General features: G+C 59.5%; 4 protein-coding genes across 14 annotated transcripts; all 4 read right to left on the bottom strand.

The window, feature by feature from the left end:
- Positions 1–2,703: 2,703 nt before the first annotated feature.
- Positions 2,704–22,996, bottom strand: CAMSAP3 (calmodulin regulated spectrin associated protein family member 3). Of its 7 annotated transcripts, none has more exons than XM_090060096.1 (19): positions 22,742–22,996; positions 18,328–18,590; positions 14,495–14,629; positions 14,189–14,287; positions 13,758–13,790; positions 12,235–12,282; positions 11,220–11,358; positions 10,805–10,944; positions 10,300–10,393; positions 9,968–10,019; positions 9,613–9,686; positions 9,337–9,412; positions 7,194–8,784; positions 6,447–6,592; positions 5,672–5,952; positions 5,284–5,380; positions 4,999–5,108; positions 4,428–4,546; positions 2,704–3,867 (listed from the first exon to the last, which is right to left on the bottom strand). In XM_090060096.1, exons 1-19 carry the CDS (start codon positions 22,851–22,853, stop codon positions 3,565–3,567), a joined length of 3,912 nt encoding a protein of 1,303 aa, XP_089916222.1. In that variant the 5' UTR covers positions 22,854–22,996; the 3' UTR covers positions 2,704–3,564. The 7 variants fall into 7 exon arrangements, with proteins under 7 accessions (XP_089916222.1, XP_089916221.1, XP_089916219.1 ...); XM_090060095.1 differs by having other exon boundaries at positions 7,194–8,781; positions 9,613–9,689; positions 22,742–22,995; XM_090060093.1 differs by having other exon boundaries at positions 9,613–9,689; positions 22,742–22,994.
- A 3,884-nt stretch (positions 22,997–26,880) lies between these two features.
- Positions 26,881–63,407, bottom strand: NOTCH3 (notch receptor 3). Its single transcript, XM_090059205.1, is given in 35 exon segments — positions 26,881–29,201; positions 29,334–29,431; positions 29,578–29,725; positions 30,092–30,396; positions 32,185–32,347; positions 32,427–32,511; positions 33,363–33,576; positions 36,238–36,386; positions 36,693–37,013; positions 37,557–38,101; positions 38,551–38,663; positions 41,882–42,047; positions 42,049–42,134; positions 42,485–42,617; positions 44,726–44,910; positions 45,444–45,603; positions 45,739–45,940; positions 46,474–46,702; positions 47,241–47,393; positions 47,472–47,591; positions 47,796–47,909; positions 48,113–48,258; positions 48,571–48,763; positions 49,681–49,791; positions 50,281–50,514; positions 51,011–51,124; positions 51,786–51,899; positions 53,209–53,394; positions 53,893–54,048; positions 54,317–54,550; positions 54,710–54,832; positions 56,542–56,877; positions 57,279–57,421; positions 60,831–60,912; positions 63,221–63,407. Coding segments are annotated over 35 exon segments (7,179 nt in total). The 5' UTR covers positions 63,318–63,407; the 3' UTR covers positions 26,881–27,980.
- A 21,861-nt stretch (positions 63,408–85,268) lies between these two features.
- LOC149858636 (epoxide hydrolase 3-like) lies at positions 85,269–93,574 on the bottom strand. 5 transcript variants are annotated; one of them, XM_090060406.1, is made up of 8 exons: positions 93,514–93,574; positions 91,162–91,423; positions 90,499–90,584; positions 90,204–90,403; positions 89,540–89,668; positions 88,914–89,017; positions 88,219–88,367; positions 85,269–87,733 (listed from the first exon to the last, which is right to left on the bottom strand). In XM_090060406.1, exons 2-8 carry the CDS (start codon positions 91,405–91,407, stop codon positions 87,514–87,516), a joined length of 1,134 nt encoding a protein of 377 aa, XP_089916532.1. In that variant the 5' UTR covers positions 91,408–91,423; positions 93,514–93,574; the 3' UTR covers positions 85,269–87,513. The 5 variants fall into 5 exon arrangements, with proteins under 5 accessions (XP_089916532.1, XP_089916533.1, XP_089916528.1 ...); XM_090060407.1 differs by having other exon boundaries at positions 85,270–87,733; positions 90,204–90,379; XM_090060402.1 differs by having other exon boundaries at positions 87,596–88,128.
- A 6,015-nt stretch (positions 93,575–99,589) lies between these two features.
- LOC149858635 (epoxide hydrolase 4-like) lies at positions 99,590–113,106 on the bottom strand. The gene is made up of 7 exons (XM_090061571.1): positions 112,915–113,106; positions 112,491–112,576; positions 111,431–111,606; positions 108,562–108,690; positions 105,729–105,832; positions 104,861–105,009; positions 99,590–99,809 (listed from the first exon to the last, which is right to left on the bottom strand). The coding sequence occupies exons 1-7, from the start codon at positions 113,104–113,106 to the stop codon at positions 99,590–99,592; spliced, it is 1,056 nt and encodes a 351-aa protein (XP_089917697.1).
- Positions 113,107–113,542: the final 436 nt, after the last annotated feature.

Below are 113,542 nucleotides of genomic sequence, written 5' to 3'. Positions count from 1 at the left end.
GAGGGTTAAGTGCTTCCTTATCCCTCACTTTCAGCAGTCGCCCTCAGGGTGGTGCCCTGAGCCACCTGCCCCTCCAAGCTCAGAGCATTAGCGGGGTGGGTGGAAAATTGGCAACAGGATTTCCCAGAGGCCCTGGGCCTGGCACCGGATACTCATTTCAGGGTTGTGGGGGAGGGGTGGTTCTGGGCAGCAACCCTGTGGAAGAGAAGCTCGCAGCATTTCCCCCTCCTCCAACATGGCTGTCCTACTCACCCACATCCAAATTGACTCTGAATTTAAGATGGACCCCCCCCACCCCACTGAACATGTGTATGTGGAGAATGAGACGTTTGTTACCATTTTCCATGTCTAGACTAATGATGGCAAGGATGGCTCAAATTAGTCATGCTGTGCCCCCCAGCTACTGTTGCAGGGAAAGGAGGGGAGTGACTGGGGATTGGGCTCCCTGCACCATGCCCGTCTGCCACTTGTCCCCAGCCTGTACACTTTCCCCTGCCCCTCTACTTGCTCCTCCCCCTCTACTTGCTCCTCCCAATAACTACCCCCACCTCCTGCTCCACAATCAGGTGCCCCCGCTCCAGTTCCAGAGCTGCCCCCATGCCTCACGTAGTGGCTTCCTGCTACCTCTTCTGCCTGCAGGCGCTGTCTTTTCCCATGAGCCTGTCCTCTAAGCGAAGGCTTGTTCCCCCCCCCCTTGTTGAATGGGGGTGGTGGGGGGGGTGTCATCTTGGACTTGAGTGAATGGGGTAACGGCAGGTTCTATTGAGCACCAAAACTGCCCTCCAGTTAGGCTGGCACCGACCCCTGCCTGGCTGCAGCCTCCTGGGACCACTGCTCCTTTTGCTGCCCTCAATCTGTGGCTCTGTCCTCTCCCCCTCTGCTTGCCCAGCCTCAGAGCCCCAGCCCCAGGCAGGAGGCTGCTACATGTGTTAGGGTTTCTAAACCTCCCTTGGAGGCACTGGGTATTGGCTGCAGCCCAGGCTGGGGATGGTGACTGGGGTGCTCCAATGCGCCTGCTAGGACTCAAACAGAGGGGGTCCTGGCTAGAGGGTCTTGTGCCTCTGTTCAGGGTCAAACCAACACTATATTGAGGTGAGGGAGGGATTTTACCCCATTGTCAGATTGGTATGGCTGGGAGGTGGGGAGGGCAGCATTTTGTCTTTCCTCTGCCCGGGATCTCTCAAGTGTAACTTAACATCCTGATGTTGTATAAGGTTGTTGGCTACTTGGTTCCCCCACTTTACCTACAGCAGAAAAGGGGAAGGGGGCAAAAAGCAATGCTTGTTCTCTACCAGCAGCTTGTACAGAGGGGACAGGTTATAATCCCTCTCCCATGTGCAGCACCTTGCACTTGCCAGGGTTGAAGTTCATTGGCCACCTTTGTTCCCACTCCTGCAGCTTGCCAAAGTCTTGGCCTATTTCTTTGTGTATAATAGCCTGGCTTTTGACAAACTTAGATTTGTCAAGCAGTCTGAAGCCTACACACGCATCCTTGCCCCCAACTGCATTTTACTTCTCCCCACTGGCTCTGGTGGGGCAGAGGGTGGCTTCTGGATGTGGCAAAAAGTCAGAGCAACCCCCCCAAGGATGTCCCATGTCCCTTAGCAACCCCTGGTCCCACAGCCAGGTCAGAAACCCAGCCATCCAGGCTCTGACTAAAACCCTACTACCCTCCCAATGCTGACATGGAACCCAGGTGTCCTGGCTCTAACCGCAAACCCTTACTCCATGGCTCCAAAGTGGTATCTCTGCAACTCACCAAAGCTGGAGTAGAGCTCAGCTGTCCTGATTAACCCTTCACTCCCCTCCCTGAAGCACTACAGCTGGAGAAGAGCCCAGGCTCCGGCTACAACCCCACCTCCCTGCCTGAACGGTGGAGAGAATCCAAGTGTCTTGGCTCCCTCCTCACCCCTGAGTTGCCAAACCAAGGGGTTTTGTTTTTGTTTTTCTGACAGTTTGCAAGATTCTCTCCCCCCCCACCATAGGCAAATTATTTTGCGGACATTTTTACTGCTATGTTTCACGTTATATGAATACAACTCTTCTGCCAGGCCCTGCCTGCCTGCCACAGCCCAGTGAAAAGGGCTGGATTTAAATTTAGGGGTTTAACATCAACTAGGAGTGAAAATGTTTGATTGTTGGTTAAAAAAAAAAAAAAAAAAAATTAAGTGGGTTGACAACTGCTTGATGACAGCAGTGGTTTTACCCAGGTGGCATCACTGTGCTCCTACTTTAATCTGGCTGCAGCTACTGTTTTTTGGGGTTTTTTGCTGACTACCTCAGTTTTACCAACTTTACTAATGCCCCCTTTTTTTTTTTGGATATTTTTTACTGACAGTAAAATTTACTGACAGTTGGCACCCCTGCTCCAGTCCACTGGGAGCTGGGAGAGAATCCCAGAGTCTTGGCTCCCCTCCTCTCCCTTGCAGAAGGGGAATAGCACCTCTCCAGCCCACCAGTGCTGGGTAGAATACAGGCATCCTGGCTCCCTCCAGGCCCCTATTCCTCTCCCAGAGCAGGAGAGAACCCAGGGGTATGGGCCCCCAGCCCCTGCTCTCCCCATAAGATCCCCTTCCCCCCCAGTCTCTTCCAACCCACTCAGACTGGGCATCTCAGTGATTAGCCCCAGAATAGGACCCAGGCACCTGGTCATTCCCCACCCCCAACTCCTGCAGTCTGACAAGAACCAGCCCAGGCCATGCCTTCATTATCGTTGCTTTATTAAGTGACAAGGCCCCAGCCCTGCACCATGCAGGGCCACAGGAGATGCAAACAGACAGACAAATAGACAGACCAACCCAGGGGGTGGGGGGTAGGGGGAGGCTGGCCTGGCACACCCAGCACAGCCCTTTGCTCCCCTGGGCACCGCCGTGGGGGGTCACAGCTGGGTGCAGTCCAATGCCCTTTGGCAGGATCAGCATGGGGGCCCCCTCAACACAGGGCAACCCCCTAGGCTCCCCTCCCACCCCAGTGGGGGGGGGGGTGCAGACAGACAGACAGACAGACAAGAGACACACACCCTCCTTCACCGGTGCAGAAGCGCCGACACCCGACAAGACGCAGGACATGACTCTGACCCAACCCCTCCCCCTCCACGTGCGGCTTCATCCAACAGACACAGACCCCTAGGGGCACTAGGACCCCAATCAGCAGGCAGCAAAGGCCCCCCCCCAGGGGGGTGGTAGGCAGGACTCCCCCCACACCCTTTGACCTCTGATCATAGGGCTCATAAGGGGATTTGGCAGTTTCCACCAGACCCCAGCACCCCTTGGCATGCGCCCAGCTCAGAGCCTCTAGGACCCTGGCATCCAGGCCCTGCCCCACCCACAGCAGCCTGGCATGGGGGGCTTAGCTTCAGAAGCCAGGTGTCCAGGTCCTGCCCTGCCCCCTGCAGTCCAAGGTGAGGCAACATCAGCAGGCCAGGACCCCAGAATGGGGACTCAGCTTAGAAACCCAAGTGTCCGGGCCCTGCCCCACCCCCACAGTCCAGGGAAGGGGTCACCACCAGGCAGGGGCTAGGCTCCAGGACCCAGGAGTCTGGGCTGGCCCAGGGCTGGCCAGGGGCTACTTTGGGGTCCCTGGCTTCTTGGGGGTGGGTGGCTTGCGGCCCTGCCAGAAGTGGCCTTGGATGGTGAAGGCATCGACGCTCATGGAGAGCGAGCGTGAGGGAATGGGGGTGAAGCGCTTGCGGTCTGAGCTGTACTTGTAGACTCCCTCAATCATGGCAGGGGCCACGGCGCGGGGGCCACAGCCTGCCAGACGCGTCAACCCCTCACCCTCGGTGCCTGCTGCATACAATGCCCGGAACTGGCACCCGCCATCACGGAACAGGATCAGGAAGTGAGTGGCCGTGCTCTTCTCAATCTCCTGGGGGGCAAAGTAGGGGTGGTGGGTGAGAGGGGGGTGGACAGGAGACAACCTAGTGCCCATGGGACCCTGCCCCCTGTCCAGCCCCCACACCCCAGTGCCGATGGGACATGGTCCCCTGCCCTAGCAACCCCTCAGACCCTTCTGCCACAAGCCCAGTCCCCATGAGGCTCCCCCCACCCAGCCTGACCTGCCCCCATGTGATACCCCCCCAGCCCTCATGCGACCCCTAGCCCAGGCCCCACAACCTAGAGCCAATGGGTCCTTCCCCACCCACCCCAGGCCAGCCCCCACAGGGGATGCCTCAGCCTCTATTCCCCCTTGCTCTACCCAACCAGCCCCTTGTCTAGACCCCATGGGACTTCTCAGGACCCCTCCAGGATCCCCCCCAGCCCACCATCCAGCAGGGGATCCCCCTACTCAGTACCCACTGGCCCCCAGCCCAGGACGCCCCCCGCATCAGGCAGGGTCTATAGGTGGCTGAAACTGGGGCTCCATGGTGCCCACACCCCACTACAGCCAGGCTGGCACTAACCCCCTGCCCCCCCACTACAACAGACCTCAAGCACACGGTTCTTCTGGGGCTCATTGACACGGCCGGCCAGGCAGCAGTGTGCCAATGCATTGTGGATGATGTGCTTGTTGGACTTGGCGCTTGGCTCCTTGTATAGCTTTGGGCCTGCCGGGGGAGGGACCAGGGGGTGCTGTTAAAGCTGGGACAGCTGTGGAGGGCTCAACCCAGCCCCTCTCCTGACAACCACCTCCCCAGGCAGAGGCCAGAGCCAGACCACCTTCCCCCCATCCCAGCAGCAACTGCACCTGCTGAGGAACGGGAGCAGCGAGGCCTGGCTGGATAGGGGGTACTGTGCACCTGGGGGTGCTGGGCAGGGGGCTGGATCCTGTTGGGTTCTGGGAGCTGGATGTGGGCAAGGGTCCATATGGGACCTGGGTTGTGGGAAGCTGGGGTACGGGGCAGAATCTGTGTACCAAGGTCTGGGCAGTCCCTCCCCCTACTCAGGGCTGTGAGGAGGAGGAGGGGGAGGAGAGTAAGGTCCCTTTCCCCAAGTACCTGGTGATGGAGGAAACTCCTTTGGATACTTGGGGGGGGGGGGGGAGGGGGACAGTCCTCACCTGTGTACTCAGGCACAGAGGCCGGCGAGGAGGCGGTGGATGCATTCTCCCAGTCCCGCTCACGGCTCTGGGTGCTGAGGAGACGGCTTGGGGACACGGGCGATGCTGCCCTGGAGGGGGAAGGGGTCAGGGGGGGTCAGCCAGTGGGGGAAAGGGGGATTGCCTGCCCCTCCACACTCCCTCCCGTGCTAACTGGGCACAACCCCTGCTTTGTCATAGCCAGGGCTCTTCCTCTGTCTCCTCCACCCAGGACAGCAGGAACCCTGGTGCCCCCCTGTGGCTCACCTGGATGGATGCTTGACACTGAGGGCGTTGCTGGGGTCATTGGCCACGGTAGACAGGGACAGGGTGGACTGGGAGTACACCTTGCTCAGCCGTGCACCTGCCAGCGGGACACTGCTATCACTTTTTCCCACCCCAACCCCAGGCTCCTGGGCCTGTGCCCCACAGAGCTCCCCAACCACATACAGCACCTCCACCCGCTCCCATGGTCACCTCACAGCCTCCTAACCGCCCTACAGCCTTCCTTGCCTCATGAGGTCAGAGCTCTGCACACACAGAGCCCCCCCCCCCATCCCTGGGAGCCCCCTGCCCCTCTCTGAGCCAAGAGGACCCCCTCCCTAGGCCCCCTGATCCCCCACACTGAGGTCCCCAAAGCTGTCCCCCACCCTACCGAGCAGGCCCTTCGGGGGGCTGCGAGCCAGGGCAGAGTCATCACAGACGGTGCGGGGGCGGCCGCGCCGGTGTGGCCGGGCACCAGGTGCCTTGGGCCGCAGCACCTTGTCCAGGTCTTCCATGAGCTTGAGCTGCTGACGCCGCTGGTGCTCCTGCCGAGTGAAAGCTCCCCGCCGGCCCCCGGCTCCCACAGCGCCCCCTGAGGCCAGCCCTGCCGCACTCTCCTCCTCTGGCTCCAGCACTGGTGCCGGCGCCCGGCTCTGCTCCTCCACCTCCAGCCTGCCAAATGGACAGACAGCTGTGATGGCACAGCATAGGGACCCCCCCAACACCCATGGGATCCCCCAAGCACCCAGAGGGCCCTGCCAGTCCCATGCCCCACCCTCCCAACCCTTATGCCCTGCCCCACTTCACCCCAGCCCATCACCCCCATAGGACTTCCCACCCCTTGGTCCAGCATCCACAGGGCCCTGCCAGCCCTCATGGAACTGCTCCTTATACTAGCACCTTGTCTCACCCATGGGACCCCACTCAGCACCAGATGAGACCCCCCCCCCCCCCAGCCTGACAGCAGTAGAGGATCCTCCATACCAGGCCCTGAGTTGGGACATATTTTTTACCCCTTTCCCAGCCATAAGATTTAAGCAACTCCTTTAGCCAAGAGCTGAAACTTTGGTTGCTGCTGAAGACTAGGCCCTTGCCCAGGCTGGAGCTGCAGCTGCCTGGCCTTCCCAGCCCCATTACACCAGGTTGCTCTGCTACACTCCCCTCACCGTGGTGCCTCCTCCCGCCGCTGCTCGCGCTCTGCCTCCAGCCACTGCCGGCGCTGGCGTGCCTCCTCGCTGCGCCGCTGCTGCCGCTCCAGCAGGCTGGCCCGCTTCTGCGCCATTTCTGCCTCCACGGCTGCCTCTGCCTCAGCCTGTGCAGGGAGTGGGGGGCTCAACTGGGGCAGGGTGTGCCTATAAGCATGGTCATAGCCCCACAGCACAGGGCTGGCCATAGCCTGTGGCACCTCTCATGTCCTCCGTCCTGCTCCCCAGTGCTCCCGTCACCACCCTCTCCTGGGCCCTAGCCCCCCCCACACCTTCCCTCCATCCCCAAAGGTTTGGGTGCCCACCTTGATCCCCACCCCCAGGCAGTCCCAGCCTCCTTCTCACCCCTCTGCATCTCCAGGGTCCTGCCCCCCTCCCCAGCCCACCTTTATCAATCCCTCCTCCAGAGCCATGCCCCCCACAATGTCTCATCTACCTGCTCACTGCCCCCCCTTGAGCCCTCCAACTGCAGGCAATGCCAGTCCCCTTTTCATCCCACCCCCCCAGTATCCTGGCTCTGCCAACCCCTGCCATCACTCCCTCTTCCTCCCCAAGGCCCCAGGCCCCACATCCCTAGAAGCTGGCCCCCCAGCATCACCCCCTCCATCCCCATGGCCAATTCCCCATCCCCAGGCAGTGTTAGCCCCCTTCCCACCCTGCTTCCATCATCCACCCTCCCTCCCCGCTTCCCCTGCAGTACCCGCTTACCTTGAAGTAGAAGCCGAGGCTGGGTCGGGGCTCAGGCTCCAGCCCCTCAGCCACAGAGCCCTCGAGGGAGTCGGCCCCATTGTCCTCATCACTGTCACTGCCAGTATGCAGGCTGCCCAGTGGTACCTCCACCAGGCTGCTGCGTGGCTCCCCAGGCGATGAGGCATCACTGGTACCATCCCCACACGCTCGTGGCCCCCCTGCCCCCCGCAGCCCGCCCCTTGGCCCTGGATCAGGTGACTCTGGCTGGGGCTGGGCCGGGGGCTCAGGCACCTCAGCCTCCCCCTCGTCCTCGGAGAAGTGGATGGAGGAGCGGGTCTGCACGGGCACCTGGCTGGGTGAAAACTTGCGCAGATGCGGCAGTGTGTCGACATTCTGCGGCGGTGTCAGAACCCGCGTAAGTGGTGGCAGCTTCAGCTCTACTGGCCGTGCCCGCTTGGGGCTCTTCGGGGTAGCCGCAGGCGCTGTGCGGTTCCGGGGCACTGGCTGCGGGGAGCGGGGGGCAGTTGTGACCACAGCACTGGGTGGGCGGCGGGGGGGTGAGGAGGCTGCAGAGGTGGGGGGTGGGCGATTGCCCTTCGGGGCTGGGATGACCCAGGCTTGGCTGGGCCTTTTGTCCTGAAGGAGGCGCTCTTGCTGCGCGCTCAGGCGCTGCATGTCCAGCTGCAGTGAGGTCAGTGCTGTGTTGAGCTTGGCCACGGCTCGGTTGTAGTCGCCCAGCTCCTCCTCTGTTTTGGTGCCCCCTGGTTCTGGGCAGAAGCTGACCTGGCGTGGCCGCGGGAGTCCGGGTGGTGCCCCCTGCTCCTCATCTCTCTCCTGTGGTGGTGGTGCTGGCGGCTGGGCCATGGGATCTCCAGTCTCATGACGCCGCAGCTGCAGGAAGGCTGATTTGCCCAACCGCTGGCGGTGCTTGGCAAAGATAGCCTCAATGCGCTTTTTCTGGGCCTCGATGGCACGCCGCTTCTCCTCCAGCCGGGCACCTAGCTCACTCATCTCTGAGCTCAGGGCTGCGCTGCCTGCTGGGCCCGGCTCTGCTGCCCGCTCTGGACCTGCTTCTGGCCCTGTGCCTGCTGCCAGTTTCTTCTTGCGCTCAGCAAAGCTGGTCATGCGCACACCCGAGCCGCCTGAGGAGCCCGAGCTAGGTGAGCTGGCGTCGTCACCATTTGGGGGCCCATGGCGGGTGCGGGGGGAAGCCATGGGCAGTGGTTCGGGCACCTTTGAGGGCTCAGGCGAGTGCAGGTAGAAGCCGGCGGGGGCGCCATCAGGCACCAGGCGCTCGGCACTGTGGATGATCTGCAATGCCTCCTCGATGGTGGGCAGCTCACCCAGCGCCTCAGCCAGCCCATTCTCCAGTGGGGGCTCTGCAGCCCCCCCAGCCACTGCTGCCACCTTGGGGGTCAGGGGCAGCTTGTGGATGGCACGGGTGACTGGGGTTGAGGCTGGGGCAGGGGAGTGGGCACGCCGGGGCGGTGCCAGGCTGTCAGAGCTGGCTGAGCGCAGCAGTCCCACAGGGTTGCCCATCACAATGTCCACATCGCTGTCCAGCCCAAAGGGGATACTGAACGACACCGCCTGCGACAGTGGGTGGCTGCTGGGGAAGGAATGGAGGGGACGTGAGTGGTGAGAACTGGCCCCCCTGCACATCTGCCCCAAAAGGGACTGGGGCCCACGGGTGGCCCCAATGGGGCCAGGAGCACCCCCCAGGGACAGACCCCAAACCCAAACAATTACACAGGGCCCCAGACTCTCTCACCCTCCTGTACCCCTCAATGTGACCAGGGACACCTCCTCAAAAGGGACAGGCTACCCCCAGCCCCCCTGCCCCTAAGTGATTACTGACACCCAAAGTTCTCCCAACAAGACAGACCCCCAGAGAGTTCCAGACCCTCCCCCCGCAACTCCAACAAGTACAGGGGCCCTCTGGATGCCCCCAAAGGGACAGAGCTTCCCAACCCCTCCCCACAAAGCCTCAGCCCCCATATGCCCTAAAATGGGCAAGGGCATCTTCCAGCCCCTCCTGAAACAGGTTCCAACCCCAAGCCCCTCATCCCCACAGCCCCCAGCCCCTCTTGCTGGCCGCCCAGCCCACTGCCTCCACCCACAATGACCCCCCCAAGTGGTCCCTGCCCCCTACCACTCCCACCTGAGCTGCTTCCTGCTCCAGGCCTTGCTGAAGCCACCCTCCACATGGGACATCGAGGTCGAGTGGTGCAAGGGCCCTGGGGGGTTGGGGGGAGGGGAAGATAGATGGACATGGACACAGTCAGACCTGCTCAGTCCCCCCGGCCCCCACACAGTCAAGGCCTGCTCACACCCCCTATCCCTCCCAATAGCTCTGACCCTGCCCCCCCAACAGACAACACCTCCAGTAGGGGGAACCAGGCCGGAGCCCCCTCCACCTTGCCAGGGGGTCTCTCACCAGGTGAGCCACGGAGCGGAGACAGTGCTGCTGCCCCAGGGAAGAATGGGTGCCGGAAGCTGAACACGGGGGAGCTGCTGTGAGAGAGACCACGGGGTGGGGGCAGGTCAGACAGAGGGGCCTGATGCACCAAGCCTCTTATTTACACCCCCCACCCCAGCTCCTGGGACAGGTGCAGGGTGCGCTGCACCGGGTGACCACCAGGGGGCGCTGTGCCCAACCCCCCAACCCCAAGAAGATGCTCACTATCCTGGGCTCCCCAACAGGAGCACAGCATCCCCAGCTGCTCCCCGACACAGCGCCCCCTAGTGTCTCCCCAGGGGATCAGGGCCCCCAGCTGCTCCCCCACACGCACCTGTTGCTGCCGCTGCTGTTGGGGGTCAGGGCATCACTCAGCCCCGGGGAGTCTGCAAAGACAGCACTGCCCTCAGCCCCAGCCCTACCTCACCCAGCCCTGCTGTCCCCAGCCCAGCAGCCAGTCCCCTCCACCCCGACAGGATGCAGAGCAGGGCAGTCCCCCCCGCCCCGAGGCTAGAGCCCAGCCCCCACCCTGGCACAGCTCCAGGGGGTAGAGGGCACTCGGACCTCCCCCACATCCAATGCATCCACTCCTACTCCCCCTCCAAGGTGGTGCCGGATCTTCAGGCACAGCAGGGAGCACCCCCCACCACGCCCTTTCCAGGGTACCTCTTAGGTCTCCTAGATCACCGGGCTGCACAAAGTCAGGCTTCAGCACCTCAAAGCACAGGAAGAGCTCAGCCAGGAAGGCCCCTATGTTCACCTGTGTGTGTTGGGGGGGGGCAGGGGGGAGGAAGCACCCATGCTAAGGTCTGGGCACTGTGGACACTCCCCTCCCACACATCATCCCCTTCCCCCCCGACCAAACCCTAGGGGTGCAGGAGAACTGGGAAAACTAGACCCTTCCCTCCCGCCACCCTGCAAGGTGGGCTATGCCAAGCAGATGCCGGCATCCCTGCCCTATGGTGCCAGGCCCAATTAGCACCACAGGGTCTCATTAGGGGCCTCATTAAGAGGCCTCTGGCTGCTGCAGAAGTGGGGACAGGCCAGAGCCAGGCAGAGTGCCCTCCCACCATCCCAGGGACTTAACCCTTCATAGCCTAGCCCAGATACACTGCCCCCTCCCCCCACCCCCGAGGGACTTAACCCATGGCAGCCTGGTACCCCTGCTCACCCGGAGGGCAGGGGGCATGTAGAGCAGGTCCTCCAAGGCCAGTGGGCAGCCTCCTCCCAGGCGGCGGGCACAAAAGTCCTGCAGCAGTTGCAGGTTGTACAGGCTGTCAGCCACGGACATTGGCTCCTTCAGGCACACGTCTGGAGAAGGGAGGCGGGGGGGGGGGTCACACACAGCCCCACAACATCCTCCACCTCAGGGACCCAGTCCCGATCCAGTGCCCAGCTACCCCATGGCACCCCCCACAACTCCCATGCAGTGCCAAGCCCCCTGCACCCCATACTGACCTCCCACCCCACCCTACAGTGCCCTCCATACCATGTAGCACCCCCTCCCACCCCTGCAGTACCCCATCCCTGGCCCTGTTCCTCCCCCACCATAGTCCTGCTTGCCCTAAGGTGCCCCTCCAGCTCACCCTCGAGGCGTATGAGCTGGGGGCAGTAGTAGTGCAGCATGGCTGCCAGGGCAGCACCGCTGGCCAAGTCCTGCAGGCCGGTGATGGCAGGGAAACAGGGTGCCTGCGTGGGCAGCACCTTGTCCTTCCGGTACCGGATCTGAAAGTAGACGGAGGGTGGTCAGTACCAGGGCCACCTCTGTGCAGGACCCCCCCCCACCAAAAGCTGAGGGCAGGCACCTGCTCCCCCCACCAACCCCCCACCCCCAAGCTGATGCCTCCCTTACCCACAGAAGGGTGGGAGGGGTACCCTGACATGGAGCCACATGCTGGGGGTGGGGTGGGGGAAGAAGGGAGAGGGGAGGGGCTGTGGCTGGGGTCCCAGGGGTAAAAGGGGCAGGGCTAGGGCAGTTTGACTGAGCCCCACTCCCATCCCAGGGCCTAGCGCTGCCCCACAGGCCTGGCAGAGATGAAGCAGGGTGGGGGGGGATGCGACAACAAGGAGAGACTCCCCCTTTGCAATCCAGGACCCCACACAAGAGACAAGACACAGCCAGCAGGCACAGACAACAGCCAGACAGATGGACACCCAGCTGGATGGGGAGGGGAAGGGAAGGGGGCAGCCTCTTTGCCCTGGCTGGCACCACACTGGGGGTCTGGGCCCAGACATTGGGGTCCAAGGGACCCCTCCAGGGGCATGGGAGAAGGGGCTGAGGCCAGGAGGGGTGTCAACCTCCCATCCACACCAGAAGCTGGGCAGCCCAGATCCAGGCAGTATGGGAGCCCCATGCCAGGCTGACACAACAGAGGCTGACTGAGGAGGCATGCCACGAGGCCTTGAGCCTGGACACACCCTTGCCCAGACCTGACATGGGCTGCACAGGGCACCAGGGCCAGAGCACCCACAGCTCAGGGCAAGCTGTGGGTAGTACCAGCTACTATGGGGCAGAGGTGGGCACCCTAAAGCCCCCGCCCCCCCCAGCCCAGGGCAGGCTGCAGGGGAAGCGCAGCAGGGCGGGCATAGCAGATACATTACCACAGGAGGTTTACTCCCCGACTCCTTCAAACAAAAAGCGATGGCATGCTGGAGCCAGCAGCAAAGGAAAGAGAAAGCCTCATCAATGCCCCAGTTGGAGGGTGTGGGTGATGGGGGTGGGGTGGGGGGGCAGCCAGGCCTGCAGGGGGCAGCCCAAGGGGGTGCAGGAGGGGTAACACAACCTTCCCAGTGCGCATTCCCAGCGCCATCTGCTGCCCCCGCCCCCCACTCTAGTATCAGTTGGAGCTGGCTAACCCTTGGGGCAGTGGCTGGGACCCCAGACTCTTTGGTGGGGGGGGTGGGAAGGAGGAGAGGGGGAGCAAGCAGAAGGGAGGAGGGCATTGCATGCTACCCCCCTTGGGGTCTCTTAGCTCAGCACTGACCCCCCACCCCCAAAGTGGCTGCAGCTGGGGAACCCCATTCACAAAGGGGATCTCTGCTTACACCAGCCTGGTTCAGGTGGTGCCCCCCCCACTCAGCACAGCCTCCCCAGAACCACAGGCAGGAGCTAAGAGACAGAAGTGGGGAGGGGAGAGTGAGCAAAGGATGCTGGGATGCAGGCACCCATGCTCCAGCCCCCCAGCAGGACATCTCTCAACCCCCTCCATTACCACAGCCATGGGAGAGACCATGCCACCCCCCACTATCCCATAATGCTCTATGCCACAATCTCCCCTGCCCTGGCACAAATGGTCCCACATTGCCACAATGCTGTGGGCTGTCCTCATCACCCCTGGGGCTGGCTGTTGTGCCCTGGGGCCACTGCCATGGCCCCAAGCCCCAATCCCACAATGCTCTGGGCTGTCAGCCCCAAAGTAGGCATGCTTCCCCAATCCCACAATGGTTTGGACCATCACTGCCCCACCTCCCCCAGCAGACACTACCTCATATTCCCACAATGCCCTGGGCCACTCCTGCTCCACCCCCGCAAACTGGCATAGTCAAATTGGCATCACCAGTTCATTCCCAAAATGCCTCAGGCTGCATCCCCGTTCCCATAATGCCTTGGGCTGCCCCTATTACCTTTCCTTCTCACAATGCCCCAGGCTGCTTTCACTGCCCATGGTGTGCATTTTTCCATCCCACAATGCCTTGGGCCACCCCTGCACCCCACCCAAGCTAGCAGCCCTTCCATCCCACAGTGCCCCAGGCTGTCCCCACTGCCCCACAGCAGGCACCACAATGCCCTGGGCCACCCCCAACCTGGCACCCCATCTCCACCCTACAATGCCCTGGGGTGGCCCCCTATACAATGCCCTAGGCTAACCTCACTGTCCCATGGTGGGCACTTTTCTATCCCACAGTGCACTGGCTCACACCAAGCTGGTACCCCCTGCATCCCACAATGCCCTGAGGCTGCCCCATCACCTCCTGGAGGGCACTTTTCCATCTCACAATACCCGACTCGCCCCGCTTCCCCCTGGTGCGGTGGGGCCCAGCATCCTTTCTTCGAGGGCTCCCGGCATGCAGCCCCTGGTCCCCAGCATGGGGGCCGGGGGGAGAAGACAGAGAGGCCCACTTACAGGAACCAGTTTCCAGTACCACCGGGTGGGACACTGAAGCGGAGGAAGGAGAAAGGCGCCGGAGGAGGAGAGCGGCGCAGAAGAGAAGAGACAGGAGCGTCACACCGCGCCAGCTGGGGGTGGGGGGTGCTGCTGCACCCCGGGCAGGGGCCCGGAGCCACAAGAAGCCACCCCTGGGGGGCAAAAGGCAGGACAGGCTGGCAGGGGCAAGCACGGGGGGCTGAGACTAGCCGGACCCCTCCAGCTCGAGAGGGGAATGGGACTCCCCAAAACGGGGGGAAGGAGTGGGGACCAGCCACAGCTCCCCCAGAGTGAGAGCCAGCAGGGAGGGGGACCCCCAGAGGGGGGAGCACAGAGGGAGACCCCTGAGATTGTGGTGCCTACCCCCCCACCCAAATAGGCCCCCGCTCTATGCCACCAGGGGCACCCACCTTGTGGCTGGGGGCCGAGGGCTGGGCCAGCCCTTCGGTGCTTGGGGCAGGACGCTGGGAACTCTCCCGCTCTGTGCTCTCCTGCAGCTTGCGAGTCACCTGTGGGGGGAGGGTGTTAGTCTGTGCTGGGGGGGCAAGGGGAGACCCCAGCCCTCCACTAGAGGTCTGGTCCCCTGAGGGCACTGCAGCCCTGTGGCATGACCCCCCCTACAGACTCCAAAACACCCAAGCCCCCCCATGCCCTCTGCCCCCCACCCAGCACCTCCCCATGCCCTTTGGCCCCCACACTGCACCCCAGCCCCATACCATGTCCACCCAGCACAGCAGCTTCTGCTCCCAGGCATCAGGCCCTGTGTCCATGCCCAGGGGCGTGGGCAGCGAGCTCGTGGCTTCTGTAGCAAACGCCACCATGAGTGAGTCAATCACAGCCAGGTGGGCACCCTGCAGACGGCAGGGGGGTCAGCACTGGCCCTGGACCCCCATCCCTCCGAGTCAGCAGCTCCCTGATCCCTGGGGCAACATCTCAATCCTACAACCCCCCTGCCACACTACAGACAGCCCTCAGGATCCCCCCCATCCCACAGAGATGACCTCCAACTGGGCCCCATGCCCCCAAATGGCTCAGACTGCCTCCCCCAACCCTGAGACCTGCCTGCAGCTGACACCACCCACCAAGCCCCCCCTCAAATATCAGCCCTGCCTGGTACCCCCCTCCCCCTGGTAGTACCTCAGCCACTCCCTGGCCCACCCAGCCCCATGCTCCCCCTTAGTAAATGGAGCACAGACTGACACCCTTACAGCCCTTGGGGGTTGAGGGCCTGACCTCCCAGGATAGACAAGCATGTGGGTCACCCCCTGGGGCTCACCCAAGACCCCCAAACCAGGGAGATCCCAGCTGGCCCAGGGCCTATTGTTATGGACACCACCCTAGGCCCCAACCCTCCTGCCACTGCCTAAGGCCCTGTTGCTGCAAACACCACTCAGGGCATCCCCCAGCCTTCAATGTGGGAGCCTCCCCACATGGTATGTATGCCCCCCAGTCAAGGCCTGACATTGCCCAAGGCCTCATCACCACAGCTGCTACCCAAGGCCAGAGACTTGCACCTGGCCTGGCGGGGCAAAGCCAGACCCCTTCCTCAGCCCCCTGGGGCAGTAATTTCAGTGTCCCCAGGTCATGGGGGTGGGGGTTGAGAAGGAGTGGGGCACTGGCAACAGCTTCCAGAGGGGTTGTAGGAGCCAGGACTCCTGGGTTCTGCCATGGCCTATTGTGTCCTCCCCTCCCCACAGTGAGCTGAGGCTTTTGGGGGATAGACTAGCCTCCCTATGACTGGGGACCCATGGAGAAAGCACCCAAAGCTACTTCCCCCCGCACCTTATCAGTGTGGTGCTGACCCTCCCCCAGTCAGGGACTCCTGCCTCTAGGATCAGGGCTAGGCCTGCCCCTCCCCCAGCCCCAGCAGGTGGTAACCCGCTTAGCGGGCTCTGCCTGGTACTGCACCCCCCCAAGCCTGGTTAATACTTAACAACCCTTCAGCAACTATTAAACCCAGTAAGGGGGTGGGGGAGGGGGTGTCAGCTAAGCCCAGACCCAGCAGACTGGACCCTGCTGGCACAGGGACACCCTATTTCCCCCATATACACTGTGTGGCCCCCAGCCATGCTTGGCAGAGGGCAAGACCATTGCTGCCCTCTGTGTCTGCAGCCTCCCTTCACCCACAAGCCCTGTTCTGCCCAGTAGCTGCTAATCCCCTTTGTCTGTGCTGTGGGGGGACTCCCCAATTCCCCCTCCTGCAGAGAGGAACAGTGCCAATAGCGTTCCTGAGGAAGCCCTAGATGCCACAATAAGGGAACCCTGGGCAGACACCCCCTCTCACCCCCCCTCCACCCAGCTGCTCCACAGAGCCAGCAGCAGCTCCCTGCCCACAGAGGTGTAAACAGGCCAGAGGGCCCTCCCTGGGCAGGGACAGAACCCAGGCACTGGGGACACATGCATGCTGACAGAAGACAGGTGTCTGGAACACATGCACACGCATGCATGCTCACAGAACCCAAGCATCCAAAACACGTGTACCAGAACCCACATGTCCAAGACACGCACACACACACAACCTCAGAAAGAACTCGGGTGTCTGGAACATCCATACACACAGAACTCAGGCATCTGGAATACACATGCTAACATGCACACGCATGCATGCTCACAGAACCCAGGTGTCTGGGACATGCACACACCTTTGCATGCACCCAAAAGATGTACACACACCTGGGTTCTACACATATCCAAGACATGCACGTATACACATGCACACTCACAGAACTCAGGCATCCAGAACATGCAAATTCACAGAACCTAGGTGTCAAAGATAGGTGCACAAGTGCACACAGAGCCCAGGTGTCTGGGACACATGCATACACATGCTCACAGAACCCAGGCATCCATGGCATGCACACATGCAAACAGAACCCAGGTGTCCCAGAGACTTGTACACGTATGCTCACAGAACCCAGGCATCTGGGAGATTTGTACACATGTTCATACAACACAGGCATCCAAAACATGCATAACCCAGATGGCCAAGACATACACACATGTGCATCTACGTTCACAGAGCTCAAGTGTCCAGCACAAACACAGAACCCAGGTATCCAGGACAGGCACATACACAGAACAGGCACATATGGTCACAGAACCTAGGTGCCTGGGACATGCAGACGGACACAGAATCTGGGTGTCTGAGACATGTGCGCACATGCACGTGTGCTTACAATACCCAAGTGTCACGGATGCCTGGGTTCCACATGCATGTACATGTCCAGGTCACGCACCCACCCCTTTTCTAGTCCCAATGCCCCTGTAGGCAGCACTGTGAGGAGATGCCTCCTCCCTGTGGCCTTCCCTGGATGTGAGCCCCTCCCCACACACACCAGGGAGAGAGAGGCCTGACAGTACCCCCAGATCCAGCTGTGGAGGGGTTGGGAGCCAGCCAGGATCCAGCATCTGGGGCAAGAATCGCAGTGAGCCCCTGCCCCACCCTTGAGGTCACAACCTGGCTCTTGCAGCACCCCAAAACCCAGTCAGAGGGGCCCATGTCCTGGCAGCCCCCAGGCTCCTGCTGCACAGCCAGCACCCTGCCCAGCTAAGGCTTGCCAGGCACACACAGAGAACCCAGGTGTCTGGGACATCCACACACATAGACAACCCAGGAATCCAGGACATTGGCGTGCACACACATACACACTCCACCCCACCCCACCCAAGAACACATACATCCAGGACACCTACACACAAGCCAGGTATCCAGGACACACAGACACACTATGCCCCACAGAACTCAGGTATCGGGGATGCATGCGTACAGACAACCCAGGTGTTTGGGGCACTCGTATATACAGAGACCCTGGTGTCTGGGACACTGGTACATGTACACACAGAACCCAGGCATTTGGGACACACACTGAGACCACTCTCCACAGAACCGAGGTACCCAGGACACACACACCCCTGCTCCCAGGCATCTGAGATACCTGCACATACAGACAACCCAGGTGTCTGAGGCATTGGCGTGCATGCACATACACACCCCACCCAAAAACCCACCCACAAACAGAAGTCAGGCATCCAGGATACACATGGACACACCCACAGAACCCAATTATTTGGGGCACATGCACATATAGACAACTCAGACATCCAGGACACGCACACATACAGAGAACCCAGGTGTCCAGGATGCCTGTACATGCACACATAGAACCCAGGCCTCTGAAACACACACACGAACCCCCACAGAACACAGACATCCAGGACGCACACACAACTTGCCCCTGCTGCAGGCATCTGCAACACGTGCATACAGAGAACCCAGACATCCAGGACACCAGTATGTGTGCACACAGAACCCAGGCCCCTGGGACATGCACAGACAGAGGCCACTCCTTGCAGAACCCAGCTGTCCAGGCCAAATTCCCCCTTCCCCCCCAGGTGTCCGGGACATGCACGTACAGAAAACACAGGTGTCCATGACAGTCACATGAACTCATGCACACACACACAAACACACACACACCTGACACACACGTGTGCTCACACACACACCACACCCTATAGAGCTCTGGTGTTTGGGCCCTGCCATCCGCACCATGTTAAGCGGTGCGTGGTGCAGGTCAGCAGTGGTGACGGGGCGGCCGTGCAGGGCAGGAGCCAGGCCACGCTGGGCCAGCAGGGCCAGGAGGGCAGCGTGGTCACGGGGGGGCCCACCACCCTCGGCCCCTGGCAGGGCCTGGCGCCAGGCACGGCACAGCAGCTCTGCTGACAGTAGCAGGCGTGTCACCGGTGGCTTCACGTGCTCCTGTGCATACTGGTCCGTGTACACCGGCTCCTGCAGCTCCGGGGGCACCTTCCCTAGGAGGGAGGGAGGTGTGGTGTCAGACTGTGCTGTGACAGAGGACATCCCCCAGCCCCACAGGGCCTCCCTGACCTCTGCAAGACCCCCCCCTCACACACTGCACAGCCCTCTGCCCTAGCCCACCCCCCCAATCTCCCACATGACCCTCCTCCACATCCTCTTAGCTCTCTGGGACCCCCCGCCCCCCATAGGACCCACCCCACTCCTTTACTGCCCTGGCAGCCTCCCCTGCCCCTGACAAACTCTGATCCCCTCCATACAGGTCCAAGAGGTCTCTGATGCCCCCCACATACCCACCAGGCTTCTGCAGCAGCCCCAGATTATACCACTCCACAGTGCTGCAGCAAGTCTGGCATCTGGGGCAAAGCCCGCAGTGGCAGCCCACCCTGCCCCCAGCACATATCCAGGGGGCACATGCCCCCCCATGCTTGCCCAGCAGTGTACGCAAAGGTGGGAACCACCCTCCCTGCATCTGGTCAGCACTTGTTGAAACCGCTTTGCTTTGGCGCCTCAGGCTATTGCCCCGCTCGCCCCCCCACTTTGCTATGGTACTGCCATCCCGCCCTCCCCCACCACAACACCCAGGAGCCCCCATGTCCCAGGGTGAAGGGCAGATTGGGGTGGGGGCTGTGAAGGAATCCCCTCCCAAAGAAGCCAGGATCCCAGGCAAGCCGAGGCCCAGCCCCAGCCCCAGCAAGGGTCAAGGGGGAGCCCTGCCCTGCCCCCAGGTCCCCAGCTCAGGGCTTTGGGAGGAGCCCAGGAGCCCTGACTCTCTCCCTACCCCCCACAGCAGGGTTGCGGGGTGGCCGCCGGGCTGGGAAGGGCCCCCCCCCTCCCGGGGCCTGTGCAGACGCGTCGGGGCGGGGCGGCCCCCACGCCGCAGCGGGGTTCCCAGGTAGGGGAGGGTGCAGACAGACAGGTAGACAGACGGGCAGCCGCCCATGCCAGTACTTGGGAGCCCAGCCCCAGATACCTCAGTCCCGGGAGCCCTGTGCGGCAGCTGGGGTGACCCCCAGCACCACCCCAGCTGCGGGGTTGAGGTTTGAAGCTGGGGAGGGGCACCCCCTCCACCCGAGCACACCCTGAGCCATCTCCCATTAATTCCTTCACAGCCGGTCCCAGAGAGGCCCCAGCAAGGCTCTTCCCACAATGCACTGGGGGTCAACCCCTGGTGTGAGTCTGAGTCCTGCCATCCCCTGTCCCCCTACCTCTGCAGATGACCCCTACCCCTGGCCCTGCCTGCCTGCCCCCACCCCTCCAACTTCTTTGATGAGATGGCGGAAGTAGGTGGGAATCCTGGGGCGGGGAAACAGGTCGGGCCTGCTGCTCTTGGCTCCAGGCCCAGCCCAGGTGCGGCTGCCCCAGCCATGGCCACCAGCCCCCAGACACCTGGGCTCCCCAAACTCCCTCCACCCCCAAATGCCTGGGTTCCCCAGAGCCCCCCCCAACAGACACCTGAGTGCCCTGACCTGTACGCTCCCCCACACAGATGCCTGGGTTCCCCAAGCCCCTGCCCCACCCCCAGAGGCCCCCAGCCCTGGATACATTTTGCCCAGAGCCCCCAGGATGCCTAGGTTCTCTGCCCCTGCCCCCAGCTAGATGCCTGGGCTCCCTGAGCAGCCCTGCCCCTCTCCCCACATGCCCAGGTTCCCTGGAGCCCACTCCACCTTGGCTATTGGGATTCCCTACACCCATGGGCTCCCGGCCTTGTATGTTTGGGTTACCTGGAGTCCCCCAGGATACCTGGGTTCTCCAAGCCCCTCCCCGCCCCACTCCCAGACGGCTGGGGTCCCCAAGCCTCTCCGCACAGACAGTGAACTTGCCCAGCCAAGGCACTGAGGGGGGTCAGGACACCATTCGCAGCCCCCTCATGTTGCATCCCCCATTAGTCCCAGCCGCACCCTGGGGCAGAAGCATTCCAGCACTGGGTGCCCCCCCCCAGCAGGTGGCGCGGCCCACGCGACTGAGTCAGCACCAGGCGCGGGACTCGGCTCCGGCCCGCGGGCACCACCCGCCTCCCCCCCTTGGCACTGAGCCTGGAATTCCCCACCCCCTGCTGGGAACAGCCAGATCCTGAGGACAGGGCAGAGGCAACCCCCCCACCCGGGTGTGATAACATGGGGCCGCTACAAAGCTAAACACAGCAGGTCAGGAGTGAGAGGCACCAGCGGGGCTGAGGGTGGGGGCAGGGGTCTGCAGGTCAGGAGTGGGGGGTACCAGCTGAGGTGGAGGGCAGGGGGCTGTGGGAGTCCCCAGCTGCACCAGGTCCCAGGAGCTGCACTGGGAGAGCAGGAGTGGTGGAGGGGGGAGTGGGGAGTCGGGGAGAGTTACACCCCCAGAGTCAGCCCAGCCTCAGCCCTGGGGTCCTGTATCCCCAGCCTGCCAGCAAGACCCCCACCTGCCACGGACAGGCCATGCATGGCTGACACAATGCCACTGGGTCCTGGACGGGAGCAAGACCTAGACATAGGCAGGGACACACCGCACCTGCTCTAACCACTCAGCACCACACCCCTCCCACAGCTGGGGAGGGGAACCCAGGTGTCCAGGTTCCCAGCTCCAGCCACTGGACCCCAGGCCCTTTTTCCACAGCAGTAGGAGGAACCCAGGTGTCCCGGCTCCTATACCCCCACTATACCCCATACTTCCTTCCTCGGGTGGGCAGACAGAACCCAGGCATCAGGGCTCCCAGCTCTAACCACTGGGATCCAACCCCTCCCAGTCCTGGGGGAAAAGAAACCAGGCACCCCGGCTCATCGCCCCTGCTCTGACCAGTAGGCCCCACTCCCTTCCCCGACCAGGAGAGAACCCAGGCATCCCATTCCAGGGGCTTGGTCGAGGCGCCAGGCTTGGCCAAGGACTGGCAGGGCCACAACGCCTCCCCTTCCTCCCCAACCCACTGCAAGGTCATGATGCCCAGCAGGGCTCTGCTCTACCTAACCTTCCCAGTGCTGTGGGGGGTGTCCTGCTCCAGGCATGGACTTCCCAGAGGAAGCTGCACTGGGCAGGGGGAGGAGGGTGACCCAGAATCCCCTGCTTCCAGCAGCAGCACCAGTATCCCACAATGCACCGCTGTAGCCCCCCCCACCAAGATGACATCACTAATTACCCCCCCTGCCCACCACAGGAATCCGGCATGGGGCACCCCGCCTTGCCGGCATGGGGGGCAGACACCTGAGTCTCGTGCCTGGCTCCATGATCCCCTCCAGGCCTCTTACCCAGTGCCCACCCCACAGGGGAACCTGGCAGGAGGTGTGGGTCCCCACCCCGAGTGAGGGCGCCAGCCAGTGCCAGGCCTAGGTGCTGCTCCCACCGGGACCTGGACTTTGAACCCTGCAGGGGCCTGGTCTGGAGACGGGAGCCAGGGGACCACGGCCCGGCCCTGCCTCTGCCAGGTCCCCCTGAGCCAGCCGTACCCGGGCACCCACCACACTGCTGTGGGGGCTCTCAGCTCCCCTCCAGAGCCAGCCATACCCGGGACTCAGCCCCCCAGGCCTGGTGGTTCCCAGGCATGGGGGCACCAGCCAGCCTCCTGGTGTGCCCCAAAGCCAGCCGCACCAGGACCTGGCCCCACAGCCCTGCTGGATCCCAGGCCCTGCTGCTTGCCCCCAGCCGGGCGCCCAGGGCACGAGGACGGTGGCCCAGCCCCCACCTCGTTACTTCCAGGTCAGCGGCTCCATCGCTGCCCTGGCCGGCCGGGCCCGGCCCAGCCCCGCAGGGCACCCCCGGCCCCGGGCAGTGCCCCCACGGGCATTAACCCTGTGCTGCCCGCCACGGCCCGGCCCGCGGGTTACAGCTGCGTGATCCCCCCGCGCGTCACGCGTGTCGCCCCCCCGCAGCCGCAACAAAGCGCGGCCGGCCGGGGGCACACAAAGGGCCGGGCACGCACACGCCGTGCACACGCCTGCACCTGCCGGGCCCGCTTGTGTCCGGCAGGTGCAGCCCCGGGGGCGGCCGCGGACAATGGTTAGAGCCGGGCGGGGCCCGAGCGGGGTCCCCCCCGGTGGAGCCCGGCGTCCGAGCCGGCCCAGCCCCCCAGGGCGGCGGCCACCCAGCGCTGGGGGCAGGCGCCGGGCGATGCTGCCGGCCCTGGCCCTGGCCCCGGCCCCGATCCGGATCCGTTCCCCCCGACCCCCCCGGGCCGTACCGGCGCCGCCGTGCGCGGTGGCGAGCGCCCAGGCCAGGCTGGCGGCGCGGCGGGCGCGGGCGCTGTCATACTGGTCCAGCGGGCGGATCTCGGGCACCAGCGCGCGCCGCATGGCCCCGATCCGGGCCCCGAGCCCGATCCGGCTGCGGCGGCGGCGGCGGGTCCCGCATCCCCGGCCCGGCGGCGCCCAGGTGCGGCCCGCGCCCCGCCCCGCTCACGTCACCGCCGCGGCTGTCAATCACGGGGGGGGGCGGGACCGCGGGCAGGTGCGGGCGGGGGGCCGGGCCTTTGTGCGCGCGGCGCGTGTGTACGTGTGTGCACGTGTGTGCGTGCGTGCGTGCAAGTGTGATGTGTGTCTGTGTGTGCATGTGTGAGTGTGTGCGCGCGCGCCTGTTTGCGTGTACGTGCATGTGTGCGCATGTGTTTATGCATGCGTGTACCTGGGTGTGTGCACGCAACACCCCCCTGCCCACCCCCATGAAGGGTGCACATGTATGTGTGCACACGTGTGTGTGATCCTCTATGGTGGGTGTGTACATGCACACGTGTATGTGCATGCCCACATGTGTGCAACCCTCCACTGGGGAAGGGCACACTATAATGCAACCCTCCATGGGGGTGTGAACATGTATGTGTGTGCACATGCGTGTGTGACCCTCCATGGGGATGTATATGCCCCTGTGCACTTATGCAGTCTTTCCTGTGTGCATTGCCCGCTGTCCTTCCTCTGGGTTTTTGTGCACATGGGTGTGCATGTGCACATGTGTGCAGTGTCCTTGCCCTTCCACACAGGTAGGTGGGTGTGTACATGTGTTTGTGCAATCTCCTTCTCTCCTCCCCACAACCGGGAGCAGGGCGGGGAGGTGCACTTATGTGCAACTGCCTGGAGGGCTGTCTATGTACATGTGCACAATTCCCCTTTCTTTCCCTATGTGGAGTGTGTGTATCTGTGTGCATGTGTGTGTGTGCACCCCTGCCCTTCCTAATAGGTATGCATGCACAGGTATATATGCCCATGCTCATGAATGTGTGATCCCTCTGCCTGCCTGTGAGTGGGGGAGAAGGGAGGTGTGCGCACGTGTGCAGGGGGAGGTGAGAGTGCCCAAGATCCCCTGGCCTTGCTCACATATGCATGTTGGCACTTGCATATATGTGTGCACACAGTCCCCCTGCCTGTCCCCATGAGCATGTGCAGGTGTGTTTGTGGGCGTGTGCACACCTGGGCACATGTACAATTCCTCTGCCTCTCCTCATGGCATGTGTGTGCATATATGTGTTCTCCTGGGCACAAGTGTGCAATCCTTCTGCCTTTCTCCCTGGTATGTGTATGCGTATACATATGCAGGTACATGTGAGTATGCTTGGGATCCCCCCACCTGGCTCTGAGGGCATGTGTAAATGTGTGGGGGTGCACATGTGTGCATGATGCCCCTGCCCTTCCCCACAGGTGTGCACACATATGTGTGAGCATATGGGCGACTCCTTTGCATAAGCATGGGTGAAGCTGGGGCAGCAGCCGGTGGTCTGTGACAACCCCCGTTTGGCTCTCCTCTCCCCAGTGCCAGGTCTCCAGGGGTGGGGGAACCACAGGAAGACCCCAGGTGTCCTGACTCCTTACCCCCTCCCTAACTGGGGCTGCCGCACCCCCCAGAGCTGGGGGAGAACCCAGGCATCCTGGTTTGCATACCCCTGCCCAGGCCCCAGGATAAAAGGCCTGCCCTGCTCTAACCCCTAGCTCCTGGTCCCTCAGGCTGCCCTTGGGCATTGGGGCTGGGGGCCTTGGCCCAGCTCCCCCCCCACTCAGGATGCTGGGTCAACATGGCCGAACATTGGCTGCTCTGCTCTCTGCCCTGTGCCCCCTGCCCCATCAGCTGCTCTGCTTTCCCTGCAGAAAGGGGCAGGGAGGAGCTGGGGATATCTGAGGGGCAGTGACAGGGCAGGAAGGGTGTTCACAGCCCCACCCCCAAAGACCGGCTGGGATGGGGGTCAGGGCCATGTGGTGGGGGAGGCTGGGACCAGGGGGCAAGGGCAAAGAGGGTGGCAGCCCCATAGGGGGCTGGGGAAGGCGTGGGCTGCTTCTGGTTAATATGCTGGGGTGCACAGCTGGCACACACCTGGGAGCACATGCCACATGCCTGCCCCTCCCTGCACATGCCACAGCCCCACCCAGGTGAGCTCAGGCTGCCCCCCCTCCCCCTCCTCCTAGCCCTCAGCAAACAGGGGTGGGAGGGCAGGGACACAGTGCATGCTGGGAGCCCTGCCTGCAGCACCAAGCCCCATGGATGCTGGCTCATGGAGCCCAGTCTAGTGTATGCTGGGAGTCTGGCCATGGTACCTGGCCCAGTGCATGCTGGGAATTCTGTGGCCCTGGTGACTGGGCCCATGGGGTAGGCTGGCGGGGGTGGGGTTGGGGGAGCTGCTCGCTGAGGGCCCCAAGAAACACAATCCTTTCTGCTGGGCTAGGGACCTGTGTGTCTGGGGGCCAGCTGGGATGGGGCTTAGTCCCCAGGGCCCTGTCATCCAGGCCTGCAATGGGTTAATTCGACACAGGATTAGCATGCCACAGCTATGCCAGCCACCTGATCCCCCGTAAGAGGATTAATGCCCACGTCACAGCCCCAGGACCAGGCTGAGAGGGTGAGAGAGAGAGAGAGAGACCTGGACACTGGGTTCTGTATGTGTGTGTGACAGACCCAGATGTATGGGGTGTGTACATGCATGTGCATGCATGCACAGATATGTGCACATGAATGAACACATGTGTGTCACTGGTGCCCCTTGCTGGTGTTTGAACTGTACCCTGTCTCCAGCTGTGTCCCCCAGACACCTGGGGTCTGTGTATGGTACTGGCCCTGGGATCCCCAGGACTGTCCCACATCAGCAACAGCCCCCTCTGCTCCCCACCCCAGTCCACACCATCTCCCCCGCTTCCAGCAGCCACAGCTGTGGGGCCTGGAAACTAGGGAGATGGGGGGGGCCCTCAGAGGCTCTTGATGGGGTGGGGGGGAAGGAGGGAGATGTAGCTCAGCACAGTGGTCTGAACTCAGGCAGGAAACAGGCACAGGTGCACCTTCTAGACTAACTAAATTAGGAAGCCATCTACCCAGCCACACCCCATTCATCCACCCACTCACCCATCTTCCTGTTTATCCACCCAGCCATCTATCCAAGGCTCACCCACCTCTCCATCTCTCTGTCCATCCATCATAGTGCACTATGGCTAGTCCCCAAGGTGCAGCTCTACCTGCCTTCTGGGGAAGTAAGGCCCAGAAGTTGCAAGGGTGGGGGATTCTTCGCTGCTCCCCGCTGCAAGTCTGTGCATGTGTGCATACATGCCCACATACCCTGATGGCTGTACTGTATGTGCATGCATGAGACCCAGACACCTGGGTTGCATGCGTGTGGGGGCGGGGGGGGGGCAGACAGTGATTTGTTCGCCCTGCCCACCGCCTTTTCTTTCTGGCTGCAGAGAGCAGGATGTAGAGCAAAGGCTGGAAACTGCAGCAGCTCTGAGTTTGGCTGGAAATCCAGTAACACCTTTCCTGGCGGAGCAGCAAGACTGTAGAATCGATGCCAGGGCAGCTGTGGAGTCTCCATTGCTGGAGGGGTGCAAGCAGAGGCTGGACAGGCACTTGACGGGGATGCTCTGGGCCTAGTAATGCCTGTGCTCTGCTGTGGGGATCTCCTAGGCTCCTGGGCTTGGGAAGGAAATGTTACCCCCTTTTGGCTCCATGTCAGAGGTTCTGAACCTCTTGCAGAGGCACCGGGCGTTGGCAGCAACCCAGGTTGGAGGTGGCTCCTGCTGGGACTTAAACTTGGAAGATCCTGGCTAGAGGCTCTGATCCCTCTGCTCAGGGGCAGACCGACACTGCATTAGGGTCAGGAAGGGATTTCTCCCCTGGTTGGAATGGTCCTACCCTCAGCCCTGCTGCTGGCACAAGGGTGACTACGTGTAACCCGCCCCCCCCCAGCCTCACTTCCCCGGGCAAGGACAAAGCTCCTGGCAGGTGCTTCCTGGAGAAGGGGGGACATCAGGCACTGCAGCCAGGGCTGGTGGGACAGGGCCTGCCCCTCTGCTCTGGGCCCCAGGTACCCTCCCTCCATCCCCTCAACAATGAATAGAAGCTACAAAGCCGGGGCCTCATTAACTACAGTTTATTAGGCGCGCGTTGGGGGGGTGGGCGAAGGGATCTGTACAGGGGTTAGGGGCGCTGCACAGGGGTCCAGAATGAGCTAGGCCCATCCGGCTGGGGGATGAGGGGGGCAGGGGGAGCCCTGCCGGCGCCCCCAGGCCTATGTACAAAGCACTGGGTTAGTGGGGGAGGGGGGGCTGTCAGCATCGTACCATGGGGAGTGTGAGGGCAGGGGCTGTGGCAGTGATGCTCTAGCAGGGCCCCCCCCCCCATGTCAGCTGCCACTGGGGGGCAGTGGCCCTAGGGGGCCCCCATAAAACCCCCCAGATCCCAGGGTAGGGGAAGGAGGCGCCACAAGAAGTAACAGTCTGGAATGTGATGAAGTGCTGATAACTTTGGGGGGGGGCTGGACCCCCAGTTTGGGGAGGGGTGTTCCTTCCCGAGGCGGCCGCGGGGCTAAGACGCCGCGTACCCAGTACACAAATACCCGCAGCCGCTGTATGGGGTGGGGGGAAGGGGTGGGGGTGCTGCTAGGCAGGCACCCCCAGGCAGGGAGGGGTGGGCGGTGCGTCAGCAACACCTACTGGACACGCATACAACGTGGGGCAGCTTCTATACACAAGCGGGGGGGGGAGGGGTAACAGAGCTGTGAGCCTGGCCAGGGAGACAAGGTGGGTGGGGCCTGGACACCCTCCCCCAGGCAGGCAGGGGGCACACCCTGCCCCTGGCACCTGTGGGGGGGGCTTTTGTCTTGTATATAAAAAAAAGGTGAGGGAGAAGGTCCCCAATAAGGCAAGGCTGAGGGGGGTCTTGACCCCCACCAGACCGGAAGGCAAGAGTGGGGAGGGGGCATCTTGGCCCCCCCACCCTGGAAGGCAGGAGTGGGGGGCAGGGTCAGGACCCCTACCCACAAAGGCAGAAGCAGGGGGGATTCAGGACCCCCCTCAGCCCAGAAGGCAAGAGTGGAGGGGTCTTGTCCCCTATACCCAAGAAGGCAGGAGCAGGGGAGATCTTGGTCCCTCAGCCCAGAAGGCAGGAGCAAGGTGGGATCTCGGCCCCCTAGCACAGAAGGCAGGAGCAGGGGCCTGGCACTCCCCCATCCCTGCTCAGGCAAATACCTGCATCTTGGCGGGTGGATCGGGCAGTGGGGGCAGCTGGGTCTGGGTGGGAGGCAGCACAGCAGGGCTGCCAGTGCCCTCAGACCAGTCGGACAGGGAGTGGGGTGAGGGGCTGGCCCACTGCTCGGGCGACTCGGGCGAGGGTGTCAGGTAGGGGTGCTCACTAGGCACCCGCAGGTACCGCCCCTCTGTGTACCCGCTACCTGGGGGTGGAGGCGCTGTTTGGAACTCCTCGGCCCCTGGTCCCCCAGGTGCTTTGAAGTATTGTGGGGGCCGGGAGCCCCCTTGCCCTTGCCCCTGCCCCTCCCCACGGGCTGGGCCAGGTGCAGGTGGAGGCATGGCAGTGCTAGGTGCTGGGGCTGGCTCCTTGGCATCAGGCCCAGGGCTGGCAAGCACCTGGGAGCTGTGAAGCACGGTCATGGGGCCAGGCAGCAGCAGCCCAGGCGCAAAGGCCTGGCCTGACTGGTGCAGGTTGGGATGGGAGGTGGCTGGGTGCACCACGCCAATGACGGGTGCAGGTGGGCGGGCGTGCCACTCAAAGGGCACAGCCACGGGGCTCACCATGCCCAGACCCAGACCCATGCAGCCTGGTGGGCGCAGCCCCACACGGCCCATGGACAGCAGAGTGCCAGATGCCTCACCTGCCTCTCCCAGCCGCGCCAGGCTCACAGCGAAAGGTGTCTCCAACAGCCCAGGCACTGAGAGGGCTGAGCCGCCGGTGTGGAAGACACCAGGCGAGGCCAGGCCAGGTGAGGTTGGGTTGGCCACGTAAGGCGAGTCCAATGAGTCGACAGGTGACAGGGTGACAGAGCTCTCCAGCAGGCCTCCTGGGCACTCAAGGCTCAGCTTCTTGCCACGGCCCTTGGGCTCCTTTCCTGGCCCAGTGCCTGCCCCCACCCCTGCCCCCTTGGCACTGGGCCGCCGGCTCTTCTTGTTGCCTGGTGCTGGCTTGAGACCAGGCAGGAAGCCACCAGGTGGACAGACGAGGGGTGAGAGGGCGTGGGCAGGTGCCAGGCCACCAGGGGGACTACGGCCGGCGCTGTGCTCGTCCAGCAGTCGCACGATGTCATGGTGCAGCCGCTCGTGGGCGATGTCCCGTGGCAGCCGGTCCAGGTGGTCCGTGATCTCCCGGTTGGCAAAGTGATCTAGCAGGATCTTGGCCGCCTCGTAGCTGCCTTCACGGGCTGCCAGGAACAGTGGTGTCTCCTCCTGGGGGGTGGGGTACAGAGGTGAGGTCCAAGGATTTTGGAGCTAGGCTCGTGCCCCCCCAGGGGCCCCAGCTTTGGTTCCCAGGCCTGGCAGGAGGGGGGACCTGGGGCTGGGAGTAGGAGGGGGTCTCACCTTGCTGTCCTGCATGTCCTTGTTGGCTCCATTCTTGAGCAGGGCAATTGTGGCCTCCACGTTGTTCACAGCTGCAGCCCAGTGCAGCGCTGACTTGCCTGGGGGAGGAGCAGCCATCATGAACCCACAGCACAGGACCTCCTTCCCCTGCCAAGCCCTGCCAAATGTCCCTCACTCTCAACCCACAGCCCCTCGCTCCTGACTTGCAGCCCTCTGCCCCTGCCTCCCATGGGCAGCCACACACCCAATTCATCCACGGCATTGACGTCAGCATGACAGGCGATGAGCTCTTCTACCATGCCCTCCACGGCTAGCCGCGCTGCCAGGATCAGGGCTGTTGAGCCATCCAGCATGCGTGCATCCAGGTCCGTTGACCGATTCCGGATCAGGATCTGTCAGATGAGGAGGATTGTACCCATGAGTGGGGACTGCAGGCACCCACAGAAAACCACTATCTTTCTGCAGGGTCCCAGAGCACCCTCCACCCCCAGCAGTCCTGGGCAAAGCCTGCAGGGTTTGGCACACAGGGCTCAGGTTTCATTTGGGTGTTGGACTGGGGGAGGAAGCAGTGGGTGATGGTGAGGGGAAAATCAGCCCCCAGCTCAAGTCCCACCTAAACCCCACTCTGGGTATCAGGGTGAGGCCTGGGGTGAGGAAGGGTCTGGAGACAGCTGTCACAGGTCCCATCTAGAAGGCCCACTGGGTATCAGCCATGACAGGATGGAGGGTGGCCAGGGGCTCCCCTAGCCCAGGCTCACCTGGAAGACCCCCTGGGCATCGGCGGTGACGGCGGCATGCAGTGGCGTACGCCCAGTGCCATCCTGGGCATTGGTGTCGGCGCCAGCATCCAGCAGGCGCTTGGCGGCATCAGCGCGGGCATAGCGGGCGGCCAGGTGCAGCGCAGTCTCACCCGTGCGGTCAGTCTGGGCTCCCAGGCTGGCGCCCTGCCCGATGAGGTCAGCAATGATGCTGCCTGGACCGTCTTCGCCCTCCTCATCCTCGGCTACCTCAGCCTCCGCCCCGCCGCCACAGAATGAGGCCAGCATCAGTGGTGTAAACCCATCTGCAAGACCCCCATGTCAGCTCTGGCACAGTGTGCTGGGAAGGGCCTGGCCCCTGCAGTATGCTACTCTGGTGCTGCCCCAGGGCATGTTAGGAAGGCCCCTGACCCCCTCTGCCCCTGACAATGCAGTGCTCTGGCATAGCTGTGCACCGGGACATGCTGGGAGCCCCTCCCAGCACCCTCTGTCCCCTACAATACACCACTCCAGTGCAGCCCCAGGGCGTGGTAGGAGGCTGCAACTCTGGTGCTGCCCTGCCTCCCACAATGCACTGTTCCAGCCTGTCCCCAAAGCATGCTGGGAAGCCCTCAGCTCTCTCCAACCCCCACAATGCACCACCCTGGCACGGCCTCAGGACATGTTGGGAGGTCCCTCAGCTTGGTGCTGCCACAGTGCACTGCTCCAGTAATGCCCCAGAACCTGCTGGAAGGTTCCCAGGCATGCTGAGAGATTCCCCTGCCCTCTCCATCCCCCACAATGCACTTCTCTAGCACACCCAAGGCATGCTGGGAAGCTCCCCACTCATCTCCATTCCCCTACAATGCACCCCAGGGCATACTGGGAATCAGCTCAGGCTGGTGCTGCCCTATCCCACATAAGACATCGCTCTAGTACACCAGAGCATTCTGGGAGGCCGCAGGGCATTCACAGAGGTCCCCAGCCCCCTCCGCACCCCAACAATGCACTGCTCTGGCACCCCTAGGGTATGAAGCTGGTACGAAGCTGGCTGTGGGGTAGGACTCAGAGAGTCCTAATGAACAGATCTGTGTCGCCCTGGCATGAAGTGGCCAGTGGCATCCCTCAGGGCTTGGTGCTCGGTCTAGTACTTGTCAACATCTTTATTAACAATTTGGATGTGGGGGTGAAGAGCTCATTGGCCAAGTTTGTAGACAACACCAAGTTATGGGGAAGCATGGTCACGCTTGAAGATAGGCTACAGATACAGGCGGACCTAGACAGGCTGGCAAGTTGGGTGAGTTGGAACCAGATGAAGTTCAACACTGAGAAATATTTAATGTTCCACCTGGGGACGAACAACCCCCAACACATCAAACTGACCAGCACCATGAACGAAAGGGACCTGGGGGTAATAATAGACCATAGTATGAATATGAGCCAGCAGTGCAATGCTGTGGCCAGCAGGGCAAACAACACTCTGGCATGCATCAATCAATGCATCTCCAGCAAAACTAAAGAAGTGATTCTCCCACTCTACTCAGCACTGGTGAGACCGCAGCTGGAGTACTGCGTCCTGTTCTGGGCGCTGCACTTCAACGAGGACGTGGTAAAGCTTGAGAGAGTCCAGAGAAGACCCACCCGTATGATCAGAGACTTGCACGACAAGCCATACAAGGAAAGGCTGAGGGACCTGAGACTCTTCAGCCCAGAAAAGAGAAGACAGAGGGCACTTGGTAGCAGCTTACCGCTATATCAGGGGAGTACATCAAGGGCTTGGTGAACAACTTCAACCAGGGCACCCTTGCGGACAACCAGGAGTAATGGACACAAACTCCTGGAAGACTGTTTCAGGCTCAACAATTAGGAAAAACTTCACAACTAGGGTGTTCAGACTGTGGAATAAGCTCCCTCCAGAGCGGTGCAATCACCTACCCTGGAAATCTTCAAGAGGAGACTGGACAGTCACCTTGCTGGGGTCACCTGACACTAGTTGTCTTTCCTGTCCAGTGCAGAGGGGCTGGACCCAATGATCTTCTGAGGTCCTTTCCAGCCTTACAATTTATCTATAAATCTATGAAACCTCCGGTCATGCAGGGAGGCCTGGTCCTTACCCGGCCCACGCACATTGACGTCCATGCAGTCAGTGTCGAACTCCCCCTGGGGCGGCGTGAGGGCCATGGAGGGCGGCATACGGATGTCGGCTGCCACCAGGTGGTGCTGGGTCCACTGGCGGCAGTCCACCGCATCCCCTGGCTCCGCACCTGCCTCCTCCACCTGTGGGGTCACCAACAGGGTTAGGAGGGGTCAACGACTAGGTCATCCCCCCTTTCCTAGGGCTCGGGGCCTCCAATACCTTGAGTCGCTTGGCCTCCGGGACCTCGGCATCGAGCCAGTCTTCCGCGTGCTCCCCCATGAGACTCTCCCCCTTGGCGATGTTCCTGGAGGCACAGGCGGGCTCAGGCCCTGCTCTTCATGTCTCCCTGCTCCCCACATTGGACCAGCACCCCCCTCCCCACCCTGACAGCCAGGCCTCAAAGCAGTGGGCAGAGATGGTCATTGCTGGGGTCATAGCAGGTCATAGCCCCTGTGGTACATGGGGATCCCCTGGGGTAGAGCAGGGGATCCTGAGTGTTACCTCCTTAGTGATTAGGGCTACAGTGGGTCAAAGCCCCTAAAGTGCATGGGAATTTGCCAGGGTGAGGTAGGGCAGAATAGCGTTGGGGGGCGCAGAGTGCTGCCCCCTAGTGGTTAGTGCCTATAATGGGTCATTAGTCACTGTGGTGCATGGGGATTCCTTGGGGCAGGGCTGGGCAAGGAGTCCTGAGTGTCCCCTACTGGCTGAGGCTATAATGAGTCATAGTCCGTATAGGGCAAAGGGCTTCCCCAGGGTAACGTGGGGCAGGACAGGGTTGGGGTCCAAAGTGCTGCCCTCTGAGACCTGGGGCTATAGACTGTCCTAACCCTGAGGTACATGAAAATTCCTGGGGGTGAAGCAAGGTATCCTGAGTGTTAGTTCGGGGGGCTGGGGTTACAGTGGGTCATAGCCCCTATAGTGTATGGGGATAGACAGGGCTGGAGGCCTTAGGCACTGCCCCGTAGTGCCTAGGGCTGCATCAGGTCCTAGCCTTCACGATATGTGGGGATCCTAGGCTGGGCTGGAGTGGCATTGGGCAGGGGTCCTGGGGGCCAGGGCTGCAGGTCATAGCACCTAAGGTGCACAGCACGGTGGGGCAGGGTACTGCCCCTGGTGGCCATGGCTGGCCCTACCCCCGTGGCACAGGCCTCTTACTTCATGCCCAGGGCATCCTGGCCCACAGGCTCGCGTCGCCCCTTGTTGGTCTCTTTGCGCAGGCTGAAGCCCTCAGGGAACCAAAGCGTGCTGTGCTCTCGCTTGCGCCGTGCCACCAGCACACCCAGCACCAGGATCACCAGCAGGATCACACCTGCCACCACCAGCAGCGGTAGTAGGCGCAGTGGAGCCGGCTCATCTTCCAGCTTGTTGCCTGTAGGTGGAAATGTTAGACCAAGCGTGGACAAAATATGACCCATGGGCAAAATATGGCCCTTCAGGCACTTTCGTCCGGCCTGGGGAGTCCACCAACTAACTGTGCCCTGCTCAGCCCTTCCACCCATGAGGGTGGCAGTGAGGCACCTACATCTGCCTGCAACATACCCTATTACACCTTGTTCCTACCCTTGTGGGCAGAAGGGCCCGGCCCCACTAGCAGGGGCATCCCACTCCCTCCAGGCAGCAGGTAGGGAAGCAGGGGTGTGGGTGGGGCTGCAGCTGGGCAGGGGCATGCAGTATGGGGCTGGGGCTGGCTGCAGCCATTGCCCAGGGGGGCTGCAGCACTGTGGAGCTTGGCTGGGTGGGTGTGAGGGGGAAGAGGTGTGGGGACTCCCCACAGCATGCAACCCTGGCAGGCAGCGGAGTAGCAGCAGCAGCGGAGGGAGTGTTCTGCTCAATGCTAGTGCCTGGCTCTGGCCAATGCTGTGAGTAGTGCAGTCCCCACTAGGCTGTTTGTATCCTTGGTGCTCCCCGCACTTGTTGGGCACAGGAGGGAAGCCCCAGGTGCTGGACCGGGCTGGGGCAGGGAAAGCAGCCAGCTTCAGTGCCTGGGGCTTCCCTCCCGTGACCCATGAGTGTGGGGCACACTGGCAATAGAGATGGCCTGGCAGGGGCTGTGCTCCTTGCTGTGATGTGCAGCACTTGCCAGAGCCAGGCATTAGTGCCCCTGCCTGCTGCTGTGCCATGGGGGGGAGTGCATGGGGGCTCCCCACACCCCTCATACCCCCTCCCCCAGTGTTGTCTATGATGGCTGCAGGAAAGGACAGTGTGTTCCAGAGCCATACACCCACACCCCACAAATGCCACACGATCCCTCAACATACCCCATATCCCGCTACACAGCCACAGCCACACCCCCTCAAACTCCTCCCACACACACCATCACACACACCCACACCCCTTACTACAAACACTCCCTCACTTCCCCCCCCACAATATAAAAGACTAAGAATTTATTTTTGAGGTGTTATGCAATCACTTCCACATAAACTACACAAATACAAATCATGACAAATATTTTTTGTAACAGAATTAAGGTATGCTATAGTAGGTGTTTGACTTCAGCGTATGATTTGTTTTTTTCTCGTTCTAAGACGGCAACCCCCACCTCCCAAAAGGAGTATTTCTGGGAGGCAAGGGAAGGGACTTGGGGTGAGATGTCCAGCCCCAAGACGGTGACCAGGGGGTGGGGCACCTGTCAAGGGGTGGGGCTACCCACACAGCCCTCGAGAGCTCAGCAAACCTCATTAAGCAGCCCTCCGCCTAAAATAATTGCCCACCCCCGTTTTTGACCATGTCCCCTAGGAGCCCACCAGCCCCTCGGAGACCCCGCCCCATCTAAGGCCATGCCCCACCTCTGGATCCCACCCACTGTCTGCTCCTCCTGAGATCCTGCCCCAACCTAGGCCCTGCCCACTCCCACCTGCACCTCCCCACAGGCCTCATATTCTGTCCCCTCCTCACTGCCACGAGAACCTGGCTATCCAGAGGCTTCACCTGACAAGGTCCTGCCCCCCCATGCTTGCTCCGCCTGTTGCAGGGCACTAGGGTGTCCTGCTCCTTTTAAGGGCTGGAACTGCTGGGGGAGAGCCCTAGTGGTCAGCTGGGAGCCCCAGCTGCTGGTTGCCAGGGCAGTCAGAACAGTTAGTCGGCCCACACCTGCCAGTGGTCAGCTGACCAGAAGGGGCAGGGCCTGGCTCATATATAAACCCCAGGGCTGAGACCAGGAAAGTAGTTCTCCGCTAGCAGCCAGAGGGCAAGGAGCTTCCAGGGAGGAAGTGCCCAGCGACGCTGCAACTGCCTGGTATGCTGCACCTAGGGCCAAGGGGGCTCCACGAGCTCCACAGGTACCCTTGCCTACAGATACTTAGTGCCAGGGACGAAACCCGATCCTTTTAAAGGGTCAGAGCACACCCCGATCTTTTGTATTATGTTATAGCTCAGGGGCTTGTATTTCATTTGCCGTTGTATAAGACTGGAGGTTTGGGTGAGGCTATTTGGGGAAGGAGGAGGCCTCATTGGAGGCCCACTGCAGTGTGGGGACCCCCGTGCCAGCGAGGGTGCAGCATTTTGGGGGGCAGAGAGACAGGGCTGCGGAGAGCCCAGAGAGGACAAGAGGGCCAAATCATAGCAAGGCCTAGACTGGACAACGTCAATGCCATCTGCGAGGCTTGGGGTGTGGTAAAGGAGCGGTTGGACCCATGCATGTAGACCATAAGGCTGGGGTGTCCTGGGACACCTATTTTGATACGGGACCCACAAGGGTTCCAGGACCCACGGGGTTCAAGGAAATCCATCAGGACCGTGTCCAACAGGACATGAAGGCAGCCTCCCTATATTACAAATACACCAAGATATGGTGGGCGAGAATAGAGGGTGCCCATCAGGTCAAATTGGCACGGTCAAGGGGCCCTAGGGGTAACATGGCCATCCTTGAGGACCCCATCCCATGACACAGCCACGCCTCATTTGTCCCACACCATCAAAGACTCCACCCCCTCCTAGTGGCTCCACCCACCCAGGAATCCATCCCCATGCCTCCCATCCTTGGAGTCTCCATCCCATCTTGCTCTGTCTCAAGACCCCACCCCCTCACCCTGCACGGCTTTGATGGGGTAGGGGAACTCGAGGCGCTCCACCACGGATAGGGCAGCCAGGTAGTCGGCAGCGCTCTGGGCATCAGGGAAGCACTTGTCTGAGGCCTGGAAACAGAGGCGGTTGTCGATCTCCAGAGTCACTACGGACCTGCAGGAAGGGCAGAGTCAGGGACTGCGGTACAGGGGCCTCAACTGCCATTGGCAAGCTCGTGTCCCCATGGGGAGGGCACAGACCCAGGCATTCCTCACCTGCCTCATACAGAGTCCTGGTGTGAGACGCCAGGTAGCCCCTGCATCTCTCTGGGGTGGGCATGGACCTGGGCACTCCTACCCACCCCACACGCAGTTTCTGAATCCACCAGGGGTGGGCACAGACCCGGGCACCCATCACCCACCCCATACAAAACCCTGATGTGGGATCTCAGACAACCCCTGCACCCCCTTAGGCACTCACCCAATGATCTCAGGGGCGAGCTCACGACGGGGTCGGCGGGCAGGGCGATAATAGGGCTGGATGAGGGGGTTGCCATGGTGGTCACGGCGGAAGCGCAGTGAGGTGCGCAGAATGGCGCTGAGCTTCTGCAGGAAAGTGGCACTGGTGCGCAGCAGCTCATCAGGTGGAAGCAGCACGGTCAACACCAGCACACCCCGTGCCAGCTGCTCAGGCACGGCGGCTGCGCAGTCCAGCCCATCCCAGCCGCACTCTTCTGTGTTGCATCCTTGGTCACATTGGCCATCCGCAAAGTGGTCTGAGCAGTACTTCTCATACACGGGGCTGCGGGGGAGGAAGGAGGGGTCAGCCGTTGCCTCAGCCCCATACTGGGACTCTTGGCTAGGGCAGGTATGACTGGCACCCTCTCCCCCAGCCGCACCCCAGAGGTGAGCACATTGTGGCCACGGGCACAGCCAGCTGGGATGACGGGGGATGGAGGTGGGGGACACGTGCTGCAGCTGCATAGCCTCATGGGAAAAGGGCACTGGTGTTGACATGGCTGGGGGGTTGCCTAGTGGGGAGCCTCCACAGCCCCCCACAGCACAGTGCCCCCACTGCTGCCTCCTCCTCCCTTCAGCACAGTACCCCTAGTGCCCCTTATAACCCCTCCCTGCAGCCCAACACCCCATAGTGCCTCCTCTAATGCCCCTTAAAGCACAGCACCCCCTACTGCCCCCTACCCTGCCGGTAGTAGAGTGCCCCCTACTGCTCCCTCCCAGTAGTACAGTACCCCCTGGATCCTCTCTGGCAGTCCTGCACTGTCATGCACCCTGCCTCTCTTGTCTCCTGGGGCTGCCCACCCCCCAGAACCTGGCCGGGTCGTACTTGCAAGTGCGGTCGCGGCTGCGGCAGTCAAAGTTGTCATAGAGGCAGGCAGCTGTGTTGCAGGCCTGGTCACAGTGACTGTTGTTGAAGAGGCGCCAGCACTGGGAGGCCTCACACTGCTTCCAGGGGTCCTCCACCAGCAGTGAACAGTCGCCCCCATCCCACAGGCAGGCAGGGCTGTTACACTCCTTGTCACAGTACGAGTCCCCGGCCTTGGCCTCGCATTCCTCCCATGGGCACCGTGCCTCGGCAGGGGGCAGCGGTGGGGGCCGGGCTGGTGCACGCTCACACCGCAGGCCCCCGAACCCGTTGGGGCACTGGCACTGGAAGTAGGGGAGCCTTAGCACATCATGGCAGGTGCCACCATGGAGACAAGGTGAGCTGGTGCAGCTGGTGTTGGCCCGCAGGCGGCAGTCGGGGCCAGTGTAGCCGGGTAAGCAGGCACAGTGGGCACCAAGGGGCGAGGCCCGGCATGAGCCCCCGTTGAGGCAGGTCAGCTCACGGCAGGAGGCCGGGCTGCGTTCACAGCTGGCGCCTGAGAAGCCCTGGGAAGGTCAGGGGGGTGGACCCCAGGTTGGCACTGGGATGGCTGCCAACAGCCTGGGCTGGAAGGGAGCTGGCAACCCCCACCACGCCCTGGCCCCCCATCCCCAGTCAAGAGCCCCGGGCCCAGAACCACCAGCCCCCCTGGACTGGAGCGAAGCCAGATGCCCACATACCCCTGCCCCATGGCTCTGGGACTAGGACCGGAACTAGCCCTAGTAGCTCCTTCCTCCCCACCAACCATGGCCCTGAGACCCAACCTAACCCTATCCCCAGCCCTCCTGGTATTGTACTAAGATAGTTCCAGCCTCCCCATGGCACTGGGAGCAGTGCCCAGCACAGAGCAGCCCTCCCCAGTGCACTGGGTGGCACCAGGGCCCTGGGGTGTAGCAGTCACTTGAGCCCAGCAGCCCTAGTCCAGCCTGTCCCCCGATCATGCACAAACACTTACCTGGGGGCAGCGGCAGGCGTAGCCAAGAGTGGCAGTGGGCACGGGGCGGCACTGCCCACCGTTCTGGCAGGGTGCTGACTCACAGGGGTTGATGATACTCTGGCAACGCCGGCCTGTGTGGGAAAGGTCAAGGTTGGCTCGCTCAGGGGTTGCCCAGCACCCCCATGCCTCCCACCCTGCCCTGCCCATGGCATCCACGTGAGGCCTGATGCTCACCAGTGCACCCTGCACACCCTCACCAAACTCAACCCCTCTTGGGAGTCATAGCCCTGCAGGCTCTGCTCCCAACATGCTCAGCCCCTGCAGGCTCTGCCCCCTGGTGCATACAGCCACCACAGGCTCCACTCCCTGGCGCACACAGCCCCATCCCCTGGCATGCTCACATGCCTCAACCCCTCCCACCACACACACATTGGCCATGAAGACCCAGCTTCCTGGAACCCCCCAGCCTGTGTGCATATGTTCGCATGTACACACACAATGCTCTAAGCCTTGGTGCACTCATTTGCATAGACACCCTGAGCATGCACACACAATGAAGCTCTACTTACTCACGTGTGCACACATGCTCACTGGTAAAGCCTGGCTTGCACACTCACTCAGTAGCAAAGCTCAGCTTATGCACACACATACAATGCCCTACCTGGCACACTACCTGGAGAAGCTGGGTTTGTGCATGTGCACACATGGTGCAGGACTTGGCCTTTCCAGCAGGGGGCAGCAGGGACACACTCACATACTCTCCAGTAAACAGGGCTTGTACATACATGCACGTAGGCACGCGCGCGCACACACACACAGGCACACACACGAGTCAGGTTTGCATGTGCATACACACATACGGACTCTCTGGTGAAGCCAGGCTTGTGGACACATTGAGCAATGAAGCTAGATTAGCACATGAACATATGCACAAACTGGTGCTTGCACCAAAAAAATATATGCAGGTGCAGGGGGCTGGACCCAATGATCTTCTAAGGTCACTTCCAGCCTTACAGTCTATGCAAATCAGGCTTGCACACATTCACAGGTGAAGCCAAGCTTGTACATGTGCACACACATACATGCACTCACCAGTGAAGCCAGATTTTCATGGGCTCATGTATGCACACACTCACTGGTGAAGTTGGGCTTGCACATGCCCATGCATAAGCACTCAGTAGCATAACTGGGCCCCCACGCTCACACATGCATGTGTGTCCACACACATACACGAGGCAGTTCTGGACTGGGGAGCAGTTCAGGCCCTCCCAGCCCCTCTTAATTTCTGCTCCAACTTTTATGACCAACTGCCTGGCAGGAGCAGTGGCATTTCTATCCAGGCCATGATGAGGGAGGGAGTCAATTGACTCCATAGCTCCTTATTGTCCTGATCCCTGCTAATCTTTTCACTCCAGAGGTGTTAACAACCCTCTCTTCTTTTCAAGGGTATTGATGTTCCACTAATTGAGCCGGCCTTTCTCCTGCAATGTTTCTTCCTGTTAGTCACTCTTCTATGTCACCCATCTCCTTGTAGCTAAAAACCTTAACCCAGGTGTGGTTAGTTTAACTCAGAAGTAGAAGCAACTGACAGAGAGACATTGGAGGCACTGGCAAGACCCTCAGGAAAATGAGGTTTTGTTTTCTGAATCTGAATAAGAGATGTACACCTCACTATGATGACTACAAGATGAATGACATAATATCTTTGGACTCTGGGCTATTTCTGGCCTGGTTTATAGTATTTTTTTAAAACATCTATGCTCCAAGAAACCAGCATGCACCCGTTATATTTGTCTGAATCTTAAACCAAGTGATGAGGCACTAGCCCCCAGCCCAGCAGTGCTCAACCTATTGCCTCCACAGGCCAAAGGAGTGGCACAGGTCCAGTCCGTGGGCTGGATGGGACCTTGCACTCCAGGATCTGACCTGTATGCTGACTGTGCTGCCCCTGCCCAGCTCTGCAAGCTGGGATCAGGATCCCGGACCCTGTGCCACCTCCACTGGACTCCACATGGCAGGATCAGGGCTCTGCACCACTTCCTCCTGGCCTTGCATATGGGGGTAAGGTCTGCACTGTTTTTACCAGGCTTCATACATAGGAAGTAGGGCATGCCAGGATCAAGCCTCACTCCACTGTGCTCCAGATCTAGCATGCATGACCAAGGCCCACGGGGTTCTCATGGATCTGTTGGCAGCCCCATGAGCTGGAGGATGAGGCACTGGGGATTGGCTTTGGCCTGCAGGCTGGGTCCCCTTGCCCTAACCATGCCCTAACATGAAATGGGTCATGTTTTAGTCCAGTTAAAGAGAAAGTAGTCACATTCTACATGAGGATGCACCACATCATCTGCTCCCCACACTTCAAAATCCTAGGTCTGCACATGTACACATGCATACACACACTCACTCACCAGTGTCACTGAGCTCACACATGTGTGTACACACACACACACACCACTGTAGGTAGGCTTGCACACACACACATACACATGCTGATGTAGTCAGGCTCATGGTCACACAGATGCATATACATGTTCACTGGTAGGAGGCTGGGCTGGTGCACATCTGCGCACACATGTGTACAAACTCACCAGTATACTTGGGTTTGTACACACATTTGCATATAAACTCACCAGTATAGCTGGGTTGGCATGCACCTCCCTCCACCCCCCAACTCGTGGGTCTAGCCAGGTTCACACATGCATGTGCACTCGCTCAGCAGGGAAGCCAGGCTGGTGTGGGCATGCGCACACACACACACACACACACACTGGTGTAACCAGGCTGGTGCACACTCACCAGTGTAGCTGGCCCAGTGTGCGCACACATGTGCACGCACGCACGTGCACACATTCACTGGTATAGCTAGGCTGGCACACACTTACACACACACACACACACACACACACACACACACACACACAGACTGCTCTCACTCACTGATACAGCTGGGCCAGTGCACACACATGCACATGTGTCACGCACACACTTAGTGATGTAGTGGGGCTGGCAGGGGCACACTGGTGCAGGCAGGCTGACACACACATGTACACATATTGCATACACTCACTGGTGTAGTACAGCTGGGCTAGTACATACACATGTACACACACAGTCACCAGTGAAGCCAGGCTGACACATACACAGGTCCATGCACACACTCACCAATACAGCTGAGCTGGTGCATACACATGCACACACTCACCAGAGTAGACAGGGGTGTGTGTGTGTGCATGCACGCATGCATGTGTGCACACACACACACGTAACTGGGCTCTCATACATATGCACATTCACTGGTTCAGCTGGGCTGGCACACATGTACACATGCACGTGTGTCCACACTCACCAGTGTAGCCAGGTTTGCAGAGGCACTGGAAGTCACTGGCACCCTGCAGGCAGTCACGTGTGTGCTGGGGGTGGCAGGGGCTGGTGCGGCACTCGTTGATGTCACCCTCACAGCGCTGGCCTGTGTAGCCAGGGGGGCAGGCGCAGCGGTATCCACCAACACGGTCCCACACATGTCCCATTGTTCAGGCACTTGGGCCCAGGCGTCCCAGGTGCTGCTGCGCAGTCATCCTCGTTGATCTCGCACAGGACACCTGGGAGAATAGGACACATGCACACTGCAGCCCTGGGGACTGCCCACAGCTTCTAACCCCCTCTGCACCCCCATGGGTACCCAGCCCCCACCCTGAGGTAGCAAGAGGCCCCCCATCCCAACTGTCCCCACCCCAACAAGGATCTGGGCCCCGTCCCAAGGTAGCTAAAGCCCCTCACTCCACAAGCAATTGGTTCCTATTTGACAGAGCCAGAGGTCCCCCCATGGCCACTCTGCAGTGGCCAGCCCTCCTCCATCCCCCATGGGCACCTGGCACCCATCCTGAGGTAACCAGGGTCTCCACCCCTCAGGCACCCAGCCCCACTCCACCTGGTGCCCACTAGCTCTCACCCAGTGTGCCCGGTGGGCAGGAGCAGATGTAACGCCCGATGAGGTCGATGCAGGTGCCCCCATTCTGGCAGGGCTGTGACTGGCACTCATCCACATCGAATTCGCAGTTTGGGCCCTCAAAGCCAGGTAGACACTAGCAGGAGAGGGGAGCACATACAAGTGATCAGAGCACAGCACTGGAAGCCTGGCACTGGTGCTCTGCGCCCAAGAACCCCTGGCCTCCCAGACCCACCTTGGTGGAGCTGCGCAGTGGATCCTGGCACAGCTGGGGCATAGAAGCAGGGAACAGGGGCAGCTACAAGGCAAGGAGCAGAGGGCATAGGGCAGAGGTGGGCAATTATTTTGGGCAGAGGGCCACTTACTGAGTTTTGGCACACATGACTTGCCATGTGGGTCACTCCCCTCATGGCTCAGGATGTGGGGGGTTGCGAGCAGGCCCCAGTCACCTGGCTCTGAGAGGGGCAGAGCAGGGCTCCCCCAAATCAACAGGGCACCCAGATGGGCACTGTGACGCCTGCCCGGAATGAGAACCTGTCTCTGCACCGCTGAGCATCAGGGTGTAGCTGTGACAGGTCACAGCAGCAGGTGGGGGAGGGAAGAGATAGAGCCCTGCACTCTCCACAGGTGTTCACACCATGACAGAGGGGCTGTGTGTGGAGGCACATGGTGCCCTGTGTCCTCTGGCCTGGCACCTTGAAGCCTTGCCGGTGCCATAGAGGGGGGGCAAGGAACGTAGCCAGCCTGGCATGCTTGGCATTGTGATGACCTGCTGGAACAGGGGGGGGTGTATCCAAATTAGCAGTGTGGAGATTACTGCAACCCCAGGCGCTTCCCATCCCAAATTTTGGATGCAGGAGCCCACCAGTGGCCCCTTTGCTCCATGGAGCATGGCTTGTCCCTATCCCTTTCTCATGCTCTGGAACTGGTTGTCGGCTCCCAGGCCTCAGTGCTGGAGCCCTGCCGGGGGTGGGGGGAGTCAGTACAGCCTCCCCACGTCACGGGGACTGGCTGCCAGTGAGCACGGGTGGGCGGGAGTCGGGGGCTGGGCCAGCGGAAATGGCTGTGGGAACCCTGCTGCCCGCAGCCACATGGGAGCCCTTAGCTTGAGAGCAGCCCCGTCCCATGCGACCTTTCCCAGGCCTCCAGGCAGCCATAGCAGGGATGGAAAAACAGGCTGACACTATGGTTGCAAGCCACTTCTGACTCAGACCTTGGGTAAGGAGCACACAGAGCTGGTGCCTGGGAGCTCAATGCTGGCAAGGCCATGGCATCAGGGGTGGCCAAGCACCTGCCTTGGCGAGCCCAGAACGCCTCCAGCAGGTGCCATTTGGCTCCAACCCAAAGGGCTGTCATGTTTGCTGTGGGCCATCACCTGGCCTGTCACTGTAGGGAATGGCAATACTGGGGCAGTGCCTGGCCCTAGCAGCCTGGGGATCGGGGCTGAGGACATAGACCACAGGGACCCCTATGGGGTAGAGGATAACTGGGGCCACGCTAGCCACGAGCTAAGCTGGATGAAATCCCAGCCCCCGGTGATGCAGATGTGCCCCCCTCCACCAACCCCAGAACAGCATCTGAAAGGGGCCGGGACAGATTCCTTTCACCACGTGGGGCAGACTGGCTGTTAGGCAGGGAATGCCTTGAGGGCTCCTGGGCGCACAGGATTGTGGTGCAGGAGAGTGAGACGGGTGCCTCTTCTCTGCTTCGCACTGGGGATACAGAGGCCCCAGGCACCTCAGCCCACCTCAGAACCAGGATGCATGGGAGACCCATGGTTCAGTCATGAGGCCCATGCTCCTGCTGGCAACACAAGGTCCCAGCACAGCCTTGCCTCTTTTCCCCACCCTCAGCCCACAACAAGGCTTCTCAGGTGGTCTTGGCTGAGGTTCAGGGGCAGCCCTGAGCCTCCTGGCTCTGCTGTAAGAGATATTCAGAGGCAGACGCCCCCTCAGTCTCTCCTCACCCCAGGAGAAAGGGCTGCTTCTCCGTGAGGAGAGTGGGAATCTGGCTGGTGCAGAGGGGGACGCTGGCTGGTGGGAATGGGGCCTGGCTGGTTGGGTGGATCCTGCATCTGGAGGCCCAGCAGTGTCACAGAATAAGGCTCCTCAGTGCCTCCCCCGTTCACTGTTCGACACGCCTGGGCTCGGGCACCAGGCACGCACAGGTTCATGGTGGCATATGCCTCAGGCCACCTGCCCAGGAGAGAACCCAGGCATCCAGGCTGTGACTAGCACTACTGACCTCACAAACATAACCGCCGACATAGCTGCGACAGGTGGCACCGTGCTGGCAGGGCCCGGGCTGGCAATGGTCCACCTCGCTCTCGCAGTAGCTGCCTGTGTAGCCCTCCTTGCAGAGGCAGTAGTGGGTGTTGCCAGCATCCACGCATTGGCCCCGGTAGTGACACACCTGCTCCTTGGAGACCCCTGCACGAGAGGCAGGTGTGACCTGGCACCAAGCTCTGATCTCGGGAGTGCGGGCAGGCCAAGCCAGCACTCGCCTGAGGCCACAGCAGGGGTGGGGCAGGAAGGGAATCCAGGCATCCTGCCCCTGCCCCCACGCTCCCTGTTCTAACCACTAGACCCCACTTACTTTACAGAGCCTAGGATGCAACCCAGGAGTCCTGGCTCCCAGGCCACTGCTAAAACTACTAGACCCCATTCCTGTCCTGAAAGCTGGGATGGAATCCACGGGCCCGTCCTCGAGCTGGGACAGAACCAGGCATCTGGGCTCCCAACCCCGCTTCCCTAACCAATCAGATCCCACTTCGCTTCAGGGTCTTGGATACAACCCAGGCATCCTGTCATGTCCCATCTTGCCCTCCACCCTGCTGTAACCACTAGACCCTGTTCCTTTCCTGGGACTGAGCCTGGAACCCAGGAGACCTGCCTGCTGGGCCCATGAGAGGGCTCAGGACCAGATGTCCCTACCCACCCACCATGGTGAGACCCCTCCCTACTTCGGCTGGCTGCCACCACAGCACAGGACACGTTGGGGATGTCACAGTAGCGCCCAGTCCAGCCACCCGGGCACTCGCAGGTGAAGGCAGCGCCTCCCTCTGTGCGTATGCAGCGGCCCCCATTTTGGCAGGGCGAGCGGCGGCACAGGTCCACCGGGGTCTGTGGACACAGAAGGGGAGGGGAGGGGAGGGGAGGGGATGGTTAGTTAGTGGGACCCTGAAGCAGCACCCTGCCCCTCCAGGCCTAGGTCACAAGCCAGCCTCATGCTCCCCCCACCCAGTCCATTGGGTTCACCTGGCAGCGTGTCCCAGAGTAGCCGTGGGGGCAGAGACAGCGGTAGGAGCCCACGCTATCCACACAGACACCCCCGTGAAGACAGGGTCGGGACTGGCACTCGTCCACCTCGTGCTGGCAGTGGGCACCTGTGAAGCCAGCTCGGCACCGGCAGGTGAAGGAGTTCACCCCATCCATGCACGTACCCCCATTGAAGCAGGAGCTGTGGGCAGAGAAGAAGGTTGGACAATGTAACAGGGGGGCTGTGCCCTGTGGCACCCTCCCCACCCCCCCAGATACAGGCTTCTGCTTCCTGGCACAGTTCTCTCATGAACTTCTGCCCTCAGCATGACCCAGCCCACCTCTGCACTCCCAAAGACCCCATCCCAGCTCCTAGCCTCCCACAGCTACCAGCTGTAACCCAGCCACATGCCTGCCTGCTTGGGGTAGGGAAAACTGGTGCCAGGGATCTCAACTATGGGGCTTCCCAAGGACCAGACTGGGAGGATCCCACCTGTGGGCACAGGCATAGCAGCACAAGCTGAACCAGCCAGAGGTGGGGGTGGGCTGGAGGACAGGTGCAGGGCCTGGGGAACCCCAGCTATTGGTGCAGTTCTGGACATCATGCTCCCAGCATAGGCTGGCTCAGCTGGGGGCTTAGGGGTAGGGTCTGGGCATCCCACCTATCAGTCCCATATATCCAGCTCACAGTGCAGGCCAGCCTAGCTGGAGGTGTGTAGGGGGGGAGGGTCCTACCTGTCGGTGCAGTCTTGCACGTCAACCTCGCAGCGCAGGCCGGCCCAGCCAGGGGGACAGGCGCAGGTGAAGCTATCCACATAGTCGGTGCAGGTGCCGCCATGCCGGCAGGGTGCACTCAGGCACTCATCAATCTCGGTGGCACAGCGTGGACCCGCAAAGCCAGGCAGGCAGGTGCATGCAAAGGAGCTGACTCCATCCGTGCAGGAGCCACCATTCAGGCAGGGGTCTGTGCAGTGGGGGGAGGGAGGGTTGGGCAGTCAGCATTGCCCGCTTCCCAGACATCTTGGTGGGAGGGGGGTCAATCTTAGGGCTCCTCCCACAAGCAACAGCTTGTTTCCAGCCCCACAGGGCAATTTGGGACAGGAAGTAGAGGCAAAGAGATGCCTGGAGTTGGGAGGGGGGAGCAAGACCTCAAAAGGGGTCAGTTTCTCCCCAGGGGGGTCTGGTGGCACAGCAGCAGAGGCCTGGTTTGACTGCCCCATCTGGATAACAGCACCTCCTGCTGGGCACAGAACCCCACGTACTGGCTTGGCATGGGGGAGCCCTGTAGGTGAGCCCCTGACCCCACTACCTAGGACCCCACAGCCCCCCCAACGCTCCCCCCCACACCCCACTCACCCAGCTCCTCGCTGGAACTCCAACTCCCTTTCCCAGACCCTGCAGCCTCCAGCTAGGCCTCCAGTTCCACACCCCAGGGTCCTGGCAGCTGGTGGGGGGAGCCCCCCAGCTTGACCCCATGCCTAAAACCCCCAGGAAAGACTCACTGGGGGTACAGTCATCCACATCGGTCTCGCAGTCAGGGCCACTGTAGCCAGGTCGGCAGGCGCAGTGGTAGCTACCCCGCAGGTTGGTGCAGGTGCCTCGGTTCCGGCAGGGACTTCGGTCACACTCATTTATGTCCATTTGGCACCGCTGCCCTGGGGTGGGAGCAGGAGGCAGAAGTCAGTGCAGGGAGGGGCAGAGCTGGGGGGAGCAGCAGGATGGGGTGGCAGTACCTTGCCAGCCAGGCGGGCAGCTGCAGACGAAGGCCTCGTAGTCAGGCGTATGGGCACAGGTGCCACCGTTCTCACAGGGGTTGGGGGCACAGGGTGCCAGTACATTTTCACAGTTGCGGCCTGGGGATGGGAAGCTGGTGAGGGCAGGGCCTGTCTGCCCCACAGCTCCCCCACTCCCAGGCCTGCCCTGTTACCAGGGCTCCCTGCCCCATGCAGCACCCCCAGCCCCAGGGCACCTGTAGTCTCTCCCCTAGCTTGGCCTTGTTGGGGCCCCAGCCAGGGAGCTGGTGCCCAGAGCTAGCCTGTGCCCCTTGGCCAGCCCACCTGTATAAGGCAGGTCACAGAGGCAAGCGTAGCTGGCAATGCCATCGATGCAGGTGCCCTTGTTGAGGCAGGGGCTGGAGATGCAGTCATTGATGTTGATCTGGCAGTAGGTCCCTGCAGTGAGGGGGCAGGGGAAAGATGGGGTGTCAGGGTCAATGTACTCTAGTGGGCTATATCCTGAGCTTGGCAACTGGGTAGGTTCTGGGGGTGGAGCTGGGTATGTACGTGTATGCCTGGTACCCTGGGGGTGCAAGCAGTGGGTGCAGTGAGGATGCTGGGGGTAGACATGTATCCTGGAAGTGTGCAGGGGCTCATACCCTGGAAGCCATCTTGGCAGGTGCAGCGGTAGCCGTCGATGTGGTCAGTGCAGCTGGCCCCATGCTGGCAGGGGTTGGACTCGCATTCATTGCGGTTCACATCGCAGTTGGCTCCGGCCCAGCCTGGCTCACATTCGCACTGGTACCTGTGGGAGGTGGAGCCTCAGCACTCCCACCCCCCAGGGAGTCCTGCCCCCCACCCATGAACATCCCCTGCACCCTCAGTACCCCCTTGGACAGCCCTATCCATCCCCCCAGGCACCCTTCCAGCCTCAGCACCCACCCTGGGCAGCCCCCACATTTACCTCTGGGCAGCCCCCTTCTACCAGATCTAGACCCCAGGGCAATCCCACCTGAGCACCCACTCCAGGCAGCCCTGACCTGTCTTCCCCCCCCCCCCCCCCCCCCCCCCAACATCCACCTGGGCTACGAGCCAGCCCCCTCACCCTGGCACATACCCGTTGCGGACGTCGCGGCAGGCACCGTGAAGACAGGGGCTGCTGCTGCACTCATCCACCTCAGAGTAACAGTGGGGGCCGTGGAAGCCCTCGGGGCAGAGGCATCGGAACCCGTTCTCCCCGTCCACGCACGTGCCCCCATTCTGGCAGGGGCTGGAGGCGCACTCGTCCACCTCCACGTTGCACAGCGGCCCTAGGCAGGGGGAGATGACGTCAACACTGCCCTGCCCTCGGTGCCCACAGCTGCTGCTGCTGCCCCCCCTTCTCCTCTGATTTCCCACAGCCACCGCCCCCCAGCCAAGCCCCATGGCCACAGCCATCACCCCTGCCAGCCTGGCATGGCCCATCCCAGAGCCACTGCCCCCATTCCCCTGAAACCCCACAGCCACTGTCACCTTGACACCCCACCCCACAGCCACCGCCCCTGTCCCCTTGTCATGGCCAATCCCACAGCCACAGGCTCCTTGATACCCTGCCATGCCCCATCCCAAGGCCACTGCCCCCTGAACCTCTGCTACAGCCTGCCCCATGGCCACCATCCCTGCCCCCCTAGCATTGTCTACCCCATGGCCACTGGCGCTGCCTGTGTCACAGCCCCTGACACCTTGCCAGCATCTTACCTTGTCATGGTCCAGCTCCACAGCTATGACCACCTTCCTGACACCCCTTCACAGCCCATGCCACAGCCACTGCCCAGATACCCCAGCATGGCTCATCCCATGGTCACAGTCCTGATACCCTGTCAGGGCCCATGCCAAAGCCACTGCCCCTGTGACTACATCAGGGCCCATCCCACAGCCACAACCCTACAACACCTTTCCATAGCTCATCCTACAGCCCCCTCTGACATGCTGCCCCTATGGCCAGCCCCCACAGCCACAGGCCCCTCACATCCTGCAGCCAGTGCCCACAACAGCCAGCTCATGGCCACAGCCTGCCCCCAGTAGCCCCAGAGCCAGGACCAAGCCCGCACCTCTCCCTACCCTCCAGGTGGAGACTCAGGTGTAGCCACTGACCCATCTACAAGCCAGGATGCTCCCACGCCCAGCCAGTCCTGCTGATGCCAGGCCGAGCCCCACCCATGGTGCAGAGCCCTTGCACAGCACATACCAGTGAAGCCAGGTTGGCAGATGCAGTCATAGTGGTTGATGCCATCGCGACATATGCCATAGTCGCAGGGGTTGCTGGCACAGTCATCATAGTTCACCTCGCAGTTCACACCTTTGGCAGGGGGGTAGGTTATCAGGTCCCACAGCACGCTGGGAACTGCCCCAGGTTGTGAGCACCCAGACTTGGGCATTAGGCTGGCTCAGCTGGCGGTGGGGGTGCAATTTGGGGGATATGGCCTGGGGCAGCTGGGGGGGGTGGGGACCAGCATGTTCCTGGGATGGGGTGAGAAGGGGAGGCAGATGCACCGTGAGGAACTGAGAGGGAGGGAGGGGAAGGCAGACCCAGCTGGACCTGCCTGTGCCCTCCCTGAGCCTATATGCACCTGGTGGCAGGGGGAGGCAGGGAGGGGACAATAGACCCCACCAGCAGTGCCCAATCCCTGCAGCCCTCCTAGGCCCACCCATATGTATCCCAGGAAAAAGCAGCTCCCCTACCCAGCCCCATACAGTCCTCTCACAGCCCCCCACCCCGCCCCTCCAGCTCCCCTAGCCTCAACTCCCTCCCAACCCCTCAGTGCCCCTTCTACTGCAGGTCAGGTACCAGAGGTGCCGGGCAGGCAGTTGCACTGGTAGCGGTCGATGCGGTCGATGCACTTGCCACCGTGCTGGCAAGGGTTGCTGTGGCACTCATTAAGCTGGTTCTCACAACGATAGCCAGTGTAGCCGGGAGCACAGGTGCAGGTGAAGCTGGCGATGCCATCCAGGCATGTGCCATGGTGACAAGGGTCAGGTGAGCAGTCGTCCACGTTCCTCTCGCACAGAGGGCCCTCAAAGCCTGGGGGGGCCGGGAGAGGGGGTGTGAGGCTGGTGAGGGGGAAGCCATGGCACGGTGGGTCAGCTCCACTCTTGGCCTCAGTGTAGTGCTTCCCCAGCAACAGTGCCCCACAGGACATGGCCCAGGGTGCCATGTGGGCAGCAGGGGGCTCCCAGGAAACATAGCTGGCAGGCATGACACCCCATGCCAGCTACCCATCCCTGTGGATCATACAGACCCAGCGGGGGGCTGGTGAGCACAGGCCACCTGCCTGGAGTGTAGAGGGGGGGTGGGACAGAGGCTGGTCACTGGCAGGCTTGAAAGCAGGTCCAGGGGCAGGCATTTGTAGGCATTGGGGCAGAGCTGTGCCATGGGGGAGGGCCTGTGAGCATGGTCAGGACAGGCACTCACCCTCCAGGCAGAAGCATTAGGTATTAGGCAGGGCTGGGCCTGGTTGGCAGGACCAGGCCCCCAGGGCCAGGCTGTGCAGTGCCCTGGGGACAGGGCAGGCACTCACCCTCGGTGCAGCGGCACTCGTAGGCGTTGGGCCGGTCCAGGCACTTGGCGCCATTCTGGCAGGGTGTGCTGGCGCACTCGTCGATGTCAATCTGGCACATGGAGCCCGAGAAGCCTGGCAGGGGGCAGCGGGGGGTCAGTGCTGCCCCCATGGGCATCACTATGGACCCCAGCTACAGAGGGACCTGTGGAGAAGGGCCCAATCCCCACCCCAACAGACAGCTTCCCCTTGGCCCCCAGTCCCCACTGCCCTGCCCACGCAGCCACAGCCAAGTCTGCTCTCAGATGCACCCTGTTCTGTGGGGGGTGGGCAAGGGTAAGGGGGAGGTCTGGCCTCTCCCTGGGAGCTATGGGGCAGAAGGTTGTTATGGCCAGGACCTGGCAAAGGGCCCCTGAAGATGGGGGAAGGGTCGGGATGGGGGCGTTTCAGGGCAGGGGCACAGTGCCAAGGTCTCTGGGCCCAGTGAGGGAAGGCTGCACTGCCCCGTCCCCAGCACTGGGAGCCCCGCAGCCCCCATCCAGCCTGCTGCCTCCCTCCCCCGTCTGCCCCACATGTAAATTGGGTTCAGGGGGCCCTGTGTGCCCGGCAGAGGGGGAACAAAGGGACCATTGTCCCTGGAGCCACGGCTGGGCTGTCAATCACAGACGCGGCCTCCAGGGGCTGAATAGAGCCCGGGCATGGGGGAGATGGGTTGGACTGGGCTGAGCCAAGCTGCCCCTCCCCCGTTGGGGGTCCGTGCCCCCCTGCCCTGCAAGGGGGCGTGGGGAGTCCTCACCAGAGGGGCAGGTGCAGGTGAAGCCATTGACGATGTCTTTGCAGCGTCCACCATTGACACAGGGGTTGCTCTCGCACTCATCGATGTTGATCTCACAGTAGGTGCCGCTGAAGCCTGAAGCAAGGCAGGGGAGGAGGGGGAAGGCATGTCAGATCTGGTCTCTGCTCCCCACCCCCACAAGTCCAGGACCCCCTCATGGGTGCCCTGAGTCAGGCCCCAGAGCCAAGGATACCTCCCCCTGGCCCCCCCCCGCTGGGAGTGGCAGGGGAGATGGAGGCTTGGTCCCCTGCATCCCACCCCGACACCAGAGCTTCTGTGGGCAGGGCACCCTCCCAGACAGGGACTTCTGAACAACCTCCATCACCAGGATGTTGCATCCTTCAGAAGCCTGTGTCTGTCCAGGGTCAGGCAACAAGTCAGTGCCACAGCCAGGCACAGAGCCCAGGCGTCCTGGCTCCCGGCTCGCTGCTCTGACCAGACCTATGGAAGGAACCCAGGAGTCCTGGCTCCTGGCCCCTGTTCTAACCCCCAGGCCCATTGCCAGGGTAGGGGATGGAACCCCGGCTCCCCAGCCCACACTCTCCTTGAGACCAGGATAAAAGCCAGGTGAGGGCTGAGCCCTGCCCAAGCTGTGTGGGTCCTGCAGCAGTGAGGGTGTGTGGGGGGGGGCTATGACAAGCCTGAGGCTCCCTCTTGCAGCCAGTCCCAAATATCAGGAGAATCAGTGGAGTGAGGACAAGGGGCACCTGGGTGCCTTGGCGTGGGGGAAATGTGGCCGCTGGGCCTGTGGCAGACAGAGGCCCTTCCCCTGCCGCTCCCTTCCCCCAGCCCGGGGCTGCACAAAGGCCTCCCCATATGGGGTAGCGGGGAGACAAAAAGGCGCGGGCGGCCCCCGCCCCATTAGTATTCCAGGCACAGCCCTGCGCTCCCGCCGTCTGCCTGCTGGCCCCTCGGTGTGTGGAGTCGCCCCAGCCGGCTGGGCCAGCCCCAGGGTCCCCAGCTTAGCACCCCTGGCCCTGACAGGGCTTAGGTACATGTAATGGGCAAGGTCAAGTCCCCCTGGTCTGGGCAGCTCCAGGGATCTCCCCAGGAAAAGTGACTGGGAGGGTGGGGGTGCCTCCGCTGTAATGCTGCTCCCCTCCCAAAGCAGTCAAGGAATCCAGGCATCCTGGCTCTCAGCCTCCTGCTCTCACCACTGGAACGGCCCCCCCACCCAGACAGGGACAGAACCCAGGTGTCCTGGCTCCCGCCCCTGCTCTAGCTACTACCGTTTACTTCTTTCCCCGAGCAGAGATAGGACCCAGGTGTCCTGGCTGTCCTAGCCCCTCCTCAACTGCCTGGCCTCCCCGCCGTGAACAGGGACAGGACCCAGGCATCCAGCTGGCCAGGCAGCAGAGGGAGGTGGGTGCTTGGGCCCACTCACCGGCCATGCAGATGCAGGTGAACTGGCCAATGCGGTCAAGGCAGGTGGCATCGTTGAGGCAGGGCATGGACAGGCACTCGTTGATGTCGGTTTCGCAGCGGGGGCCCGTGTACCCGCGCCCGCATTGGCACTGGAATGAGCCCTGCGTGTTCACGCACCGCCCAAAGTGCTCGCACGGGTTGGCGCCTGCACAGACAGCGCAGGCTCAGCCACTGCCCAGCCTGCCTGGCCCCCAGTGCCATGGCCTCCCACACTGGAGGGGCAGAGGGGACCAGCTCCACTCCACATGTAGGCCCTGCCCCACCAGGTCTCCCACTGGGGCCCCACCTCACCGGTCCTGCCCCATTAAGACCACTCCCCTCCCCCCATCATGGAGCCACCCTTGGTCACTCAACACCAGGGCACTGTCCCCACTCCCCCCATCAGGGCCAGGACCCCCTGGTCCCACCCCATCATGGCTCCACCACCTGTTCCTATCAAGGCCCTGGCCCATCCGTCCCTCCCCGTCATGGCCCTTCTCCCTGCTCCCTGTCCCTCCCTATTATGGCCTGATCCCCCCAGCCCCTCCCTATCTTCTGCAGGATTGTGGGGGGCACCTTTGACCCACTGGACCTGCTGCTGCAGCCCCCCCAAGTCCCATACCCCAAAAAGGGAGGAGAGAGGCAGGAGCCAGTGCCCACTCACCGATAGAGCACTCATCAACGTCCTGGTCGCAAGCGCCACCGGTGAAGCCAGGTGGGCAGGTGCAGATGGCACGGCCATTCACAGGGTTGGTGTCACAGATGGCATCCTCATGGCATGGGTTGCTCACACATGCATCATCCAGGTGGCATAAGAGGCCTGGCAGGGCAAGGCAGGGCAGAGGTCAGTCTGGCTCTCCCAGCTCACACTGCCCTGTGACCCCATCCAGTCCCAAACCCCGAGCACTGCTTCCCACCCACAACTCCAGGGCAAATCTAGGGAGGGCCTGGCAAGCACAGGGCAGAGTTCATGCAGTGGGGCCTAGAGGTCCAGCTCTCTCCCATACCCCCAGGGCATAGTTTCTTCAACCTGTACCCTGCCCCAGCCAGCCCCTCCCACCCCGCCCCGCCCCACCTGCAGGCAATACCTGTTTTGCCCATGGGGCAGGCGCAGTAGAAGGAGGCCACGCGGTCATGGCAAGTGGCTCCATTGAAGCAGACAGCCGTGGCACAGTCATCGATGTTCTCACTGCAGCTCTCGCCCGTCCAGCCATTGACACACACACAGGTGTGGCCCCCGTTGGTGTTGAAGCAGGTGCCCCCGTTGTGGCAGGCGTTGGGCTGCAGCTGGCACTCATCAACATCCTCTGTGCAGAACTGTCCTGGGGGATGAAGGGGGGCGGGGGAGATAAATGGGTCTTGGAGCTGGTGCCCCAAGGGGAGCAGGTCCCAGGTCCTTCTTCCCCACCAGCAGCCCTGTCCCATTCCTGTTCCCAACCCCCATGGAGCCCAGAGGGCTAGAACCCCTGGCAGAGCAGTACCTGTCCACTCAGGTGGGCACTGGCAGTTGTAGGTGTTGACACCATCCACACAGGTGCCCCCATTCAGGCACTTGTGGCCCGGGCAGTCGTCGATATTTATCTCGCAGTTCTGTCCTTCGAAGCCTGGGTAGAGAGTGGGGTAAATCATCCAGCATGTCCCCACCCCCAAAACCCCAGAGTGGGGGCATGAGGGCTGGCAGAGTAGGGGCACATGAGAGTAGAACCCAGGAGTCCTGGCTCCAAGGCCTGCTCTGACCACAACACCCCGGCTGTCCACCCACCCCCATACACTCCCCCAGACCTGGCAATAGAACCCAGGCGTCCAGATTCGCAGCACGCCCCAGTGCACATGCGCGTGCACACAACCTGGCAATAGAACCCAAGGCACCCGGACTCCCAACCCCGTTCAGGCCACAACCCCCTCCCTTGCATGCGTGCGTACACACACACTCACTCACTCTCTCTCTCTCTCTCTCTCTCTCTCTCTCGACCTGGCAACAGAGACCAGAAGTCCTGGCTCTCAGCCCTGCGCAGACCACAACTCCCTCCCTCACAGACACGCACTCCAGAGCTGGCAATAGAACCCAGGCATGTGGAGCTCCAGCCCGGCTCTGACCACAACCCTCCTTCCCCCGTCCCCAAGCCTGGCACTAAAACCCAGGCATCCTGGCCCCCAGCCCTAGTCTGACTGCAGCCCCCCACACACACCCGACTTGGCAATGGACCGGGGTCGGGCCCCTTGGTCCTGGTCTGAGCAAGGAACCTCCCGTGCCCCAGCCAGAAGAACCCAGGCATCCTGGCTCTCCGCCCCTGTTTAACCACTACACACCACACTCCCAGGCCTGGCGCTGCAACCCAGGCATCCTGGCCACAGCCCGGGAGAAGTGTGACAGGCTGAGGGCACCAAAAGCAGGGCACAATTCCTCACCCTCTAGCTCAGGTCTGGTTCTGCCAGCCCCTGGCAGGACAGGGCCTGGGGGTCCCCCCAACACAGATATCCCCATTGGCCCCTAAGCAAGGCCAGGCTGTGCCATTGCCATGGACGTGGTTGGGCATAGCAGGCTGGGCAACCTGGGGGCTAAGCCTAGCACCCCACACCTTAGGGAGGCTCTGCCCCAATGGCCCCCTAGACAGTGCCCGCCATAGTCCCTAGACTGCCCCCTGCCAGGGACTGCTCCTCAGGGCTATGCCCCCCTACACGCCCAAAGATCTGCCCCCTAGGGCTGTGCCCAGGCCCCCACCCCCGAGACTGCCAACCAGGCTCATGCCCCCCAAGACCCATAGAGACTGCCCCCATGGACTTCCCCCCCCGCAACTGCCTGCCAGGCCTGTGTACCACCCCCCATGCATGCACAGAGCAGGCTGGGGTGGCACAAGGGGGATAGGGAGGCTGGGGGCAACATCCAGAGGGACAAGCAGGAGCTGGAAGGATGGGAGGGGTGCTGGCCCACGCGGCCCAGCCCTCAATTGCTTCCTGCCTGGCGGGGCTGATGAGCACTCACTTCCGATGAGCTTCCTGCAGTCACAGCCCTTGAGCCACCATGCACCGGATGCCCCAGCACCTGCCACTACTTCTGGCACCCCCATCTCAGCACCCTCGCCTGAGCCACACCACACTGGACTCCTCTGTGTTTCTCTACCCCAGGGACCCCAAACCTACCCCCACCCTGCAGTCCTAGCCCCCAATATACACCAGGGGGCTCTCCACTCCCACCCCCCTGCTCTCTGCCTTCCCAAGCCCTCAGGGTCACCCAGCAAACAGATGCCCCCATCTCACCCTAACCCCGCCCCCCCATCCCCAGCTCCCCCCCATCCCCCTGCGCCTGGCTCACCCGGCAGGCAGGCGCACTCGTAGCTCAGCTCCCCGGTCTGGCGGCATGTGCCACCATTGAGGCACTGGGAGGGTGCGCAGGGCGTGTAGAGACTCTCACACAGGGGCCCTGTGAAGCTGGCGGGACACTGGCAACGGAAGGAGCCCGGGGTGTTGAGGCAGGTGCCCCCATGGCGGCACACGCCTGGCTGGCGGCACTCATCCACGTCCCCACGGCACGTGCGGCCCTGATAGCCCGGCAGGCATGTGCAGTTGTAGCGTCCATGCCAGTTGGTGCAGCGTGCCCCATTGGCACAGGGGCTGGCTGCACATGCGTCTGGCAGGGAGCAGTCCTGCCCTGTGGGGGGAGAAGAAGGGGCATGAGACCTGGCCTGAGTCAGGGGGCCCCTGGGGAGCCAAAGCCCCTGGACCCAGCCTGGCAATGCCCTCCCAGGGAGTCAGATCCCCTGGATCCAGCCTGGCAGTGCCCCCCACAAAGAAATCAGAGCTACTGGACCTGACCTAGCACTACCCCCCACACCCCTGAATGAGAGTCCCTGGGCCTATCCTGGCCATGCCCCCACAGCGAGCCAGGATGGTGGGGGCAAGTCCAGCCTCATCCATCAGCAGCCTTCCCTCTCCTCCCTGCCCCAAGGCCGGCCCCATCTCTTTCCTGGACTCAGCTCAAGTCCTGTTCCCATCTCGGGCCCGACCCCCAGCCAGTCAGGCTGAGCGCTGCCCCATGCCTGCACCCCTCACCTCGGAAGCCTTTGGGGCAGATACACTGGTACTGCACGGTGCCATCTTTGAGGGAGCTCTCACACAGGCCCCCATTGGCACAAGGTGACTGGTGACAGGGGTCCTGGAACTGGCAGCGCTCCCCGATCAGCCCAGGCAGGCACCTGCCAAGGAGGAAAGGGGGTGAGAGCTGAACCAGGGGGTGGAGATGGAGGGGGCAAAGCAGGTAGCATCCTACTGAGGCCTCTGGTGCCAAGCTGGAAGGGCTCAATGTGACCAGCTCTGGGGTGGAGGCACAGGACAGCCCCAGACCCTGGATGCTATTCCAACTCCCCTTGCTACTCAAGGCAGGCCCTGTTGTCTCATCTCTGGGGATTGTGCTCCTGCCCATCACTGCAGCTGCTGGGCACCTGCTCCCTTGTCCAGGGGGAATCTAGCAGCCCCAGGCCTTTGGAAGCAGCTGCCTAGGGCTCTGGGGCAGAGGACTGGTGCTTGCCAGGTGTGTTCTCCACCCCAGCCTTGGGGCAGGGTCAAGCCCCTGGCATGGGAGCAGCCATGGGGGTAACAGTGCCAATAGATAGCATGGCCCCCCAGGTAGGGCCACACCTGGGACCTAGAAGCCCTGGGTTCAAGTCCCTGCTCTGGGGTGAGCTGTTGAAACCCTCTGCACCCTGGGCATCCCCAGTGCCATGGAGGTTATGGCCTGGCTTGGCTCATACATAGACAGAAGGTGCCCAGAGGCCAGGGTGAGGGGCCTGGCCTGACATGGCTGCTTCTCAAGGCTTATGAGATGCAGGGTGCGATTCCCCAGAGGAAATGAAGCTGGCAGGAGCAGCATGGCCCTGTCCCTGGGGACCCTAAGCCAGAATGGACCTCTCTGGACCAGCCCCAAGGCCTGCTTGGAGAAACCCAGAGGCTTTACACTCGGTTCCACTGGACACTGCTCAGGGGCATCAGCTGCATGTGCCAATGTGGAGCAGGGCAAGCTGGGAGCTGCCAAGCCACACTGGACCCTTGGCTTGCAGAGGGTCCCTAGCTGCCTCCTGGGGGTGGCACAGAGACACTGGGGCTCAAAGGGCAGAAGGACAGCAAGGGGCCCATGAACAGAGCATGGGGAGGCAGGGGGCAGAGCCTCATAAGTCACACATGGTGCCCACAGTGCAACAGAAATGCAGAGGCCTAAAACCCAGGCTGGGATGAGGGCTGGGTAGGGGAAAGCTCCGGGGGGGGGGTCAGTGTCAGAGGGGGCTTGCCTCCTGTGTGAACACATGGGCAGGGGGTGGCAGGAGCATGGAGCCCAGGCTCAGCCAGCAGCATCTGCCCCCCACCCCCACCTGCCCCCAGCAGCTGTGCCAGGCTCCCACGCTGGGAACACATGGTCCTGCCTGCTCTTGTCTGGGGAAGGGCTGTGGCTCTCGGGGCCATGACTCAGCCTCTCAGCACCCCATGAGTCACCCCCAACCCCCAGGCACAGCGTCAGGGCAGGATGGGGCAGGAACAGGTGCCTGGGGGCTTGACCCTCCCCTGCTGCATAAGGGACCCGAGGCTCCCTTGCTCTCAGGCTGGCTGGGTCCAGGATGGATCCTGTGGGGCAGTCCCCCCTGCCACCACAGCTTGCCTCCCCCTCCCCCAGCCGTGGGAACCAGGCCTGGCAGCCCCTCATGGCACCAGGCAGGTGTGGTGCCAATCCCAGCCCCGCCTTACTGCCCCAGCAGTGGGGGTAGGGAAAGGGGGGCAGGAAGAGCCCGGGAGGCAAACCCAGCCCCACGCAGGGCTGGCAGGGGCCACAGGGTGTGTGCTTACGTGCGTATGTGCGTGGACATGCGTGTGCAGAAGAAGGGGGCGGCCTAAGTGGGAAGGTACCCGCCCCCCTCCGCATGCTGGTGGCTCCCGCCACACCCCCCAACCCGTCTGACAGGTTCCAGCAGGGAATCTGCTCCAAGCCGCAGGGGGCCCCAGCCCCCCCAGCTTGCCTGCCCCCGCCCCCGGGGAGTGGGTGGGGGGGCCTGAGTAAAGCCAATCCGGGTGGGGGAGGGGCCAGGTGACACAGCCCCTTGGGCTCCAACTTCAGCTCCTCGCCTGCTCCAAGCCAGGCGGGCTCTGGGGATTCACCTGTTCGGGGTGCGGCTGCCGCCAATCCACCTGCCTGCATGGTGCCTGGGCCTGCCCTGGCCGGCCCTGCACCTGCCCGCCTCACCCCATGACCCAGCCCCCCTGCAGCCCCCAGACCTGCCCAGGCACATGAGGCCCAGGTGGGAACCCAGGCCATGCCTCTGTCCTGGTCAGGCTCCCCCTCCCCCCCATGTGCCCCCCACCAGGCCAGATGCCCCCCTCCCCACAGCGCTCACCCTGATGGGAACCAGAGCAAGGAGTCCGCAGCCCCCAGCTGGAGACAGTAGAGGTCGGGAGCCCAGATACCTGGGTTCTACCCCAGCTCCAGAATGAGTGGGGTCAAATTACTGGGGTGGAGGCCTGGGTCCCAGCTCTGGGAGGGGGAACCCCAGTGGCCTGGGAGCCCAGACACTTGGTTTCTGTTCCAGGAAGAAAGTGGGGTCTAATAATTGAGGGGTGGAAGAGAGCTGGGAGCCAGGACTCCTGGGTTCTACCCAGACTTTGCTTTGTTGCAGGACCCTGCTGGTTGAACTGCCCTGATCTCTGTTGCAGCCCCAGCCCCAATCCCCCTCAAAGCCCCAGACACCTCCACCTGTGAACCTTGCTAGTAGCAGCTGCCTCCACTGCAAGCAACAGCCACCCGTGCCTGGCCTGGAATGGCTCAGCTAGGCGCTGCCCAACTCAGTTCACAGCAAGCAGGGATCCCAGCCCCTGCCCTCTTGTGGCACCCACAGACGGCTGGCCCAGTGGGTGCTATGGGGGAGGAGGGGTTGCTTCGAGACTGGCCTGGTGGGGGTGCTTTCACAGAGCGGCCCCAGCCCAGCTCAGCCCCCTGCCCCACTACCGGCAGCTGGTTCTTGTCCAGACTTCGGCAGGCAAGAGATCAAATGTCTCCCAGGCCCCCCTTGTGGGGAGGCCCCCGATCCCACAGCCAGGGCCAGGGAGGCATTGCCCCCTCCCCCCTGCCGCAGGGGCAGGAAGTGGGGGGAAGACACGTCACCAGCATAGGCTTGTTGCAAACACAGCAGGCAAGAGTTGGGAGCAGATGGGGGGGGGGCCCCATCAGGGGATCCAGCCTGCCCAGGCTGCAACGGTTAATCCCAGATGGAAGTCATTCCCACCCCCAACAATCCCTGTCCAGGCTGCTTGTGGGCAGGGGGGGCTGTGGCCCCCACAGCCAATGCCAGCCCCCCGCCAACTGACAGACCCATCCAGAGGGAAGCAGAAGCAATGAGTAGAGACCCCAGGAGTGCAGCAAGCGCCTGCCTCCCCCCTACCCAGCACCCCTTCCTCCAGAAATGGAACCCAGGAGTCCAGTGCCCCTGGATTCCCCATGTTTCCCAGGTGGGGGGGAAATGGGAGGGAGCCCTACCAGGATGCCCCTGGTACAGACCCCATCCTCCCTGCCCGACCTCACAAGAGGAAGGCACCCCCTGCCCCGGGCCAGGAGGAGCAACTCACACGCAGGCCGCCTTGCCATTGGAGTAGAGCACACACTGGCCGCCGTTCTCGCAGGGTGCGGAGCCTTCCAGGCACTGCCCAGCTGCTGAGAGAGCGGAGGTATCAGCTCTGGAGGCTGGGACCTGGGGACCCAGTACTCACCTGCCCTGGGCCTCCCCCTCCAGCTCCCAGGCCCCTGCCCTGGGGTACCCATCGCTTGCCCCTGCAATGAGCTGCAGCCCTCTCCAAGCTGCCACCCAGGTCACGGGTGTTACATCAGTCCTTGGGGAGACTGACGGGGCTCAGCCACCTTCGCTTGGCCTGGAGGGGTGAAGGGGGCATAGAGACCCCCCCCCAGTTCCCCAGGCAGTTGTAGAGGGGATGACTTGAAACAGGCCCCAGCCATGGCTGTGTCTGGGAGGCTGAGGGACAGGGCAGAGCCCCCCACAAATGTCAGCCGGGGGCAGGGGGGGAGCCAGGCCCCACAGGCCGAGCAGGGCTCAGCTCCCTCACTCCCCACCCGCTGGCCAGCACAGCCCCTGGGAGCTCTGTGCGTGCCCAGCACACAGAGCAGCTCGGGCAGACAATGCCACCCCTCCCCTCTCCCCCGCGCAGCTCTGGAGTTAAGAGCTGGAGCCAGCCGCAGCTCCAGGCCCCAGCCCCGGCTCAGCCAGCGCTGGAATCTGCTCCCTCCCTGCTGTGGTCCGAAGCCCCCAGGGCCCGCAGCCCCAGCTAGGGCAGAGCAGGGGAGTGGAGCCCACTGGACTGGGGCTGGAACCAGGGGGTCTCTGCGCCTGGCTACAGGGTGTCAGAAGGACAGGCACAGGACACCAGGATCCTGGCCATGGCCTCATCTGCACAGGAGGAGGGAACCCAGGCATCCTGGGGCTCTCCTCTGACCCTCTAGGACCCCAATTCTCCCAGAGTTGCAGAGGAAACCCTGGTGTCCTGGTGCTACCAGTTCCTGTAAACCACTGAACTCCCCTCCTCTCTCACCACTGCAGAGGAAACCCAGGCGTCCTGGCGCTCTGCTCTGACCCACTTGGACCCCACTCTTCTCCCAGAGCTGCGGAAAGATCCCAGCAGTAGCCACCGCAGCCCCACATCCCCTCTCCTGGGTAGCAGCTGCAGCTCTCAAGGCCAAGAGGGGAGATAAGAGGCTGTGGGAACATGGGTGGCGCCAGGGAGCCAGGGATATGGGGCAGGGAGCACCAGCTGGACCCCCCAGCTCCGCTCCCCTGCAATGCTCTGGGCACCAAACAGCACCACATGCACCCCCCAAAACCCCCCGGGGACACAAGCTGGGCAGGGGCCAGAGTGCTGGGATGCCTGGGCTCTGCTCTGGGCACCAGGGCGGAAGGGAGGTCTTGGGGGTCAGAGACGGGGGCTAAGAGCCAGGACGCCTGGGCTTTCTCCCCAGTGGTGGGAGCGAAGTGCCCCAAGCCATGGGAGTCAGGAGCGAGGTCAGGTGGGTGTAGAGCATGGGAGCTGGAGCCCGGACACCTGGCTTCTACCCTGCGCTCTGGGATGGGAGCAGGGCAAACGGGTTGGGGGGAGCCTGACGCCTAGGTTCTGCCCCGGCTCTGCAGATGGGGCCAGGCCAGGGGGGAGCTGCAGCTGCTGGGAGGATCTGGACCAGGGATCCCCGACTAGCTGTGGGGCATCTGCACCCCAGGCCTGGCCTGAGCCCTGCAAGACAACTCTGGGGGCCTGTACCCCGAGGCCCAGCCTGACACCGAGCCAGCTGCGGGGTCCCCATCCCCACAGGCCCAGCCTGAACCCAGAGCAGCTGCGGGTGCCCGCGGCCCCGGCCCGGCCGGCGGGAGGGGGGATGCCCGGCCGGGCCGGGCCGGGCCGGGCCGGGAGATTCCTGCGCTCTCCAGCTGCGGCGCGGGGCTTTGTTGGCGGCTGCGGCGCGGCCCCGGGGCAGGGCCCAGCGTGCTCGGCCGCGGAGCCCCTCGGCTCGGGCCCGGCGCCGCCAGCCAAACCGGTCGGGCGGCGTCGCGAGCCCGCGGCCGGATCGGCGCGGCGATGAGCTCAGCCCGGCGCCTCGCGGCAGGGGCAAGTTGGGGCAGGGCGCCCCGCTTCGTCCGCCGCTCCCGGCCCGGCCCGGGGCATCGCGGAGTTGAGGCGCTGCTCCGGCATCTGCACCGCCCGCCCGCCCGGGAGAGGCCATTACGCGGCCAGCGGCGCCAGCACGGCCGGACCCCCCCGCGCCCCCTCCCGGGGCTGCGCGGCCCCCGCGGGCCCGTGCGGGGCCGGGGAGCCCGGGGAGGAGACAGGGAGGAGCGCGGGGGCCCCGATCCGGGCAGCGGCGCCGGCCCCGCCCGCCCAGAAAAAGTTTGCCCAACTTTGCGGAGCGCGAAGCGGGGCCCGGACCCGCCCCCGCGCCCGCGCCCCGCTCCGCTCACCTGCCCCGGCGCCCGCCCGCGCCACCAGCGCGATGCCCAGCAGGGCGCAGCCCAGCAGCGCGGCGGCCGCGGCCCCGGCCCCGGCCCCGGCGCCCATGGCTGGCGGCGCTAGCGCTCCATGCCCGCAGCCGCGGCTGCTCCGAGCCGGACCCTGGGAACGCTCCGCAGCCCGGCCCGGCGGCCCCTCCCCTCCCCCAGCCCGGCCGGGGCGGGGCGCTCCCGGCTCCCACGCTCCCTCCGCCCGCCCCGCCTGCAGCGCCGAGCACGGGGCGGGGGGGCGGCGGCGGCAGCGGCAGCGCCAGTTCCCCGGCGGGGCCTGGGGGGCACAGGGCATGGCCCCCACGGGCCGGCTGCTCTTCTCCAGAGCTCTCTGCTGCGGAGCTGGCACCGGCCTGGAGCAGGTGGATAGGCGGCTCGGGGCACCGTCCCCCCGGGTGCCGCGCACCCCCCGCCCCAGCCCTGCTCCCTGGCCCGGCACCGACCCGCAGCCCCGCGGGGCACAAGGCCCCGTCCCCCAGCCCGCCGCGGAGCGGGCCTTTCCTGGGGCAGAATCGCGGGGGGGCGGTTTCCTGCAGGCGTCCGGGTATTTATAGCCCGGCTCTTTCCCTTTTCCCACGGGCCCCACCCTGTGGCTTGTGGTTGGGGTCGCTCCCCCAGCGCCCCCGCGGCCGGGGCAGGGGAACCCCGGGGGGGTGGGAGCCAAGCCGGCCCTGCCCCCAGGATGGGGTGGGGGAAGGGGCAGGAGCCTCATGCCCCCCCCTCCCTCCAGGCTGCGACAGCTGCTGCAAACATCAGCCCTACACCCGGCCCTGCCAGTCACAGCCCCCACCAGAAGATGCAGCCCCTCCCCACCCCCACGCAGGCATCCGGTCCCTGTTCCCCCTTGGCACATGGGGTTGGGCATTTCCCACCTGGACATATAATACTCAGACACTCCTGCCTCCCCCCCATCTCTAGGCTGTGGAGCCTGGAAGCTGCCCAGGCATGTTCCAGAGCATGATGGGCAATGGGCACCAGGGTCCCCCTCTCTCCTGAGGGCTGCCTGTGGGGCAAGGGCAAGGAGCCCAGGTCTGTGGTCAGGAGTGAGGGGCACAAGCAGGGCTGTGGGTCAGGAGTGAGGGACACCATTGGGGTGGGAGGAACGGGTGTCCTGCCCCTGTATGCTGGCTCTGGCTGGGCAGGGAGCCAGGCTGCAGCCCCTGGCCCAGCTGTTCCCATCTCGCCACCAGCTGTGCTGGGGCCTCCAACAGCAGCCCATTGTCCCTGGACTGGAGTTGTGCCCAGGGAGCTGAGAGGCCCCTGCCCCACTGGGCACAGCTCCCCCCAGCACCTTGGCCACTGCTGCCCCGCAGCACCAAGCTCCCTGGTGCTGCCTGGGGGCATCGCTGGCCCTGCCTGTGGAGGGTGGGTGCCCCCTGTTGTCCACAGGCCCAGGCCTGGCCCTGACTGTCTTTAGGCTGGGTATGATCACAGGGACTGAGGGGCACTGGCAGGGTGAACTGCAGCTGGCTTTGGGCAGGGGTCTGGGTTCTGTCCTTTCTCCTCCCTTGGCAGCGGGTGGCACCAGGCCCCCCCCCCACGTATGGTCTCATGTGTACACTCACGCACATGTGTGTACATACACATGCAGCATCAGGCCAGCTCTCCCTCACTCCCCGTCCCCCCTCCTCATTGCCATGACCTTTGCCTTGAGGGTGCCCCCTGCTGGATGCCCCTCTTCACGGCACCGTGACAGGGAAGCTCACAGCCAGGAGGGGGGCAGGGGAGAAAGCGAGGGCACAGGATTTCCTGGGGGCAAGTAGCTGCTGCTGAAGCCAGGAGAAGCACCGAGTCCAAACCAGACCCAGACTGGGCCCCGTGCCCTGTCTCCCCGCCCCCAGATCCCACCCAGGCGCTGGCCCAGCCCCCAACACATGGAAGCAATCTACTTTCAGGGCGGGGGCGCTCTGGCTGACCCCACTGTGAACGTCAGCCTGAGACAGCCCCCCACCCAGCCCTGAATGTGCCCCTCACTCCACCCCTGCAGCCCTGCGGGGTGCTGTACTGCAGGGGGGCAAGGCAGAGGGGCAGCAGGGGGCTGCATGCTGAGACCACCAGGGCCAGTGCCAGGTGCTGTGTGGACACAGAGCAGGGACCCACCAGGCCAGCCTGAGGCCCCTGGCTCCTGCTGGGGCTGAGGGGAGTCCTCAGACACTTGCCTCCCTATCCCAGAGCTGGCTGCATCTCAGGGTTAGAGGCCCTGTACATCCAGCACCCCCTGGCGAGGCCTGAGTGCAGCCTTAGCCCTGGGGTGCCCATGGCCCCGGCTGCCCCCTCCCGGCCGTGCGGGCTCCGAGGCCTGGCGCTGGCATGCATGAGCCAGAGCAGGAATGTTCCCACAGCAGGGCCTGGGCGGGGGAGGGGGGGTCTGGCCAGGTGCCAGCCCAGGGGCGCGGGTTCCAGCTGGCCCTGCGCCAGCCCTGGGCCCAGAGCCATTCACAGCGAAGCCGCGTTCCCGCGCCCGGCCCCTGCTATGTGCTCAGCGCCTCCTGGGATGGGGGTGCAAGCCACAGCCTGGGTATGGCCCTTTCTGCCCCAATGGGGCCTGGGAGCCATGGCACTGCTGCCTGGAAGCTCACAGCCCTCCTTGAAAGGGCTGGGGATGCCCATGGCCGGGGGGCAGCACCCGCAGTGGAGGCAGGTCCTGGCTGCCCCAAGCCCTGCCCAGAACTGGGGCAGAACCCAGATGTCCCAGCCCCCAAAATCTTGCTCTAGCCACAGCCCTTCACTGCCCCTCCACCCCCACACTGACCTACTGGGCCTCACCACTGCCCCTGAGCCAGGAATGGAATCCAGGAGTCCTAGCTCTTACTCTACCTGCTGGGCCCCACCCCACCCTACCCCACCCCAGAGAGGGGGTAGAACGCAGAAGTCGGGGGTCCCACCCTGGCCAGGATCTCAGCCCAATCCTCCCCACTCCAGCAGGAGAGGCAGGGACCAGGGAGCTGCTGCCAGCTTCATTTGCATACTTTACAATGCAGATGACCCTCAATCCCTGGGGGCTCCAGCTGGGGCAGGGGGTGAGGGGGGCTGGGCTGGGGACTGCCTCAGCACCCCCTATGATGGAGGGTGGGGCACTGGCCTGGGGCTGGCTCTGATGGCCCCTCAGTGTCTGCCCCCAACCTGCCTCTGCCAGGCAGGAGAGGGCAGCTCTGGGGAGACCCAGAGGGATGATGGGAGGCTGCAGGGAGCAGGGCTGGGCAGCTGGGGGCACTTAGAAGGCCTCAGCTCTACCCCTTGTGCCCAGGTGTGGAGTCCCAGGTGTAGGCCATGTGCTCTGGCACAGGCTGGACCTCCCAGGCCAGGCAGTGCCAGGACTTGCCTTTCTGAGGCTTCCTGAACCCCTGAGTCACAGCAGAGACTGGTACCCAGAGCCCTTGACCTGGAGGTGTCTTGGATAGAGAGCTCTGGCCCCCTTGCCCCATAGGATATGCACCGGTGGGGGAACGATGTTGAGAGGATGGGGCACAAGCACCTGGGATGCAGCCATGCATGTGTGTGTCTGCATGTGCATGTGTGTGTATGTGCATGCTTAAATATGTGCATGTATGTGTCCATAAGTTCATGAGAGTGTGTAGATGTGCATGGGCATGTGAATATATACGTGTGCATGTGTTTATATGTATGAATGCATGCATGTGCATGTACATGCATATGTGTATCTGCATGTGTATATGAGTACACATGTGTACATGTGTCTACATGCATGTGTGTGTGTTCCTATGCATGTGTACATGCCTATGTGGCACCCTGGGAGCTCCCAAAGCTGATTCTCCCTTCTCTGGGCAACTTGTTTATCATCTGGATGTGCAACCAGGAGGCAACTCCAGGACCTGGGGGCGGGGTGAGGGTGGGCAGTGGACATGGGCTGCAGGGCCTTGCTGGCCCTATCTTCCAGGTGCAGCTGCTCTGCTCTGGCTATGCAAGGCTCCAGCAGTAGGGCCTGACCCCAGTCGCCCCCCTCACAGCGCCGATCCTGGCTTGGCCACTCACTTGTCCTTCTGTGGGGGGATGACATCAGCATGACTCTGGATGTCTGGGGGCGGGGCTTTGAACCTGCCATCACCAGGTGTCGCCCAGAGCCCAGTGCCAGCCCCTAACCCCAGAGCAGTGGGGGAGCATTAGGCCTGACCCTGGGCTAGCTATGGGGTCAGGCCTGATGCTCCAGACACTCAGTACACCCTTGCCTTCCCTCTCCAGCCTGGTGCCAGGTCTCAGCCTCCTTTGTCCTCCTGGCCCCCAGCTTGGGCCATCCCAGTGTTGGGCTGCATGTAGCTGACCAGGGCAGGTGAGCGCAGGATTGTAGGGGGTGTGTGGGATGGCTGTGCTGAGGGCAGGGGATGGTACCCTTGACCTGTTCCATGGGCTGTGGACCCCATGGAGCTGGGCCCAGTCAGGGCTCCAGATTCCTGGGTTCCCTGCGCCCCAGCAGCCGCTGTCTCACAGTGTCTTTAACTAGGAGCCCTGGGCTTGGGGGATGCTGAGGCACACCAGTGGGTGAGTAGGAGCCCAAACTGCAGCTTCCCCCTTTGGGGTGGGAGGGACAGTGTGAAGGGGGGTGGCTGTAGGTCCTGCACCCTGCAGGGATCTCCCCTCCCAGCTTGCCCCCTCTCCAGGTCCCAGCAGCAACTCCCTGGCCCTGGAGTGACTGTAGTGGGGTCATAACCCTCACCCCAGGCCCAGGTAAGCCCCTGGCACTTGGCCCATGCTCTCTTCCCTGCTGGTAGACGTTGTCTGAGTCCCTGGTTTCCCAGGGTGGTGGCTGCATTGTGGGGGGGGAGGAGGAGAGGGCATTCAGGTGGATCTAGTCCTGCTAGCAGGGTAGGGGCAGTAATAATCATAGAATCACAGAATCACTGAGTCGGAAGGGACCTAGACAGATCATCAAATCCGACCCCCTGCCATGGGCAGGAAGGAGCACTGGGGGTGGCAGGGGTCATAAGGCCCCAGCCAGGTGCCTATCCAGTCTCCTCTTGAAGATCTCCAGGAAAGGTGAGAGCGCCACCTCTCTGGGAAGCCTATTCCAGGCTCTGGCCACCGTTACAGTGAAGTAGTTCTTCCTAATATCTAACCTAAACCTATCCTCCCTCAGCTTGTGGCCATTGTTCCTGATGACTTCAAGGGGGGCCCTGGTGAACAGATTTTCCCTGAGTCCCTGCTGCTGGCCCCTGATAATGTTGTAGGCAGCCACAAGATCCCCCCTCAGTCTCCTCTTGTGGGGACTGAAGAGATTCAGGTCCCTCAGCCTCTCCTCTTAGGGATGGCCATGGAGGCCCTCAACCATATGAGTGGCCTCCTCTGGACCCTCTCCAGGTTCTCCACGTCCTTCTTGAAGTGCAGCGCCCAGAACTGGACACAGTACTCCAGCTGCAGCCTGACCAGCTCCGTACAGAGGGGGAGCAAGACCTCTCTGGACCTGTTAGTGATGCCCCTGTTGATGCATGACAGGGTGTGGTTGGCTCTGCTTATTGCTTCGTCACATTGGCGACTCATATTCATCCTGGAGTAATCAGGGCACCACGAGTGGGGACCTGATAGGAAGCGGGGTGAATCGTGAGCTGGACAGGCTCGGGGAATCAGAGGAGACGGGGGCAGAACTGCCCTGTGGAGACTGACACCCTGTGGTGGCTGGGCAGGGCTCCAAGGAGGTGAAGCCCAGTCCTGGTTCACGGATACTGGGGGCAGTTTGGCATTGCACAGACCAGCATCCCCATCCTGCCACCCCAGTGCTGCTGCTGCTGCAGTCTGGGCTGGTAAATCAGTGGCAGGTGCATGTTTCAGACAGGTAAGCACGATCCTGCAAGTCCCAGGCTGAAGCAGGGGCTGGAGTAAGCCCACCTGCCGGGGCTAACACTGGTCCTGGTGCCTCTGGAACTGCCTGGCTCTCCTCCTCCCATGGGCTAGCTGGGTGTGCATCCATCTCCCCGCACAGAGCTGGGGGGGGAGACTGCACTTGTTGCTTGGCTCAGTGCAACCTGTCTGACCGGTTTGCAGCTCTGGGAATGAGGAGGGGAGCCAGCCAGGGTCTCCTCCTGCATGCTGCTGGGACTGGGCTGGGAGCTGGGCCCTGTCTGGGCAGTGCTCAGGGATCCCCTGGGCCAGGCTGGACTCCCCAGGATTGGGGGGGCAGCTCCTACTGTCAGCAGCTGTGCATGGAACAGAGTGGAGTGAGGCTCCAGATTTAGGTCAACAAGGAAACACCAGTTGCCTGGGCCAGGGTGGGGAGAGGGGGGTACAGGCAGCGCTGGGGAAATGAGCCCAGAAAAGAGTCCCAGGGGTAATGTGGTGGAAATCTAGAGCTGATCCTAGGAGCCCTTAGGAGCCACTGGAGGGTGGGGGGAAGCATCCCAGGAGCCTGGAGCCACAGATCAGACATGGTGGTTTGGCACTGGGCTTGGCAGGTGCTTGGATGATGTCCCAGCTCAAGGGCTTTCGGGGAGGAGCTGGTTTGTGGTTATGGGGAATTTAGGCCAGTGGTTCCCAACCTCCTTAGACTCCAGCACCTCCCCGACGGCTCATTAGCATCTACCCAAGGCCCCCCTCAGCCAGCTCTTCTCTCTCGCTGAGTTTTTGACAACCAAAAAATATTACTGATTCTTCTGCGATGAAGTGCTGGGAGGGGCCACATTGGGTCAGGATGGTGGTGATGCTCTGGGTTCCTGTCAGAAATCTCCCAGCTTTTCTTGTCTATATGTCTGTGATCCTGAACCGTGCTAGTATCGGGGGCACCCTGAACTGGAGCTTACAGTAGTGGGTTGAGAATAGCTGCTGTAGGCCATTGAAGGATGCCATAGCAGGTTCTGTATGACAAACCCAGTCACTGGGGTCAGGAGAACAGGAAAGCAGATTGTAATGGGGGTCTTTGGGCTCGGGTTTCTGGGCCTTTATGGAGGCCAAACCTGTTAGTTACAGTGGTGTCAGCCTGCTGGCCGGTGGCTTCCTCTCTATTTTCAGTCAGCAGCAGATCTGGCCCCCCATGGGATAAGTCTACGCAAGGTGCTGACTTGAGGGACAAGGCACCCTACAGCCCTAGTTGCCAAGGCCAGGTTGGCACTTGGACAGCCAGGCACTGGGCTAGGGCCTCCCAGGGCAGGGCTCCTCTGGTAGCAGGGCTGTGCTGGGCCTGTGGGACCCTGTTGCTGGTACCCAGGTGGGGTGGGGAGGAGGTTTCTGTGGGTACAGGGTTGGCTGTACGATGGAAGCAGGTCTGCCCTCAAAGCTGATGAGTTGTGGGAGCAGGCTGGGGCCCTGGTGGCTGAGGCAGCGTGTCGGGATCTCTAGCGAACACCCAGATCCAGAACAGGGCCGTTCAGCAGCCATCAGCGCAGACGAAGCTGGCCAAGAGCAAAGGTCCAGGATGTGCGACAGGGGCAGGTGCTTCCAGGGGGATTCCTGTCAGGGTCTCCCATGATCTGATTAGAGCTGGAGCTTCTTGCTTTTTCCCCCAACATGATGTAATGTCATTAATTTAATTTTCTTGAAATATCCTATTAAAATCTCCTGGATTGCTTTCAATAGTTACCGAGAAATCGATGCTGATTCCATGAGACTCCCGTCCAGTAGACTCCTGGCCACTCCAGGAAAGTTAGCAAACTTATTCCTAGCTAAAGACACCAGGACTTAAGGGGAAGCTGAGAGCCTCTGGCTTGAGTTGCATCTGGGTTGATGCTTGGAAACTACCCTTTGGCAGGGAGCAAGGGCAGCGAACTGTGGTCCCTGTCAGGGGGATGCCAAGGGGGGAGCCTAACTAGGTGCTGTGGAGAGGCAGTGGCAGGCCTTGAACCCCTAGATAGGGTGGAGAAGGATGGTCCTTTCTCCCCCTCCAGATGCCTCTTGATTTGCTGGCAGCCAAGGGGATGCTGTGCTGTCTCAAGGAACTTGGATTTGCAGTGGTGAGGCAGAGTCCAGGGCTGGGTTTCTCCCTACACTCTAGCGTCCGTGGGCCACATGCACTGATGCTCCCTCCCATAGGGCCATTGAGCGTCTGAGGCATAGTTGTGGGTGTAACTCCCATTGGGGATTTTACAGCAGAGCCCACAGCTGGGCCAGGCAGGGGCTGGTGGCCACGAACATAGGAGTGTCACAGATGCATGGGGGCATCCTGTGGCCATGGCACTGACAGCAGCTGTGATGGTGTGCTTGCTCTGACCACATCCTGGCAGTGGGATTGGTCCTAGTGTGACTTGGCTATCACCTGGGAGGGGTGCGCTACACCATCACAGGGTTTCCCCCCTCCCCAGGGAGCAAGTACAAGCTGAGAAGCGGCCTCATGCTCGTGTTGGGATTCTAACCCAGAGGGTCCTGGCTGGAGGGTCTTGCCACCCTACTCCAGGTCAGACTGGTGCTGCATTTGGGATCAGGAAAGAGTTTTACCTCATGGTCATTTGGGCAAGGACATGGGGGTTTTGCTTTCCTCTGTAGTGGCGGCATGGCCTCTGCCTAGGATGTCTCAAAGCCAGTTTAACACCCTTTCCAGCTGAAGGACACTGCCAGCCCTTGGCCCCTGGCTTTACTTGGGGCAGGTTTGGGGGATCTAGGTGTCTTAGGGGAATGGGCCTTGTTTTGTGACAGGGTCAATTGCATAGGTTTAGGATAGGTTAGCATGGGGTTGGGCAACCTGCACTATAGGAACTACTTGGCAACCTGGACAGGAGACAGGCAGCACAGGGCACATAGTGCAGGGAGCAGAAAGCAGAGCAGTGGATGGTGCAGGGCAAAGGGATAGGAGTGGCCCTTGATAGGATGTCTGCCAGGAAGACTCGACCCCACACTTGGTTGGACAAGGATGAGTCTAGGCTGGCTCAGGCAAGGCTGATCCTGCCTGGAGTAGGAGGCTCGATTAGACGTGGCCCCCAAGGGTCTGGCCAGCCCAGCTTCTCGATGGTTCCAAGTCTCCTTGACTCCCTGCTTTGTGGCCGGCCCATGTCACGGGCACCGAGGAAGCACATCTGAACATAGGCTCCAATTTCTATTTTGTAGCGGGCGCAGGGGGGCTAAGATGATAGACACGTAGAACATTTTACACATTCCAGGTGACAGCCCTCTTCCTGAGGGGGACCAGGGCCCTCTGGCCCCCACATACTTGACACCTCTGCATTTGGAGGTGGAAGGGTGGCTGCAGGACTGACAGGGGCAGGGGGGGCCTACCCTGCTTTCTCCCTCTCTAACTTCTTTGCACTAGTATCCAGGGGCGGTGGGGGGGCACTGGGCAGCTGACATCTTGTCACTGCACTCATGGGCTAAGCTGGCTGTTGTTCCCTCATGGGGGTCTGGCACAGCCTCTGGATTGGCCACAGAGGAACAGACCCCACTGGGCTTCTCGTGCTAGCCCAGAGACTCCCCTCCCCACTGACCTTTGCAAGGAGGACAAGGGTGCCAAGCAAAGCCATCCAGGCATGTCAACTCTGGGCGGGCAGTACTGAGTGGACACAGGCAGCCTGAGCTCCTGCAGGATTAGTGGCTGTAGCCTAAGCACTGGAGCAGGGGGTGGCAACCCATCCATAGTTCCCTGGCCCTCCCTGCTCTGTACTCCACTGCCCCTTGTTACTGCCAGGAGTGACTGAGAACTGTGCATTCAACAGCCAGGGCTGCAGTACTGGGGGAGGGTAGGGGGCAGCAGGGCAGAGTGGGGAGGGTGGGGTGGGTACCTGCTCGGCACTGAGGAGGGGATCAGTGGCTCAGGGCACAGAAGGTGCCCATGTGCCATTGCCACAGGCTGGATCTGGCCCCCAGGCCATCAGTGGCTGATTCCAGCACTAGTGTGTACAAGCTGGACATGGAGGGTTAGTAGTCATAGGGGACGCAGTGACCTAATTTGCTCTGTTTTGGGTTTTTTTTTGCAAAAATATTTATTTCTCTATATAAAATAAATATATAAATATAAATAAATAACACACACACATATATAAACATATAGACATCCACCTCCAACAGTCTGCCAAGTGTGATTCACTTGGCAGATCAAAGCACACTAAAAACCCATTACACATTTTGCACTGCATATCCACAGGCCAAAGCACCCATCTTCATACCTGTATCCCCAACACACTGCCCTCCTCAGAGGGCCTGCCCCTAAAAAAGTCTATGCCAGATCCTTCTCCATCAGCTGAGGTCTGCCATTTCTTTCCGTCATCCTCTTCTGTCTTCCTGTAGTACCAGTACATTTCACTAAGTCCCATTTATTACAGTTCTCAGATGCAACTCAGGAGTGGTCCCCTGCCAGCCCATTGGCTCTCCTCTCCCTAGGAGCCCCTGTTAAAGCACTGGCTGCCACATGCAGGCAAGGTAAACTTAGAGTCTTCACCCCCAGGTGAGCAGCCTGCCCAATCAACTGGCCCAGGAAGGGGTGAGGGAACAGAGCTGTGGCTCCCCAAACCTGGGGTTGCCTGGAAGCTGCAAGAGGAGGATTTGGAGGGGGAAGCAGTGCAGGGTAGTGGAGCGTGGGCACTTTGAGCTCAAGCCCAGCCTGTTGGTAAGCATCTAGCATGGAGGGGGAGGAAAGGGAACAGGTGGGCACCCACAGCCTTGTCTTCCTAAAGGTGGGGGGACTTCCCCATTCCAGACCAATGCTGCCTCAAGAGAATCCTTTATAAATCCATAGTATGTCCACACCTTGAATCCAGTGCCCAGTTCTGGTCCCCACACCTTCCAGGTTGGTGAACCTCCTTTGGCGGGCTTTAAACTAGGCTCGTCGGGGGAGGGGGAAGATGAGGGCGGAGGAGACGATGAACTACAGGCCCAGCAACAGCCAGCGAGCCCAGACCAATGGTCAAAAGGGACAAACAGGTAAGTGATGGGGGACGGGGCATTGCTGAGACTAGGGGGTCAGTGGGCACAACCGTTGGAGGTCTCAAATGCCTCTACACGAATGCTCGAAGTATGGGGAAGAAGCAGGAGGAACTCGCCCTCCTCCTAGCTGTCACCAGCCCTGACATAGTGGGGATCACAGAAACGTGGTGGGACTCTTCGCATGACTGGGCGGTGAGTGTCAAGGGCTATAGGCTATACAGGAGGGACAGGAAAGGTGAAGGAGTAGCACTCTACATCAAGGAGGAATATACTTCCTCGTCAATTAGCAAGGGGGTGGGGGGGGCACTCTGAGGTGCTCTGGGTTAGAGTAAAAGGCAGTCCAGGGGATAGAGACTTAACGGTGGGAGTCTACTATAGACCTCCCAACCAGGGAGAAGAGCTCGACAGAGGCAGTGAGGGCTAAGGATGTGGTCATCATGGGGGACCTGAACTTCCCAGACATCTGCTGGGAAGAGCAGTCAGCCAAGTCTGACCGCTCACGTCGGTTCTTAGCCAGAGTGCAGGACCTCCATCTAACCCAGGAGGTGCACAGCCCCACCAGGGGAGACACCTTGTTGGACCTGGTGCTGGCCACGGGTGACGACCTGGTGAGGGGGCTGCGGGTGATGGGCCACCTGGGAGACAGTGATCATCGCTTGCTGGAATTCACCATCCAGCGTAAGGTGGCAAAGGGCTGCAGCAAGGCAACAGCCCTAGACTTTAGGAGGGCTGACTTCAACAAGCTAAGGAGGATCGTTGGGGAAGCGCTGAGGACCCAGAGGGGAAGGGAGCCGGATGTCCAAGGTGAGTGGTTGCTCCTTAAGGAGACGATCCTCCATGCCCAAAGGGAGGTAATCCCAACAAGGGTCAAAGGGAGCAGGAGGGCACATAAACCCCCATGGCTCACTAGGAGCATCCGGGAATGTCTCCTTGCTAAAAGGGAGGCATACACCCAATGGAGGGATGGGGTCATCACCAAGAAGGACTATGTTACAGTCGCCCGAGGATGTAGGGGGGCAGTCAGGAAGGCCAAGGCAGAGATGGAGATAGGACTAGCTTCCCAGATTAAGGACAATAAGAAGTCCTTCTTCAAATACATAGAGGGTAAAAAGAGGGTCTCGGGTAATGTGGGGCCCCTGCAGGACACGATGGGCAACTTAGTCGTCATGCCAGATGACAAAGCTAACATATTTAACAATTTCTTTGCCTCTGTCTTCCTAAGTAGGGACCAGTTCAGCCACCTCCCTGCTGGACCCCCCTCGGGCCCCGGGAGAGACACGCCTGGGCCAGGGGTTAGCGAGGAGTTAGTTAGGGTACTTCTGGAGAGGCTGGACGTGTTCAAGTCCGCTGGTCCGGACGATCTTCACCCTAGGGTTCTACAGGAACTGGCCGAGGTCATTGCGGGACCCCTGGCGCGGCTCTATGAGCACTCGTGGTGCTCTGGCGAGGTGCCGGAGGACTGGAAGAGGGCCAATGTGGTCCCTATCTTCAAAAAGGGAAAAAAAGAGGACCCGGGAAATTACAGGCCAGTTAGTCTTACCTCAATCCTGGGTAAGCTCTTTGAAAAAATTATCCTGGCACACATCCAGGAGGGCCTTGCGGGGGAATGCATGCTCAGGGGCAACCAACATGGGTTTATCAGTGGCAGGTCTTGTCAGACCAACCTGGTGGCCTTTTACGATCAGGTCACCAAATCATTAGATGCAGGGGTTGCTGTGGATGTAGTCTTTCTGGACTTCCGGAAGGCTTTCGACACTGTCTCTCACCCTGTCCTCATCAAAAAGCTGGGAGACTGTGGTGTCGATGCCCACACAGTCAAATGGGTCGCTAACTGGTTGGAGGGCCGCACCCAGAGGGTGGTAGTGGATGGGTTCTTCTCGACCTGGAAGGACGTGGGCAGTGGGGTTCCGCAGGGCTCGGTCCTCGGGCCTGCACTGTTCAACATCTTCATCAGTGACTTGGATGAGGGGGTAGAAAGCACCCTGTTCAAGTTTGCTGATGACACTAAGTTGTGGGGGGATGTGGGTGCACTAGAAGGGTGCAATAGGCTACAAGCTGACCTTGACAGGTTGCAACTGTGGGCGGATGAGAATAGGATGGGGTTTAACACTGATAATTTCAAGGTGTTGCACATGGGGAGGAAGAACCGGCACCACACTTACAGGTTGGGGAACTCCCCTCTTGTCAGCACGGAGACGGAAAAGGATCTTGGAGTCGTCATTGACTCCACAATGAACATGGGCCAGCAGTGTGGGGAGGCAGTCAAGAAGGCCAACCGTACCCTGTCATGCATCCACAGATGCATCTCGAGCAGGTCCAAGGAGGTGATCCTCCCCCTCTATGCGGCGCTGGTCAGGCCGCAGCTGGAGTACTGTGTCCAGTTCTGGGCGCCACACTTCAAGAGGGACGTGGACGATATGGAAAGAGTCCAGAGGAGGGCCACTCGTATGATCAGGGGTCAGCAGGGCAGGCCTTATGAGGAGAGGCTACGGGACCTGAACCTGTTTAGCCTCCACAAGAGAAGGTCAAGGGGGGACCTTGTGGCCTGCTACAAACTGGTCGGGGGGATCAGCAGGTATTGGGGGAGTCCCTGTTCCCCCGTGTGCCGCCAGGAGTGACCAGGAATAACGGTCACAAGCTGGCGGAGGGTAGGTTTAGATTAGATATTAGGAGGCGCTACTTCACAGTCAGGGCGGCTAGGGCCTGGAACCGGCTTCCAGGGGAAGTGGTGCAGGCTCCTAGCCTGGGGATTTTTAAAAGGAAGTTAGATGAGCACCATGCCGGGGTCATCTGACCCCGGTGCTATTTCCTGCCAAGGCAGGGGGTTGGACTAGATGATCTACCTAGGTCCCTTCCGACTCTAGCTACTATGAAACTATGAAACCTCTAGAAGTGTACAGAAGAACTAGAGAAGGTCCAGAGAAAGGCAACAAAGATGACTAGAGCTATGGCGGGGGCTTCTATATGAGGAGAGACTAACAAAGCCAGACCTGTTCAGTTTAAATAATGGATGCTGGAGGGGGAATGTGATAAGGGATTACAAAATACTAAATTGTGAAGAGAAAGTCACTACGGATTTTTTATTGACTGTCTCTTGCCATGCAAGAATCATAGGTCACAACATGAAACTAGAAGGCAGTAAGTTTAAAACTAACACAAAGAAGTTCTTTTTCATCCAGCGAGTAATTAAAGCATGAAACTCGTCACCAGATGTGGTGGAAGATGAGAGTTTAGTCGTATTCACAAAGAGATTGGACCCATTCTTGGAGGAAAGGGGCATTAATAGCTATGGAGCATGTGTGAGGGGTTCAGCCTCTGAATTAGAACTTCTTAGACTTAAATGCTGGAGGCAGCAAGTGAAAGAGCAACAGTGGACAAAATCCTGGCCAGACCCGATTCACTCTCCCTTTCAGCATCCGCTGTCTGCTGAAACAGCAGACAGCAGTGTGACACAGGAGCCTGGGCAAGATGGACCTGTGGTCTGACCTAGTACATGGAAGTTGTTATGTTAGAATCATAGAAAATTAGGGTAGGAAGAGATATCAGGAGGCCATCTAGTCCACCCCCCTCTCAAAGCAGCACCACCCCCAACTAGATCATTCCAGTTAGGGCTCTGTTGAGCCAGGCCTTACAAACCTCCAAGGATGGAGATTCTACCACCTCTCTGTATAACCAGTTCCAGTGTTTCACCACGCTCCTAGTGAGAAAGTTTTTCCTAAAGTCCAACCTAAGTGTTCCTCACTGCAGCTTGAGGCCATTGCTACTTGTTCTGTCATCCTTCACCACCGAGAAGAGTCCAGCTCCATCCTCTTTGGAACCCTCCTTCATGTAGTTGAAGGCTGCTATTAAATCCGCCCCCCCCCCCCCCCCACGAGTCTTCTCTAGACTAAATAAATCCAGCTCCCTCAACCGCTTCTCACAAGTCACGTGCCCCAACCCCCTAAACATTTTTGTTGTCCTTGCTGGACTCTCTTCAACTTGTCCACATCCTTTCTGTTCTTATGATCTCTTGTGAGTATGGTGATAGCTGAGCGGCGAGGTGGTGACAGGCTGCCAGTCCACAATAGTGGCACAGCAGACAATGCACATCCTTGTCAGCCAGGCTGATGGCATCGTCTGAATCACACCGACGATGTGGGTGCTACTGACATGCTGGGAGCTGTGAAGTCCCTTCATCCAAACCCCAGCCTTCACAGCTAGATGCACTTGCCTGGGATGGCTCATGCAGAGCTGAGGTGATGCCCTGGGAGCCTGGCCAGCCTGATCTCCATAGCATTCACCCAGGCAAACTAGTGCTACTTTGTTGGAAGGGTCTGGGATAGACCAATGCCGGCCTGATTGGCCTCTGTACAGAGGACAGAGCTGGAGCAGGAGCAGGAGCAGCCAGAGGGCATGTGGGAAGGACTGGGCCTGTCACCATTTCCCTCCTGGGCTGTCCCTGAACACAGTCTGTGTTGGGAACGGCTGCATCCCTTTGTGCTTGGGCCATGCCATGCCCTTCTGGACTGATTTCTGAGCTGAAAACAGAGTGGAGCTGGACTAGTGGGGCACTCAGCCAGGCAGGGTCATCTTTGTCCAAGCCATTCCAGACAAGCACATGTCCAACCTCCTCTTAAACCTGCACAAAGGACCCTTGTGCATGCCCCAAATTCCCAAACACCCTTTCCCAGGACAAGGCCCTGCTGACAGGACTGGAAGAAGTTTGCTCATCACAGCAGACAGGACAATTTAGCAGTTTACTGCAGGGCTCAAAGGAGTCATTGGCTGTGGGTTGTGCGGTGGTTCAGTGACCTCTGGCGGCCGCTGTGGAGGATGGATCACAATGGCTCCCAGGGCCCGCTGGTCCAGATGGGCTGGGAGCAGCCTGTCCAAACACCAGCCACCAGGGCCAGTCAAGCCGACCTAACAAACTGAGCTCTCCTTGCAAAATGGAGGCGTGTTGCTGGAGCCAGTTGCCTTGTGTATCCCAAAAGCAGAGAGATTGGGTGCAGGGATTAAGGATCCTGTTTCCCTCATGTCCTTTGGGGAAGTAGGGAGCTATTTTTAGCAAGGGTTTGTCTGCCTGGGCTGTTCCAAGGCACATTTTTTTGGGCTTGTTGTTTCTCCAGCCCAGACAGTTTGGACAGTTTGAGCCCTCCCAGAGGAAAAAAACTGGGTTTCCAGCAAAACCTCCCTCCAGTGTTGTCTCCTCCAAGATTTCAGAAGGGGTGTGGAGATAAGAAACTTTGAAATACGTAGCTGGAAAGAGAGTTAAAATGCCCAGTATGGAATGGAAAAAGGCTTTTCCCCTTAATCTGACCTCCTTGGCAGGCAGATGAAAAATGTGAATCAGGAACCGAGAATTGGACAGGGCTTCCTGGACTAGTGAATCGCCCCTGCGTTTGTAGGCAAACTTTTACCTAAAGGAGCCCCCAAATTGGCATTTTACACCCTTGCCCAGTGCATCAGGGAGCAAGCCCCGAAACATAGACCACAGGGCAGACAAAGGCTCTGCCAATGCTCTGCCACTGCAGCAACAAAAGCCATTGTTTTTTTCACAGGGGAAAATGACCCTGCCCCTAGCTACAGAGGAAGGCAAGGTTTGTGCTCCTCTGATCTCAGGGAAAGAGTTACTTTCTGACTCCAGATTTTGGTGATGGTCTAACCCTGAGTCTGAGCCTCTACCTGGGAACCGCTGGGTTTTCTTGGTACTTTCAGGGGAATCTTTTCCCTCTCCCTAGCCCTAGCTATCACCCTGTGCCTCGGAGGAAGGTGACAGCCCTCAGAAGCCAGTACGATTCCAAGGGGTGAACATTTCCTCCCTGGCCCCTCCAGGCAACTGGCCAAAGCCCTGAGGCCAGGTTTCCCCAAACACCTACAACACTGCAGGCACATGGTCTTTGCACCCCAGCCTGGGAATGCCAACACATAATTCCAGGTTGCTCATGCATGGATTGTTGAGCCAGAAGGGCCCTTCCATAATCGTATCCAGTTCACCCTTAAATTGATTCAGGTTCTTTCCCATACCTTTTCTGGAAAACTTTGGTTTGCTTTCAAAACTTCATTGCTCCCAGAGTTAAAAATTGTTTTCTAATTTCCAAGCTGCAGCTCAGTGATTCTCAACCAGGGTGCCGTGGAGCCCTGGAGTGCCTTGAGATGCTTTCAAGGGTGACACATGGTGTTAGATGCACAAGCAAGATTCACAAAACAAACCGAGAGATTTCCACTAGGAATCCATAGTGTTAAAAACATTCTGACCAGTTGTGGTCTTTCTGAGTTCTTTGCAACATAAGAATTGCTCTATTTTTCCATAGTCAAACAACAAGTGAAAACTTAGAGCTGGTGATTTCCTGGGGGCTATCTTGAGTCTAATGAGGTTGGGATCCACTGCTGTACCTAGTTTAGAACCTTTTGATCACATGAAGATTGTTTTCAGCCTAAGAAGCTCCTCTTATTCCTTAAAAGTCACCCCACAAATGCAGTGATCCTCTCTCATTTCTGTTCTGTTGAACAAAACAAGGTCCTTTGGTCTCCTGTCCTACAAAAATGTCTTCATTCCCTTCATCATCCTAGTGCTGGGGAGTCCTGATACCCCAAAACCCTCAGTGGCAGATGTCTCACTCAATTCCTTCTTGTAGATAGACTGATCCCAGAGGCAGCCTGAATCACAATGATCAGCTTGTTAAAGAGGGCGGACATAGGAGGGACAGTTTTAGTGAGCTGAGATGCATAGGCTGGCAATTGCATGAAATGCTAATAAGACGACCCCAGGTAAGAACATAAAATTACTTGGTTATATGAAATGACTCAAAAGAGTTTCCCTGCCCCTTGCTGGATTGGCCAAGAGAAATGGGCAGGGATGCAGAAATTTGGATCGGAGCTGTATAAAACCCCCCAGCACAAGGGCTCTGTGTGGAAGTCTGGAATTTGCCTTATGAATAAAGATGGACCTGAGATGTCATCACTCGGTAGTGATTATATCTGTGTGTTCTGACAGATGTAGCTGCAGTTGGCAGTTTTACCTGTAGTTGGAAGGAACTTGCTTTGGCTTGGCTTGTACTTCCTGGGATAACATGAGAGTCATCCCAAGTGTAACATTAGTGGCCTCTCCTGGCATCCATTCTGGTTTAAGTTACTCTCTTTTGAACAATGGTGACCAGAATGACCACACTGAGTGAATGGAGTCTTATCAATGCTGTGTATGATGGTACTAGCTCCTTCTTGTCCTTGCTGCTTATATCACATTGGATACACACTTGGATTGTATTAGCCTTTGTCACAGTCACATTGTACTGGCAGCTCACAGCCATGCTACAATTGATCATGGCACCTGGGTCCCTCTCTTCCTTGGATGTCCTGTCTTTATGCCCATCTCATCGCTGACTTGGTCCCCAAGTGCTAAGCTTAGCAATTCATGCTGTTAAACCTCATTCCATTTCCAGTGCTCCCTTTCCCAGCATAATCTAAACCTTTCTTGTACCAGGCAGTAATTGTCAGCCAGGGTAGTGAAATACCCTGGGGTGCTGCCAGATCCTTTGAAGGGCTCAGGTAGGTGTGATGAGATAAGCAGGTAAGTTAAGCAGATAAGTCAGACTTACACCTGTTGCTACCCAGAGGATCCCCCACCCCTACTGCCAGGACCCTGTGCAAGGAGGCAAACACTGTAATATATAAATTAGGTTTTGAAATTTGAGTACCACTCAATTCACACAACTTATGAAGGGGACCTTGAGTCCAGAAAGGTTGAGATCCACTGTATTAAGGCTAACAGCAGACTGGGCTATAATTATAGGGGCACAACTGCAGATCAAGGGAAGTTATTTTCCTACCTGGGAGTTCATTAGGGCTGTGTGAAATTTCACCAGCAGTTTCGTTTCGATGCAGTTTTGACTCATTTCGAGCTCAAAACAGCAATATCAAAACAAAACAGAGAAAATGTTTCGAGTTTCAAAGCTCAAGCTGGGCTTGCCTGCAGGAAAACAGAAACTAAGGAGAGGGAGGGGAAAGGGTGCTCTCATTACTGACTGTGTAGTTGGCCAGTGACTGTTATTCTTCCCTGAGGTCCCTTCCAATCTCAGTGCTCTGGGGAAGGGATGGAAAACCTTTATAAAAGGCAGCATTGTTGAACTGCCCTGCTTTCTGCCTTGGTGTCAGTTGAGTGAGCTGTGTATTCCAGCAGCTCAGCGTCAAAAAACCATGGCTAGTAACACTGATCTTCTAAAGGATTCCCTGCTTTCTAGCAAGAGGGATTTGAGATTTAGAATACCTTTTTCTTCAAAGCTCTTTTATTTTATTGTTATATTAATTGATTTATTCTTTTGAATTCTATAATTATATTGGATAGGAGTACTCTTGAATTTAATTTATATAGGAAGACAAATGCATTTATATTTTATTTCTATACATTTAAAGCTTTGCAGGCTAAATATTATAGAATTTATATACAGACAAAGCACCTATACTTTTGAATGTATATGGGATCAAAGCATCTATACTTGCTGTTAAACATTTCTTATTTGCACAAGACACTTACATTTTTGAATTTATATAGGAACATGAATACATTTATATATATGTAGAAAAGGAAGACATGAAACACACCATGAAGCATGGTGGAAAAGCAGGTGGCAACACCACCCAGCCTTCAGGGAGGGGCAGAACAGGGGGTAGAGGGAAAGCTGTAATTCCCATCCCCCCAGATTCAGACTCTTTTCTCCAGCTAAAAGGGATGAGGCTGCTACAAGCAGCAAGGAGAGGGGAGCAGTGCCAGTGCTACTGCCTCTGCTGAGACCACTTCCCCTCCATAAGTATCAGCCATAACCCCTGCCCCAACCACCACCACCATGATGGCAACAACAAGCAGCAGCAGCAGCACCAGCATGGCAGCCTACTCCACCCCTATTTCACTTTCCATGCTGTGCCTTCCAGTGCCAGAGGAAGAGCTGGTGCTGGATCTGGATCTCAGTGCCATAGCAAGGGAAATTCTGGGGAAGAAGGGGGAAACAGCTGAGTTTGTGCTCGACAGAGATGCTGCTGGTGCGACTGTGCTAGTGCTGCTCACGTACTAAGTTATTTTATGCATGCTGCTGTTTAAAGTGGTGGACCGGATTGAGGCTGTAGGGGAAAAGGAGGCCTGACTGGGACATACTACCATGCTGTATAGATGCCCCAGCACCAGTGAGGGTGCACCTTATCACAACAGTCCCACAAGCACCCATGACATGACTTTGGCCTGTCAGCAGCTAGAGGTGCAGGGCCCCAGAACCCAAACTCCCCCTGCACCTATCTCCTTGAAAGCTGGCAGGCTTTGTGGCCTCAGCAGGGGCAGGCATGCCTGCAGCTTTCACCCTGCTGTGGCTTAACACACACACAGTGTCACCCACATCACGAGTTTTGTTTGTCCGCAGCTTGAGGTGCAGTTTCCCTAAAACCCCTATACCTATCTCCTTGAAACTTGGCAGGCTTTGTGCCCTCCAAAGGGGATACTATTCCTGCAAGTATCATCCAAATCAGGCCAGAAATGACAAAAAAGTCATAGGTTGTTTCGAGCTTCCCCATTATAGCCTATGGCCAAAACGTCAAAACAGTGTTGAAACAGCGAAACTGGCTTGACGAAACTAAACAGAACAGTGGTTCTGAATCAAAACAAAATGCTGTTCCATTGAAATACAAGTCGAAATGGAACGGTGCTGTTTCACACAGCCCTAGACTTCATCCCCCTATTCAGCATGGGTGAGGCCTCATCTGGAGTACTGCATCCACTTCTGAGTTCCACACTTCAAGAAAGATGTGATCAGATTGGAAGGACTCTAGTGGAGAGTGACAGAAATGATTAGAGATCTGTCAATTGTGATTTATGAGGAAATGCTGAAAGAACCAGAAGTGTTTAGTTTGGAGAAGAGATGACTGAGGAGGGATTTGAGAACATTCTTTTGGAAAGATATTTATATGGAGGATGATGCTAGACTATGCTCTATAGCTACAGGGGACAGAACAAGGAGCGGTGGCCTTAAATTGCAGCAGTTGAAATTGAGGCTGGATATTAGGAAGAATGTTATCAATCTGAGGGTAACTAAGCCTTGGAACAGGCTGCCTAGAGAAGCTGTGGAATCTCTCCTTGGAGATTTTTTAGGGCAGGGGGGTGGTCTAAATGTGACCTCCTGAGATCCCTTCCTGCCCTACCTATGAGCCTATAACCCAGTCCTCTTCCATACCAGCAATGCTCCAGTTTAATAAAATTATCTTCAAATTTCATGAAGACATGTCTAGATCCAATACCAAGGGAACAGCCTTCATGAAAAGTTATGTTCCTGGGAACTCGATGGAACATGCTGAGCTTGAAGATGGATCAGGTGAGGAAGTATAATTTGTTGGATCCTAAAAAAGAGGATGAAGGTGAATGTGAGGCTTTTCTCCCAATTAGAAATGAAGGTAATGGGTCAAATTTGAGAATGGTCTGTTTTAATGTGATGTTGCTGGCTCCAAAATTGTTAATCACATCTAAAAAGAAACACAGGACAACCCAGCAAAATAGTGCTTAAATCACCAGGTTAATTCATTGTATTCAATGCATTCATGTATCTTTGGTTTTCCTTATATCATACATGGACATTGAAGCACTGTGAATAGACCAAGGCTGCTCCTCTGTATCCGGGGCCGCTTATCATCAGGATGGCAGCTCACCAATAATAAACAAAAGGCATGTTTGTGCTGCAGCAAGACTGGATTCTTCTTGCTTCCAGGAGGAAGAGAGGATTGGTAGGGGTACCATATTTTCTCATATACAACCTGCTTTCCCCCCAAAATCAGCTGTTGGAAATTGAGATATGCAATTTAAGCCAGGAAATCTGGTAATAGCAATATTATCCTTACCAATATTTTCAAGGAAAGATCTTTTTTTACCGGATACTGCCTTTCAGAAACAAGCAGCATATCTTATTTTGATCACACATTGTATGTGAGAAGATATGGTATGGTAGGAACAGGAGTGAGATGGTTTGGAATGTTTGTGGAACTGAATAGATTTGCACCTTCTTACAAATATGAATTATGTGCTACCCTGATGAGCTGACTGGGCCCTTACTTCTGTGTCAGAGGGAACAAATGGTGTAGTACAAGAGGAACGATTTATTGTTCTGTGATGTTCATCATATTATATTGCTTTCTATTGAAACACAATTTAGACTAGCCAGTTAGCCTCTAACAGTCAAAGGTCTCAATCTTTTTAGACCCCGCCCCCCCCGGCCTCCCCTCCATAACTTTGCTGAATTTAGTGGCATTTAAAAACTAAGTTGACTCAGCTTTTTTACTGTGAAAAGCAATTCTTTTGCAAAGAACTCAGAAAGACCACAAGAGGTCAGGATGGCTTTGAGTCCTATTGGAAATCTCTGGGTTGATCTCCAGAATCAGGTGTAGGTGTTTGCACAACTAACAGTGCTGATATTGTGTGGCACACATCACGCCGAGATGCTATAGCACCCTGGTTGAGAATCACTGCTTCAATGTGCTGCTCTCCCTCCACTCAGACAGCATTAGATACTTATGCAAAATAAGCAACAAGTCCAGAATAATGAAATGGGCAAAGAAACAGAAGGGTTCTGCCTGCAGCTGTGTGACTGACAACCTTGCAAAGCAGGGAAGTTTCCTGTGCTGATTAGGGACAAGGAGCTGTGGTTTCAGTATTCTTCAGGACAGCAGGGTTGTGGTGAGGAAACCAAGCTGAGAAGTCTGTAATTAACTGTCCTCTGGGACCATCTGCAGGTTAGCTGAAGTGACCTTTCTTCCACATCTTGACCCATGCCATGATTAAAGGAAGTCTGTCTCCCCAGCATCCCTCTAGGTTTTCTTCGCACTTGTGTCTGTGCGAGCTCTATTAGCAGCTTGCCACTTTGGAGAGCACCCAGGAGATAGCATCCACCAGGAACCTCTGCAGTTCCCAGCATGCACTGCCCCACATTGGTGTGAACAGCCCATGCCCTAAGACAGTGCATACAGGGCCTGGACAGTTTGGTCCTGCTGGAACAATCTGGAAGTCCAGCACAAAGAGGGTTAATTGTAGGTGCAGGGGAAGCCCTGTGATTTCTCCAGGCTGGGTCCACAACCCTTTGCTCTCCTAGTAGCTGGGCTCTGGGCTAGGCTGGATGGGGTCACCCTGAGGCAGTGAGACCCTGGCCTGGGCCTTCCCAGGCTGAAGTCTGTGTGGAGATGTGTCCTTGGTCTCACAGACCAGGGAGTATGGATCTGGGTGTGGCAGGCCCAGCTGTGAAGCTCCCATGCAGCCCTCCAGTAGCTGAATAACTGAAGAGGGGTGGCGGGTAGGAGATGGGGCCTTTTGCCCTCCAGTGGGCACCAGCCCAGAGAGGAGATCAGGGTGCAATCTGGGTGGGTACCAAATGCTTCAGGTGTGGAGGGGAGGGAATCCTTGCAGGCATTGCTTCCACAGTGCAGAAAAGAACCTCTGCACAGATTAGCGAGTGCCTGTGGCTTTGTCACCTGCATGCTCCGTGCATGGGGACAGGGCTCCCTGGGACTCCAGAGAGCGAGGTGCAGAGTGGCTCAGCCCCAACCTGTTCCTGCCAATTGGGTACCGCACTTCAGATCCAACCCCAGCATCTGCGGCAGGAGGGCCCCGGTGCCCTGCACTCCCAGCTGGCTGATACGCCTAGAACGGGGGCCCTAAGAGCCACACTGGGCAGGGGCCCCAGCATAAGGAGACACCCTTTCGCCTCACTATGGGATCCCCTGAGATCCCACCCCACTGAGGCATCATCATGCAGACCCACCCAGTGGGGAATTCCCAGTCCTGCTCCCGCTACAGGTAACTGGGCCCTGCTGGTCAGGGGGGGCCAATTCCCCAGGCAGACACTGTCAATAGATGGAGCCCATTGGGTCATGCTTGTGCAAGAACAGCCATTTATTACCAGACCCAGGAAGTGAAGGAGGACACTGGAATGGAGGCTTCAAGAGGCAAACGCAACAACCGGCATTGGCACTGCCCAGCCCAGCGCAGGGAAAGGGGGACAGAGCCAGATGGAGCTGAGGTCCCACCAATCACTATGCTCACTGGGCACTGCCACTTGCCTTCTGCTCCCCCATGACAAGTGCTCCCTCATGACAAGCTGGCCATGCCCTCAGGCCTGCCACTGAGCATGCTACTGCCACAGCTCCCCCTATGAGCTTTCCCAACCCTGTATGCACTCCCACGCAAGGCAGAGCACAATATCTATGGTACCAGGTGGGATTGTCACCGCCCTTCCCATAGCCGGCAAGGGCCTCAGGTGGCCAATGATAAGGTGGCAGATAGAGATGCTGGCACACAGGGAGGGGGACCCTGAGGGCAGCTGATGGGTGGGGAGGAACAGACACACCAGGGCACATGCTAGGCTGGCCACACCAGGTTCAAGCTTGTGCATCATGGTCCCTGCCACATAGGGCCCAGGGCAGTGACCAGCTTCTGGACATGGCCACAGCCCCGTCACGGCACCACCTCAGCTGTTCTCTTGCAGGAAGCCCCACAGCAGCTGGTTGACCTTCTCGGGCTGGTCCTCGGGCACCCAGTGGCTGCACTGAGGGAGGCGCTCCATGTGGCACCTGCCATGGAAGTACTGCTGCAAGACCGCAAGCAGCCCGGCCTCCAGGTACACGTCTTTCTCCCCCCAGATCAACAGTGTGGGCGCCAGCACCGCCTTCCCCTCCACAATAGGCTTGCTGCAGGGGGAGGGACAGGCAGATGGAGATAAGAGCTCCCCAGGGCAATGGAATGCAGAGCTGCCCCAGCACCTACCCCAGGGAGCCCTGGTGTAACCCTGAGTCACATAGAGCTGGAGCACTTTGTGCTGGGAGTCAGCTGATTTTGGAGGAGACACTGGGGGGATAGGCAGGAAGGTATGTCCAATTGCAAACCCTGAAGAAGCTGGTGGAAGCCTGGAGGTGCCCCCAGAAGACTGGAAGTGCCTGGAACAGCTACCTCAGATTTGCCAGGAGCCCCATGCAACTGATCAGGAACCAGGGGGCAGAGGGGCAGTGGCTCTGGGGGGGGCACAGATCCCCCTCCTTCCCCCTGAGGGCTCCTCACTTGACCCTCCTGGTATCTCAGGTCCAGGCTGTAACAAGGTAAGTGAGCAAACAGCATCAGGCAGCTATGGCGATGAACAGGCCCCAGTTCATACACACCAAAGGGAGGCAGCTATTACCTGAAGAGGCCCCTGTAGTAGTTGACAGCTGAGGTTACCCTGCCTGGCTGGGACAGGCTGTAGATGTAAGCCTCCAGCTCCTGCTCTGTACAGCGTCGCTGGGGGTTCTGGATTCCTGCAATCCTGCTGCTCATGAACCACTTCAGCAGCTGCAGCGGGACAGACACGACTGAGGCGACGGGGGCAGCTGTAGGCGTACACCCCAGTTCCCAAGCCACTGAGCTCCAGTAGGGGTAAATGGGATCCCACAGCTCAGTTGAGCATCTCTGTCCCCAGTGGGGATGCCCAAGGAGGGCATGTGGTCAGGGCCTCCTGCAGCCCCAATCCTGATAGGAAGGGGTTGCAGGCAGCAATGCAGCTCTCTGCCTGCAGGAGGTGCTCTCTCCTCCCAGAAAGCAGCAGCCCCAGGGTAGCACTAGGGGGTGCTGCCCTGCCAAAAGCAGCATGGGGGCTCAGCAATCTCCCTTGGCAGGCAGTGCCAGGCAGTGCACCAGGGCATCACCGGGGGAGCTGGGCTGCAGGGAGACAGGGAGAGGCATCAGTAGGGGCCACTCTCCCGAGGTCAGCTGTGCTGGTGTGTGCTGCAGACAGCTGAATGGGGCAGGGCTGGCTCCTTTTACCCTCATTTAGAATCAGGTAACGGGCATTTCTGAGGGTTCCTGTCACCTGTCCCCAACCCCCAGTTTTGCTCTTACCTGGAAGTCACCCAGGGACAGGAGGAGCTCAGCGTAGCCCCGGAGCCGGAACAGGAACAGGAAGGAGGAGCGCAGCAGTTGCCAGGGGTGGTGGACAAGGTACTCTACAGGGTGGGGGGCAGACAGAGGCTGTGAGGTCACAGGGTCCCCAACACAGCCCATGGCACCCAGCCCGTGGGGACTGTTTGGTGGTAGATGGAGGGGAGATACCCAGGGTGTAAAAGGTGCAACTTGGGGAAGATGGGCCATAATTGATTCACTAAATGAATTCTGTGCACTGATCTTCAATACAGAGGGTATTGGGGCGATCCCTCCACTAGAGCTATTCTCCCTGGCAGACTGGTCTGAAGAGTTGGGTCAGGTTGAAATAACCAAAGAATTTGGAGAACAAAACGATTAATTAAACACTAAGATGTCACTGAGTCTGGATGCATCCACCTGAGGACCCTGAAGAACCCCCACGTGGAACTGCAGAGCTGTTGGCTGGAAACTTGCCATAGCTCATCTCCAGAAAGGGCTCCATAGGTGATCCTAGGAACTACAGTGACTCTCCCTTCTATTCCTGGCATGGTAATGCTAATTACTCCCTTGCAGTTCCAGTCTGGCACTGCTCATGTTCTTTGTACCTTGGTACACAGAGGGGTGGGCAGCATTCATGAAGATGAGCTTCTCCACCATGTTGGGGTGAGTTGCAGCAAACACCCAGGCGATGGCACCGCCCCAGTCGTGTCCCACTAGAATGGCCTTGGTGGAGCCTGCAGCAATGGATGGACAGATGGGCTGTGATGGCACAGCAAGTGTGGCAGCACAGAAGGGCTGGACTAACCACACTACAGGAACAGGCCAGCACCAGTGGAAGCCCTCCTCCCACCTGCTGTGGGGCTCCCTTCCCGCACTGCCTGCTCCAGCCTTGGGTGTGCTGCTGCCCCAGCTCTACACAGCTAGGGGGCCTTACCCCATTACCCAGCTCACCCCAGCTCCCAGTTATATCCCTGACAGTGCTGAATTGGGACTGTCTCCTCACAGGCCTCACTTGTCACAGGGCCAACAGGGTCCTGGCCTAATGATACTAGCTGTAGGACCCTGAGCCCAGGAAGGTCACATTTAGCTCCAGGCAGTCTCAGGTGAGCAGTGGGGCAAGGGGTCTGGTCCACAGGATCTGCCCTAGGATCACCTCCCCATGGCCAGGGAATGGGGGCACCCACCTGGGTTGCAAAGGACTGGACAAACGATGGATAGGACATCAGTCCCTGGGCCCCTGCAGCCCACACCCTTGCAGCACACGCTCACCCTCTTCATCCCTGGTGCTGAGAGTCTCGATGACTTCCTGCACATCTTCCAGCAGGGTCTCCATAGCATAGTCCTGCTCCTGGGGTGGGGCGTCCGAGGCACCACAGCCCCACAGGTCCAGCGCCACCACCCGGAACTGCTTGTGGAATTCCTGCAGCTGGTGGCGCCAGCAGAACCTGCCACATGCCGGCACACACACACTTGGGTCAGAAAATACAATAGACAATTCTCACGTGCACCCCACAAAGGCCCATGCCCCTATGCTACCTGTCCCAGAGCAGCCAGCCAGACTTACCAGTTTTGGGGGAACCCATGCAGGAACAATATAAGCGGCGCCTGCTCTGGGCCAGCTGCGACATAGTGCAAGCGCAGACCTGAGCTCTACAGAGATGTGGAGGGCAGAGAGGGAACTGTTATGCTATGCACCCCATGGCACCATCTGACCACCCTGGGGCCCTCCCAAGAAGCCGTGGCATCTCCCCCTGCCACTACGATAAACCCATGCTGTCTTGCCTGGGCTGTGCTAATGTTCCTGCTGGGACCAAAGCCAAAGTTTCTTAACTAGAGGGTCTTGCCCCTCTGCTCAGGGTCAGATCAATGCCATATTTGGGGTCTGGAAGGAATTGTACTCCATGGTCAGGTAGATATAGACTCGGGGTGCTAGGGAGGGGGGTTGCTTTCCTTTGTAGCAGAGGGCACAGCCTCTATCTGGGATCTCTTGAGTATACATCAACAAAAGCAGGACAGTGGCTGCCATGGTCCCCCTGCTTTCCCTGTGGTAGGTTCGGGCATGGTCTGGTGTTGTGTCAGGGTTGATGTGGAGTTTAGATTATGGATTTGTATAGGGTGGTTTGGACAGGGCTGATTCTGCCTCAGGCACGGGAGTGGACTACTAGATGATATCTGGAATCCCTTCCAGCCCCGCTTCTCTGGGATCCCATGATTCTCTTGCACACACCTTGAGTCGCAGGTAGTGGTGCTCCCCGTAGGTGGTCCCCATGAGGCATGGTGGGGGCATGCCCCGCACCCTCCATTGGAAAGCCTGGCATGGCCCCTTGGTCAGCACCAGCCATGGCACCCACAGGATGGAGACAGTGCCCACAAGAAGGGAGATGAGGCGCACGGCCTGGCAGTACAGGGCATCGCGAAACCGCAGCACCAGGCGGGTAAGAGCCAGCAGCAGCTGGGAGAGAAGCAACACCATCCCCCACAGCCCTGGGCTGCAGGGGACAGGACCGGGGTCACTGGGGTGTCCCTTACATCGGTGGTTTTCAACCCTTTTTGGATCAGGACCCATTTGGAACCCATTTGATGGCCACTCCCAACCCACTGATGGCACTGGCACCTCACTCCCAACCTGCTGCCCCCAGCCCTGCAGTGTATGGGGCATGGAAGGCCCCAGGCAGCCCCTGGCAGGCTAGAACCCTGCCCAGCCTGCAATGGAAAAGCCATGGTTTGCCACATTTTTCTCTTTTAAAGAAAGAAGGATACATTTTTAAACTTTGTTCACAACCCTTTCATATATTCTCACAACCCACTTTTGGGTCACAACCCACGGGTTAATAAACACTGCCCTACATCATACACGGGTGCTAGGATGGCCTCTCATTACTCTGGGCTGCTCTCAGCACCATCCCCTGCCAGCTCCCCCAGACCCTTGTTGGCCCTGTGCTGCTCTGATCAGGGCACAGCTATGCTGTGTGGAGATGGCCATTTTGCCTGCCCACAAGCCCTACGGCAGAGGTGGGAATTGGTACTATTTTGATTCAGGTCTGCGCTGCTCCCAGCTGCACTGAGGGCTGGTTCACACCTGACGGGTACCAAAATACTGGTTCTGACCATGACTGATTTGGTGTCACCAGCTCCCCTGGGAAAGGGACTGTGCAAGAACGATGGTCATGGCCACCTGATCTTGCTCCTGCCTGCGCCAACCCCCTTGAGGCATCTATGATGCCAACCCCATGGCTGATGGGGACCCTGAGGATCATGAGGTCTGTGACTGTCACTCTGTACAGTAAGTGCTCACAGAGGAGCTGCCACAGCCTGCACCTGGTTCCCCCTTCTTGGCTGGGGAGTTTGGCTGCTCCCTTCAGCCAGCATCAAACACCAGTGTTTGCATCTCCTTGGTGAATGGGTCTTCTCCATGTGTCACAAGCGCAGCTGGCTCTTGTGTCTCTGACCCAAGGGCTCTCTAGCCCACACTGCTGGGTGCTGCAGTGTCCCCTATGGCACCCCTGGTCACTGGGACAGCCCCATGTGGCTCTGGGCTGCTGTTGGCATCCTCTCTGCCAGGCTCCCTTGGGGCCCAGCACCACCCAGTGGCAACAGAAACCACCTAGGCAATCCTAGAAGCCATGAGTGGCACCCAGCTGAGTGCCACATGGGACCAAGGAGGCTGCAGCTGGCTCTCCTTGTCACCAGCCAACAGGGGAGGGGCTGGCACTTTGGCCCTGGGCTGAAGATCTCAGTAGGGGGGGGCAGCCAGGGATTCAGTGCTTGATGCCCTGCTCCAACTGTGCAGAGAGACGACTGTGGGCTGGCTGACCCTGCTACACACCCCCATGGAAATCCCTCCTTGTCCTCTTCATCGGCCACTGCCTGCTTCACTGCCCAGGGGTTTGGCAGTGCCCTGCTCCCCCTCCCAGGGATCCAGCAGGCTGCCCACCCCCGTGGCCTTTTCTCTCATGCCCTGCCCTGCCCTCCCCACTCCATAACCCCAGCCACCCTCCACCCCCACCATCCTATCCATGGCTGCCCACTTTCTAGGGTGCAGCTGGAGATGGCTCTCCCTGCTTCGTACTCTGCCCCCACCACCCCAGCCCTGTCCCTGGCCACGCCTCTCCTGCTCCCTCCCCTGACCTTGCACCCAGGAAGTCACTGCAGGTGCTCGCTGCCTTTGCAATCCCCAACCCCAGCTTGGGCGGGAGGCCTGGTGGCTCCTCTCAGCTGTCCCACTACAGCCCCAGGCTGGGCAGAGGTCATGCCGCCGCATCACGGTCTGGGAGGGGGCTTGGGTTGCCCCACGATTGCAGCTGGAAGCTGGAGGTGTGGGCAGGGGCCCGGGGTGACCCCCGGGGACCCCCCAGCAACTCCAGGGGCCCCCTTCCTGCACCCCCAGCTCCCCCGTGCCAGGGCTCCCCCAGCTCGGGGCGCTCGGCGGGGCTCACGGGGACCCCCCGCCCCACGGGGCTCCAGCATGCAGCCGCGGGCGCTGCTACAGCACCGCGCCGGCCCGGGCGGCAGAGCGGGCTGACGGGCCCGTGCTGCCGGCGCCCACCTACTCCCACCTGCCCCTCCCCCGCCGACCTACCCCGGTCCTGTCCGGCTCTCGGTCCGGCCACGCCCCACCCCCGCCAGCACCTCCAGCTCCCTGATTGGCTCGCTGGGGAGCGGGGCCGAACTGAAGCAAGGGGGCGGGGCTCGGAGGCTGCGGGCCAATGAGATGGGGAGAGCGAGGAAAGGGACCGCGTGGGGCGACCGGGCGGTGGGGGCGGGGATGCTGTTGCGGGCCGGGGCGGGTCTGGGGGCCGTTGCTGGAGGAGAGGGCAGGGGAAATGGGGCGGGGGTGGTGTTAGGGGGAGGGAGGCTGGTGCCCGGCTCCCACTGTGCTGCCCGCTGTCCGAGCTGGCCGCTGAGCCACCAAAGCTGTGTCAGCTCCCTGGCTGGGAGACTCGCTCCCAGGACCTGGATCCTCCGCTTTAGAGTCCGTCCAGGGCTGGGGTGGGCATGGAGAGGTGCTGCCAGGGTGTGCGGCTGTTCAGGCTTCCTTGCTCCCATAGTAACAGGGCCCAGCCTATCCTCTGTCTCTGCAGGCTCTGCCAGGGCCATCGTGGCAGGACACGACTGGGGAGAGGGGAGTCATCACTTTTGTGTTTGTCACCTGATACCCCAAGCAGATGGAGAAGGTGATCATAGACACCCGGGCCCCCGTCTCCCCTCCGCTCTGTCACGTGTCCAGGCCCAGCAGATCCAGGGCAGAGGCAGCAGCAGGGGCCCCCTTGCTTCTGACATACGCTTTTCTGCTCCCATTTGTGTCTCTGGCCAGCTGCATCTTTCTTGGCCTTCCTGATTTCCTCTGTGTGCCCCTGTGATACCCTTATTTCTCCTCCCTGGAATTGCAGCCAAGTTCCCACTGTTTGTAAGGTTCCTTCCTGAGCTGCAGTTCATTGGAGCTGTTTAGCTAGCCAGGGCCTTGTCCTTTTTTTAAAGAGAAAACTGGGATTGTCCTGGACACCCCTGACTCTGGGAGCATGAGCTGTGTCCTGGTGCTGGCAGTGCTGCATGTATGCTGACCCTTATTAGCAGCTCCCTTGTAACAGGGCCCAGGAGCTGCTACTTACCTTGATCAGCAAAGCAGCATCCTACTGTGCACAGGCTCAGTTCTGCAGCCTATTTAGCAGTGGTAAGCTGCACGAGCAGTGCTAAACAAGGGCTCTCTAGCCCTTTGTTCACAGCCTGTCTGGTTGCTCCAGGGGTGGGGATGGAGGGTTCCCTGGTACAATGTCTACACAGCAATTGGCTAATCTTGCCTCTATGGCAGGGCCTGGCAACACATAACCTCTGTGCCATCACTCTTGGGGATGGGGATAGGTGTTGCCAGTAGTTCCAGAGGGGTGCTCCTCCCCCTTTATTTGGCATTGGTGAGGCCACAGCTGGAGTACTGTGCCCAGTTCTGGGCACCACACTTCAGAACGGATGTGGATAAACTTGAAAGGGTACAGAGAAGAGCTACCCACATGATAAGGGGCCTGGAGGATAGGCCCTATGAGGAGAGACTCCAAGAACTGAGTCTGCTTCGTCTGATTAAGACAAGAAATTTGGGCGTCACACCAGATGACAAAGCCAACATATTTAACGATTTTTTTGCCTCCATCTTTCTAAGCAGGGACCGAAACAGCAACCCCCCCGCTGGGCCCCCCTCAGGTCCCAGGGGAGGCATACCTGGGCCAAGGGTTAGTGAGGAACTAGTTAGGGAGCTTCTAGAGGGACTGGACATATTCAAGTCAGCTGGTCCAGACGATCTCCACCCTAGAGTACTAAAGGAATTGGCTGAGGTCATTGCAGGACTCCTGGCACGGCTTTATGAGCACTCATGGTGCTCTCGTGTGGGGCCAGAGGACTGGAAGAGGGCCAACGTGGTTCCCATCTTCAAAAAAGGGAGGAAAGAGGACCCGGAAAACTATAGGCCAGTTAGTCTTACTTCGATCCTAGGCAAGCTGTTCTAGAAAATTATGCTGGCACACATCCACGAGGGGCCAGCAGGGGATTTCATGTTTAGGGGCAACCAAGACGGGTTCATCAGTGGCAGGTCCTGTCAGACCAACCTGGTGCCCTTCTATGATCAGATCAGCAAATCGTTAGATGCAGGGGTAGCAGTGGATATAATCTTCCTGGACTTTTGGAAGGCCTTCGACACTGTCTCTCACCCTGTTCTCATTAAGAAACTGGGGGACTGTGATGTTGACACCTACACAGTCAATTGGGTCTCCAGCTGGCTGGAGGGCCGCACCCAGAGGGTGGTGATGGATGGGTCATTTTCAGCCTGGAGGGATGTGGGCAGTGGGGTCCCCCAGGCCTCGGTCCTTGGGCCTGCACTGTTCAACATCTTCATCAGTGACTTGGACGAGGGGGTAAAAAGCACCTTGTTCAAATTTGCTGATGACACTAAGATGTGGGGGGATGCGGGCACACTAGAAAGGAGGAATAGGCTACAGTCGGACCTAGACAGGTTACAGGGGTGGGTGGATGAGAACAGGATGGGATTCAACACTGACAAGTGCAAGGTACTGCACCTGGGGAGGAAGAACCAGCACCGTACCTAGAGCCTGGGGAACTCCCTTCTTGTCAGTACAGAGACGGAAAAGGATCTTGGAGTCATCATTGATGCCAAGATGAACATGGGCCGGCAGTGTGGGGACGCAGTCAAGAAGGCCAACCATACCTTGTCATGCATCCACAGATGCATCTCGAGCAGGTCCAGGGAGGTGATCCTCCCCCTCCATGCGGCACTGGTCAGGCCGCAGCTGGAGTACTGCATCCAGTTCTGGGCACCGCACTTCAAGAGGGATGTGGACAACATGGAGAGGGTCCAGAGGCGGGCCACTGGCATGATCGGGGGCAGTGGGGCAGACCCTATGAGAAGAGGCTACAGGACCTGAACCTGTTCAGCCTCCACAAGAGAAGGCTGAGGGGGATCTAGTGGCCTGTTACAAACTAGTCAGGGGGGATCAGCAGGCACTGGGGAAGTCCCTGTTCCCCCGAGCACTGCCAGGAGTGACCAGGAATAACAGTCACAAGCTGGTAGAGGGAAAATTTAGGCTAGATATCAGGAGGTACTACTTCATTGTCAGGGCGGCTGGGACCTGAAATCAACTTCCAAGAGAAGTGGTGCTGGCTCTTACCCTGGGGGTCTTTAAGAGGAGGTTAGATGAACACCTTGCTGGGGTCGTTTGACCCCAGTAATCTTTCCTGCCATGGCAGGGGGTCAGACTAGATGATCTACTCAGGTCCCTTCTGACCCTAGAAACTATGAAGACTGAGAGGTGCCTTGATAACCGCCTATAAGTATGTCGGGGTGAACACCAAGATCTAGGGGAGCAACTCTTCAGATAGGCATACTGTGGGAGGATAAGGACCAATGGGACAAGCTAACTGAGGAAAAATTTAGGCTGAACATAAGGAAAAACTTATTTTCTGTAAAGGTAACTAGAATCTGGAACACACTCCCAGCGGAGGTGGTGCAGTTGCCATCCCTGGAGGTGTTCAAGAGGAGGCTGGACAAGCACCTTGTTGAGCCCTTTTGACCCCAGTGACCTCTTGCCCATGGCAGGGATCTGGACTTGATGATCTTACAGGTCCCTTCAGGTCCTTTGATTCTGTGACCTCTGTGCCATCACTCTTGGGGGTGGGGATCAGCAGTGAGGGCAGGCGTCTTGGGTACTCCCAAGAGGTGAAGATTTGCTGCCCATACCAAGGATCAGTGGAAAGACTCACTGATATCTGATCTAAAGGGGTGCTAACCTTACAAGGGACCTCCCTTTGATGCCAAAACAGAGCTGGCATAGACTGAGGATATTAAAATCTGTAAGGTGATGATGTCATGGTTGGCATGCATGAAAGCTCCCTGCAACCTTTCTGACAGCACCATCCACTCATGAAGGTTCGTTTTGATGTTAGTTATAATTTGGGGTTTCTCTGACCCAGTAACTTCCTCATCAAAGTGCTCAGGCCAGAGTCCTGACAGGAGCAAACCAGGCTCCAGAGCACTCGCAGCAAATGAAGAGATACCAAGAGCAGGTGGGCTTCCACAGCATAACTTCACTCAGGCAGAGGCCTAGAAGTACTAGGAGTTTACAAGAGGGGTTGAGACTTACTGTGGGGAGTGGGAGGCTGTGCTGGGTCTTTGCAGGTCTGATTGCATGAGACCCATGGGACAGGGAAGTCTGGGACTCGGGCATCCTGGCTTCAACCACCACCGTGACCTTGACTCTGTCCCCTGACACACCGGCTGATCTTGTCTCATCATCAGGGCCTGATGGTAAATGCCTTCTGCACTGCACTGGGTGCTGCACTGGTGGAAAGCAGGAAGGCAGACCCCAACCCCAAAGATGCCAATTCACCCCTTCAGTGCTGTCTGGAGAGGTGCATACTTTCATGCCCATGGCCCATGTTCACCTTTCCCCCGCACATATCCGGGCTGCGACCATTGGCCGAAGCAGGGAGATCTGGAGGGACAGGGACAGGCTAAATCCCTGGACGACTAAGCCACAGAGCAGCACACGGCTGAAGCCAGGGAGGGACAGAGCTCACCTGAACAGGTTGCTGCCTAGCAGGGAATTTCTAACCCTGCTCCTACTGGGGGCAGCTGGGCCCTGCTGGTCGGGAGGGACTGGTTGCCAGTGCAGATGCTGCCAATAGACGGAGCTCACCGTGTCATCCCTGTGTGAGTGTTGCAAAAGATTGCGGTCCGTTTCTTGGAGGCCACCAAAATCACAGACACACACTTATTAGCAGCACAAAAGGTGTATTTGCAAATAGGGTCAGAGCAGAGTCAAAGACTCAGATTACTCCGAACCCCTGAGGAATTTTTGCAGCCTGTATTTATCCTTTCCCTCCTGGGCATGTGTGCAGAAACAGGAACTCTTACAGCTCATTTCCGTTTCATACAAACATATGTGTGGTTACATCACTACATCCATCGCATGTACATTATAATTAACTACTTAAGTATGCAGGGCGGAGAAGTAAATATGCATCAGCTAATTGTGCATGCTCAGAAAGTTCTTTAGGTCACCAAGAGTTTAAATCCCGCCCCCCTTTCAAGGACACAGTCAGTTGAATTCCAGCTTCTGTAATCTGCATGAGAAAAGCTAGGGGGAGGCTGGGGGAGAGTGTGATTTAATATAAGAAGAACTGTGGCAAGGCTGGCCAAGGAAAAAAAGTCCTTGGCAGTGGTTTATCTTATCAGGTGCGAGATGCAAACTGTGCATTTCTAACAACACTCCATTTCTAACAATATTATAACAATACTCCATTTCTAACATGAGAACAGCCCTTTATTACCTGCCCAGCAAGCAAAGCAGGAAGACACTTGGACAGAGGCTCCAAGGGGCAAATGCAACAACTCGCACTGGCGCAGCCCTTCCTGGCCTGGCCCAGGGCCAAATGAACTTGGGGCACTAACAGAGTCACTATGTGCACTGGACACTGCCACTCACCTCCTGCTCCCTCATGCCAAGCCAGCTATGCCCACATGCATTACTGCCACAGCTGCCTTCATGAGTGCCCCATACACTTTCCCATGCCAGGCCAAGAACCTGCCAGGCCCATGATGCCAGGTTTGAATAGCATCACCCCTACCACAGCCTCTGAGGTCCTGAGGTGGAAAAAGAGGAGGTGCTCATAGTTGGAGACAGGAGGGAGAAGTGCTGGCATGTGACAGGCAGGGCAGTGGGGCAGAGTGAAGATTATCTGGAACCACATCAGACTCCAAGCCAGTCTGGGACAACCTGTAGAGAGGCCAAGCTCAGGGGACACAGGGAGCCATCCTGGCAGGTGACAGGATGGCATCCAGGGAGCTCCTGCTAGCCTGCGAATGGGGGGAAACCTGCTGCAGCCACTATCATGGGGGGAAACCTGCTGCAGCCACTATCATGGGCCCTTGGCACTCAGGCTTCTCCGCCACGCTCAGGAGGGGGAAAGGTGGGAAGAGGTCAGGGTCTTTAGAGCTGTCTGTCTGGGACTGAATCTCCAGGCGCACAGCTAGCAGGTCAGGAGGGAGAGGCACAGCACCACACAAACCACCCTAGGTGAATAGATGAATACTGCCCAAGGCCTGTCTCTGCCATGGGGTCCTAGGCCCAACCCACCCCTGCTGCAGCACTGCCTCATCTGCTCTCCTGCAGGAAGGCCCACATCAGCTGATTGACCTTCTCTGGCTGGTCCTTGAGTAGCCAGTGGCTGCACTGGGGGAGGAGCTCAATCCGGCACCTATGGTGGAAGTACCCCTGCAGGACTGCAACCAGCCCAACCTCCAGGAACACGTCCTTCTTCCCCCAGATCACCAGTGTGGGTGCCAGCACAGTCTTCTCCTTCACAATGGGCCTCCTGCGTGGGGGAGGGAAAGATATAGGGGAGAGCTCCCTGGGGCACTGGGTCATAAAGTGGCCCCCACCCTTCCCCAGGGGTCCCTGGTGCAGCCCTGAGGTACACAGACCTGGGGCTCTCTGTGCTGGGAGCCTGCTTCTCCCGGGGGCACGTCTATGGCACAGCACACAATGGGGCAAGTCCCAATGTGAGAGGGGACCCTGGAGGTTGATGCACCCCCTCAGCATGGCTCTGAAAGGCCCACAGCCTTCTTTGTAATAAAGTAGGTTTAGATGGGATACAGGACAAACGTCTTCACTGTTATAATAGCAAGGCAATGGGAGAGTAGTGTAGGGAAGTTGTGGACTCTCTATTACTGCAGGTGTTCAAAAGAAGTTAGACATCTACTAGTTCGGGATGATGTAGGCGTAGCAATGCCCATATTCTACTATGGGGTATTTCCAGGTTTCTGGGCATCACTGGTTGCTCCTGCCACACCTTTCTGCTATGTTTCTGGGGTATTTAAACCTCCCTCAGAGACACTGGACATTGGCTACAGCCCTGGCTGGGGATGGTTTCACAGTTTCTAGGGTCGGAAGGGACCTGAGCAGATCATCAAGTCCCACCCCCTGCCATGGCAGGAGAGAGTACAGCAAGTTGTACATCTAGCCTTCTCTTACAGACCCCCAGGGTGGGAGCCAGCACCACTTCTCTTGGAAGTTGGTTTCAGATCCTAGCCGCCCTGACCGTGAAGTAGCGCCTCCTGATGTGTAGTCTGAATCTACCCTCTGCCAGCTTGTGACCGTTATTCCTGGTCACTCCTGGTAGTGCTCGGGGGAACATGGACTCCCCCAATGCCTGCTGGTCCCCTCTGACTAGTTTGTAACAGGCCTCGGCCTTCCCTTGTGGAGGCTGAACAGGTTCAGGTCCCGTAGCCTCTCCTCGTAGGGCCTGCCCTGCTGCCCCCTGATCATGCGAGTGGCCCGCCTCTGGACCCTCTCCATGCCATCCACATCCCTCCTGAAGTGCGGCGCCCAGAACTGGACGCAGTACTCCAGCTGCGGCCTGACCAGTGCCGCATAGAGGGGGAGGATCACCTCCCTGGACCTGGTTGAGATGCATCTGTGGATGCATGCCAAGGTGCGGTTGGCCTTCCTGACTGCATCCCCACACTGCCGGCCCATGTTCATCTTGGCATCAGTGATGACTCCAAGATCCTTTTCTGTCTCTGCACTGACTAGAAGGGAGTTCCTCAGCCTGTAGGGTATGGTGCTGGTTCTTCCTCCCCAGGTGCAGCACCTTGCACTCATCAGTGTTGAATCCCATCCTATTCTCATCCACCCACTCTTGTAACATGTCTAGGTCCAATTGCAGTCTTTTCCTCCCTTCTAGTGTGCCCACATCCCCCCACATCTTAGTGTCATCAGCAATTTGAACAGGGTGCTTTTTACCCCCTCGTCCAAGTCACTGATGAAGATGTTGAACAGTGCAGGCCCAAGGATCTAGCCCTGGGGGACCCCACTGCCCACATCCCTCCAGGTCGAAAATGACCTGTCCACCACCACTCTCTGGGTGCAGCCCTCCAGTCAGCTGGCGATCCATTTGACTGTGTAGGTGTTGACACCACAGTCCCCCAGTTTCGTAATGAGAACAGTGTCGAAGGCCTTCCGAAAGTCCAGAAAGACTACGTCCACTGCTACCCCTGCATCTAAGGGTTTGGCAACCTGGTCGTAGAAGGCCATCAGGTTGGTCTGACAGGACCTGCCTCTAATGAACCCGGGTTGGTTGCCCCTAAGCATAACCTCTCCTGCTGGCCCCTCATGGACATGTGCCAGGATAATTCTCTCAAAAAGCTTCCCCAGGATTGAGGGGCCTATAGTTCCCCGGGTCCTCCTTCCTCCCTTTTTTGAAGATGGGAACCACATTGGCCCTCTTCCAGTCCTTTGGCCCCACACCAGAGCACCACGAGTGCTTGTACAGCCGTGCTAGGGGTCCTGCAATGACCTCAGCCAATTCCCTCAGCACTCTGGGGTGGAGATCGTCTGGACCAGCTGATTTAACTACATCCAGTCCTCCAGAAGTTCCCTGACTAGATCCTCACTGACCCTAGGCCTGGGTGCGCCTCCCCTGGGGCCTGAGGGGGGCCTGGTTGGGGGGGGGGGCTTATCCAGTCCCTGCTCAGGAAAATGGAGGCAAAGAAGTCGTTAAATAGGTTAGCTTTGTTGTCTGGTGTGATGACCAGATTTCCTAGTGTGTCTTGCAGGGGCCCCACATTACCCGGTACCTTTTTTATTGCCCCATATGTATTTAAAAAAGGACTTCTTGTTGTGCTTGATCCAGGAAGTTACTCCTAGTCCTATCTCTGCCCTGGCCTCCCTGACTGCCCCCCTGCATCCCTGAGCAACCGCAGTATAGTCCTCCCTGGTGATGGCCCCTCCTGCCATTGGGTGTACGCCTCCCTTTTAGCTAGGAGACACTCCCAGATGCTTTTGGTGAGCCATGGGGGCTTTTGCGCCCTCTTGCTCCCTTTGATCCGTGTTGGGATTACCTCCCTTTGGGCTTGGAGGATTGTCTCCTTAAGGAGTGACCACTTTACTTGGACACTGGGCTCCCCTCCCCTCCGGGACCTCAGTGCTTCCCCGACTATTGTCCTTAGCTCATTGAAGTCCACCCTCCCGAAGTCCAGGGCTGCTGCCTTGCTGCAGGCCTTGGCCATCTTGCGCTGGATGGTGAATTCCAGCAGGTGATGACTGCTGTCGTCCAGGTGGTCGAGCACCCGCAGCCCCCTCACCAGGTCATCACCCGTGGCCAGCACCAGGTCCAACAAGGCATCTTCCCTGGTGGGGCTGGGCACCTCCTGGGTTAGATGGAGGTCCTGCATTTGGGCTAGGAACCTACGTGAGCGATCAGGCCATGGTGACTGGGCTGTGCCAATGCTCGTGCTGGGATTCAGTCCTGGAGGTGCCTGGGTAGTGGGTCTCGCCTCTGCTTAGAACCAGAGCAATCGTTACAGTTGGGGTCAGGAAGAAATTTCACCCCATGGTCAGATTGGTGTGAACTGTGGGGGGGTTTGACTTCCTCTGTAGCAGGGGCATGGCCTCTAGCTAAGATTTCTTGAGTGTATATTAAAAAGCTTCTTACAGAGACATGGTGTTAGCTGCTGTGGTCTCCCTGCTTTGCCTGTGGTTTGGGTGCGATACCTTGTATTGTCAGGGTGGACAGATTTGTCTGGGGTGGTTTGGAATGGGTTGATCTGGCCTCAGGCAGGGGGTTGGACTGGACGTGACCTGTGGAGGTCCCTTCCAGCCTTACTTCTCTGATTCTGTGATTCCTCCCTGGGGCTACAGCATGACAGCAGGGGTTTGGAGCAGAAGGGCACATGAGGGGAACAGTTATTTTCCCAGAATTATCATCTCTGCAGAGTTATTCTGACATAAAAAAGAGCTGAGTCTGTCTGTCTGCCCATAATGCTTTTGATCAAGTGTGCATGCACCACCACTGAGATAGGGTTACCATACATCTGGGTTTCCCTGGACGTGTCCCCACTCTTTTTAAGCCCTCTGATCTCCATCCAGGCGGTTGTTTGGGATTTCCCTTTGCTCCACTGGTGCAAAGGGAAGGGTGATAGCAGGCAGCAGAGAGGACCTGCCTGCAGCTGCAGAGGTGCACAGACCCATGTGGTGCTCCCTGCTGCCTGCAATCGCCCTTCCCCTGCTCCCACCCCTGGAGCAAAGTAGAAACAAAGACATTTGGCCAGGCAGGGGGAGCGGGGGCTGCAGCTGCGACAGGGCAGTGGGGAGGATTGCCCTGTCTCCAGCGGTGGGGGGGCTTGGAGGTCAGTAGGGAACTCGGTGGCCGGGCGGCAGCACAGGGCCGGTGCCTGTGCTCTGGGGGCTGAGCAGCCCTGAGACACTGGGGGCGGGGGGGGGGCGACGTAAGGCAGCAGGGAGGAAGGGGGGGGACGTAGCCAGGCTGCTTGGTGCAGTGCAGCAACCTCATCCCAAGGCAGCAGCTGCATGAATCGTTGCCACTGCGCTCGGGCTGGGTTAGGACAGGGACAGCTGGGGCACCTCTGGCAGGGCTGGGGGGCAGGGGGCAGGGGACTGTGAGTTGGGGGTGCAGGGGGGCACTGGCAGTGCCAGGGGGCTGCAGGCCAGGAGTGAGGGGCACCAGCAGGGTCAGGGGGCAGGGTACTGACGTTTGGTGAGTGAGGGGCACTGGCAGGGCTGGGGTCAGTGGCTAGGGAGTGAAGGGCAGCAGCAGGGCTGTGGGGCTGTGGCTTGGGAGCGTGGGGCATTGGGGTGGGGGCAGGGGACTGTGGATTGGGAGTGCTGGGGGCACTGGCCGCACCAGGGAGCTGTGGGTCAGGAGTGAGGGGCACCAACAAGGCCCAGGGGGACAGGGTACTGCAGCTTGGTGAGTGAGCGGCACTGGCAGGGCTGCGGTCAGTGGGTTGGGAGTGAGGGGCAGCAGCAGGGCTGTGGGGCTGTGGCTTGGCAGCGAGGGGCAACAGAATGGGCAGGGGCAGGGCCACCCTTAGGGGCTGGCCATGTAAACACTCCTCTGAAATCCATCATTCGTGATGGGCATTTGGCTAGTTATCCCAGAAGTGGCTAGCGCATGACTGGGGATTGTCACCCAGAGTGGTAGACTGGGTCCGGGGCACGGAGCTGCACCCAGGGGACTGGCAGCACCTGGCACAGTTGGCCTCATTTACCTGAGTGGGAGCTGGGGGCCAAAGAGACAGCAGCCCTGGGGCCCCCAGGGGCACAGATCCTCCTCTTCCTCAGGAGGTCTTGTCACTGAAGCCCCTCCAGCCCCTCAGCCCTGGGCTGGGCTGGGAAAGGGCTGTGACCAGATGAGCTCAGAAGCAGCATCACACAGCCTTGACCAGGCCCCGCGTCCCTTCCTGCCCAGGTGCTGCTGCCCACTAGCCCCTTCACCCCCCTGCCTGTTGCAAAGGTTGGTGAGAACATGGCAGCCCCCCTCTCTCTGAGTGCAGAGGACCCAGGAGGGGTCACCCCAGCTTAATGCAGGGGCCAGATCCCCCCCAGGGAGGAGGCAGCTCCTACCTGAAGAGGCCCCTGTAGTAGTTAAGCGCTGCGGTCATCCTGCCTGGCTGGGACAGGCCGTAGATGTAAGCCTCCAGCTCTTGCTCCGTGTGGCACCGCTGCAGGTTCTGGATTCCTGCAGTCCTGCTGCTCATGATCCACTTCAGCAGCTGCAGCGGGACAGACACGACTGAGGTGATGGGGGCTGGGGCCAGCTGCAGACGCATATCCCAGTCCCTGCCAGCCACTGAGCTCCAGCTGGGGCAGGGAGCCCCAGACAGCACAGATACCCAGTGCCAAAGCCTTCCCCAACCACCAGCCACCCATCTGACTAAAGACACAAGCTGGGCATCCCTGGCTTCAACGCTGTTCACCCTGACTCAGCCAAGGGCTTCCAGGGCCACACAGACCCAACAGGCACGACTGAGCCCCATCACCCACTCCCAGGCATCTGCTGTGTCTCCCCAAGCAGGCCCCAGCATGGGACCACTTGGTCTGGGCCAGACCCCTGCCAGGGAGGGCAGAGCCACCCCCTTCCCAGGTTGACTGCTCAGCCAGCACCAGGTGGTGAGGGCATGTGAGAAAACTCTGCAGCCGGCAAGCGGGGCACCAGGGGCAGGGCTCCCAGTACGGCAGGGAGGGAACAGCCTCCTTGTGGGAAAGGGGAACCTACTGGGGCTGGGGCTGGAGAAGGAGCAGTTTTTGCAGGAGATGGTGACGTGCAGCTGTGAGAGCAGGGGCTGGGCTCTGTGATCCAGGGACCCATCTGCTCAGTGGGATCCCAGGGCTCAGCCAGCACAGCACCCCACCCCACCCACTGCAGATCTCCTGCGGGGTTTCCAGCGGGGGGAAGGTCAGGCCCTTTCTGAAACCCCTGCCCTGCTCTCACCGCAAAGTCACCCAGGGACAAGATGAGCTCAGCATAGCCTTGCAGCTGGAACAGGAACATGTAGGAGGAGCGTAGCAGCTGCCTGGGGTGGCAGATGGAGTACTCTGTTGGGGAGGGACAGATAGAGACCGTGAGGCCACAGAGTCATAGGAGAAGAGAAAACTAGAGCTTGAAGGGAGCGCAGGAGGTCATTTAATCTAACCCCCTGATAAAAACAGGACCATCCCCAAATATATCATCCAAGCCTAGGCTTTGTCTAGCTGGATCTTAAAAACTTCCAAGGATGGAGACTCCACAACCTCTGGGTAAGCTGTTCCAGTGCTTCATTACCCTCTTGGTGAGAAAGTTGTTCCTCATATCTAACCTAAACTTCCCTTGCTGCAACTACAGACCATTGCTCCATGTTCTGTCATGTGCCACCACTGAGAACAGTGTAGCTCAAGGGTGGGCAATTATTTGGGTCCAAGGGCCACTTACGGAGTTTGGACGAGCTGGCATGGGCTGGGTCAGCACCTGTTCCCCCGTCCCCCAACAACAGCTCACCCAAGCTCCCTAAGGGGCCTTCCAGGCCAAATAATTGCTCACCCTGGGGCAGAGAGGACAAAGATTTGGGTGAGCTGTTCCCCCTTCTCCCTTTTCTCTCTCTCCTGCCCTGGGTCTCCGGCCCATGGCTGGGTCGAGCAAGAGCTGTGCCAGCTGCATCCATGTGGCCTGAGGAAGCATGTGGGAATACAGTGCAGCACCGCCTGGCCCAGCCACATGCTGGGGACACAGGGGAGGGCAGGGGAGGGGGTGAAGGGAGAAGGGGGCTGGGAGCTGCAGGTCATACGGACTCAGCTGGGTGGTGCCACACTGTGTTCCCCCTTTCTCCCTGCACCCTCTCCCTTGCCTGAGTCCCCAGCATGTGGCCTGGCTGGTACCACGCTGTGCTCCTGCACGCTGCTTCGGGCCATGTGGGTGCAGCTGGTGCGGCTCCTGCCCGACCCAGCCACGTACCGGGGGCCCAGGGTCAGGCAGGAGCTGTGCTAGGCCTGGTGGAGCCTGAAGTGGCACACGGGAGCACAGTGCAGCACCAGCGCCTCTGCTCCTGCCAAGCCCCCGCCCAGCAGAGGCCGGATAACCCACAGCTGCTGGTCCTCTTCTCTCTGCAGCCCCCCGCCCCCACCAGCGAGGAGGACCTTACCTGAGCTTTGACTTGCTGGGTGCAGGGTTGGAGCAGAGCGCAGACACCCTCAACTGGCAGAAGCCCACCAGGAGCTTACACTGAGGCGGGGGCGGGGTGGGGAGTGGCTGCTGGTGCTTCAGCCAGCTTTCATGGGGAAGGGAGAAGGGTGAGAGGCACTGAAAGCCAGAGCAGCCACTGGCCAGATACAGTAGTTCTCCTTCAGACGAGCCAGCCATGGGCTGGGTAAAATCATTTGGCGGGCAGGATCCAACTCATGGGCCGTATTTTGGCCACCCCCAGTCCAGTTCCATCCTCTCTGTAACCACCCTTCAGGTACTTGAAGGCTGCTATTAAATGCACTCTCAGGCTTTTCTCCAGACTAAACAAGCCCAGGTCCCTCAGCCTCTCCTCACAAGTTGTATCGCCCAGCCCTCTCACCATTTTCATTGCCCTCTGCTGGACTCTCTCCAACTTGTCCACACCCCTTCTGTAGTGGGGTCCCAAAACTGGATGCAGTACTCCAGATGTGGCCTCACCAGTGCTGAATAGAGGGGAAGAATCACTTCCCTCGATCTGCTGGATACTCTCCTACTAATGCAGCCCAGGGTGTTGTTAGTCTTCTTCACAACAAGGACACACTGCTGGCTCATATTTAGCTTATTCTGTACTGTAACCCCCAGGTCCTTCCTGCAGAGCTGCTGCTTAGCCAGTCGGTCCCCAGCCTGTACCAGTGCATGGGATCCTTCCGTCTCAAGTGGAGGACTTTGAACTTGTCCTTATTGAACTTCATGAGGTTTCTTTTGGTCCTATCCTCCAATCTGTCTAGGTCTCTCTGAATCCTAGCCCTACCATCCAGTGTATCTACTGCTCCCTGCAGCTTGGTGTCACCTGTAAACTTGCCGAGGATGCACTCCTTCCCATCTTCCAGCTCTGGCCCCAGGACCAGCCCCTGGGGCACTCCAGTTTCTGGGAAGATCCAGAGCGGTGCAGGCTGGGCTAGGTCTCACGTGGGGCTGGACCAGGCTCAGCCCAGTTGCTGTTTCCAAGCAAGGTTCTCTGTGCCCAGCACCTGGGCAGCCAAGCCTAGAGCCAGGGTCAGCCCCAGGTACTCTGCCCAGTACAGGTGGGTGTCCCCTGTGCCCTTGAACCACCCTGCCCATTGCTGACCCCTTCCCTGCTCTGCTTGGCAGCCTGCATGCCCGGAAACGGCTCACAGCACAAGATTTGCCCCTCTCCCACCCCCTCACACTCATTGGGTTCCCAGCAGCTCCAGTCTATTCAGTGGGTGAAGTGAGGCCGAGCCCCTGCTGCACCCATTGCCCTGGGGCTGCCTTCTCCACTGCTCAGAGCAGTCCCTTTCCCCTCACCCACCCCAGTAGCACCCAGGGCTCCCAGCACAGGGAGGAAACTCTGGATTCACACGTAGGTCTCCCTGCTTCAGGGGCTGCAGCCCAGAGGCTGGGGTAGGAAGATGGGGGTCAAGCTCCAGCCCTTGGGGGCTGTTTCTCAGGTGTGGAGGGAGCCCTTATGCTGAGATGCCGCCAGGCCCCACCAGCCACTGGGGCTCCTGCTGCTTGGAGGGGCTGATGCTGCCTCTGCCTCTGCCCTGGTGTTGCTGGGCCTGGGCACGGGGTGGAGTGGAGAGGATGTGGGGGCTCAGAGCATCACCGATCAGCGCAGAGGGGTGTGCAGTGTTCATGAGGATCAGCTTCTCCACCAGGTCAGGGTGCTGAGCGGCGAACACCCAGGCGAGGACTCCCCCCCAGTCATGTCCCACCACAGTGGCTTTGAGAGAGCCTGCAGAGATGGATGGACAGGCAGGATGTTAGGGTACAGCGGGGATAGCAGCACAAGGGGCTGGATTAGGGTGGCCATTGGTCCTGTTTTTTATACCAGATCATCCTGTTTTTAAACCCTTCTCAGTGGGGACCTGACTGCAGAAAGTCCATTTTTTTCAGTTCATTGGTGGAAATGCATGTCAGTCACCTGTTTTTCATAGTTTCATAGTTGGTAGGGTCGGAAGGGACCTGAGCAGATCATCTAGTCCAATCCAGTGCCATAGGCAGAAAAGATGCTGGGGTCAAGTGACCCCAGCTAGGTGGCTGTCTAGTCTCTTTTTGAAGACCCCCACGGTAGGAGCAAGCACCACTTCCTTTGGAAGTTGGTTCCAGCTCCTAGACCCCCTGATAGTGAAGTAGCGCCTCCTAATACCAAGCCTGAATCTACTTTTGGTCAACTTATTGCCATTGTTCCTTGTTATCCCCGGCAGTGCTCGGGAACACGGACTCTCCCATTGCTGGTCCCCCTTGGGAACAAGGCAGCCACCAGATCCCCTCTCAGCCTTCTCTTGTGGAGGCTGAACAGGTTCAGGTCCCGTAGTCTCTCCTTGTAGGACCTGCCCTGCTGACCCCCATTCATGCGCGTGGCTGCCTCTAGACCCTCTCCATCTTGTCCACATCCCTCCTGAAGTGCGGCGCCCAGAACTGGATGCAGTACTCCAGCTGCGGCCTGACCAGTGCCACATAGAGGGGGAGGATCACCTCCTTGGACCTGCTCGAGATGCATCTGTGGATGCATGACAAGGTACGGCTGGCCTTCCTGACCGCATCCCCACACTGCCAGCCCATGTTCATTTTGGCATCAATGATGACTCCAAGATCCTTGTCTGCCTCTGCACTGACGAGAAGGGAGTTCCCCAGCCTGTAGGTACGGTGCTGGTTCTTCCTCCCCAGGTGCAGCACCTTGCACTTGTCAGTGTTGAAATCCATCCTGTTCTCGTCTGCCCTCCCCTGTAAGGGATCGAGATCTAGTTGTAGCCTGTCCCTCCCTTCTAGCGTGCTCACCTCTCCCCACAGCTTAGTGTTCTCTCAGTTCTCTTGGCTGTGACTAGATCTAGGGCAGTGCACGGCCAGGAAGAACAGGGGTCCCACCCAGGGAGGGAGGAAGGTGGCGTTTTTGTTGTGTTTCCATCCTTTGCTGCTGATTGGCCAAGAGGATGTCCTGTATTCTGGGGATGTGTGATTGGTCACCCCAGGCTGGACTGACCATGTGTCAGGACCAGGCCAGCACCCACTGCCACAAGTGTACATCCCCTGGACCTCCCCCCACCTAGCCTGGAACTCCCCTCCACCATGATTGTCAGGGGTTTTTTATTCCTCCCTCAGAGGCAGTGAGTGTTGGATGCAGTCCAGGCCTGGGATTATGACTGAGAGGCGTCAGTGCTCCTGCTGGGTCTTAAACCCTGATGTTCCTGACTCACTGCCCAGGGTCAGACTGAGCACCATATTTGGGGTCAGAAAGGAATTTTACTGCATGGTAACCTTTACTGTGCAGGTTTTGTCTTCCTGCGTAATGGGGACATGGCCCTCTTCCTTGGGTCTTTCAAGCATATCTTAGCAATACTTGAAGCGATAGGACATCGGCTGCTGTGGTCCTCCTGCTTTACCTGTGACAAGTTGGGACGTGATACAGGAGGCTGAGCCCTCGGATCTTAGGTCTCAAGTCTAGTGTTGAACCAAAATGGCCCCTGTTGGGTGGTGGGACAGAGGGCCCACTCCACTAGATCCCCCCGCCACCCCAGGTCTTAACATGTGCATTAGAAAAGACTAGATAGATGACAGACTGGGTGTCATGCCCTAAGTTACCCAGAGCCACTCAGCAGAGACCAAGCCTTGGCTTTGTCCCTCTATGCACTCAGAGAAACATAACCCAGGATGGTGCTCTCCAACTACAATCCCACAATGCACAGTTATAATCTCACAAGGCCTATTCAGTTTAGAAAAGAGATGCTAGAGGGGGAACACGAGAAGGGTTTGCAAAACACTAAATGACAAAGAGAAAGTCACTTGGGATTTCTTACTGACTCTCTCTCACCAGACAAGAACCAAAGGTCACAAGACAAAACTAGCAGGCAGTAAGTTTAAAACTAACACAGGGAACTTCTTTTTCCCGCAGTGTGGAATTGAAGGGTGGGACTTGTTGCCACCAGATGTGGTGGAAGCTGAGAGGTCAGCCAGATTCACAAAGGGACTGGACCCATGCTTAGAGGAAAGGGGCATCAGGAGCCATTGAGCATGGGGGTGAGGGGCACGGCCTCTGAATAAGAACTTCCCAGACTTTAAATGCTGGAGGCTGCAAGTGAGAGAGAAACAGGGGAAAAGACCAGTGGTCAGACCCAGTTCACTCTCCCTTTCAGCATGCGCTCTCTGCTGCTTTGTGACACAGAACATGGCCCAGAAAGACCTAGGGTCTGATCTTGGAAATGTGGCTCTTATGTTCTTGCTACAGTCCCACAATGTATTGCTCCTCTGACTAGTGCAACCATGGGTAGGAAGTCACGGTAGCCAGGGCCACCCCAGTCCCATCAGTCACCAGTTACTCATCCTGCCTGGGCCAGTTGCTGGCTGCTGGCTGCTTCCCATGGGCACCATTCCTGACTGAAGGAGAGGCTCCAGTGTTGGGGCCTGGGCAGGTATCCCATGTTTCATAGTGCCAGGGCTGCTCCAGGTGTTGTGCCCTCCCTGCAACCTGTTCTCACCCTGCTTGTCCTTGGTACCCAGCATCTCGATGACCTCCCGCACATCCTCCACCAAGAGCGGGATCTCATAGCTCTTCTCCCCACGGGGGGCGCCCGAGGCATTGTATCCCCGCATGTCCAGCGCCACCACCCGGAACCGCTTCCGAAACTCCTTCAGCTGGTGACGCCAGCAGTACCTGCCACATGCCAGCACACATGTATGTGAGTCAGAGTGTAGAAAGGGAGGATGGTCTGGGTGTAAAGGGTGCCCTGATGTGGTCAATGCCACCCATGCGCCATATTTTAAACCCCTACGGAGTGCCTGGGCCTGATTTCCATGGGGAGACTCAAGATGCCCCTTCAACTCCTGATCGCCTCACCCAGCAGGAGCCTCTGCCTCCATGGGATCACTGTCTGGGCTAGGTCTGCCCCCTCCCCACAGCTCAGCTCAAACAACCAGTTTGGAGCATCTGTATCAAGGATCCAGAGCTGTATGAGCTGGGCCAGGCCTTGCATGAAGCTCAGCCGGGCAGGGCTGGACCACTGTTCCAGACAAGAATCTCTGTGCCCAACTCCCAGGCAGCCAGACCTAGAGCCAGGGTCAGCTCCAGGTGCTCTGCCCCGTACAGGTGGGGTCTCCCCCTTGTTCTAGAACCTCCTGGCCCATCACTGACCCTCCTCCCTTCTCGGCCTGGCAGTCTGTGTGCCCATGGCACGAGACTTACCCCCTCTCTCACTCCCTCACATTCGCTGGGTTCCCCAGGCGCTTCAGACTGTGCATAGGTCTAAGTCTCCATTGTACCCATTGCCCCGGGGCTGCCATTCTCCACCCTCCAGAGCACTTGTGTCTGCCTCACATGAGCCCTACTGGGCCCCTCCTGCCCCCACCGCTTGCTTCCATTGTGAGGCAGGTGCTGCCTTTCTGTTCCAAGCACCAGCAGCACCTGGCATGTAAGGAGCATCGTTCAGTGGGTCTCTGGAAGGAAAGGGTGTTCACAGAGAAGAGGAAAGCCTCATGCCCTACCCCATCCCAGTGTCCCTCTCCTGCCCACCTCAGCCTGCAGCAACTAGCCAGACCTACCAGTTTTGAGGGAACCCATGCAGTAACAGCATGAGTGGGGCCTCCTCTGGACCAGCTGTGACATAATGCAAGCGCAGCCTTGAGCTCTGCAAGGCAGGGAGGGTAGAGAGAGGAGTAGTCATGCCATGCACCTTGTGCCCACTCCACCTGGCCCTGGTGCCCTCCCATAAGCCACACTGTCTCTGCTGGGAGACACAGCAATGCCCATGGCTGGCTTCACCCCAGGGAAGGAACTGTGGCCAAACAGCCCCTCCCTCCAATCCAGACTGTGCAGCCAGGGTCTCAAGCGGAGGCTTCTCCCTTGGGGCCCCTACCCCAGTCTGGCTCACAAGACCCAGCCACAGCACCACAGTGGCCTGCAGAGCTGGAAAGCACAGAGGCCTCAGCTGCACTCCCAAGTCATCACCATGCCCTCCACATGCACCTCAAGCCGCAGGTAGCAGTGCTTCCCATAGGGAGTGTCCATAAGGCATGATGGGAGGGTCTTCCGCACCCTCCAGTGGAAGGTCTTGCATGGTCCTTGGGTCACCAGCAGCCACAGCACCCACAGCAGGTAGATGGCCCCCACTGGGAGGCAGATGAGGAAAATGCCCACGCGGTACAGGAGGTGGCACATCGGCACTAGTTGTCAGGAGCCAGCAGGAAGCGGGAGAGGGACAGCACAGCCCAGGCTGTGGATAAAGAATAAGCATTACTGGGCATCCCCTACATCCTACATGGATGCTAGAACAGGTCTGCATTGCCCCAGGCTGCGCTCAGCCCCCTACCTAGGTCCCCCAGAGCCCAGCACCATATCACGCAGGAAGCCATTAATGGCATCAGTAAGAAAAGGGACTGAAAACAAAATAGAGAATAGCATCATGCTATGATACAAATCTACTGTGCACCCACCTTTGAATACCATGTGCTGTTCTGGCCTGTGCATCCCAAAAAGGATGCAGTAAAATTAGACTAGGTGCAGAGAAGGGCAAACAAAATGATCAGAGGCCTGGATCAGCTGTCAGATCAAGAGAGACTAGAAAGGCTTCAACTCTTCAGTTTGGAAAGGTGAA

This window comes from Crocodylus siamensis, chromosome 8 (genome assembly GCF_052110815.1).
Source record: "Crocodylus siamensis isolate JL-2025a chromosome 8, ASM5211081v1, whole genome shotgun sequence".
NCBI classification, from domain to species: domain Eukaryota; kingdom Metazoa; phylum Chordata; order Crocodylia; family Crocodylidae; genus Crocodylus; species Crocodylus siamensis.
This window is presented reverse-complemented; position numbering and strand designations above follow the sequence as displayed.

What these genes read in the sequence shown, in the direction of transcription:
- CAMSAP3 (XM_090060093.1), bottom strand. Translation starts at nt 22,853, where the DNA reads ATGCGGCGCGCGCTGGTGCCCGAGATCCGCCCGCTGGACCAGTATGAC. An exon ending in CACCGCGCACGGCGGCGCCG is followed by an intron (nt 18,591 to 22,741) that starts GTACGGCCCGGG and finishes CCTCCCTCCTAG; the next exon opens with GGAAGGTGCCCCCGGAGCTG. An exon ending in TCCGCTCCGTGGCTCACCTG is followed by an intron (nt 9,413 to 9,612) that starts GTGAGAGACCCC and finishes CCAACCCCCCAG; the next exon opens with GGCCCTTGCACCACTCGACC.
- LOC149858636 (XM_090060402.1), bottom strand. Translation starts at nt 91,407, where the DNA reads ATGGTGTTGCTTCTCTCCCAGCTGCTGCTGGCTCTTACCCGCCTGGTG. An exon ending in CATGGGTTCCCCCAAAACTG is followed by an intron (nt 90,404 to 90,498) that starts GTAAGTCTGGCT and finishes TTCTGACCCAAG; the next exon opens with TGTGTGTGTGCCGGCATGTG. An exon ending in CCACCCCTCTGTGTACCAAG is followed by an intron (nt 89,018 to 89,539) that starts GTACAAAGAACA and finishes CCCACCCTGTAG; the next exon opens with AGTACCTTGTCCACCACCCC.
- LOC149858635 (XM_090061571.1), bottom strand. Translation starts at nt 113,106, where the DNA reads ATGTGCCACCTCCTGTACCGCGTGGGCATTTTCCTCATCTGCCTCCCA. An exon ending in ACTGCTACCTGCGGCTTGAG is followed by an intron (nt 112,577 to 112,914) that starts GTGCATGTGGAG and finishes CCTGCCTTGCAG; the next exon opens with AGCTCAAGGCTGCGCTTGCA. An exon ending in TACTACAGGGGCCTCTTCAG is followed by an intron (nt 99,810 to 104,860) that starts GTAGGAGCTGCC and finishes TCCCCCACGCAG; the next exon opens with GAGGCCCATTGTGAAGGAGA.